This window comes from Delphinapterus leucas, chromosome 10, assembly GCF_059928025.1.
Source record: "Delphinapterus leucas isolate spDelLeu-1000000601 "Yukka" chromosome 10, BTC_Dleu_Yukka2, whole genome shotgun sequence".
NCBI lineage: Eukaryota > Metazoa > Chordata > Mammalia > Artiodactyla > Monodontidae > Delphinapterus > Delphinapterus leucas.
In genome coordinates, this window is record NC_143138.1 from 102,951,593 (window position 1) to 103,091,333 (window position 139,741).

The following is a 139,741-nucleotide window of genomic DNA, read 5'->3' on the forward strand; positions in this document are numbered from 1 at the left end:
GCCATCCGCCCCAGCCTGGTCAGCGCCCCCGCGGTTTGTTCTGCAGGCTCGTCCCAGGCACCACTCTGTAATTAGATGTTTGGGTGGTTGTGACTGTACGCCTCCCCACCCAGATGACTGGGTCCGTGAAGGTACGGACCGCTTTCGGCCCACGTGAACAGGAGGGCTGCAAAGGCTCCTATAATGTAGCTGCGCACTAATGCGCGCGCAGCCGTCCAGGCTTAACCGGATGCCACGCCTCGGGGGGCGAGGAGCGGGCCGCCCACGGTGGGGACGCCGAGGCCGAGGGGCCTTCCCAGGGATCCGGGGACAGCCTCCAGGAGGGCCGCGCCGGGCACCCCCCCTCCCCCCCGGCATCCGCACGCCCCCTCCCCCCCGCGTCCGGGAGACGGAACCCGCCAAACGCGGACCTGGCGGCGGGATGGATGTGGCGCTTCCGCGCGTAGGCTGACGCGCGCACGCCGCCGCCGGGCCTATGCAAATCAGGGATCGCAAGCTTACCAATCAGAGCGGGGCCCCGGCGCTGTTCCTGCCAATGGGGGCGAGCGACGCCGGCGGGCGGGATCCCCGCCCCAGACCCTAGGCCTCCAAATTCTTCTTCCGGGGGGCGGCGGCGGCGGCGGAGTGGCGGGTGGGGTTTGGAGAGCAGCCTCGGCGAGAGGGGCGCGGGGCGCTTTCCCGGGGCTTCTCTGGGCTCTTTGGCACGAGGTTGAAGTAAGAGATCTTACAGATACCTTACTACCAGAATGTTGACTGTTAACGACTTTTGTCGTATTTGCTTCAAGTTTAATGAGCGGCAAAAGTAAAATTCCCTTTGTTTCTCCCCGCTTTTCCCCACTCTTTTTCAAGGTTCAGTTTGGTGGGGTCGTTTACCAGGCAGAGTAGAGTGTTCTCAGGAGCCTGTGGCCTTTTCATTCAGGTTTTTATACTTTGACATAAATATGTTAAAAGCACATTCTTGTATCAAAACATTGTTTTGTGATATTCAGGTTTACATAAATGGTATCATCTTGGGCATTTCCTTCGGCAGTTTTTTCCCCCTATCTGAGTCATCAGCTTTACTAGGTATTGCCAAGTTGCTCTCCAAATTTTCACTAGTTTCAGGGGCATGTGATTACCATTTTCCCACCTTTTGCCAATACTTACTCCTGCTTGTTAGAGCAGCATAGCATCCTGTCCTGCCCTTCTTTTTTTTTAATTATTCATTTTTTATTTTTGGCTGCGTTGGGTCTCCTTTAATGGTGTGATCTAGTAGACCAGGACCCTAACTGTTCTCAGGGCAGGAGGTACAGCTCTTGAATGAGGCTGTCTGGCCTCTCAGCTGGGGTCCCAGCTGGCAGGCCCTCCTCACCCCACCCTACCTGCACGACGACCAGGCTTGCTCCAGGCCTTAGGGGACCGTTTCCTGCTCTGAAGCCTTAGAGCAGGCAGAGGGTCCCCTAGACTCCAGATTCTAGTAGACCGGTGTCTCCCCCGCTGCTGTCTGCGGTCCCTCTGGATCCATCTCTTGTTGCAAAGCTTGTGTACCTGAAGCACAGTCCTGCTTTGTATAGAAGCAAGCAGAACAGACGCAGGCAAGGGAGGGCTTGGCGCACAGCACACAGCTTGGCATAGGTAAGTTGAGGGCAGATCTGAGGGGCTCCTGGCCTGGGAACGGTGTCTCAGTTTGGAGAGTTTGGACAAGACCCTGCTTGCTGCCAGGAGAGCCCAGAGGGTAGGTGGGTGGTGGGAACCAGAGAGGGTAATGCGTGGACTCAGACTCTCTACCTCTTCTTAGCCAGAATGAGGAGCAGTCCGCGATGGGAGGTGTGGAACCTCATTCCTTGGGGAAAGGAGCTTTGGCTTGGGCTGTATGGAAGGGTCCCTAGTACATACAAAACTTACCAAGTCCTTGGCCCTCTCTGAGACTTGGTTTGCCCATCTCTGAATCAGGAGAGTAGGTGCTCACAGTTGAACTCCCAGGATCCCACAGCCACAGGCGCTGGTTGTTGGAGACCGAGAACCTACCTCTTGTCATGGTGTCCCTCATGTGGTGATGGGTGAGGGTCCCCCTTGTGTCCCGGGGCTCCAGGGAAGAGAGGCATGCTGCAGGCTCCACAGGCAACACTCCCAGCAGGCAGCGGAAGCTAAAGGACTGTTTGGAGGAGCTGGGGCTTCAGTGAAAGGGGTTGGATAATCACACTGAATAACACAAGAAGTTTTATAGGGCAGCCAGGCTGGGGCAGGGCCCCAGTGCCACACTTTTTGCCCCTGATGGAGGCAGCCAGAAGAAAGCCGGGAGCTGGGAGAGGCAAGAGGAGGTGAGTGAGAATAGGGAAGCACATATGTGCGGGGTGCACTGTGCGAGGCTCTGGGGTCCTAGGAGCAGCCCTGTGGGAGGAGGTGGTCACCCTGGTGCAGGCCCTCAGCACGGGCAGCCTGGTCTCTGCTGTCACCACTGTGTGGCGTCCTTTGGCTCCGGATCCATCAGGACACCACCATTCGAAGCTTCTTGTCTCGTGACGCAGCCAGAACAGCCCACACAGAAGATCAAGTTGAGTGATCGCAGAGGTGGGGACCGAAGGCCACACGGAGTCACACGTGGTTTTGCTTGGGCCATACAGTGTTTATTTATTTTTAGTTGTGGTAAAATACACAGGACGTAAGATTTACCATCTCAACCATTTTTAAGTGTACAGTTCAGTGGTATTAAATACAATACATTCACATTATTGTACAACCATCACCACCATCCATCCGCAGAACTCTTTTCATCTTGCAAAACTGAAATTCTGAGCCCATTAAACACCAACTCTCCATCCCCCGCCAGCCCCTGGCACCCACCATCCTACTTCCTGTCTCTGTGAAGCTGACTCCTCTAGGGACCTCATACAAGTGGGATCATACTTGTCCCTTTGTGACTGGCTTATTTCACTGAGCACGCTGTCTTCCAGGTTCATCCGTGTTGTCTCAAGTGTCAGAACTTCCTTTTAAGACTGAATAATATTCCATTGTGTGTAGAGACCACGCTTTGTTCATCCATCATCCATTGACAGACACCTGGGTTGCTTCCGCCTTTTGGCTGTTGTGAATAGCGTTGCTATGAACATGGGTGTGCGAATCTCTCTTTGAGTCACTGTTTTCAGTGCTTTTGGGTGTGTCCCCAGAGGTAAAATTGCTGGATCAAATCTACGTTTGATTGAGGCACCTCCATACCGTTTTCCAACAGCTGCAACATCTTACCTTCCCACCAACAGGGCACAAAATTCCAATTTCTCCACACCCTCACCAACACTTTTTTTTTTTTTTAATGGTAGTCATCCTAATGGGTGTGAGGTGGAGTATTTCCTTTTTTAAGCCCACATTTTAAAAGTGGGAGGTTTCACAAAAAGAAGTTTATAGTTTCCACATAAAATATTCTCAGGAGGGACTTCCATGGTGGCACAGTGGTTAAGAATCTACCTGCCGACGCAGGGGACACGGGTTCAAGCCCTGGTCTGGGAAGATCCCACATGCTGCGGAGCAACTAAGCCCGTGCGCCACAGCTACTGAGCCTGCGCTCCAGAGCCCTCGAGCCACAACTGCTGAGCCTGCACGCCACAACTACTGAAGCCTGCATGCCTAGAGCCCGTGCTCTGCAACAAGAGAAGCCACCACAGTGAGAAGCCCGCGTACCGCAACGAAGAGTGGCCCTGCTCACCGCAACTAGAGAAAGCCCGCGTGCAGCAACAAAGACCCAACGCAGCCAAAAGAAATAATTTAAAAAAAAAATTCTCAGGAGGTGGCTCTGATGACTGAGCCCCGTGTGGGACCACTGCCGGCCGGGGCACCCTCCTGCCAGGCCTCCCTGGATGGCCCACGCCCCTCCATGCCTCGGGAGGGGAAATCAAAAACTTTCAGGAGGTGCTCCTAATAGGTCTGAGAAGGTGGAAAGCTCTGTCCACATTCCGCTGCATTGCTGCCTGGAGACCATCAGCAGGACTGGGTGGTCACTGCCCCTCTTCAGGGGGGTCTGTGTCCTCCAGTTGGACAGGCTGTCCTGCCCGGCCTGGGACCCGTGCACCTCTGTGTCTGAGACCCTGGTGCAGTTCACACGCACCCATTCTGTAGTGGGGAACCATGATGGCTTCGTACTGTGTCAGTTTGGCTGCACTGCACTACCTCTCCCAGAGCGCCCTCGCTGCTAGGTTTCCCGGTAGGGTGGGCCACAGGCAGATTCTTGCCAGATTTGGAAGGAAGCAACCATTTTGGTTGGTGAGCTGCTGATTTACCTCCTTGCTGGGAAGTGGCACCTGGGCCTGCAATTACTCTACTTTCCCTGGACTCTGCTTCAGTTTTTCTGACTACTGGGCCAGGTGTGGACATGTTGAGCTCTGGATGAAAGGTCTCAGCTTCTGCAGGATACCCTCATCGCCAAGGTCAGAGGCAACATGGACATGGGTTTCAGTCCTGTGCTCAGTGCCAGGCCCTGCCCTGGCAGAGGACAGCTTTAGCTGGGTTGGTCCCCAGCAGTTGAATGGGTGGAGACCCCATCCTTTGGGTCGCTCAGGCTGCTCGACCTGGAAAGGGGCCTTTGCAGTGTGCGCAGAGCTGTCCGGGGCCCAGGGAGAAGTAGAACCCAGGAGTGCAGAGGGTAGACCCGAGATCCTGAGGAGGTTCACAGGGAGGCAGGGTCCCAGCCCTGTGAGAGGAAGGAAGCGGCTTCACAGGAGGAGAGAGCGCTACCCAAGGGGTGCAAGAGACCGAAACCTGAGACCGTGGCCAGGGGTGCTGTGTTCAGACTGCCCAGGTCAGCAGGTGAGTAAGAGAAATCTTTTTTGGCTCTGTTTATAGGTGAGGGCACTGAGGCTTGGAGAAAAGTCTTGCCCCAGAGAAAAGACCATGGTGGACCCAGGCTCAGAACCCTGACCTCATCCTCTGTGGGCCCCCCACCCAAGTCCCCTCCATCGGTGGGTGCGGGCGTGGGCTGTTGCTGTGCCCTATCTTACAGACCAGAAAACCACCTAGTCCTTTGTCTCCTTTTCTGCACAATGGATACCTCCTCCAGGGCCTCAGTGTCACGTGCCTTCAGTGTTCACCTGGAATTGAGGCCCCTTGAAGCCAAATCCAAGAGGCACAGTAAGTAAATGAGCTCCCCCGCTCTGTGCAGGAGCTGAGTGTGGTGTCAGGGCAGAAAATACACCTTCAGCACCAGTAAGGTGAGTGTTGGAACACCTCCCTCGCTGGGCTGTCTTGAGGCTGAGGCCTCTGCCCTTCCTCAGAGTGCCTGGCACACGCCGAGTGTTCGTTCAACTTCAGGATGTGGGACCCACCTACAGAGATGCAGCTCGGCTGAAGGGTCTGAGTGAGCAAGTTGGGAAGGTGGGGGACCTGTGGGTGGAGGACAGTGGGACCCTAGGAGAGTGGTTTTGAGGAAGAGCAATTTGAATAGATGACAAGGTCCAGGATATGGGCATGGGAGGATAAAGTGAGTTAAAGGAATGAGAGACCAGACTGCAAGGGACATAAACCCAATTTCAACTAGCTTATGTGAAAAGCAAGTATCAGCTCACAGAATAGCCAGGTCTATGTAGCTTCAGGCATGGCTGGATCCAGACGCTGCATTAATGTCCTTAGTTCTTGGCTCCACCTTTATGTCTTGGCTCTTTTTTCAGGTGGGTTTTCCCTATGTGTTGACAAAGATGGCCACTGGCAGCTCTGGCCCCAGTGTCCCTACCCTTAGTGATCCTGGGCGAGAGAGCACCTCTTTCTCACTAGTTCCATGAAGTCTCAGGATTGACTCATTGAACTCACTGGGGTCAAGAACCAGTTTCTCCAATCATTGCAGCCAAGGAACAGACTAAACACCCAACAGCCAGGTCTTTGGTCACGCAACCATCCCTGGGACTGGTAGGGTCAGACCCCCCAGAGCCATGTGGCCTGAGAGTAGGGGAGCGGTTTGTCTCCAGAAGAAAATTAAAGTGCTTTTTATTATCAGAAGAATGAGAGATGCTACCTGGAGAAGATAGGCCTTGGTGTGGACAAGAAGCCAGAGGCTAAGACTTCAAAGAATGGAGGGGGGCGGTGGTGACAAGGGTGTGGGAGGCAGCATCAGGGCCAGAGGCTGCTGGAAGAGCCAGGTGGTGTGAGCAGTGAAGGGCGGATTTCAGTGGGAAACCTGGAAGGACAGTGTGGCATAAGGCCAACCTGAAGGGCGCTTTGGGGCCTTGGAGCTCACGGGATGTCTTCAAAGGATAGAGAGTCAGTAGGGGTGGAGCTTTGGTCAGGGAGGACTCTGGGAAGGGGAGGTGGCTCAGCGTAAAGGGTTGGGCAGGAAGGAGCAGTGTCCACATGCCCAGGTTCCTGCAGCCCTTCCAACCCTCTCTGAACCTCAGGGCAACCTAGGAGAGGGTCAGAAACCCAAGCCCCAGGCCCCAGCCTCAGATGCTGACTTGGACAACTGGGGTGAGCCCAGGTGGCATCTGGGCTTGGGTTTCTGGTTTAGGGAAAGAGGGTGTGGAATGGGAGGGCTCCCGTTTAGCTGGTCAGGAGCGCCATCCCCCAGAGCCCTGGGGAGGCTGCGGCCTCTCACTGCTGCTAGCTGCTGGTGGCCTATTGCTTGGCTCTGCAGGCAGCTTAGGACCGGCCGAGGCTGGCACGGTGGCCCTGCAGCAGGGCACTGGGCACACTGCCTCAAAATCAAAACTGCAAAGTAGATGAAGCTGTTACTGATCAGTAAGTGGCCAGGACATGGGCTGACAAGGTGGGTGGAGTTCCCAAGAACTGAAAACAGCCTTTGCCTTAATGCCAACCAGATCAGGGCCCCATCTGGCTCTCAAGTCTCTCTCTCCGAGCTTCTGCCTTGAGGGCAATGATGTGGTACCCCTGTGACTTCTGTCTCCCCACTTCTCCCACACTGGAAGCGTGGGCAGGGCAGGCACCTGTGCTGGTTTGGCCCGCTGCTGTGTGCCCTGGGCCCAGGCCAGGGCAGGGCAATAACACATTGGCAGCTGGCCCTGCAGTTCCCTGCGGCAGGAAGCAGTGGGGAGAGCCTGCAGCAGGGTGGAGAGAGACTTGAAGCGGGACTGGCTGGCCACTTGCCCAATGTGGGAAGGGTCTGCCCCGTTACCCAGCCTGTGTGCCAGAGGAGGGTAGTGGCTGCCAGGCCATGGTCAGGGTCACTTGCTGGCCAGGGCCTCTTCTCCAGGGGAGATCCCCTGAAGCTCTCTCACCTACTTGCTCAGCCTGGTCTGTGCATATGCACTACCCTAGAATGCTGTCTGGCTTTCCACTGCTCCAGGGCTCTCCCTGTTTTGCAGGGTTGTCCCTTCATAGGAGCAAATGTCAGAATAGGCCTCAAGTCTAGTACTCAACTAGAGGCACAACTATTCCATATGATGGACACGAAGGGTGGGAGGGCGTCCCAGGGTTGAGGGTCATTCCTGCCAATTTGTCTGTAACCCTGGGTCCCGTGTGCACTCCAGAGTAACTTACAAGCTCCAGGAGGGTCAGAGCCTTGCTCAGACCACACCTGTTAGTGGTGAGTGAACCAAAACCTGGCTCCACTGTCCCTGTCACAGTAACACGAAGCCTCACTGAATTCGCAGTCAGTAAGCTCTGTGAAGGCCCAGCGTGCGGTGACCTTGTGAGACGTGAAGGTCTCTAACCCGCAGACCCCGCAAAGCCCCCGCTCCCCCACCCCCCAGGCGGTGGACCCAACTGCCCATCTACCAAGATAAACTCCGCACCTCCTTCGGGGACCAACCGGCCCCCGCTCATGCTGGGCTCCGGACCTGCACCTCTAATGGATCCGGGATGCTGGGGACCCGCCCCCCATCCAGCCCAAGCCCCGAGGCGGCCGCGCCCAACCCTACTCCACTCGTAAGAAAACAAGAGCGGTTCAAAGGTTTAAACAATTTATTGTGCCCAATTTATTGTGCCCCAAAAACGGCGACGAGAAAAAAGAGCGCCGCGCGGCCCCGCGCCCCGCGCGATTGCTCGGCGCGCGCCCGTTAAGAGGCAGGGCGGGGGCGGGAAGGACTGAGCGGCCGTCGCGTCCTCGCGCGCAGGCGCGGCGCGGCCTTCGGAGCCCGGTAACCAAGGCGACACCCGTTGCCAAGGGCGAGAGCCAATAGGAGCATCGCCAGGGCCGTTTCAAAAATCTAAAGCAAACAAAAAAACGCTCCCACGCGGGGGATGGGCAGGCCAGTGCGGGCCCGGGTCCCCTGAAGTCGGAGCGCGCACGGCGGCCCGGGCCGGTGCCCCGCGCAAAACCTACGTGCAGTCGGGGTGGAAAAGCGGGCGCCGGGGCCCCGCGTTCACTTGCGGCCCTTGGGCACTTTGGGCACGCTGGGCTTGGCCGCCTTCTTCACCTTCTTGCCGCCCGCGGCTGCCGCCTTCTTGGCCTTGCTGCCTTTGTCCTTCTTGGAGGCGGCACCCTTCTTGTGCGAGCGCTTCTCGGGCTGCGGGCCCTTGGCGGGCTTCTTGTCCGCGCGCCGCGCAGGGGCCGCGCTCGGGGCCGCCTTCTTGGCCTTATGCGCAGCAGGCGCCGGGGCGGAGGCGGGCGCCGGGGCTCCGCGCCGCTCCCCGCCGCCCTCCAGCTTCTTGCGGTTGAGCTTGAAGGAACCGTTGGCGCCGGTGCCCTTCACCTGCAGCAGCGTATCGTTCTGCACCAGCGCCTTGATGGAATACTTGAGGTAGGTGCGCCCGTTTTGCTGGTCGAACCATGCCACCTTCTTGGCCTCCGCGTAGATCTTGGCCAGCGACGAGCCGTTGCGCTCGCCCAGTCGGCGGATGGTCTCCACCACCAGCTGGCTGTATTTTCCTGGTTGGTTCTTCTTCTTGCTATTCTTCCTTTTTTTGGATGGGGACAGCGAGGTTGAGCCGCCGGCCTTGGCCGCCTTCTTGGCCGCCCCCTCGGCGGTCGTTAGCGGCAGGGCCTCCTCCAGCTCCACAGACATGGTGGCGAGCGGGTTGGTGGCGGGCGGGGCGCGGAAGCCCGGGGGCCGCGCCGGGAAGAGAAAGGCGAGGGGCCGCGGGGGCGCCGGGGGGCTGGGGGCGCGCGGCGGCTCCAGGCGGGAGCGGCCGCGGCCGTGCCTGGGGCCGGGCGGCAGGGCTGGGGTGGGGGCCGGGCCGGCCGAAGCGGGGGTCCCGAGCCGGGGCCGGCGCGGGGTCGGCCGGAGCGCAGGAGTCCGACGCGAGGTAGCCGGAGCGGGGACCGTCTCGGAGCGGGTTTAGTCGGCCTCACGAGCGTCGCCGCCTCCGCCAAAGCTCGTTCGGCGTGCGCGCTGGGCTCTGGCGAGGAGGGCGCCCCGCTCCGCTTTTATGGCTCTACGGCGGACCACGTTGAGAACAACAACAGCCTGGTCCGGGGCCAGCGCCAACTTGTGCTTCTTGGAGCCCCTTCCCCGGCCGCTGGCTTCCCAGACCGCGCCTCCCCGGCGCCGCCGCGCCCGCCGCTGTGCGCCCCGGACAGGGCCCGAGCCTGCGGCGTGGCGGAGAGGCGGCCCGCGCCCAGGGAGGGCTCGGCAGAGGGGAACGGAGGGGCGCACCCTAGGCTGCGGGAGCGCGAGAGGAGGGGGGCACCCCGTTTAGGGCCGAATAGCGCGGGACCCCGGGGAGGCTCCGCGGCCCGGAGCTCGGCGGCAGTCAGCCAAGAGTGGTCCACGGGCCCCCAAGGCCAGACCGCGTCCGGGGGGGCCCTGGCCTGCCCGCTAGACGCGCTTTAATTTGTTCGAACTAACACAGGGCACGCCCTCACGCGGTCGGCTAGGGCAGTGTGGAGGGAGCCGGGACGGCTTCGAGGGGGGTCTCCGCCAGAGTGCAAGAGGAGAGCGGATGCTGGCGCCCTCCCCTGCGCGCCCGGGGTCTCCTTACGCCTCGGGGGCTGGGCAGGACGCGGGAGGCGGCGGAGAAGACCGCAGGTGCTTCTCTGGGGACATTTCCTAGCCGCCGTCCCCCCCGCCCGCCCGCCCCGCCCCCGCCCCCGCCGCAGATGCTACAGCGCCCCATTTTATGGTGGGTGAGCAGCCTCCATCATTCCCCCCAAAGCCAAATGGCGGCTCCGGCTGGGAGAGAGGGGAAGGCCGCGGACTCCGGACGGTTTCCCGGAGAGGATGGGGGAGGGGAGTTGCTCCTCGTTCCGGGCCACACCCCTCCCCCTCCCGTGTGGGGAGCGCAGTTGAGAGCGGGGGCTCCCTCTCCGGGTACCACGCGGAGGCTTGTGCAAATCTGGTGGCCCTGCCGCTGGGTCCAGTATTGGGGGTGCGGAGGAGGCGCTGGACCATCTTTCTTGAAGCCAAAGGAGCCCCCACTTGGGGAGCTGAGGCCACGGGGAGACGCTCCGGGAGGAGGGCGGATCCCTTTGGGGTGAGTGATTTAGGCCCGGATCCTGCGGCCGCGGCCACGGCCACGGCAGGATAAACAGTCCCTGAGGCCCGAGCATGGAGGAGAGGGGGTGGGACGGGGTGGGGGTTGGACTGGAGCTCCAGGGGTGAGAAGAGGTGCAGGCCGTGAAAGCCAAAAAAGCGGGGTGCGTTTCGGGCCTTCTGACCCAGCAGGCCCCCTGAGCGGTCTGTGCTTCCCCCTGTCACAGCGCTTGTCCGGCCCCCATTTGCTTTCCGACAAGCTGGGGAATAAGCCCCAGGGGAGAAGGAAATTGAGGCTGGTGGGGTGTTTGCGGGGGGTCAGGGGCTTGAGCCACAAAAGGGGGCAGAGAGTACAGCCCGTAGGAGAGGGAAGATGGATCTTAGCCCGGGCTCCTGCAGAGAAGGCCAAGACCCTCTCCCAGGGAGGAGGGCCGCTTAGCGAGCCCAGCCCAGGTGACGAAAGACCATCCGAAGTTCCTAACGTGGGGGGGGGGGACACACGGGTCTGTGAGAGCTGAGCCTTGGGAGGAATGGGGCGCAGTGGCAAGGAGCTTGCACATACTGCATGGCTTGAGCAAAGACCTCGGGTTCCGAAGATGTGTGCAGGGTGAGAAGCAGCGAGGTGTAGACCCCGTGCCCCCGAGGGGTCTGCCTGGGAGCAGAAGCCCTGGGAGTGAGCAGAGGGTGGGTGTGCTGGGGGTGGGCGTGGCGGCCCTCCCAGGAGGACCAGGGCGCACTGAGGTCGAGTGGGAGCAGGGGCGCCCACGAGAGAGCTGGCCCAGGGTCCCCGGGCGACTGGCACGAGGGGCTCCAGCTTGGGTCTCTGAAAGGTCAAAGGGAGAGCAGAGGGTGATAGCCCAGAAGGACCCCCGACTGAAACCTGCCCAGCCATCGCCGTGGAGGGGGCCAGGTCGCTGGAAATGTGAATCTGGAGCCGGTTGCAGTAGCAGGCGGGGTGAGGGCTGTCTCCCCGGGTCATCGGAGGGGAAGGAAGGACGTGGGGCTGGCCGGAGAGGGAGGCTGCCCGTTGGAGACAGAAGGAACGGTCAGAGGGGAAGGGACGGCCAGGCGTGGCTGGTGTCCTGGAAGCCGAGGAGGAGAGAGTTTCAAGAAAGAAGGGCCGGTCTGTCCAGTGCAGCTCCCTCAGGAAGCTGCTTGACCCTCAGAGCCAGCTTCTGAGACCCTTTGCCTGGACCCTGCCTGTTTCGCCTGGTGTTTTACCAAGACCTAAATTACTTCCAGGATTTAAAAATCAGGCGATTTCAGTAAAAATGCAGTCCAGATTTCAGATTTCCCTTTTAAAAATCTGAAGATTTGACCGGGGTGGGTTGGGGGGAGTGGGCAGAGGGTGCAGGGCCTGAGTAACAGTTCAGTGAAGGGTGCTGGGAGGCTCCCTTGCCCTGGGGGAGGCCTGGCCGTAACTGGAGGAGAGAAGGAATCAAAGCAGGGAATGGACACATGCAGGCAGGGCAGTCCACAGGGAGGACGCAGCAGACACGGCTCGAGAGTCCACACCGGCCCTGCTGGGCTCCTTGGCCTGCCCAGAGGCGCGTTGCTGCCTGGGGCCCAGGGCTCAGGGAGACTAATTCTAGGCTTTGGGAGTGAGCAGGGGGGCGATTTCCTCCCAGTGACCTCATTATACAAGTGAGGACACGGAGGCCTGGGTGGCAGTTAGTAGCTTTACCCAGTTCTCCAGGACGCTAGGCCTTCAGGGATGCCTCTTGAACCGAACGCGCGCGGGTAGCCCCCTGCCATCCTTCTAAGGACGTCACAGGTGGGGAAGGCCTCACGTGGCCAATGGGAAAATGCCAAAATACGGGAAAAGGAGCACCTGGAATTGGCCAGGGCCTGTTGGAGAGGGCCACCCCTTCCCCAGGGCCGGGGGTGCATATTCTGGGCGGGTGCACTCTCCCTAGGCAGGCTCCTCCAGTCCTGGGGCTCCAAACACCATCCATACATTGGTGACGCCCATTTCTGTCTCTCTCCCGAGTAACAGACGCCGGAACTGCCCACCGCTTCCCCTGGGATGTCTAAAAAGCGTCTCTTCTGTGTCATCGCTGAAACAAAAACTCCCCATTTTCTCTTGCAATCCTGCTTCTCCCCAAACGTGCAGAAAGCATGGGCCCCTCCTCATCTCTTCTTCCCTCTCCCCCCACCCATAGGTGCCTGTGTGCACTTCTCCCCCAGCCGCCGCGCTTGCCGCCCTCCCTCTCCAGGCTTTTTGTTCCTCCCACACACCAGGGGCTCCCACCTTGGGGCCTTCGCACCTGCTGTGTGGCTAGCTCCTTTCACCCAGAACCCATTCAGTGCAGCCTCCAGGCCAGCCGGGCCAAGACGCCTCTCTGGGATTCCTGTCTCGTTACCCTGCTTTATTTTCTTCTTAGCACTTAACGATCATCTGACTCTGCTTTGCCTATTTCTGGGGGGGCTCCGAGAGCGTAGCTGGGTCTGCCTTGCTCCTTGCCGGCCCCCAGCCCCAGGCACACCCTGCTTGGCAACGCAGCAGCAGGAAGGTGGACTCTGGGAGTCAGGAGCTCCCCTCCCGCAAACTCCCTGTGTGACCAACCTGCCTGGGCCCCGGGTGGTCTCAGTGTTGCCATCTGTATAAGGGGTGCACGCACAAAAGGGCAAACAGAGGCACCTCCACCTCGGAGTGTTTCTGACAGCCTGGGCAGGAGCCCCGGGCGGGGAGGCCCAGAGGGCTGTGGGGTCGCCAGCCTGCTGTAGGAAAGGCCCAGTCGGCTGTGGCTGGGCTGCTGGGGTAACAGTTAAGAGGCCAAAGGGTTTGTCTCCCCAGAAGGTGTTTTAAACCGAGGTTGGCTCCAGCCTTAGCCTGGGCTGGGCCCAGTTTGGGGTTTGAAATGTAAATAAGAGGCATTAAGTGCTTTTCAGTATTTAAGGGGAGACAAAGGGGAATTCACCAGACGAGGCTGTGGGGAGGTTGCCTTTAAGATGCAAATGTGTATTGTGAAGCCCTGAATGGGGACGTGGTGAGGGCCTCTGGCCCCTCACCCCCAGGGCCGGCGGTGGGGCGGGGGCGGGACCGCCAGGCGGGAGGCTGAGATCAAAGGAGCGGACGAGTAGATGCTGACGCTTAGAGGAGGTGGAACGGGGGACTGAGCTGCCACCGCGTCCTGTCCTGTCCCCGGGGCCCCGGCTGCCCACCACCTCTGCAGACACCCCCAAAGTGCTGCTGTCCTTAACGTGCAGGTTGTCAAGAAGGGACTTAGGTGCTACTCAGTGTGGAAGGAGCCAGACCTCGGCCGGACCCGCCACTGCCTGGCGCTGTGTGTCAGGGTCAGAGTGAGGGAGGCCCCCACTCCGGGGGACTGAGGACCGTGGGTGCCGAGTAAGGACCCCATCCTAGAGACGGGCCTGCAGTGCTGATCAGAGGCGCGGCGTGGAGAGTGGAGCCCGTACCCTGGGATGTGAACAGCGGCTCGGCTCCAGGAGGGGTCCTACCACCTCCCTCTTCCGCTTCTGCCCGAGCTGGGGACCTTCTCCAGGACTTTTACTTTTCTTTCCTTTCATTTCTTTAAGTGCTGGGTAGTTTTTTCTTGGTGAAGTTATTTGTGGTATAAAACCCAACGGGAGTAGAAGGATGTGAAGTGAAAACAGCCTCCGCCCTTGGCCCCAGCTCGCGAGCTGTGCGCGCACAGGGCTGCGTGTCGCTGACTCTGGACACCGGGTCCGCGTCCAGGTCGCCTGTCCTGACGGCTGCAGCGCCAGCCGTCTGGTCGTGTCCTCCTGCGGGGCAGGCGGGGCTGTTACTAAGGTGTTTCCGTGACTGTCCTTTGTTCACGAGCCCAGAACTAGCCGCCAGATTCACTGTTATAAATCGGGTTAAGCCTTGCTGCCCCGCGGCCGTGCAGCCCTCCGAGCGCCCCTCCTCCCTGCACCCGCGTCCCCGATGAACGCCCATCCCGGCTTCTGTGACTCCGCCCAGCCTGGCCTGTGTGTGTCCCCACCTCCCGCCCCATTTCAGGCACCGCCATCCCCCCGCCCCCGTGACCTGGCCGCCTCCTCAGGGCTTCCCGACCCCCCATCTCTTCTGGGCCGCGGCCACCAGCCTTTGGGGGTGTGAAGGGACGTGGCATCCTGCCCCCCTCACAGCCTGGCTTTGCCGTCCCCACCTTCCCCTGCCCTTCCTTTCGGCCTCTGCCCAGCCCAGCCTCCCCAGGGGCCTCCCCTGCGGGGGTCTCTGCCTGGCTGGGCCAGGTCTGGGGGGAGCAGTGGAGTTGGATGGCGTTTGGGCCCTTGTTTCAAGGACAGGGGAGCCGGCGACTCTCCTGGCCCAGGAGACGCGGGCTCCCGGCCCCCCTGTCTGCAGGGCAGGGGTCTCCTGGGACCCAGGCTGCCCGCTCCAGTGCCCCCGGGGAGGGAGCCGGCCCAGTGGGCGAGGCCAGACTTGTCTTCCAGCCTGGGGCTGTGGTAGAGCTTGACATCTCTTCTCCAGAAGGCCCGGGGTTTGAGGCCCGAGGAGCCCGGGCGGGTTTGCGATGGAGAGACCATTTGGGGAGGGGCCCCGGCGACCAGGACAAAACGCTACAAAGAGAGAAACCATCTTCCAGCGTCGCCCTGCGGGGCAGAGGCGCCGACAAGGGAATCTCGGCTTTATCTCCTTTCTTACAAGCAGCCTCAGCTGTGGAGACGCTCCCGTGGGGGCCAGGGCGGGGAGGGGGGGACCCGCAAAGCCCTACAGGGGGCGAGAGCAGCCTGGGCCCAGGTGCTGGGCATCCACCCATCCCATGCGGCCGGGGCTGCGTTTCTGCCTGCGGTGGAAAACCGGGACCCAGGAGAGACTGGGTAAGGTCCCCGGTGACCCCTGGCCAGGAAGAGATGGCAGAGCATTTGCTGTTTACCTCATTTCAAGGCGGCCCCCCCACCCCACTTTCTGGCACTTGGTCTCACACCACCTCTCGCTTTCTCGTGCCTGCCACCCCCAGGAGACCAGGGACCCGATCAACCCGTGCTGCATGAGGCCTGGCACGTAGTAGGTCCTCAATAAATATTCGTTGAATGAATGAGATGGGAGTCAAACTCTGGCGGGCTTCCTGTCCCAGTGCGAGTCTGCGCGGTCCCAGGGCCGAGCCGAGAGCCCGCGGGGCCCGCGAGGCTCGCAGACGCTCATGTCAGTGTGACTGGTGATCCCGACATTCTCTCCTGGTCAAGAACAACTCACACAGCTGCCCTGAGAGGCTGGGACTCCACTGCCTAACTGCCGTTGTCCGGGGGGGCTGCCACCCCCCAGCCCGGGCCCCCGCCCTCCCCGCTCAGGACCCTCCAGGGCTCCCCGACCGTCCTGCAGCACTCGGGCCTGCTGACCTCTTCAGACCTTATGTCCTGGCGCCCCTGCCCTCCCCGCGGCCTCCCTCCCAGAGCCCACTTCCCACCCTTGGTTTGACTTCCATCGGCTCCTTCAGTCCTGTCATCCTCGTTCCTTTTCTCATAAGTTTTCTGTAGCTAAAGTATCTTTTGTTTTAGCATCTATCCCCCACCCCCAAGAGCTTGTCTGTCTTGTGTAGCATTGAATGATGAGAATCTAGAAAGGAATCTAACTTCAAACTCAGGAGTTAGGTCCGTCAGGACTCAGAATTATATTTGTGAAAGGGGGAAACAAAAGCCACCAAACCAACACCTAGTCTAGAGCTCGACATAAACGGCTCTCCAAAAATGAGTTCCCTTACTTTATTTCCCTCTAATCAGATATTAATTCCTGAACGCTTTGGGACCGTCGATGGATCCAGTGGGAAGGACCCTTCGACCCTGTCTTGTGTCCTGTCTGCCCTGTCCCCACCTTACATGCAGAAGCTGAGGTCCAGAGAAGACGCAGGGCTCACACGGTGCCACTGGATTGCGCTCCGAGTCTGATTCCTAGTGCAGGGCTCTTGCCCTTCCTGACACTTCATCTGTCCAGTTAGCCAGGGCCGGGGGAGGGGCAGCAAGGCCAAGGCTAGGTCCCAGGATGAGGACAGGTGTTCGCCAAGCTCCAGCCTGGTTTGGGCGCAGAAGTCTTTCCATCCGGGCCAGGCCCCGGAGCCAGGGAACGGCGGAAGGGCAGCCGGAGGAGGCCCAAGCAGTCTTGAGGCATCTAAGCTCACTCTGGACCTGCCTGTTAGGCGCCATCTGCCCCAGAAGACTGAGAAAGCCTCAGAGTGGATCTCCCTGTTGCCACATCTTCACAGAGGCCAAGGTTTTCTCAAAGCCCCCATTGGACCCCATCAGATACTGCCCACCCCTCAAACACGCGGGCGGCTTTCCATCACACTTAAGATAAAATACAGACATCTCTCCACGGCCTTATGCGGCTTGCCTTCCTGTCCCTGTCCTGGACAGCCAGCCCACCCCACGCGGTGTCTTTGTGCTGCTGTTCCCTCCTCCTTGGACTCTCAGGCCCTATTCCTTCTTGCCAGTCAGGTGAATAACACCTCAGGGAAGCCTTCCCTAAACACCCAGTCTGAAGTAGGGCCACCCACCCCCATCTTTCCCCATCACTTTGACAAGTTTTTCTTTAAAGTGCTTATCACTACTTGAGCTTTTGCATTTATAGCCTAGTCTCTCCTCCCCACCTGGAGTCAGCTTGTCTGGTGTGTGGGTCACCGAATTCTCTGTACTTAGCATACAGTAGATGCTCAATAAACATTTGTTTGAATAAGTGACAGAGAAAGGGCCCCCACAGGGAGTACAGAGATTCGGCCCGTTTTTTCTGCCCAAGGTATTAAACTGCGCACCTGGAGAGCCTGGGGGTTAGGTCCAAGACAGCACCTTCCCCTGCCCTCCCCCAGACCCTAGGCCTTCGAGAAGTGAGCAGTTGGCTCCAGTGGAGGAACTAGCATTTCAAACGGGAGAGAGGTTGGGGCCTTGGGGCAGCTTTCTGTGTGGGGAGCGGGGACAGTTCTCGGGAAGGACAGCCTTCACCCTTAGGGTGAGTAACGACCACGGCCGGGGTCAATCGCTGTGGAGGGGACTGAGCGGAAAGGGTCCCCCGGATGCTCGGGAAGGATGCTTGTCTTTGCGTCAGGGGGAGCGGGAGCCGGCGCCCAGCTTCTGCGTTTTCGGCTGCCCAAGTCCCCCTCCGGGCTTAAGGGGCGCGCCGCGTGGTCTCACCCGCGTCCCCGGCCCTTCCGCGCTCGCCTCCCTCCCGCCCCGCCCGTGCGGCTGGACTGCCCGGCGGGTAACTGCGCTCGGCCGGCGGGCGTTGGGCGCGCGCCCCGCCCCGTCTCCATGGAGACCGCTTGCCAGCCTCCCAACAGCCCACCGGCTGCGCGGCTCCGGGGACCAGACGCGCGGATCCTCAAGCCCGGAGACGCATGTCAACACGGGGACCCCCAGACCCCCTTCTCGACAGGCCCAGGAAGTGGCGGGGGGGGGTGTCTCTCGTTTAACAAAGGGTCGATGCTGGGGCAGGTTTGGGAAAAGGAATTGACCCAAAGCCTGGAGAGCTTGGACCCCTGGGTACTGTTGCTGGTCCAGGACCTGCACTGGAGCTTTCCTGCCACAGGTCCTCCTGAGGCCTTGCTAAGGTTTCCCTGGGGTGGCACCGAGGCCAGACCCCAGGACTTCGTCCCCTGGGCACAGATCCCTCTGGTCACTCCCCACGGGGCTGCACTGGACGAGGCTCTGAGATGAGGTTCTGTGAAGGATGCTGCAAGACTCCCCCTGACGCCGCCGGGCAGCCACCAGGGAAGGCGTCCCGCTGTGGGGACTGCTTGCCCCCATAGATCCCAGACAGGCTATGGCAGAAGCTCTGCAAAGCTGACCTTGGTCTTTGACCTCTGCCTGGTAGGCTCAGAGAACAGCCTAGGCCACATCTACGCCCGCCAAGGAGACCAACTGATGGTTTCCTCCCAAGGCCTGCACCCTGCACAGATTTTTAGATGTCCACAGCCCCAGTAGAGGACTGGCTAACCTGAAAGCTGACTTCTCCCGGGATATGGCCAAGTGACCGCTGGTGCACACCTGACCTGCCACTGCACCAACCGCTAGAGCTGGCTTCCAGAGTGACCTTTTAACTGGTCCTCACTGGCCACTCCCGATGCTGCCTTCAAGGCCTGTACAGTCGGCACCTGCTGGCCTTTGTATGTCAGGAATCCACGCCACCAGCCCCTGTGGTGACACCGGACACTGGGGACCAGAGCTTCGCAGATTTGCCTGATGGTAAACCACCAGAGATCTGTCCTTGTGTGGAACCACTACACTGCACAGCTCTGTGCCTTTCTTCTCCACCTGTCTGGGATGCTTTTCTATTCCAATTTTGTCCCAGGAAACAAACAAAAGTCCAAACCAAAACAGAAGACAAAAGCATTAATTTTATCTGTCCCGGGGTTCACAGACTTACAGGCCTACCTGGCCAGGTAGAAAATATCAATGAATGAGATGGTTTGCGAGGGACTGGTGACCTGAGGGGCACGGTGCGCCCATAAGGGGGCAATGAGCCCAGCCCCCGCTGCTATGCCAGGTAGAAGGCAGGCCCCGGGCTGCAGAATACTCTGAAGACAAGTGGCAAAACGATATTTTTTAGTCTATGATCTCTTCTTCTCTCAACATTATTCAAAATTCAGATTAAAAGACTTCCCTGGTGGCACAGTGGTTAAGAATCTGCCAGCCAGTGCAGGGGACACGGGTTCGAGCCCTGGCCCAGGAAGATCCCACATGCCGTGGAACAGCTGAGCCCGTGCGCCACCACTATTGAGCCAGTGCTCTAGAGCCCGCGAGCCACTACTACTGAGCCCACGTGCTGCAACTACTGAAGCCCACACGCCTAGAGCCCGTGTTCTGCCATGAGAGAAGCCGCCGCAATGAGAAGCCCGCGCACCACAACGAAGAGTAGCCCCTGCTTGCCGCAACTCCGAGAAAGCCCATGCGCAGCAACGAAGACCCAACACAGCCAAAAATAAATAAATAAATAAAATTTAAAAAAAATTTAGATTAAAGAAAAAATTGTAAGAAGTAAGGCAAGGCACGTCTGCAGCTCAGGGTTGGCCTGCCTGGCTTGCTAGCCTGGACTTCAGCGCAGATTCAGCCCTGTCTGCCCGTGATCTTATGAAAACTCCACTTAAGCCTGCTGTGTGCAGACCCCCTGGACACTGTTCTTTGCATGTGCCTGAGCCCCAGAGATCCCTCCGTGTTACTGGCCGGCTGGGGGCTCCTCAGGGTGGCACCCTGCCTGGCCCAGCTCCCTCACCTGCTTCTCCCTGAGGAGCAAGGGCTGCCCAAAGATTCTTTACCAAACTGATCCTGCAACCAGTCTAGAAGGAGATGGAGAGGGAGGTGGGGGTCTCTGGGCCTCTCAGCACCAGGTGCCAGGCCAGCCGCAGGGTGCACTCTTCCCGCTTTGAGTTTGGCCCCAGACTTGTGAGACGACTTTCTCAAAAGCCCCTCCCACCCCCTGGACCTAGAGGTCAGCGTGGAAAGAGCAGCACAGCAGCTTGGCTTCCAAGGCAGCTTCTAGCAGCATCCACGCAGTACTGAGATTCCCAAACTGAGCCCTGAAAATCTGCACCTCGTTCCTGGCCCCTTTCCGGATGGTTTATGTGCTGACCAGCGACGTGCACTTGTGCATAAGCCAGCGCCCTGCTCTGGGGCCCCAGCGGGCAGCTCAGGGGCCCTGTTGCTCCGGGGAGCCCTGGGCGCCTCCAGGTCCAGGTGTGACTTCCCAGGGGGACGATTCCTGCGCACAGTGAGGGGCGTGTGACGGTAGTTCCTCGGGCTTCAGGCCTTGACTGAGAAGGGAAGGGGGTTTCTCTCTTCCCCTTTCCAGAAACGTACAAAACAGAAGCAGAAACCAACTGCTGTGCCCTCTAATACTTGTCTGCTGCCAACCTGTCATCTTGCAGGACCACGGACACTGGAACACGATGACCACGGTGACGCCGGCTCCTTTCCTAGTTCCCTAAGGAGCCTTGGGCCACGGCCTCTGCTGACTGGTCACAATCCAGAAGAGTGGTTCTCAACCTGGCTGCACACTCAGATCACCTCGTGAGCTCTAAAAACTCCCAGCGCCTTCTCCCAGGACAGTGAAATCCACAGTGCCAAAGGTAGAGCCCAGGCATGAGGATTTTTTTCTTCCAGTGTTATTGGGATATAATTGACGGGTACTAGGATTTCGGGGGGGGGGGATGGGGGCATTACCAGAGAAAGAATGCCTGCCTCGGGGCAGTGGAAACGCTGCCCTGCCCCCAGCGGGAGGAGGTGAGCCCTGGGGCTCCCTGTGGTCCAGGGGCAGGCTTCCCAACTTCCGGGATGCCAGGTGGGTGAGAGCCACTCCAAGGGGGAGGGGTGGGCGGCAATCTGAGTCTGGGGCCTTTCTCGGGGGAGGGAGGGGTGCCTGACGGGGTGTTCTTTGGCCCCCTCCGCTTCCACCTCCTTCAGGTAGTGGGGCTGGCAGGCCTTGCCCACTGGCTCTTTTAGGGCTTGATGGCCAAAGAAATTAGCCCCACACCACTGCGGCCTCCCACACCTTGGAAGAAGCTCGTGTTCTCTATATACACGGGGGAGTGGCAGCAGAAGTCGAGCTGGCCGAGCTGTCTCGTGTGCGGTGTGGCTTTGCCCACGCACGGGCGCTCCTGCTGAAAGGGCACCCCGCGCAGGGACATCACAGAGGATGGAGGATGTTTGCGGGCAGAGGCAGGGGCCCCTGGGGTTCTGTGAGGCTGAGCCCTCTTTTCAGGTTTCGTGAGCTGCAGACACTGCCTTTGACTTCTTTAGCTCGGCAGTTTCCTTTTTCCCCCTTTTTTAAAAACAAAAATGAAATGCACGTAACAAACTTTTTACCATTTTAACCGTTTTTAAGTGTACAGTTCAGCGTCATGACATCTATTCACAATGTTGTGAACCATCACCACTGTTCATTTCCAGAACTCTTCCGTCATTGCTAACAGAAGCTCTGTACCAACTAAAGAGTAACTCTCCGTTCCCCTACTGCCCACAACATCTATTCTATTTTCGGTTGATAGGATTTTTCCTATTCTAGCGCCTTCATCTAAGTGGAGTCATACAATATTTATTTTTCTATGTCAGGCTTATTTTACTTAGCAGAATGGCTTCAAGGTTCATCCATGTTGCAGCATTATTCAGAATTCGTTCCGTTTTGTGGCTGAATGGTACTCCGTTATATAAACCACATTTTGTTTGCCCATCATCTGTTGATGGACGCTTGGGTTGTTTCCACCTTATAGCTATTGCAAATAATGCTGCTGTGAACTTGCTATACGACCATCTCTCTGAGTCCCAGCTTTCAATTCTTTTGGGTAAATACATAGGAGTGGAATTGCTGGCTCATATGGTAACGCTATGTTTAAATTTTTGAGGAATGACCAAACTATTTTCCACACAGGCACACCATTTTACATTATTTCCATGTGCACAAAGGTTCCAATTTCTCCACATCCTTGGTAACACTCATTTTCTGTTTTTTTGGGTTTGTTTGTTTCTTTTGTTTTGTTTTGGTTGCGTTGGGTCTTCGTTGCTGCGCGCGGGCTTTCTCTAGTTGTGGCGAGTGGGGGCTACTCTTGGTTGCGGTGCGCGGGCTTCTCATTGCGGAGGCTTCTCTTGTTGCAGAGCACGAGCTCTAGGTGCGCGGGCTTCAGTTGTTGTGGCTCGCGGGCTCTAGAGCACAGGCTCAGTAGTTGTGGCGCACGGGCTTAGTTGCTCCAGGGCATGTGGGATCTTCCTGGACCAGGACTTGAACCCGTGTCCCCTGCATTGGCAGGCGGATTCTTAACCACTGCACCACCAGGGAAGTCCCTTTGTTTTGTTTTGAATAATAGGCATACTACTGGGTGTAAGGTGGCTTTGATTTGCATTTCCCAAATGCCTACTGACATTGAGCATCTTTTCATGTTCTTATTGGCCACCTGTGTATCTTCTTTGGACAGATATCCAAGTCTTTTGACCATTTTTATTTATTTATTTTTGCGGTACCGCTGTGGCCTGTTGCATTGCGGAGCACAGGCTCCAGACGCGCAGGCTCAGTGGCCATGGCTCATGGGCCCAACCGCTCCGCGGCGTGTGGGATCTTCCCCGGACCGGGGCACGAACCCGCGTCCCCTGCATCGGCAGGCGGACTCTCAACCGCTGCACCACCAGGGAAGCCCTATTTTACTAATTTTGATGCTATCGTAAATGGAATTATTTTCTTAATTTTTTGGGTTGTTTATCGTTAGCGTACAGAAATGCAGCTGATTTTTGCGTGTTGATTTTTGTATTCTGCGATGTTGCTGCAGTAGTTTATCATCTCTAGTTATATTGTGGACTCTTCAGGGTTTTCTACATATAAGACTGTGCCATCTGTGAACAAAGATACTTTTACGTCTTCCCTTCCGATTTGGAGGCCTTTTATTTCTGTTTTGCCCTAAGTGTCCTAGATAGACCTGCCGGTGCTCTGCGGAACGTGGTGATGGAAGGGGGCACCCTTGTCTTGTTCCTGACCTTAGGGAAAAGGCTTTCAGTCTTTAACCGCGGAGTATGACGTTGACTGTGGGGTTTTCATATGTGGGTTTTATGATGTTGAGGCAGTTTCCTTCTATTGCTAGTTTACTCAGTGTTTGTTTCACAAAAAGGGGTTGAAGTTTTAAACACTGAGATATAACTGACACCTAGCATGACATTGGTTTCAGGTGTACCGCTATCTGTATATACTGTGAAATGATCACCACAGGAAGTGTAGTCAAATCCGTCACCATACATCGTTACAAAGTTTCTTTTTCTTCTGATGAGAACTTGGAAGGTCTAGGCTCTTAGTGGAACTGCAGGGACTGCTTAGTTAAATCCATTTCACCTGTAACCTGCCTTGACTCATCAAGGGGGTTTTAATTGTTGCTACAAAAAGACCTGCGTGTCCTCCACGCAGCCTAACAGTGTCCGGAAGCCCAGAGTCAGCTGCACCCGGTTAGAGCTGAGCCGGTTGAAACCGGTTAGGACCACCGGCCCTCCAACTGGGCCTGCGCAGCTGTCCCCGGGGCGGCCTTTTGAACCCGCAGAGGCCGGGGGTGTAGTTCCACCGGCTCACACCCTTCTTCCATCACTTTGCTCCACGCCCCCCACGCGAAGACCCCGCCCTGCTTCCTTATTCCTTATCCCGAAACCACCCGGGCCCCTTGCCTGCCGGGGCGTCTGTTCTCCTGTCTCCTCGCTCGGCTTGCCGACCTCGGTATCTCAGCTTGTGGCTTGCCGCGCGTCAGGTAAGACAGCTTGTTTCAGCAACTCTGAAATATGCAGTCGAGTATGATTAACCCTGGTCGCCATCCAGGACGTTACATTCCCAGGACCAACGTTGGAACCGGAAGCCTGGCCCTCTTGACCCATTTCACCCCCCACCCCCACCGCCCACCGCCCACCCCCCACCCCCGCCAGCTCTGGCAACCTCCAGTCTGTTCTCTGTGTCCGTGGGTTTGGCTTATTTATTTATTTTTTGATTCCACATATCAAGGAGATCATACGTATTTGTCTTTCTCTTACTTCGCTTAGCCTGATGCCCTGAAGTCCATCCACGATGACATAAATGTCAGGATTTCCTTCGTTTCTTATGGCTAAGAGTCCATTGCATCCGTGTACCACATCTTCTTTATCCGTTTATCTGTTGATGGACACTCAGGTTGTTTCCATGTCTTGACTGTTGTGAATAGTGCTGCGGTGAACGTGAGGGTGCAGCTGTCTTTCGAGTTGTGTTTTCACTTCCTTCAGATAAATACTGAGCAGTGGAATTGCTGGATGGATTGATAGTTCTATTTTTTAAATTTACTGATTTGTTTGTTTTACTTTTTCACAAACCCCTGTGTCGAGGGCCGACCCAGAAGCAGCTCGTCTACAGACGGTTCAGCTCCAGGTTCCCCACAAACGTGCGGTGCATGATTCTGTTTTTAATTTTTGAGGAACCTGCATACTCTCTTCCACTCCCACCAACAGTGCACAAGGGCTCCCTTTTCTCTACATCATCAGCAACACTTGTTATTTCTTGTCTTTGATAAACAGCCATTCAGACACGTGTGAGGTGGTATCTCATCGTGGTCTTGCCTCGTTTCCCCGACGTAGTGACGTTGAGCATCTTTTCATGTACCCGATGGCCATCTGTGTGTGTCCTCTGGAAAAATGTCTTTTCAGATCCTTTGCCTGTTTTTATTTTTTGCGGTACGCGGGCCTCTCACTGTAGTGGCCTCTCCCGTTGCGGAGCACAGGCTCCGGACGCGCAGGCTCAGCGGCCATGGCTCACGGGCCCAGCCGCGCCGCGGCATGTGGGATCTTCCCGGACCGGGGCACGAACCCGTGTCCCCTGCATCGGCAGGCGGGCTCTCAACCACTGCGCTACCAGGGAAGCCCCTTTGACCATTTTTAAATTGGATTGTTTGTTCTTTTGCTTTTGAATTGTATGAGTTTTTAAATATATTTTGGTTATTAAGCGTTTATCAGCTGTATAATTTGCAAATATTTTATCCCATTCAGCAGGCTGTCTTTTCATTGTGTTCATGGCTTCCTTTGCAGAAACTTTCTAGTTGAATTTTTTCAAATGCTTTTTCTGCATCAGTGGAGATCATGTTTTTTTGTCTTCATCCTGTAAATGTCGTGTATCGATTGACTTGAGTATGTTGAATCATCCTTGAATTCTAGGCATAAATTCCACTTGGACATAGTGTATAATCCTTTTTATACGCTTTAGCAGTTTCCGTTTTTACAGCGAGAATAGCCAGAGAATCAGTGACCTGACAGGATTCTCATGATCCCCAGGGTAACCTGAGTTGATCTCAGAGTTGGAGGATCCTATCCCAGCGCCAGAAATGGGGGATGGCAGGCAGTTTCCCTGTCCTTCCACAACCCCTGGACAAGACAGCCCCCAAACAGTCCTTTCCAGGCGTGGAGGGCTGACTGGAGAGAGAACCAGGGTCCTTTTTTTTTTTTTTTTTTTTTTGATGTGGACCATTTTTTAAAAGTCTTTATTGAATCTGGTACAAGACTGCTTCTGTTTCATGTTTTGGTTTTGTGGCTGTGTGGCATGTGGGATCTTAGCTCCCCCACCAGGGATCGAACCCGCACCCCCTCCCTGCTTTGGAAGAGGAAGTCTTAACCACTGGACTGCCAGGGAAGGCCCCAGCGTGCTTCTCTGAACTAACAGCCATGCTGGCTTCTCCAAGTAGAAGCAACAGATACACGTGCAGACCCCAGTTCAGCCAGTTGGCTTTCCTCCTCTAAAGCGAGGGGTTTATTACAGCCCTTACCCTTCCTCCCCTCTGGCCTAAAGTAGGGACTCAAGGTTCACCCATGAGCTAGACTAGACCCTAAGTGGTAACGTACTTCCAGCGCTGGCTCCTTTCCTTGGAGCTCCGGCAAAATGGCGAGTGCCCAGCGACACGGGCAGTTCTAGCCCTGCAGTGCCAACTGAGGCAGGACTCCCGCCAGCGAGCTCGCTTCTCCCCAGACGTCAGGAAACTCGGGAGACTGAGCCCGCCTGGTGGAGCAGCGCCTCCATTGCCTCGTTCCGCCACACACCAGGGCTCCGGCAGCACCAGATGGCAGTCACACGCTTCTTGGCCAGCACGTGCAACTGACACACACAGGGAGAAGGCAAGTGTGCAACGCGGTGGGTCCTCCAGGGCATGAGGGATCTTCCCAGACCAGGGCTCGAACCCATGTCCCCTGCATTGGCAGGCGGATTCTTAACCACTGAGCCACCAGTGAAGTCCCATCAGAGAATGTTTTGTGTATGATCTCTTGTAGCAGTTTTATGGTGTCATGTCTTAAGTCTTTCAGCCCTGTTGAGTTTATTTTTGTGTGTGGTGTGAGGGAGTGGTCTAACTTAATTGCTTTACATGCAGCTGTCCAACTTTCCCAACACCACTTGCTTTAGAGAAGAGACTGTCGTTTTTCCATTGTATATTCTTGTCTCCTTTGTCAGAGATTAATTTAGCATAGGTGTGTGGGTTTATTTCTGGCCTCTCTTTTCTGTTCCATTGATCCGTATGTCTGTTTTTGTACCCATAAAACACTTTTTTTTTTTTTTGTGGTACGCGGGCCTCTCACTGTTGTGGCCTCTCCCGTTGTGGAGCACAGGCTCCGGACGCGCAGGCTCAGCAGCCATGGCTCACAGGCCCAGCCGCTCCGCGGCATGTGAGATCTTCCCCGACCGGGGCACGAACCCGTGTCCCCTGCATCGGCAGGTGGACTCTCAAACCACTGCGCCACCAGGGAAGCTCCACAACACTGTTTTGATTACTGTAGCTCTGTAGTATTGTTTGAAGTATAGGAGAGTTATGCCTCCTGCTTTGTTTTTTCCCTCAGGATTGGTTTGGCAATTCCGGGTCTTTTATGGTTTCATATAAAGTTTTGGATTATTTATTCTATTTCTGTGAAAAATATCTTGGGAATTTTGAGAGGGATGGCATTAAATCTGTAGATTACTTTCGGTAGTATCGCCATCTTAGCAATATTCTTCCAATCTAAGAGCATGGGATATCTTTCCATTTCTTTGTATCCTTTTTAATTTCCTTTATTAATGTTTCGTAGTTCTCAGGGTGTAAGTCTTTCACCTCCTTGGTCAGGTTTATTCCTAGGATTTTGGGGGGGGGTTTGGTTCTGTTTTAGAAGTTGTTTTTTCCATTCCCTTTCTGGTATTTCATTGTTAGTGTAAAGAAATGCAACCGATTTTTTGGTCTTGTTTTGTTTGGCCTCACCTCGTGGCATGCATAACTTCCCCAATCAGGGATGGAACCCATGGCCCCTGCAGTCGAAGGGTTGAGTCTGAACCACTGGACCACCAGTAAAGTCCCTGCAGCTGATTTTTGAATGTTAATCTTGTATCCTGCTACTTTGCTGAATTCATTTACTAGATCTGGTAATTTTTGTGTGGAGTCTTCAGGGTTTTCTATATGTAATATCATAGCATCTGTATATGATGAGCTGTACCTCTTCCTTTCCAGTTTGCATAACCTTTCTTTTCCTTGTCTGAGTGCTGTGGCTAGGACTTCCAATACTATGTTGAATTGAAGTGGTGAGAGTGAGCATCCTTGTCTTGTTTCAGATTTTAGCGGGAAGGCTTTCAGGTTTTCACCATTATTATATTGGCTGTGGGTTTGTCATAAATGGCTTTTACTATGTTGAGATGTGTTCCCTCTATTCTAATTTGGTAAGAGGTTTTATCATGAATGGATGCTGAATTTTGTTTCTGCTTTTTCTGCATCATTGGGATGATCATTTGGATTTTGAGTTTTCTTTTGTTAATGTGGTATGTATCACATTGACTTTGCAAATGTTGAGCACCATCCTTGTGAACTTGGGTTAAATCCCACTTGGATTCAGACTTGGGATTGTGGCGTATGATCTTTTTTATGTGCTATTGGATTCGGCTTGCTAGTATTTTGTTTGGAATTTTTGCACCTATATTCAAAGATACTGGCCCGTAATGTTCTTTTTCATGGCTGAGTAGTATTCCAGGGTATCTGTACCACGTCTTCTTTATCCGTTCCTCTGTCGATGGATGTTTAGGTTGTTTCCATGTCTTGGCTGTTGTGAACATAGGGGTGCGTGTGTCCTTTTGAATTAAGAGTTTCCTCTGGACATACACCCATGAGTGGGATTGCCAGCTCATATGGTAGTTCGATTTTTAGTTTTCTGAAGAACCTCCATACTGTTCTTCATAGTGGCTGCACCAACTTACATTCCCACGAACAGTGCAGGAGGGTCCCCTTTTCTCTGCACCCTCTCCAGCATTTGTGACCTGTAGACTTTTTGTGTGTGTGTGTGTGTGTGTTTTTTGCGGTACGCGGGCCTCTCACTATTGTGGCCTCTCCCGTCGCGGAGCACAGGCTCCGGACGCGCAGGCTCAGCGGCCATGGCTCACGGGCCCAGCCGCTCCGCGGCATGCGGGATCCTCACGGACCGGGCCATGAACTCGTGTCCCCCGCATTGGCAGGCGGACTCTCAACCACTGCGCCACCAGGGAGGGAAGCCCTAGACTTTTTTTTTTAAAAGAACAGCTCTCATTTTTTTTTTGCCCCCACACATGCAGGATCTTAGTTCCCCGACCAGGGATTGAACCCCTGTTCCCCTTGCAGTTGAAGCATGGCGTCCTAATCACTGGACCACCAGGGAATTCCTGTGGACTGCTTAATGATGGCCATTCTGACTGGTACGAGTAGTTTTGATTTGCATTTCTCTAATAATTAGTGATACTGAGCATCTTTTCGTGTGCTTGTAGGCCATCCGTATGTCTTCTTTGGAGAAATGTCTATTAAGGTCTTCTGCCCATTTTTCTACTGGGTTGTGTTGTTGTTGTTGTACAGGGCCACTTTCAGATGTGAGGTCAAGCTCTTATGTGAAATTCAAGGAGGCTTGAGGCCAGGTGATTTTCAGGGCACAGGCTCAAGGTGAAGTTCAAGATCAAGCTGAAAAGAGCGGGGCACAGAGCACTGGATCAAGCTCAGGTTCCATGTTAATTTGAAAGCTTACCCAAGGTTGCTTCAAGGGGGTTATGGTCAGGAGCATCCCGGTATGAAGGACAAGATTGGAGTTGAGAAGTTCAAGGTTTAAAGTCAGTTTCTCTGTGAGACATTTGCAGCATGATCTGGACCAGGGGTGAGGGTCAATTTCAAGGTCAACTTGAAGATGATCCAATTCAAGGACCAGTTCAGCGCTGACTTTGGTTAACGTGCAGCATCAGGAGGGTCATTCCAAGGTTGTAACATAAGTGTGACACAGGGTCAAGTTCAGGACAAGGTAAAAATCAGGGCAATTCACAAGGAACACATATCCATAGGGTGAGAGACTGCATCAGGGTCAGGCTCAGGGTCAGTTTCAAGGTAAACATCTGGTTTGAGGTGAAGTAGGAAGTCAACCTAAAATTAGGACATCATGTGGTCAGGTCATTTGGAAGGCAAAGAGGTGCCAACATCAATGTGAGGTCCAGGAAGATCTTTAGGGTCGTGACAAGGCAAGAGGTTCAACCTGAGTGTATCTGGGTCAGGATTCATGAAACAAGGTGAATATACTTAGCAGTATACTTTCACCTCAACAGCAAGCTCTGGCCGAGAGCTTGAGCCAGTTAGGGTGAGTGTAATTAATGGTAACGGGGAGAATCCGTGTTAGTATAAGCAGCTTAGTCTCAACCACTGCAGGTCAGTGTAAACCGTGAGGGACCTACGTTCAGCTCTAACTAGTGCTACTAGGTATGTACGGACAAGCTCAGCCTCAGGCATTCTTCTCAAGGATAAAACCTTACTGCTGGTTAGTGTTAACTAACATGAACGGAAGCAATGCAACACACCTTCATCTAAAGGCACTTTCTTACTGAGAGGTAGGAGGAATTAGGACCAATCTGAATAGAGGTTTTGATAAGAACTCCCATCAGTGCAACAACGTTAGTCCCAGACTCCTTACAGCTCGTCGGAGTGAGCTGGACGCAAGCGCAGCCATGCACATTCACAGGGCGACTGGGTTTGCATCAAGCTGAGGAGTACTACTGAGATGAATTTGTATCCGTGCGACAAATCATTCCCATTCTTCTCAAAAGTAACTTCCTCTTGTTAGAACGAACTGACATGAATGTAAACACAGCAGCACACATTCGTCTCAATTCACATTCTTACCGGGAGGCACAGCCAATTCAAACGAACTTAACTGTGTTACTGAAAAGAATCTGCATTAGTGCAAACACTCCAAATCCCATGCTCCTCAGAAGCAAATCTTACTGCTTGCTGGAGCAAACCTGTTTCCCTCAAAAGCACGTGCTGATGCTGTTTGTTACTAGCAATATGGGAAAAGATGCTCTATTAGTGCAGAGTTCCATCTCAGCCTTACTTCCTACTGTGGAGAAACCAAATCTAGATAAGTGTAGCTGTACGTACAGAGTTTAGGTAGATAAGGTGAGATCAAGGTCAGCCAGCCATTGACGGGACACGGTGTGGATTAGTCTCAGGCTGGAGAGTAAGGCTGTCATGGGAGGTAGGGTTCAGTGTTAACTTCAAAGTTGGAATATGACAGGGTCAGGAGGAGGGTCAGATTCAAGGTCATTTCAAGGGGGACCATGTTGTTTAGCATGATTGTCAGTGACAAGACGAAGCTGAGCACAGAGTCAAGGTCGGTTAAAAGTCAAATTTCAAATCAGCTAGCTACGGCTGGGATCAGGGCCACAAGGTTATGTTCGGGCTCATTTCAAAAATCAAGCAGGTCAGTGTAAGGATGGTCACCAGTTTTAGGGCATGGCTGAGGTCAGAGGTCAAAGTCCATTTCCACGTCACGTTCAGGGTTAGGGCAAGAGGGACCCGCTCTGAGAACAGCAGCCTGGTCCACACAGCACGGCCCAGCACGAGGCCGCCAGCTGGGAAGGACTCCGCTCCTCTTGAGGCCAAACAGCATACCCACCAAGCCCAGCCCAGGGTGCGGGGCCGCAGCAGGGGTAAGCCCCACTGGCCACGGCGGCACTGTGGCTGTGAGCTCCCGAGGACACTACTTTAACACGTGAAGTCCGGGCCAAGAGCAGCGGGGGAAAGACACGACTGAGGGGCTTGAGAAGTGGACCCAAGTAGAATCCAAAGGCTACGTCTGCAAAACCTACACTGTCCTGCTGCGGGAAACACGACTAGGTCGTACAGTTGGCTCTGGGTGGCATCTACTCAGTCCCGGCTGTTGCTTATCTGTGTTGGAATATGGGGCTGGTGCTGCCAGATCTTCCTGTCCTGTGAAAAATCAGAAATCCAGAACTATGTGATGGTCGACCATCACAGCATTAGCAACCACACCAGTTAAAAAACAAGACAGCACAAAGGCCGAGTGACACTCACAGGCTGTGCGGGGTGTCCCATGGGTCCCAGCAGCTCGTGGTTGCTCCTCTAAAGGGACAATGCTCTCTCCATGCAGGGTCCCCCCCCCCCAATACTGTGATTAAAAATGCAAAAGACAAAAGCCAGGGGCAGGTATGCAGGGCTGGAGACGAGAAGGCCTTTCTGCCTCAGAGTCCTGCGGGCCCAGAAAAAGCAATGGCAGTGATTAGCTAACAGGGTCTCTCCTGAGCCCGAGTCTGGAAGAGGGAAAAAAGACAGGGCGAAGACAGATGGTCTTTGTTCTTGTTACATTTTATTGGCATCACGTTCATCTCTTTACAGAAGAACTTGGCCCACACCCTAGAATGCAGGCCTCTGGAGAGAGGGAGGTGCTCTGAGAAGCAAGCTACAATGCGGGGCAGGTCCTGGGGCACAGCTGCCTGGCTCCACACCCAGGACACGGGGAAGGCATGGCGGGTTGTACTGGGAAGAAGGAGAGAAGGTCTGCTCACCTAAGGATGCCACAGCCCCGAAAGGAGCACCTTCCAGAACAAAGGTAAAGTCCCTAGGACAGGTCTGGTAGGATTTTCCTTTTCCTTTCTCTCTTGTACGTGGATGCTGATCTAATAAGGGAGTTTCAAAGTGTGGAGCAGAGAAAAAAAAGAAAAATGAGAGTTTTATATTTCTGAAACAGCCGTTTCTCCATTGCACACACCATGGTATAATGCAAATCAACCTCTTGGAAAAATTTAGATACAGAAGGGAACTAGACAGTTTTCCCCCTGGAGAGATGAAAAGCTTTTTGGCTCCTAAGTCTTTGATTAAAAGGCGTACATGATTCTCGTGTCTACTGTACAGAATACTGCCTCCAGCTGGATTTCTGAAATCTGAGTGGCTAAACACTCTGCAATCCAGACAGGCTTCACCCTCCATCTCTACGCCTGCATCTCAGGACTTAAACACGTAATCCAAGAATTTCTTACACTAATTTATACATTTTTAATTGGTTGCATATATTAACATGTACTATAAGATTCTTTTCTAAGAAGCATTACATAATAAATGGATACTGTAAAAAGATCTGATTAGTTAAAAGTAACAAGCATTAACAGATACATACAAAACTCAGCCTGATCAGACTGGGTGTGAGCCTGTAATGAAGCGCAGGGCACCCGCCTTCCCAAGTGGTAGCCTTCATGGGGGTCGGGGGGTGGGGGGGTAAAAAGACCACAAGACAAGTTAAAAAAACCAGAACTAATTAGACACAGGTTGACTGTAAACAGTTCTCTCTCTCCAGTGGACAAAAAGAAGTCTCCGAGGCCGACTCCAAACCGGAACGATTTCTACAGCCGGCCCATCCTGCTGCCATCTGAGGGCTGACGCAGGGACCCCGATGGAGCCGTCACAGGCCTGGGCTGTGGATCTGTCTGTGTCAGGGGTGTGTGTATGTGTGCAGGGGAGACTGTGTCTGGGGTTCTTTTGGCAGCTGGACGTGAGAGATGACTGTGTGGAGAGGAGAGGGGCTCATGGTGGAAGGCCTACTTGTGTTCTTGGTTCGCGAAGGACTCTGTGCTCTGCTCTCCGCCACTTCAGCAGTTGCAGCTTTCTGCCGAGGCCTTGGCCCGGTCGTTCTTGTCCAGTTTGATGGGCTCAGGGAATTCATTGTACAGCTCCACCTCCGTTTCCTGGGCAGGGAGAGAGAGACAGGCTGGTTAGTCCAGGCTCGGGGAGACTCCCGAGCTCAGCCCGGGCAGATGGGGGGCATGGGCACGGAGCAGGGCACGGAGCAGGCCCAGCAGTGAAGTGAGGGCCCTGGCAGAAGGTGCTCGAAGCCAAGTGAGCGGAAGATGGGGCAAGGTGACACTGAGTAGGCAGGCAGGACAGGGCCGACGCGCCCTCCGTGTGACGTCAGCCTGGGGGCCGCCGCCTGCTCCGAGGCTTCTACCAACGCCTGACAAGAAGGTAGACGCTCCCGTGGCCTGGATTTGGCCGCTCTGAGCCAGCATTTCCTCAAGGTTCCTGGGCGCTCCTCCGGCCCCCTACCTGCTCTCATCTTTCTGGACTCAGGGTCTAGCTTCCTCTTTGTATCTCCGGATCTGCACACGCAGAGCCCAGCCGAGGACGGATCCCTTTGTCCGGCGGGGATACAGACTGGGGTCAGTTCAGCGGGCCTTGCGCTGATAAGCATGTTTCCAGGGAGGAGCAGCCTTCTACTTCCTGATGTAGAGAAGTAATCTGTCACTTAAACACTGAGCACCTGTGCAGCAGGAACTGTTCAAGGATTTGGGAAAGCAGGGACTGGTTCTATCCATTCACAATTGCTATAAAAGTAACAACCTCTAGGACTAAAAAATACAGCACTGTGCGTGTGCCGTGTTGTCGAATATATTCAAAAGTTGCCAGCCGCCACCACGCCGTGATTCCAGGACACTTCTGTCATCCCCAAAAGAAAGTCTGCACCATGGGCGGCCACCCCGGACCCTATCTGATGCCCTCAGCCCTTCACACACACTTAGCTACTTTCTGTGTTAACAGAGAGTCCTCACCGGAGATCGGATTTGCTGGCACCCTGATTATGGACTTCTGGCTCCAGAACTGAGAGAAAATAAAAGTCTGTTGCTTTAGCCACCCAGTCTGTGGTATTTGTTAAGGCACCCAGAGAGACTAATACAACGGCTGTAATGCAATTCCAATCAGAATCTCAATAAGGTCTTATTTGGAGGGAGGGTGAAGAAAGAAAAAATGAATAAAATGAACCAAAAATAGCCAAGAAAAAAGATAAAATTAGTGAGGGGAGGCCTGCCTGATCAGGGGTCAGACGCAGAGGCAGTGAAATCAAGATGGTCCAGGCAAGGAGCAGGCAGATGGCCAGGACAGACCCCAACCTATGTGCATACTGGATACTCAACTAAAAAATTCTCTAGGGCCAAAGGAATTGAAAAAATCCACTGCAGTAACAGGTGAAGTGAGGTTCAATTCAAAAGCGCTCTTGAGCACTGCGGGGTCCCGCGGGAGGGCTGCCTATGGGCTCTGCCGTGGGGAGTGTCAGCGGAGCTCCAGGGGGAGGCCTGCAGCGTGCTGGCAGGAACTGAAGGATTACTACTGTCCCTGGGAAAGCCAGGTGGCACTTGCCCGCAAAAACACACACACCTTGCAATCTAACAACCTCACTCCCAAGATGCCAGCTCGTCACTGTAACGACGCTCTAGGGACAGCAATATTCAGAGAGGAAAACTCCAACAGTGATGCCAGCCAACAGGGAACTGGTGAAAAACGACTCCTGTACAGCCCGCAGGCCAGGTGCCCCGACTGCTGAGAAGCACGCCTTCTGTAAACCCGCTCCCAGGAGCTGCAGAACCACCCTGCCCTCTGCAGCTGCCACGGGCCCCTTGCCTCCGACCGCACACCCCTCACCTGCCCACTACAGACGACTGACAATGCTGGGACCTGCCTCAACGCACTGGCCCCAACAGAGCTGCTGAGTCACAAAGTCTTCAACTGGCACTTGCCAACAAGAAGCCACTGTTATTTCGGGAGAACAGTTGAATAAATAAAGTAAGAAAGAAAAAATGTAGGGAAACTTTATCCAAGGAATACGATTCCTAGAGCCCACAGTCTCTTACAGCTCAGATATGATTAAAAAAACCAAACAGGACTTCCCTGGGGGTGCAGTGGTTGGGAATCCACCTGCCAATGCAGCAGACACGGGTTCGAGCCTAGTCCGGGAAGATCCCACATACCGCGGTGCAGCTAAGCCCATGTGCCACAACTACTGAGCCTGCACTCTAGAGCCCGCACTCCGAAACAGAAGCTACTGCAGTGAGGAGCTCACGCACCACGGCAAAGAGTGGCCCCCACTTGCTACAATTAGACAGGGCCCGAGCGCAGCAGCAGAGGCCCAACACAGCCATACATACATACATACATAAATTTGTTTAAAAAAAACCAAAAAACTGGATCCAATGATGGGCAGCAGAGCTGGGTTTCAAATTCCAGTTTATCCCCTCCTCAAATAGAAGGACCAGTCTGACCAGGGCCATCTAGTGGCCTGGCCACCTGACAGCTGCAGAAGGAAAGAACAATGCAGCTGGTCAGACCAGGGAGACCTTGGCTGAGGTCTCTGCTGCCCCGCACGGTTGAGGTTATTCACAAGTGAGCGGAATTTCTGGAAGCCTTAGCAGACCGTGCCATTACCCTCCTGGATAAACACAGGGGTTTCTGGCTACATGGAAAAGAGTCAGCGAGGAAAGAAGGTTAAGGACAAGGCAGCCAGGCCGGGGCTGGCTCAGCGGCCCATCACCAGAGGTAGCCAGACCACCGCTGGACACCCACCTGCTTCAGCGCGTTCCGGGCAATCGTCTGGAAGGCCTGCTCCACGTTGATGGCCTCCTTGGCACTGGTCTCGAAGTAGGGAATGTTGTTTTTGCTGTAGCACCAGGCCTGTGCCCGCTTTGTGGCCACCTGGAAGAAGAGGCAGGGCATGTGTGTGCAGGGAACAGCAGCAGCGGGCAGGGAACAGCGGGAATCCCACCAGGGAAGGACTGTCCCCCCACCCCCAGCCTACCATCCACACCTTCGGACCCTCAGCCGCACTAAGATTAGAAGCAGCTTCTGAAGGGAGTAAGATGCCAGCCCAGGAAGAAGTAACCGTCCCTCCTGGGACCTCAGAGGCAGCCCTCAGCACAGGACAGGCCTGGCAGCTTGGTCTTAAGCTCTGCAGCCCCTTCTGTGACTGCTCACGGCACCTCACCTGACCACACACCTAGGCACCAGAGCCCCGAGGCCCTCACCCTGCCTCGCATGTCCTGACCTCTCCCCACCCTAGCCCATTTTCAGGCATGAGAAGGACCAGGTCACTTAGGAAAGGGAGAAAAAGAGATGAGTGGTCAGAAATACACCTAGCTACACTTAAGAGCCTACGTTCCCCAGACAAATGCTATTTGAAAGGAACCTAGAGCAATTTTGCTCAAAGCCCAAAGCATCTCCTGTACACACGAGGATCAAGGGAGGCCCCTGAGGCGCTGCGAGAGGCACCTGAGAAGGTCACACTCGAATCCCCTCCTTCCCAGCACAGAAAGAGAACGAGGCTCAGAGGCAAAGGTAATAATGACCCAAAGTCACAGCTGCAGGGGCAGCATGGGGATGTGAACTGGCCTCCTGGGCCCTGGTCCCCAAAGGCAGCTGGCCAGGAGGTAATGCACCCCCAGAGTCAGTCTGGGCTCAGCACAGAACCCTCCAAATTCACGCAGTACCCCCAGAAGCAGGGGGCTCTCACAGGAGAGGAAAATGGTAGAAAGCTCCTCCTGGGCACCACAGCCCCAGACACACCGTCATCTGGCATCTGAGTGTCCTCGTCAGATGAACACAGCATCAGACTCAGGAAGCATCCCCGATCTAAGAGTGCATGAGCCAGACTAAGTGCAAGTCTGCCTTTGCGTCCCAAAGACCAAAATATCACACGGCCTCAAGGCAAATCCCGTCACCGGGACCAAGAGAGCTGGCCGGTGCAGGCAGCCCCACTCGGTGGGCTTCCTACTTTGTTGCCGTAATTCCCAAGGGAATACCAACCTCTGCAGAGTTTCGCTACCCGTCTGTCCACGGGGAAGCCAGGATGGTAGGTCTTTACAGGTTAGGGAGCAAGGCCCCATTCCAAGGGCTGGGCAGGTGGCTAATTAGTTAACTGTCTCCCACACCCACCCCCGCATGGGGCACACGCAGCCAGAGACATGGGGTGTAGATCCCTGCGGCATATATTTTCTCACCAGTCAAACCTAAAAACAGCACCTGTCATCCAAAACTTAACTGCCGCTTTACAAGAAGGGCCTTCCTGTGACTCAGTAGCCCTAACCCAAGCGAGGGCAGGTTCTCAGGTTCTCAAGCCCCACAGTGATGACCCCCGGCATCGTTGGCACTTACTTGTCTGTTTTCGAGGTCAATCTTGTTTCCCAGCACAACAAAGGGGAAGTTCTCAGGATCCCGGGGACTGGCCTGGATGAGGAATTCGTCTCTCCAGCTGTCGAGGGTTTTGAACGTGTTGGGGGCAGTCACGTCAAACACCAGGACGCAGCAGTCTGCGCCTCTGTAGAAGGCCACACCCAGAGACTGGAACCTCTCCTGTCCGGCTGTGTCCCAGATCTGCGAGAGACAGAACGGTCGTTCCTTGGGGCGGAGTGCCAGGAGTGGGGTGTGTGGAGGACGCCAGGGCCCCCCCCCAGAGACAATCACTTCAGGACTCATCAGGAACAGAATTCAGCACCCGAGTGTCCAGAGCACACCGACAGACAGCAGTGTAAGTGGACGTGTCCCATGCGTCTGGAGAATGCTAGAGAAATGTTAATCTTGATCGAGGTGGTGGCCACGTGGGTAGATATTTATGGAAAATCTGAATGTAAACGTAAGATTTCTGTACCCTGGGGACTTTCTGGGGGTGATGGAAATCTAGGGAGGTGATTATTCATCGAATTGTACATTTATTTTTACTTTTGGCCGTGCCGTGCGGCTTGTGGGATCTCAGTTCCTCAACCAGGGACTGAACCCAGGCCACGGCAGTGTGAAAGCATCGAGTCCTAACGACGGCACCACCAGGGAACTCTCAAACTGTACATTTAAATGTATGCATTTTACTGTATATATAAAGTTGACCTAAAAAAACCCCAATATGTTTTAATTATATTATACCTTAATTAAGAGACAAAGGAAACAAAAGTACCAGAAAAGGGGGAGGGGTGGGAAGGAGACAGGGGGAGAGGAATAAAGGGACAAGCAATGCGACAATACAAGGAAGACAGATCGAAGTCGCTTCTCATCAATGGACCACCAGGCGCTCAGCTCAAAGAACTTCCCACCATTCACTGCCACACCAGGTCCAAGAGCAAGGATGCATTTCCTCAACGCCCCAGATCCCAACAGGGCCCCCGGTTTGCCTGGAGAGGACTAGTGTTCTCCAGAATGGCCGCACACCCGCAGCGAGCCACGGTGCCGGGGTCCAAAGCGGTTCGCAGTTACTTCCAGCTGACAGGAGTCTTCACCTCTTGGCTCCACTGTCTGCAGGAAACCACTTAGCTTCAGAGCAACATGAGAATCTGGAAAATCCTCATAACCCAAAAAAATTTCAACCTTATGTCCAAAGCACCAGCCAGTGAACCGATGGCCTGCGACTTAGACCAACATGGAGTGTGGACTGAGCCACGACAGTTTCATCTCCAGAAGCGGCTTCTGCAGAAGCAGGGCTGAGCTCCTCCCCGAAGCTCCTCCCAGGCAGCCCACAGCACTCGGGGACATGCCAACTCCAGCGCGGCCACAGACAGCTTCCAGCTCAGGTAGGAAGAGCCTCACCGCACGGGATGCGCACGCAGAGTGAGTGACTACACAGAAGGGTGATGCAACAGAACAGAGCAGTACCATGGGATCTGCATTTCTTTAATACTACCCAACTCATGACGTTCTAAACCCCGCAGCACCGCCCAGAATGTTCTCCAAAAGGAGCCCTGAAACGTAACATGCAAATGCTGAAGGTTGGTTTTTCCCTTGGGGACGGGCTCAAACAACATCATGGCAGACAGGAGCAGGGCCAGGACTTAAACATTGTCTGGAAATATCTAAAGCTGGAAACGGCAGCATTAGAACCCCTTAAAGAAGTTCCCATAAAGCAGTGCAACTACACAGGCTAAACTCTGGCTCACAGACAGGCCAAGGACAGTGCATGCGGAAGGGGGCTGTTGTGGTCGCCCATCAGTGCGGGGCAAAGAGTGCCCAGCCCAGCCCAGAGGTTACCCTCCAAGGAAGGCAGCTCTGCAGGGCCCACGCAGCCCTCTCTTCCGACGTATGGGGCCCTCCACAACCAGCACACGACGCCACAGGCCCTCCACAACCAGCACACAGACTCCGGGTCACAGCTCTGGCCGCAAGGGGCCCGACCACGGCAGCCTACCCCTGCCCGCCCCCCGCCCCCCGGGAACCTCGAGCCCACGCGTGCTCCAAGCACTCTGGGAAGAACCTTCCTGAAAAGGACACGTCCTAGTGGCCACGGGGGCTCAGCGTGCCTGCAGGCGTGGAGTCAGGAGGCTGTGGTAATGTCCACGCGGGGCCTAGCAGTGCTCACACTACGCGGAAGGAAGCGGCCACTGGGAACCAGAAGTGATGATAAGGCTGAAGGGCAATGAAAGAAACAAAGCCGAAGACTGTGGCTGCTCTCAGTGGGCAGGGAAGAGCACCGCCCTGCCCCATGTGAGCACACGTGCGGACAAATGGTCTCTGTGGACAGCGCAGCAGCAGCCGGACCCTGTGAGGGTCACCTCTGTGCTCTCCTGCTGTCCGACGTCCTACCCTGAATGCGTGTCCCTGAGTGGAGAAAAGAGCCTTTTCCCATAAAAGAAGACCAAGGTGGAGGGACAGTCAAGAACTCTGTCACAGCAGGTAAAAACTGACAACTACTTCTATAAAGAGAAACACAGGAAAAAAAAATTATAAACAATTAAATATAGGCTTGGACAACAACAACAAAATTCCCATTAGAGAAATAACATTGTCACTATGTAAATATCTGGATAAGTAAAGCAAAAGCCAAAAAATGCCCCGAAACTCTTGGTGTCCTCCCACCCAGAGGTCTTCACGAGCACACATCTTTCTCTAGGTGCCCGCGTTGCAGGGTCACTCACGCAGCTGGAATCTCAGTGCACAGGGCACTCCTCTCCGCCCCACAAAACACACAGCACCCTTCCCGGCGAGAGCGCACATCCTTACTCTGCCCAACAGACTCAGCAAACCACTTCACTCATTTAAAAAAAATATTGCTTAAAAAAAAATATTGCTGCCAATTTTCCATAATTATAAGTAACTCAGTAATGAGCTTTAACACAGAGAGTCTTTCCTGTGTTTCAGATTGCTTCTTTAGGACAGGATCCCAAGAGCAGAATTACATAGGAACTTTATGACTCTTGGCGGAACCAAATGGGTATTTGGAACTCAGATACTGAGAAGGCAAAGGAAGGAATTAAAAAGAAAAGTTGAAAAACTGGGGGTTATTCTCAGCAAGTTTCCAAAATTAATTTAACTTAACACTTACAAAAGTACAGTCTTGTGGCTATGATCTTTCAAAATTTGTAATATTTTAACTGAAATACTTTATTTTCTACCTTCAAAATACACCCAATATATCTATCTACCCAGAACTCCAAGGTGACAACTATTAACACTGCTGTTTCTACATCAGTTCTTCAGGAAGAGAGTCAGCCCTTCCTCACAGCCTTCCTTCCATTCCCTTCCCCCCGAAGAAGTAAGCGGCCCCTGACACCTGTGTCACACAGACAGTGTACGTAACATAATTACATATATTATGTACAAGATCCTCTGCATCTTTTTGTTTCTTCCTCCAGATGTTAACAGCTGTACAGTATCCCGGTGCCTTAAAGCACCACCATTGACTCCCTGGTCCTCTACATTATCCGTAGTTTTTCGTGACTGCACAGAGGCTGCAGTGAGCATTCTTCCTCACTTGTCGTCGGGCCCACAGTTTCCTAGGCTCTGAACCCAGATGCAGACTGGCTGCTTGTCAGGGATGTGTGCGTGTGACGTTGGAGAGCCAACAAAAGTCTCCATTTGAAAGGCTGCACGGATATGTTCCCACCATCGGTTTGAGAATATTCTACTTCTAGTCGAAACTCGATTTTGTCAGCCTTTTAAATTTGCAATTCCCTGACGTCAGGCCACAGGACATGGTTTCTTCTGAGAGCTGCCTGTTACCCACTAGGTCATTCTGCCGAATGGATACTATTAGGCATTATAAACAGTTTCTCCCAGTCTGTAGTTTGTTACTTAGAATCTTGTTATTCAGATGTTTACTGTGGTCTACTGTCAATCTTTAACCTTTTATGATTTGTGCTTTCTCTATTTTAAATGCCTAAAGTTAAGAAAACCCAGAAGAACCTGTATTTTCATTTTACAGGTTTTCATTTCGTGCTTTTTCCATTCAGGTCTTGAACACTCTGGCAAATGGAAAGCCGCTGGCCCAGAGGCCTGTTTACAGTACGACTTGTCCTCTGACTTGTCCTTTCCCCATTCCGCAAAGCCCCCTCTGCCTACCCACTGTCAGCTAGGTGTGCCCTGTTTCTGTGCCCTCCGTCCCCTTGATCTGTGGATCTCTGTGACAATATCATACTGTTTACATTACTATGGCTTCATAAGTTACCTTTAGGTTTTTCATGCACACTTGACTCCATCTAATGTTTAATACCGATTGATTTCTAGCTTCTTCCTGAACAACGTAAGAAATTTTAAAAATGCACATGGTCACTCATCTTTCCCCACACATTAAATTACACATTTCCAATCCCGGTTTCCTTGTACTGGTTTGAAGCTACATACTCTTACTATTACGGTCATAATTCTAAAAACAGATGCATGCATACAATTAAGTTTATCTCAGTTTATCTTATCTCAGACCCTTCCACTTCCGCCTGAAGTGCGTCTCTTAGGATTTCTGCCCGAGCCTAAGGAGGCGCTCACTTCCCTTCTTGGAGGCGGGCATCTCCAGGGCCCAGAACACCCTGCTGACAGCCCCGGCTCACACTCCACAGCCTGCCAGTCCCACTGGCAGCCTCACTGCTGCTCCTCCAGGTCATTCTGTTTCCTCTGGCTGCCTTGAAGTTTGTCTTAAAAGAATTTTTTTTCCATATGATTCTTCTAGACTTCTGTATTTCTCCTGAATCTGTGGATTTGGTGCCACATCAGTTCTGAAAAATCCTCAGCAAATACCTTTCACCTATTCGCTCGTCTGAGACTAATTAAAATTAAGTGCGAGCGACCTACTCACTGAATCCTGTTTTTACCTCTTTTCCCCATTTCCCACCAGTTTTCTTCCTTTCAGCCCTCTTGTGGTGTATCCTATCTGTTGCTAAAAACACTCTCTATATTTCCAAACTGTGGTTATTGCATTTCATTTTTAGAAGTTCTACTGACCTACACCCCCTGCTTAGTTTCTTCTCCACAGATACACAAGATTGCCTGGTTTCTTTAAATACAAAGACCACTCTGAATGGCCAGGGGGGTTTCCACTGGTTCTTGCCTTGCTGTCTTAATCTGAATTATCTATTTTTGCAAGTGCTGAAGGCCCGTGAAAAACAGGGGAGGATTCCTCAAGATCCAACATGATGACGCCTTTGTCCAGAGACAATGGTTTTCATTTAATTCTAGTCTTTTAAACTGGCTGCAGGAGCACAAGGGCCAGCCTTTTGTTTCAACCTGAGGACCATGTTCTTTTCTCCCACCCTTTCCAGACTCTGCTTTGGTGCCCTGGGTTCTCCAGATGGGGTTGACTCCGGGAAACTCCAAGATCCGAGCTCATGGTACCTGTGGGGCTCTATCAGAATGGCCCCTGAGCCAGGAGGGACAGAGTCTCGCTTCTCATCAGCCCACCTGGCTGTCAGAACCACAGCGTGGCTCTCCATCTGCTTCTCCTGCTACGGGACACGGGAAATCTTCAGGTGGCGTTTGATCCCGGCACCCTGAAGACATCCCATTTCCCTTCTGCTTTCTGTTGCAGCCGAGAACTTATCTAACTGCTGTTCCTTTATCTGTAAGCTGTCTTCTCTCTCCGGTTGCTTTTAGGATTCTGATTTTTGGCACTCCAGTTCCGAGTTTACTCTTGAGGTAATTTGCTCAGCTTAATCTTGAAGTTTACTGTTTTCTTCAGCTATGTTTAATCTGAGGTTTAACTGCTCAGTTGATTTCAGTGACTGTCTTTTCACTTCTTGAAGCTCTAAGCTTCCCATATCCTCGTTTTTTATAGTGCCCCTTTTCATTTATGGTTTCCATTCCAAGAAATCTCTAGTCACTGTGGGCATTTTCTGCAGGCCATTATTCCCCCTTGAGCTCATCCTCTCTCCCTATAGGGTGGTCTTATCTTTGTACTTGCCAGGAGTGACAGAGGGTTATGTCAGATCCTCCAGACTAAACTCTGTGCCTGGCAGAGCAGAAACTGAGAATCCACACACGGGCACAGTGGGACTGGGAGTCTCCAACCAGGAAGCAAGCAGCAAAGGCCCAGCCTGCACCGCACATGCCAGCTTTGCCACTTGCGTGGGCTGAGGTTTTGGGTCCTGTTTTCCCATCTTTCCTAGGTCCTAATGAGTGTGTGTCTGTGTGTGCAGGGGGTTCTGGGCCCGCACCTTGTGCAGTTCACGCCTCTTGTCCTTGATGACAGACAGAACTCAAGTCCCCGTTATAAATTCACAGGTCACCACGGCAGGAGCCCCTGAGCTCATGACGAGCTTTCGGCTCTCTCTTCTTCCCTGTTATCTGGTAATCTCCTTTTCTCTCAAGCTTGGCCTATTCAAACTTTAGTTTTACACACACACACACTTGCTATTAAAGTATAACTGACATACAATATTATATTAGTTTCAGGCGTACGGACACTGTGATTTTTTAAAAAATTTTTCTAAGTTACAAAAGGACCACCACGATGTCTAGCTACCATCTGTCATCACACAGAGTTATTACGATCCTGCCGACGATACATTACCTCCCCAGGACTTATTTATTGTATGGCTGGATGTTTGTATCTCTTAATCCCCTTGACCTATTTTGCCCACCTCCAGCTGTACACTGAGCACCTCTGTGTGTATGCTTGCAGTATGGGGGAGCCACATTAGCCCCATCCCGGAGGTCTGAGTTCCCCTGGGTGCATGTGACAGCTTGAGGTCAACACATGTAAAAAATACCTGCAACCTGTACCATCCAAACATTTCAGCGAGCCCGGCGCTCGTTAGGACCCCCACGTCTCAGTCTCCCCAGGACATCATTCAGCAGAGAAAGTAAGGAACAACTGGTGTGGAGGTGGGAGCTTCCAAAGACGACACCTGGGCTGAAAGTTGGCGACTCCAGGATGGGTGCAGCTGTGACCGAAGGGCCTAGCAAGCAGAGACACGTTCAACTACAGCTTTGTAAGAGCAGCACATGGTTCGGAAGGACTGGCAGGAGATGAAAAAGTGAAGAATAGTTTGTAGCCAGAATGTGAAGGCTTTTAAAGAGCCATGTGAAGGAATCTGTTTTTATCCTAACTGTTGAAAGGGAAGCCCTTGAAATCAGATTAAGCTGATACATGAAAAACCAGATTGGCTTAATAGAAACACAACTTTAAGGGCTACAGATAGGACAGATTATAAGAAGCCAGAAAAACAGGAAAACTAATTTAACAGCTGCTGTAAGAACCTAGGAGAGACACAACGATTTTTTTGGCCTGAAGAACTAGGCGAGGGTATTAGGAAAGAGACAAGTTACACATTTTGGAGACATAAGACAAGAACCTGTAGGTTACCAAATTTACAGCAAAAAAACAATGAAAACCAGAAGTCCAGTTAAATTTGAACTCTGGAAAAAAATGAAAAATTTTTAGTATGTCTCACACAGTACTTGGGACATACTTGATGTCTTGCATTTTATCTGGCAATCCTACCTATAAGCCAATTATCCATGAATATAATAGTGAGATCTAAAGAACAGGGAGGGGAAGATGCCTGGGCATGAAAAACGGGTAAAGACGGAATGACCAAGGCTTGGCTGGCCAAGGTGAGACGTGCGCTTACCTGCATCGTAACTAGTCTGTCATCCACCATCACCTCCTTTGTCAGGAAGTCTGCTCCTATTGTGGCTTTGTACTGATTACTGAATTTCTTGTTCACATACTGGTTCATGAGTGATGTCTTACCGACTCTGAAATTGGAGAAAAACCACAAGTGTAAGTCAACTAGGAAGGCACTGAAAACTGACTGACGCCTGCAGCTCGGAAGGAACCTGCCCACCCCCATCAGAGGAGGAAAACTTCCCAGTTCACTCGCCTGACGACATGCGTTCTCCTGGGACAAAAACACAGGGTACAGATGCAGGCCAGATCTGGAAAAGCTGCTTCTAGGTTCTGGTATAGTTGGTAGAGCCTAGTGTTATTTCTCTCCTTCCAGAAGCATGCCAACACATACTCTCCTTCTAAAAGAAGCCCCAGCAGTAAGATCGCTCCACTAGTCCAAAAATATCTCTGCCGCCTTGGGTGTGTCTCCATTTAGTGGTTGCTGTTCAGTCCAAGCAAATAGCCAGAGGAAGCCACTGGCTCCGAGCAGACATTTACGCCAGTTAACCAATCTGCTGCTTCCAAGTTTAAAATCTGAAGCAGAAAAAAGCACCAGTATTCCACCAAACCAGAATCCACCTCAAAGTATGCTCCTCCAGAGGTATTTTCCAGTGAGAAAACTCAGCAAGAGACAATGTGTGATTTTTTTTGGTGATGAGGTAGTTAGGACAGGCCAAAGACAACGCAAGCCTTCCTCACAGCCAGTAATACCTTCCTTTTCACAAAGGAACACATGCATTTCACATGCAGAGGGGACCTGGAAATACAAACAGCCCAAGGCAGTGTTCTCCACCTGGTCACGTGCACCAGAATTTCCAGGGGGAAAAGACAGGAAATGTGTAATCAGGCAAGTTTGGGTAACACAGGCTAAAAGCAGTACTTTCAATCCTGACAGCATACCAGAAGCACCAGGAGAATGTATGCGAGCGGAAGCGGGGACAGGGAGAGAGGAGTGGGGCGGGATGAGTGCGCGTGTATTTAAGCACTGCCAACCAGGTCCTACCCACTGGTCTGGGCAAATGCTAATTGTTAAAAGGCTCCTCGGGTGATTAAAAAAGCCAGCCACGGTAGAAAAATCACTGCCTTTTAAAAAGAACTTTGGAATAAGGACGTGCACCTGCATTTATTATCATATTGTTTTTAAAAATATGTAGCCTCTGGTCTAAGTTTTCATGGGTCACTTCAGATGCCAAGTCTGAAAAGCTCCCCCCATAACCCCCCGAATCTTAACAGTGATGAAAGAACTAGCTAGTTACGCAGTTAGCGGCAGATCTAAGACCCGAGCCCAGTTCTCCAGTCCCAGGCTCTACTGACTCAGGCACAGCAGGGGGAGGATGCAGGCATACCCCACTTTAATGCGCTCTGCGCAAACTACGCTTTTCACAGACTGAAGGTCTGTGGCAGCCCTGTGTCAAGCTAGTCTATCGGTGCCGTTTTTCCAATGGCATTTGCTCACTTCATGTCTGTGTCACATTTTAGTTCAAACTTCTTCATTAGTATATTTGTTATGACGATCAGTGATTCTGATGTTACTACTGCAAAAATATTATGACTCCCTGTAGGCTAAGATGATGGTTAGCATTTTCTAGCCATAAAAGCATTTAAATTGAGGTTTGTACACTGTTTTTAGACATAAGGCTATTGTACACTTAAGAGGCTACAGTATAGTTCAAACATTAACTTTTAGATGCCCTGAGAAACCAAAAAGTTCACGTGACTCCCTTCACTTCGATACGCACTTCGTCGCGGCGGTCCAGAACCAAGCCCGCAGTGTCTCGGGGGTCTGCGTGTGCTGCACAGTGCACCCCAAACCTCCATCTCGTGGACACGGCGCCAACGGCAACAAGCCTACATAAACAGCACTCCCCAGTCTAACCAGCTTGGGAAAGGGATTCCATGAATTTTTTTTTTTAATATATTTTCTTTCTTTGTTTTTGGCTGCGTTGGGTCTTCTTTGCTGCACGCAGGCTTTCTCTAGTTGCGGTGAGCAGAGGCTACTCTTCGTTGTGGTGCACGGGCTTCTCATTGCAGTGGCTTCTCTTGCTGTGGAGCATGGGCTCTAGGCACATGGGCTTCAGTAGTTGTGGCTCGCGGGCTCTAGAACGCAGGCTCAGTAGTTGTGACACACGGGCTTAGTTGCTCCACGGCATGTGGGATCCTCCCAGACCAGGGACCGAACCCGTGTCCCATACATTGGCAAGCGGATTCTTTTTCTTTTTTTTTAAAATAAATTTGTTTGTTTGTTTGCTTGTTTATTTATGGCCACGTTGGGCCTTCACTGCTGCGCGCAGGCTGTCTCTAGTTGTGGCAAGCGGGGGCTACTCTTCCTCATGGTGCACAGGCTTCTCATTGCAGTGGCTTCTCTTGTTGCGGAGCACGGGCTCTAGGCACGCAGGCTTCAGCAGTTGTGGCTCGTGGGCTTAGTTGCTCCGCGGCATGTGGGATCTTCCCGGAGCCACAGGGAGGGCTCGAACCCGTGTCCCCTACACTGGCAGGCGGGCTCTTAACCACTGCGCCACCAGGGAAGCCCCCATGAAACTATCATTAATTGAGTTCAAACAGCCACCCTTTTCCCTAAATCATGCCCCAAATTGGGGAACAAAGGACTACCTGACTAGGGGTCATTCCGATTTTTGCTGTGCTCCCAAGAGCACGGAAACGTAGGGCCCTAATGCCACGGCTATTAGAGATGGAAGCAGCAAATGTCAGCACAGAGGGCATGAGCTCCAAGCGGGTGAAATTTAAACCCAGGCCAGTGTGCTGGCTCAAATTTAGGAGGGACACTTACCCAGAATCTCCCAGGATGATAACCTTCAGTAGCACTTTCTTCCTCGAGGTCATCCTTCAAGCTAGAAGAGAGGAGAACGCACGTAAGCAGGATGGGAACACCCAGGGGGACCACCTCCCTGGGCAGAAAACTCCTCGGCAGCCCCAAGAGCACTGCGCCTGAGCCCTTCTGCAGGTGGCTCCCCGCCGTCCAGGGCCTTCGACGGAACACAGTATCAGTACTGGAACTCTGGACCCAAGAGCTCGGCCACACAGCGTGTCAGGGCCATCCCGCCCCTGGGAGGAGTCTGAAGGAATGATTCTCCCACTTGGATGCTGGATCAATGTTCCATTTACTCAACAGCTGGGTCCTGCTTCAGGCAGGTCTCTGCTCAAAGATCACTCCTCGGAGGCGACCACTTTATCTGAAGTAAAGCGGAACACCCCTCTCCCCGTTTGCCGTCTATCCTTTACTCTGCCTTATTTTTTCTTCAGAGTACTTACCACTACAGTTGACTCTTGAACATCTCAAGGGTTAGGGGCACTGACCCTCCACTCAGTTGGAAATCGCTTATAACTTAACAGTCGGCCCTCCGCATCTGCGGCGCCACATCCGCGGTCCTGCATCCACAGTATCAACCAAGCAGGGTCGCGTCATTCGTGCTGTTCAAGGATAAACTGTACTTGACATTTTAATGTATTATATTCATTTCTCTTCTCCCTTTCCTAATAATTTCTGTGAAAACAGTTTTATTCCCCACGGTTTTATTCTCCAGTGCCAAGTAGAGAATTATAAAATACTGGGTTAGTGCACAAATTAATATTTGACTTCCCAGCTCTTGAGACCACCTTTCCCCAGAAAGCCTTTCAGGTAGCCTTCCCCAGCCTCGACCAGACAATACGATCTGTGCTCAACTCTGCCACCACGTGACCGCGTGGTCAATTTACTTACTGAGACCGGCCTCCTGTCTTAATTGCCCCTCAGTCCTCAGGGCCTGACCCAGTAACTTTCAGAAGATGAACAACTTTCAAGAAAGCAGGAGTCCTAAATTCTGGCCCCCGATGTCAGTAACTTAACTGAAAACTACCAGAGGAGCACTCCTCAGGCAGCTGATCCCCAGGAGAGCTGCAACCGCCTCTAGAATCAGGAATTTATGATTGCATGTGAGCCTCAGAAATGACACCCATGCCTTCTGAGAACCTCTAGCCTTGGCCATTGTCCTCGGGAGACGCTGAAACAGCCACGGCAGGAGACTGCCACTAACAGTCACGGGGCAGTATCCGACTCGTACCTTCAGTGGAGCTGGGGAATTAAGTGTTTACACTTAAGCAAAGTAGGTAAGGATGTGGGTTAAATAAAGCCTGTTATTTTCCCATAGTTTGGGAAGACAAGACAGTCAAGACTGCGTCTGAAAAAAGCTACCTTTAGTTTCACCTTTATCCACCTGGCTTCCTGAAGGTGAGGATGACCGCACTGCCTACCTACGGTGGGAGTGACTTAAGCATGCAAATCCCGATCCCGTGCTCCTCTGGCGTTGCCACTTTCCAGCTGTGTGACCCGGGGCAAGTCATTTAACCTGTTGGCATACGTCCCATGGGTGATGTGAGGCCTGGATGAGAAAAATGCTCAGGACACTGACTAGGATATAGTAAGTGGTTAGTAAATGTTGGTGCTATGATTTTCATGTGTGCCAAAAACTGAGATGAATAAACAGCAGAACAGAGTCCAGAAGGCGGCGAGAGAAGCAGTAAGTCGCAGGCCCAGGCGAGAGAAGCAGTAAGTCGCAGAGCACAGGCGGTAACTCAGCTCCACGCCTCGGCTTCCAGATGCCTGGCTGTCAACTGTTCCCTTTCAGCTGGTGGCATCACAAGGAAACTGAAGGAAAGTATCAGAACGAGCTAGTGCCCACAGGGCAGGATTAGGTGGCGAGCCCTACGCGCCTGAAAGTGGTGTCTTCCACGGCTTCAGAAACGGTGTGGGGACGGGAGTCAAAGCAGAGGCAGTTAGCAGGCACCACGACCTAGCCCGGGGCAAGCTGTCTCAGAGCCCAAAGCCTCGTGTCCAGACATAGCTTCTGTCTATGAGGCGCCCACCAGTGCTAGCTGGGGGCGGCCTAAGACAAGCCCGAGTTCTGCCTGTTTCCTTTAGTCATCCATCAGATCTAGGGTTGGTGTTGGTTTTTTCTCTCTGCAGTTAGAGGTACACACCCCCAATCACCCATGATCACCCACGAGATCCACAGCCCTACCTTCCTCCCTAGGGACTACCTTGACCAAAGTTTAACCTAAGAGTCTCACCCCAAGGTCTGGTACCATATTTTGGGCTAGAGATCAGATTATGACAGTTGGGACAAGTTTCAAATCCAAAGGGCAAATTAAGGAAAGGTATGAAAACAAGGCGAGCTTTGCAAAGAAATTCTTAAACAATGTTTAAGTCACTGATTTTGAGAATGGGAAAAGGGATTTCCATGACCTGGTTTAGTAAGGCTCACGGTGCATCCAGTATTATTTCATAATATTAGGAGAAAATAAGAAACACACTTCACCCATCCTGTTCCCACATGACAGACCTCACGTTTGTGTCCTCTCAGGTTTCTGCTCACAGCGGTGGCAGGTGGGCCCATGCAGCCACCTTGACCCTCCTGGGCAGCAGAGCACAACGCCTGAGCGTCTTTCCTCACCTGCACACCCAGTCACAGAACCCCCAGAACCCAGCGGAGGGCACAGCCGGGAAGTCCCAAGTCCCCATCAGAGCTCACCCAGCCCCGCACGCAACCTGGTATTCTGTCTCTCGCATGTTGCTATTTAGCCTTGTTTTCCAGTGAGAGAACTTGCTTCCATGAGAGTCTCAGTGTCTAATATTTCTTTGAGTGAATTAAGCATTTTAATAGCCATTCCTACCTTTTGTTTAATATATCAAAAATCTGGGAAAAACAACGCCATAAGAAACAGCTCTGAACTTCCATTTGTGGGGTCATTTTCCTGGGCCGCAGCAATGCCCCTGGGGAGGTCTCTTAGGCTCAAACTCACGTGACTATCACAGGCCACGCCGGCCCTGAGGAACACGGATCGCTGGCTGTCCTCGCGACAGCCCACACCGCAGACAGCTCAGGCATAGGGAGGCGGCCTGGACTCACCACCCTGACTCTGAGCCCTCATTCCTGGGGGGCTCCCCACGAGGGACACGTCCAGCGCGAGAGCCACTGTGCTCCAGTGGGCCTGGGGCCCATCAGGTACTCACAGCCACTCCCCATCTGTCAGATGCAATCGCCAACCAGGAGACATTTTTTTTTTTTTTTTTTTTTGCGGTACGCGGGCCTCTCCCTGTTGTGGCCTCTCCCGTTGCGGAGCACAGGCTCCGGACGCACAGGCTCAGCGGCCATGGCTCACGGGCCCAGCCGCTCCACGGCATGTGGGATCTTCCCGGACCGGGGCACGAACCCGTGTCCCCTGCATCAGCAGGCGGACTCTCAACCACTGCGCCACCAGGGAAGCCCCCAGGAGACATTTTATCACAAACCGCACTGCCTTTAGTGGGGTTCCCAGGGAAACAGCTAGAAAGTTAAACAAAGGGCAAATTCTCACTCACGGGAAAGGGTTTTGTCCACCTTAACCCACGGGTACTGTTTAGGAATGGGGTAACTGAGTCAAAAGTATAAACACTTTCATAACTTTTGCTAATTCACTTTCCTGAAGGGTTTTCCAAATTTACACTGCAACCACTGTTGCAGTGATTAACAGCATATAGCATCTAAATGAGAAAAATGACAATTTTACTGAGACAATCTGAATAAATTAAGAGATACCTCCAATAGGAAGCCTTAATGTAAAGATACGAATTCTTCCCCATTTAAACAATTCCAAGGGGTTTTTTTTGTAATTTGATGAAGCAATTATAACTTTATTCATAAAAATAAATGCACAAGAGTCCCTCCCAGTCCTCTCAAAAAAAGAGTAATGACAGGGATTTGCCTAACAGTCTTGGAAAGTATGTTACAAAAATACAGTATGAACACCATGGGCTGGAATAAACGGAAGAGAGTCCAGAAAGGAACAATTTCGGCAGGTCCAGCATTACAAAATTTAGCAGCAAAAGGATGAACAATTTACCAAGTGGTGAGAGCCAGAATTAACATCCTTAAACCTCATCTTCCACAACAGATTCCCACAGGAGTAAAGATGTAAATGTAAGAATGGCTATGTATGAAGCTGAAAGGAATACATACAAGATTAGCAGGTTTTTCCTGGGTGGTGGGATTCCAAATGATTTCGTTTTCTTTATGTTCATGTGAAGAGCGCATTTCTTTTAAACTCAAAAAGCTATTTCCATTTTGGAGGACAATGTTCACCTGCTGATTTTTCAGGTAAATTTTCTGCTTGCAAGAATATTCCTGTTCGCCATGAGGTGCACCTAAAGGCGGACTTTCCTCTTCGCCCGGTGCCTGTGAACAGTCGGGCTTTTGCAAGCAGGGCGCCGGCCCGGAGGAAACCCCTGGCTGGCTTCACCAGGACGCTGACGGCTTCAAACTGGCAGAAGCTAAGAGCTATGTTTTTGTACTTAATGTTCTCCAGGACCAAGAATGGGGCACTTGTTTCTAGAAAAGAGCTAAGAAAAAAATAAAACCCAACGAAGCCTTGAACACAACTTTTGCCACCAGCAGCAGTGGCTCTAGAGCCTTCACTGGCAGCCCCTGCTTTCTGTTACCCATTTCCACCACCATCTTCATGAATTTCTGAAGACTGAAATTACCTTTAAAAATCCTACCAAGTTAGAAATTTCTAAGTGGAAAACCATTCTTCAACGCACAGACCACTTCCCTTTTACACTTTTACAGGAGAAAGGGAAGCAGGCAGAGAGAACGGAAGGAGCTATATGAGGTCCCTAACCCCTGTTGCCTGGAAATGAACATTTTAGATAGCATCCATTAATCCAGGAAGCTCTCTAAAAGCCTTTCTAGAATAAGATATATTCCGAACACACTTCCTTCCTTCTGCTATCAAACCAAACTTGATCAGTGTGCTCTGGGGTGCGTTCTTCCTTAGAAGAAGAAGCATTTTTTTAGAACACTAACTATTCCATACGCTGAATCGATTCTTTCCCTCACGTACAGTGTTTCCCGTGTAATGAATCAAAAACCAGAACTTCCCCCCATCAGCTGGAGCTGCCGCCTTCCTCATTGCTGAAGCACAGCAGCCAGCTGGCCATAAAGGCAGACAAAACAAGGAAGCCCCAAGCAGGTAAAAACATCAGGAAAATACCGTCCCCAGCTCTGGGCGAGGCAGGGTCAGTGAGGACAGAAAGGGACTGACGGAGAGGGGTCAGCGGAGGGCAACGAGGATAAAGGGCTGGAGAGGGGAAGAGAGGAAGCTGGGGGTCAGCAGGCCACCGCCAAGTCTGAGTTCGTGGAGGTAGAACGGCTTGGCCTGGTGATCAGAAACACGCTGACTATGCTCGAGTGGAGGTGAGGCTCTGTAGGGAGATGCAGGGCCAAGGAGGTGAGAGCAAAGTGTCTGCAAAGCCGTCAAGACAACAGTGTAAAACGCAGGGGATGAAACTGAATGAGGTGTCATCACGTGCAAGGTCACACAGCAATCAAGTGGTAGAGCTGGAGTTAACAGGTGGGTAAGCCCAGACCCAACACCTGACTGCCCTGCCACTCAGCAATACAATACCAGCTTTCCCCTGGTTCTCCAGGAACTAGGCATTTCAAAAAGCTCCCTCTGGGGACTGAGGTGCACACACAAGGTTTGGAAAATCAGTGACGTGAGGTCAAAAACTGCTGTTCTGGTTTGCATGTGTGTCTGATACAAAACTAACAATGGCACGAAATATCTGAACAAGAGCTAAAGGTTCAACAAAGCTGGGACAGTTAAACCAATTGATTTTCTATAGTCCATTAACATTTTTACTTGGTCTGTGTTTCCAAGCTGCCTACCTTTAACAGCTACAGCCTAACCAGACAGTTGACTTTTCTGCCCCCATTAAAGTACCGAACTGTACAACATTCAGAAAAGTACAAAAGAATGAAGCAAAGACAAAGGCCAAACACAGTTCCATCTCTTAGAAGCAATCACTATTAGCATCAGGGTATAAGTCTTTCCAGTTTTCCTTCGAACAGCTGAGATCATACTGTTCATAACTTTGCATCCCATTTTGTTCTACATTAAATTCCCCACGTTATTAAGGCTGGTAATACTTCAGCATATGGACAATCCCACTCCTTTGTTATTAAGTGGTTGCTTTTAGTTATAATGAGATGAACCCATGTATACAATCTGATCAGACTCACAAATGAGTTATTACTCAGCTAAATAATGTAAGTATTTGAAAGGCCCTTGAAATACGCTGACCAATTAGTTTCCAGAATAACTTTATTTCCACCCGTGCCAGCAATGAACTAGTATTTCAATTTCACCACCCCCAGCTATCATTGGCACAAATCACTGTTGATCAGATAGACAGCTACAAATGAGGGTCAGCGGGTTCTATTTGTACTCCTTACATTAGGAGAGTCAAACATTTCCACCATGTATTTCTCAGTTGTCTGATGGTCTCTGCCTATTTTACCTACTAGAATGTGATTTACTGCACACACGGTCTAAATATAACATCGCGAAGGAAGCAACACTGGGACACAGACTTCGCAAGTTGTAAGCTTCTGAGCAGAAAAGAAGTACCATTCTAAACTTTACCCAGCATCCCAATGCCTTCCGAGAGTCTGGGCTCTGTTCCTGACCATTAGAGAAACCCAGCCGTCTTCTCGCTCTCCAAACTGATGGACTTCAAGGCTCGAGAGAGGGAGGCAAGCGATGTCTGCTGATAAAGTTTTGAAGAAGGTTACGTGGAGAGACGGGGAAGGCATCTGAACTCACATAATATTACCGTGTTGGTCGTCAAGCTGAATAGAAGCGTCTGTTGTAGGCAGACTCTTTTTTAACTTTCCAAACTGAGGAAGCAGACTAGGACCGAAAGAGTGGAAGGGCACAGCTCATGAAACAGCAAGAAGCAAATTCCAGCTAGTGAACTGCACCCCAGGCCTCCGTGAGGTCGTCTACTTAATCCTCAGGACAAGCCCATAGGGTTGAATTCCCAGTTAACAGATGAGGACACAGAAGCTCATAAGTGATCACTGCATTTCTAAAAATATTCAGATGTAAGATTGGAGCCCAGGACTGATTACAAAGACCTTCATCTCAGCCACTACACTGGGTTGATCACCAAGATCGTAACGGCATTTCATGCTTCAAATAACCTACAGGGTGAGACCACGTGCACAGCCAAAGATGGGGTGAGATGATAACTGAGGCTGAGTCACTGGTGGGAGGCAGGGAGGTTCATAACACCTGAGATTTCCTGTAGTAAAAACTGTAAATGCAATTCACACTTTTAATACACAAGGAATATCTGGAAGAGATATCAAGACTTTATACATTTGTTTTCATTAACAAAAACATTTGACAAACTTTTCTGGCAGGTGTATCCCAGATTAAGGCTTGGTAATCATCTCTGGCCATCTGTGATAATCAGCCTCTGGTTGCGGGGCAAGCAGGAGTGTTACTTTTGCCACCGCAGACGTCTGAGGTTAGAAATGTCTAGCAAAAAATTATGTTAGGGTTTTGATAAGAACAGGTAACTTTTTTTTTTTTAAGATTTATTATTTATTTATTTTATTCATTTTTGGCTGCATTGGGTCTTAGTGGTGGCACACAGGATCTTTTGCTGTGGCACGCGGGCTCTTCGTTGTGGTGTGTGGACTTCTCTCTAGTTGTGTCACACGGGTTTTCTCTTCTCTCGTTGTGGCGCACGGGTTTTCTCTTCTCTCGTGGTGCGCGGGTTTTCTCTTCTCTTGTGGTGCACGGGCTCCAGAGCGCATGGGCTCTGTAGTTTGCAGCACGCGGGCTCTAGTGAGGCACAGGAGCTCAGTAGTTGTGGTGTGCAGGCTTAGCTGCCCCAGGGCATGTGGGATCTTATTTCCCTGACCAGGGATCGAATCTGCGTCCCCTGCATTGTAAGGCGGATTCTTTACCACTGGGCCACCAGGGAAGTCCCACAGGTAACTTGTTTTAATATCAGTTTGAGAGAGAAAAAGGTGACACAAATATGAATTTGGATTCCGACCCCAGAGGAGCTTAAGAAGGAAAGAGAAAAGTCAGAATGAGATCAGAATTTTCAGCCAATAATACCACCAAGACAACTTCCATTCCAGTGGCTAAACGGCACTGTGCAAGGGTTCTGAAGTATCAGGAAACAGCCATAAAATGTTTGTAAGGTGAATAAAAAACGTCTCTCATGAAGAACCTAGGGGTAAGACAGGAATAAAGACACAGACCTACTGGAGAACGGACTTGAGGATATGGGGAGGGGGAAGGGTGAGCTGTGACAAAGCAAGAGAGAGGCATGGACATATATACACTACAAAACGTAAGGTAGATAGCTAGTGGGAAGCAGCCACATAGCACAGGGAGATCAGCTCGGTGCTTTGTGACCACCTGGAGGGGTGGGATAGGGAGGGTGGGAGGGAGGAAGATGCAAGAGGGAAGAGATATGGGAACATATGTATATGTATAACTGATCCACTCTGTTATAAAGCAGAAACTAACACACCATTGTAAAGCAATTATACCCCAATAAAGATGTTAAAGTAAATAAATAAACAAACAAACAAACAAAAAAGGTCTCTCAACAGCACCTCCCAGCCAGGAGGTGGAAGGAAGGAAGGAAGGAAGTCATGCTGGGTGCAGAAGGGAGGTCTGCCTGACGGGCCTGGGGAACACAGGTCACAAATGCGTGAAGGAGGACTAGTTACCCAGAGGCCTGAGCTCAAACAGACCATTTTGATGTATGTAGTAAGCTCTCATCACCAACTGCTTCCTTTGCAAGCTCACTACTGACTGTCTCCAGGCTAATAAGCATTTTAACCGCTCATCTCACCTGGGGAAGCAGGAAGGTTGAGACAACTTACTGTTGTTAAGGGTGGCCAGCATGTCCTTGGGGATGGGAGTTGAAGCGTGGCCACTTTAACGACCCAAGGGTTATTAGCAAATCTAGGAAATATTCTACTACAAGAAAGAGGAAAAAGGACGGGGTGTGACAGACTGGCTTGGGTTAAAAACGAAAATGGCTTCCAAGTTCTAAGCCCAGGGGAGAGGCAAAAGAAAGCATCACTGAATAACGTTTTAAAGGCTACAGAACTAAAACTGAAGTCATAACTTCAAACAGTAGCAAAAATGTCCCACCAATAAAGAAAGATGGAAACTGGAGATGTTTTGAAACTCCACGATCAGGTGGTACAGGGACCAAAAGCAGGTACAAGGAAGTGAAGGAGAGAAAAATGTAGGAGGCCAAAAGCCATTTCTGTGGAATCATCCAGTCATTTCCAGGGCGCTCAGGACAGTGCTGGTGTTCTAGGAATGGAGACTGGATTAGACTGGAACACAGAACTCAGCAACTGGGCACGACAATCACTACCTCTGAATGTACAACAGGCATCTAGGCAGTTAGGCCTCCTTTTGGCTTGTGACCGGCCTTTGCCTTGTTTGCACTATTCTCCTCTCCCCTAAGTCATCAGCCTGGCCTAGCACACCTCCTGTGCCCTTCCACTGTCCAGTTCCCAATTTCCCTTCATTCAACACAACTGTTTCAGAATAACCTTAAACCCTTAAATCTTGCTTATAAACTCCGAGGGCACCAGGTTTTGTCTGTGGTGAGCTGTTCCTCACTCCCTTAAGGTCAAATGCCACCTTCACTGAGAAGCTCCCTCTGACCTCCCCAGAGCCCAGGACAGACTCACGCCTCCCTCCACTGTGTCCGCTACACTCTCCCGCCCTGCCAGGGGAGGATGGGGCTCTATAGGGCCCTCTGGGTGGAAGAGGTCAACCTTCAGGGCATGGCTCTCTGACCACGTGGAAGCCTGCGGGCAGTGCAGGACACGACGACAGTCACCTGCAAGACCGCCTTCACCTCTGCCGCCGTCCTCGAAAGGCTCTCCGCCCTGGACTGCGGTCCTCTTAACGGAGCGCTGCTGCCATCCATGCAGGGGTGCCGTCTGTTGTGAGACACTGGGGTTGTACAGCTTGAAATACGTGGTCTGCAGATAACGCATAACCTGTGCGCTCCAAGTGAGACTTACTACTGTAATGATACTAGCAAACAGGCTGCTGGTCTGATGTTCCATCTAGAACCACCACCTCCACGTGGGAACTCAGCAGGAAGATGTTACTAGAAGCCTTCAAAAGGACACTCTGAGGGCCCAAGGGGTAGGGATAGACACTCTTTCATTACATAGCACATTAAGGAGGTACCCAACTACTTTAAAAGACTACCGTGATCGAGACATATTAAATTAATTTTAAGGGTAATTACCTTAGCTGGGAGAGTCAGGGAAGGATTCCTCCAGGAATATCTGACTGAATCTGGATCTGAAGGTGGAAAAGCACGCCAAAACTTCCCTGGCAGGAAAACCAGCGCATGCAGCATGCAAACGCCTTGTTGCAGGGAGAAACGAACACCTGGGGGTTGATGGCCAGACCACAGGGGACCTAGCAGGCCACGGCGGGGCCCTGAAACCAGAGCACTGAGAAGCCCACCCTTTGTGCTTCTTACACAGTAGTGTCCATACTGTGAAGCCATCAACCTGCCTGCCGCGGGGGGAGGGGGAAGTGTTCAGCAGCAGGAGAGCCTACAGTGGACGTGAAGAGGCTGCTGTAACCATGGCAAGGGGACTGCACCAGAGCCACGGTGAGACTGAGGGGAACGGAGGTGCTCCCAGGGCCAAGAAAAGCGGGGCAGCACCAAGCGATGAACTGGACTCAGAAGAGGCAGGACACGAGGGGCGTGCCACGAAGCACCCAGGTTCATACGCGATGCAACCAAAAGCATCCTCGGACAGGGAACCCTGAAAAAGAGCCAGGTGTTTTCTGGAAGGGAATTATGTTTGATTTAGACATGCTAAGTTTGAAGTGACCCCGACATAAAGAAGAGAAGGTCTTTACTCAATTAAGCATATGGTTTGCTTGGTTAATGCTCAAAATGTCTTTAAGTGGCAAATATATTAACTGAGTGGAGGACAGACATGGATCAAAATACAGATGTGATAAAGAATCTGAGTAATAGTTACCTTTCACTGTAGGAAAACCCCACTAAAAGCAGAGATACTGCCAGTACCTCTGACCAACCCAGAATGGAATCTGCCCGAAGAGGGTGCCCACACAAGGGTCGTAAATGGCTGGGGGCAGTGCGCAGGACGCGTGGTATTTCCTGCCTTGCTGAATCAGTTTGTACTCTGCAAAGTTCAAGAGCCACTGCTTTAACTGACTCAAGGATCTGGTAAGGAACAGGTATTCTGAGATTCACATTCACCTACTTCCATGTTATAGTTTACAGAGATTTCCAAGACTATGAAAAACATGAACTCAGTTGAATTTTATCATATTCCCCTCTCCTCCAATACTAGAGGGCCTGGGGTAATCTTGCAATCAAATCTATTTTTAAAAGATATGGTTGTACTTAGTTACATCTTAAGTATCAGTGTTAACTGTGCTGGATTTATGACTTCAGTCTGCACCGCTGTGCGAACACGGGAACAGCAACGCTCCCTGGACGAGAGTGCGAAGGACGATGCTGGTGGGCCTTGCCTCCTGGAGGCTGCTGCCTGGTGGCAAGAAGACAAACAATACACAGGGCAGGACAAATATGGACTCCTAGACAAGAGTGGTGTAGAAGAGAGAACCCAACCGGCAGGAACACCGAACGTTTTCCAAAGCGAGGCTCAACAGCTGCACACGCGATGCCTCAGAAGGAGCATCAGTGCGTCCAAACTGTCAGGACGCTTCAGTGTTTTCAACTCCTCGTAAGCTTCAGAGACAGCCCCAGGAAGCCCAGGGGAAAGTGCTGGGGACTGAGATGAGAAAGCAGGACGGTGGAGCGTCAGGCCTGGGGCCAAGACAGGCGGACACGGGAGTACAACGTCACCAAGGTGGGAGGCCTGAGCTGCACACAAAGCCCAAGACAGCCACCTCGCTGCTCCAGGCAACCTTTCGAGGGAGCCGCCTCGCCTCATCTGGCAACACTGCTCCCAACAGGCCTCATCTCCCCCCAAATGCTCCGTCTCAGGTGCACCTGCCACTCCCCATGGGGCCCCGCACGTGAGGGCTTGGGGACAACTCCCACGGGGCCCCGCACGGGCCTGGAGAGCACAGCCTTCCCTGGTGGAGACACGGGTCCAGGGGCTGCCCCCGCGAGCGCCTTCTGCTAGGCTCGGCCCACACGGATGATGCCAAGCTTCCAAGCACAAGGCTAGCGCTTATTCACATGACGACTTTAAGCCTCCTGCCCATCACTCAGCAGGAAAAGCCTGGCTGACCATTCTCACCAGGGCACATTCTCTGGATCCGCCACAGTATTAACTGTCGTCTGTGCTCTCGCTTAAAAAGTGGAGACGTTACTTTCTTGTGTGCAGTGATCTGTGATCCTTCAGCAGTAAAGGTTTAAGGGAGTAGGCAAAAATCTAGACGGATTACACAAGACATAAAGAAATGCCTTGGCAGCTCCGTTTCCTCCCCAGGCCTGGATCATTTTTTTTTTTTAAATATTTATTTACGGCTACACCAGCTCTTAGCTGCAGAATGCTCAATCTTCGTTGTGGCATGCCAGATCTTTTTTTTTTTTAGTTGCAGCATGCGGACTCTTAGTTGCGGCATGCGGGCTTCTTAGCTGCGGCACACGGGATCTACCTCCACGACCAGGGATCGAACCTGGGCCCCCTGCACTGGGAACGCTGAGTCTTACCTCCTGGACCACCAGGCAAGTCCCAGGCCTGGATCATTTTCGCGGCTAGCCCCGCCTCTCACTAAGGTCTGCCTGGGCCAAGAGGGGACTCGGCCGCTCGCGCACAGCGCTGCTCCGTTAGAGGCCTCCGCAGCCCTCGGTGCTGCTCCTCAGCTCTAGCCCAGGTAGATTATGTCCAATCATCAGGCAGGTAAAAGGAGGAGGCACACAGCAAGCGTCCCCACCCCTTGGGCACCAGCCTCTGCCACGGGGAGAACTGTCCTGGCATTTGCAATGTTTTTCCATTCAGCTCGGGCTCAAATGGCAGCCTCTCCCTAGCACTCAAAACGTACACACACAGCAAGTAAGGTAACTTGTCCAAGGCCATCAGTTAGTCATCTTGGAGCCAGGATTTTTTTTTTTTTTTTTTTTTTTTTTTTTTTTTTTTTTTTTTTTGCGGTACGCGGGCCTCTCACTGTTGTGGCCTCTCCCGTTGCGGAGCACAGGCTCCGGACGCGCAGGCTCAGCGGCCATGGCTCACAGGCCCAGCCGCTCCGCGGCATGTGGGATCCTCCCAGACCGGGGCACGAACCCGTGTCCCCTGCATCGGCAGGCAGACTCTCAACCACTGCGCCACCAGGGAAGCCCCAGGATTTTTTTTTTATATTTATTTATCTATGTTAAATAACATAGTTGTGGCACACGGGATCTTCGCTGTGGCATGCAGGATCTTCGTTGCAGCATGAGGGATCTTTCGTTGTGGTGCACAGGCCCTAGAGCGCAAGAGCTCAGCAGTTGCGGTGCATGGGCTTAGTTGCTCCGCGGCATGCGGGATCTCAGTTCCCCGACCAGGGATCAAACCCATGTCCCCTGCATTGGAAGGCGGATTCTTAACCACTGGACCACTAGGGAAAGTCCCTGGAGCCAGGATTTGAAATGAGGCAGTCCAGCTCCAGAGTTCTTCCAACAAGAATCACTGGCTTCTCCAACATTGAAATTTTCACGGGGTATCTAAGTGCAAGGCACCAGGCCAGGTTCTATTTTATAGTTCTGCTCTGACTGTCCCATTCCAGTTTGCTTAAGGAACCTGCGATCACAACCCCACTGAATGATAGTCAGAAGCGGGCGCTCCCAAACTCTCAGGGAGGCAGATAAATGGTTGTACTGAACACCAGGGAGAGAAGGACGGCTAGAAACTGACCAAGCAAGGCAATTTAAAGGCCACCCCTCCACAGGGGAGGTGCAACGGCCATGCAAAGACTATGGGCTTTGGGTCACAACCATGGGATGAAATCCCATCTCGCACATCCAGCTGTGTGAACTTAAATGTGCTTTCATGTGAAAAATGAGCATCCCCTACAAGTGAGATAATGCAGAGAAAGCTCTATCTGGCTCATTAAATCTACTCAATAAGTGGCTATTATGACACGAGGGCTTTTCTAACAGTGAATAAAAACGTGTACCTGGTCAACTAGTATTACTTCACTTTCCAAATCTCATCACTACAGCCTCTCATACTACCTGTTTGACTTTTGCTATATTCGCACGTTAACCCACATAAATGTGTCTGAGGTCCTAGTTACTCATCTAAGACAAATCGCACCTTCACTGATGTGCTTCCTAAAACCACACTGTACACCAGCACTGAGGCCCTGTGCCGTACATCAGCAAACACTGCAGTGGAGTCATATCTGGCATGAGACCTGTCACTGGAGGAAGATCGATGGCCAATGCCATGGAAGAAAAAGCAGAACTGAGAAATGGGCACTGGGTCACTAAGCGACTTACAATTTGAATTCCTGCCTCTGCTTCTACTGTTGTGCATTCACTGTATAGGCATGTGCGCCCTAGGAGGGTGGCTCCCAAGATCCTGACCCACGTCGATCAGACGATCTCAGACTAAAACATCCCATGTCCTGCAATCCGTCCTCCATGCTTCAGACTTAAACATGTCCAATCATGTATCCCCATTTTTTTCAGTAACAGTGGTCACTAACCATGACCTAGGGGTAAGAACACCTAGTTCAGTTCAAACACCTGCTGAGGGTCCAGTAGGTGTCAGTTACTGGGTTGGAGGCTGGGGTTTACCTACAGAAAACTACAAACACTTCTTATTTCAAAAGGAAGCCATCATAATTCTCTGTAAGCTGAACAGAGCATGCTGTTTTGTAGCTTTCAAGTGTTAAACTGGAAACTTCAGTGGCCACATTCAGCTGGCTATTTCACAACTCCTTGCTGGACAAGGGGTTCTGTGTGATTCTAAAAACAGTGAGGGGGCTTCCCCGGTGGCACAGTGGTTAAGAATCCACCTGCCAATGCATGAGACACGGGTTCGAGCCCTGGTCCGGGAAGATCCCACATGCCGCAGAGCAACTGAGCCCATGCGCCACAACTACTGAAGCCTGCGCCTAGAGCCCACGCTCCACAACAAGAGAAGCCACTGCAATGAGAAGCCCGTGCACTGCAGTGAAGAGGAGCCCCTGCTCGCCGCAACTAGAGAAAGCCCGCACACAGCAACGAAGACCCAACGCAGCCATAAATAAATAAATAGATAGGGAAAAAAAAACAGTGAGGCCAAGGGTAGAACAAAGCCAAATCACCTTAAACTCAGCCATAATGGGTCCTCAGAAGTCATTTTATCCTGAGCTTTTATTAGCAGAGACACTTCTTCCGTGGCACCGACACCTCGCCCAGTTCCTGCCTGCACACTCACAGTGACCATGAAGTACCTCCTGTGCAGTGTTCCACTGTCAAAGGCTGCAGAGGGATTTAGAGACACTCAGACACTCCATCACCAGTGCCAACATCTTTTCTCAACTCCTGTCCACGCAACGTGGCTTCCAGATCACTCAACTTCCTGGTTGCTTACCTCTGACTAGATCAGATTCACTGTACTTCTTAAAATGCCTGCCTCTTTGTAAAAGTACCGTCCATTACTAACACATGGTGATGCCATAAGGATGTGGAGAATTTTACAAACCTCTAAAAACTCACTCAGCTTTCATGTTCTTAATTGCACTCACAGGTACCACCAGCCTCAGCAGTCATTCTAATTGTTCAGGAAAGCGTACTGCCGTCAGGCTAAGCTTCTCGACAATGCCAACCCTTGCTTAGTCCAGGCCACGCATTCCCAGCGGGGGTGTTATTAACAATGGTTTGTGGCCCTCTAGAAGCCGCAATGTAAAAACAGGTAGACACAGTACATACATGGTATTAAAACTTTACTGGGGTAGGGGAGACAATTAGGGGAAAAAAATCTAAAAAGCCCTGCGGAGCAGAAGGGAGGTGCAATAATCAAAAGTGGTTGAGAGGGCTTCCCTGGTGGCGCAGTGGTTGAGAGTCCACCCGCCGATGCAGGGGACGTGGGTTCATGCGCCGATCTGGGAGGGTCCCACATGCCGCGGAGCAGCTGTGCCCGAGGGCCATGGCCGCTGGGCCTGGGCGTCCTGAGCCTGTGCTCTGCAACGGAGGAGGCCACAACAGTGAGAGGCCCGCATACCGCAAAAAAAAAAAAAAAAAGGTTGAGAAAGGCTGGTCTAGGCCTGTGCTGTCCTACACAGCAGTCACTAGCCATTTAAATGAAATCAAATACAGCTCCTCAGCCACACAAGCCACACTAAGTGCTCACAAGCCACACAGCTAGCACCTACCGCACTGGCCAGCACAGAGAACATTTCCATCATCACTGGAAGTTTTATGGTATGGTGCTGGTCTAAACAACCCTGGAGGATTTTACTAGCATTAGTAGATAGTCCTCAAACATCTCATATCTCGATTTATGGCCATTAATTACTGATTATCTAGCCCATCTTCTTTCACTCTTGAAAACACAGTAAAGATACTAGCTCCTCAAGAGCAAACTTTAGAAAGTATTAGTTAACATGCGAATTTTTCATGAGAATATTACAGCAAGATATTGGCTGCATCATAACCACTTCAAAATATTTGGAGCCACTGGTCCTAGCAGCCTAGGCGTGTCCAAACACTACCCTAGGTCCTTTGTAACCCACTGAGACTGAGGTCCAGTTAACTGTTTGAAAGCAAACCGCACTGTGAACTACACAAGGAGCATCAAGGACCAGACACAGGTCGCACTGACCAATCTGCCTGGGTAAGGTAAAAGTATGAAAACGTCAACCAAATCTTGAAATCCTCCTTTGATTAGGTGTGAAAGTCTTCTCCTGACAGTGCAGAGAGTTTCATTAGATCCTCTTAGGAGCTGGATGCGATTGCGGAAGGTGGTCACACGTATTTTGTTCTCAAGAACCCTTGGAAGAACCATGGTGACTGAGGTGTCTCACACAGCTAGACTTACATTTCAAAACAATTTCTTCCTGGCCACTTCCTAATCAAGAAGCCAAAATAAAAGACAAAAATCCAGTCAGGTAAGTGATAACCTGTCTCCACACTGGGCAGTTTTTAAAGCTCCGAAACAAGTACAGCAGACGTTGCAGAATGTAATACGCCTGGTCAGGTTAGGCGCCAACAAGTTAACGCCACCGCTCACGGGTCCATGTTCTAGAATCTCAGGCAGGGAAGCCCAGGTCACGTGATACAACATGCCACCAAGACAGAGGGAAAGAAGCCAGAGAGGCAGGCTGAGCTCTATCAGATGAGAAGCGAATGTGTCCTTTACCCTCCTAAGAGAGGAAAGGTGGAAATCAATGGAAGACAGATCCAACCAGAGTCCCCAGGAGGGCGAGGTGGAGAGCATCATTAAGCCAGCAGCCTTCCTCCTCAAGTCAACACAAGCTGTGGCCAAAGGCCAGGCTACAAATGTGAAGGTTGCATTAGTGCTGCCTCTCCTCCCCCACGCTCCTGCTATTCTCCAGTCAACAGACCCCCAAAGAGGACTCTCCCTGCAGGGCAGCCCACCCCTCCTCACGTTTAACTGAAGACATAAGGACTCTCGATGGCCGCTGGCTGTCCGGGTATGCAAGAGCCCTTTAGTTCCAAACACTGGTTTGCTTCTTCCAAACAGTGAACTTCAATTTCAACTTCTGCACTGTCACACCACCTAAACTCCTCCACCTCTCCAAAGAATAAGATCAAAGGAATACAAAACTGTGGCTACACAGCATTTACCTCTCCGACACTGAAGCGCACAGGTGGAGTTACCCCCAGGGGAAATGCTAGTTACAGCAGCAAACTCTTGTCCAAAGTTTAAGGGTCTACAGGCTCGAAACCTTGGGTATTGCTTCCAAGTCAGATACTAGGAATATAGGAGTACCAGGAGTCCCATACCTTGTCACAAGGGTCATCATTCTCAGAACAGATACTTGAAGAAAATGTTCCCAAATACATCAGCTTTAAAATAAAGACCATATTTCATATCATGTCATCAAAGTACATTAAACCTAATATGTAACCACTGGGGCTTCAATTCACAAAGCCTCCCCAACAAAAACAAGTGTTTAAAAATTTTAATATGAAAGGAAAGAAGTAGAGAGAGTAGCATTATCAACTCATATGCTGTAAGGGAACTTGCAATTAAAAAGAGTATGGGGGACTTCCCTGGTGGTCCAGTGGTTAAGACTCTGCGCTCCCAATGCAGGGGGCCCAGGTTCAATCCCTGGTCAGGGAACTAGATCCCGCATGCCGCAACTAAAGATCCTGCGTGCTGCAACTAAGACCCAGCACAGCCAAAAAAAAAAAAAAGTATGGGATGCCTCCAATGGGAAATGATGCACTACTTAGACTCTGGGGTCTCACCGCCCTTGACCAACTGTAGGTTGTAGTAATGATGGTAGAACAAATGGCTCTTGTCTACACAAATGAATTCTATCTGCACAAACTTCCACCGGAAAAGGCAGTTTTGTGTCCAACTGCAGGTTCCCTGCAACATTACCAACTTCCATGTATGTCTGTTCTTTGTTCATTTCATATTTAAATGACAGTCATCATCTTACATTTTCTTGAAAATTATCTTTTAACAGTACCCATCACCTAGGGGCTTCCCTGGCGGTCCAGTGGTTAAGACTCCGTGCTTCCACTGCAGCGGGCGCAGGTTTGATCCCTGGTTGGGAAACTAATATCCTGCATTCCGCTCACCCCCCCAGCCCCCCATAAACCAAAAACAACAAAAAACCCAACAGCTAGACTTAAACAGCCAACATTTCCAAAAAAGTTTTAAGCATTTTGGTTCATCTTCGGAGGCAAAAACGCAATACTCTGAAGAGAACATGAAGAGCGACAAGATTCCTACTGGTCTACAGCTGGTCACACAAGGCTGGTCAGCAGGCTATGGCTCCAGGGGCATTCCCAATTCCTTTCCCCCGGAGGGGCTCAGATCTGCTCCTCACTCACATGCAAGAGGAACTTGGGGGATGAGAGACCAACCAAGGGCTTGGGACCTGAAAGCTCTGGTTCAAATCTGGGCTCTGAAACTTATGAGCTGTGCAAGTTGAGGTAAGTAAGTAATTTGCTCTCCCTGGGCCTTACACTGAATTCCTAACTCTGTAAAAGGTGGGTGTGTTCCTGAGAAGATATGAGAATGAAGAGGCAGAGGAGCCAGAGACCAACGTGTCTCTACTTCTCAAATTCCTGGAGCTACAACTGGGTCCTGGTGACATTAATCCAGTACAACGTTCTCCAACTCAGTGCGCTGTGGGGTTCCTTGTCCTGTGACAGCTCAATTACAGAACCTATTTTAGTCTCCACCCTTCTTCCTGAGATGAGCCCCATGACTGAGGGAATCTTCCACCAAATATAAAACTTAAAATTAAGATATATTCTTTCTTAACATTTAAAGATACAAGGAACAGCAGCAAGAGTCTAATCAAGAACGAAGCAACTGCTGCAAACACACACGGCCCTCAGGGACGCCAGTGAGCCCCAGCTAGTCCACCTGTACTGAAGCACAGCTCCAGAACACACATCCCAACGGGCATCAACCAACGAACACAGAACAGACTACACGTAAGCAAAATAATCCGGGCCCCCAGGACTAAAAAGTCAAAAACGGAGAAGAGAGGTGAAATCACGAGATGTCTCACCGTCACCACGCTGGGCGGGACATGGATTCCCAGGTTCTCCTGGGAGGCTGCCAGGAACCCTCCACCCAGTCCACGGCAACCAGGAGCAGTGCAGTGATGGCCCTGACCGCACACCAGGCTCCTGCCCACAGCTTCCCACTTCTCCAGATCCAGTCCCTTTCCAGCGCCCTCAACTCATCTACCTCGGACTCTGCCGTGACATGTTTTTAACTGGAATGACCTTCCTGCCCCTCCTCACCGTCACTGCTTCTCACACCTATTCACCTATCCTGCCTAACCCAACCCAAATAACACCGGAACACCTTCTAACGTGAAGAAGTCTCTAGGTTCTCAGCTGGCCCCTCTACCTATGCAGACACAAATGCAAAAACATCACATGAACTCTGATGTGCTCCACTGAAAAAAGGCACTCAAACACTGGCAGCCTCAATACACAATAAACGTGTGCCCAACTGCATTACTCCAGAGGACAGGATCCGGACCAGTGGTTTAACAAATGAGTTTTGAATCAAGGAAACGGAATAACCACCAGTTGCTGAATAAAGTAGGATATATCAAGAAGCACCGGGAAAACACTGTCATGGTAAGCAGAAGACAGGACACTCATCAGGAGAGCAAGTGTAAGATTGAACTAAATGTACCACATGATTCCTTTCTGCAGTCATGACTTTATAATCAGCTACCAAAAATGTTACGAAGTGTAAATTCTGATGAAGATTATTTCATATAATAATTCCTCACTCTGAAAGCCCATGATTAGAGAAAAACAATTAGTGTATCCTGCCTTTTCAATAGGAATTGTAGGACCTCCCTGGTGGCATAGTGGTTAAGAATCCGCCTGCCAACGCAGGGGACACGGGTTTGGGCCCTGGTCCGGGAAGATCCCACATGCTGTGGAGCAACTAAGCCCACGCGTCACAACTACTGAGCCTGCACTCTAGCGCCTGACAGCCACAAATACTGAGCTCACGCACCTAGAGCCCGTGCTCCACAACGAGAAGCCACCGCAACGAGAAGCCTGTGCACCACAATGAAGAGCAGCCCCCGCTCGCCACCAACTAGAGACAGCCCGCGCACGGCAACGAAGACCCAACGCAGACAAAAATAAATAAATAAAATAAATTTATGGGGGAAAAAAAAGGAATTGTACAAGTGGAGAAAAATTTGCCAGTTGACAAGTGGGAAAAAATTTTTAACACATGAATGCCAGTAGAAGGAATACATGATAAAAAAATAAGGACCTACTGTATAGTACAGGGAACTATATTCAGTATCTTGTAATAACCTATAATGGAAAAGACTCTGAAATAGAATAGATATATATCTGTATCATTTTGCTGTACACATGAAACTAATACAACATTGTAAATCAACTAATTTAAAAAAGAGAGTAGAAGGAATACAGAAGGAATGACTGAAATAGAATTTTAAAAAATCATTTTGGGGCTTCCCTGGTGGCGCAGGGGTTAAGAATCCACCTGCCAATGCAGGGGACACGTGTTCGAGCCCCGGTCCGGGAAGATCCCACATGCCGCAGAGAGGCTGGCCCGTGTACGGCCAAAAAAAAAAAAACCTGTTGGCTTGGCGACTGCAATGACCTTTTTGCCAGTCAGAGTACATCTGGCCATTCTCAAATCAGACTAGTTCCCTGAATTGTAAGAAGTACTTGTGAAGCAGAGGTATGGTAAAGATCAGCATAATGATGCTCTGGGGCCTGTCTCTAGGAAGAGTAACTCTATTAACGCCAGATGTACTAGTTAGGGTTCTCCAGAGAAACAGAACCATTAGGATGAAGGAACAGAGCCTAATGGTTCGGTTGACACCATATATAAGCCCACGTTTTACCAGTTACGTTTAAGTGATATTTAAAATCTGTTGTTAAAAATAAACTTCATTAAGTCAGAAAAAGATAAATACCGTATGCTAACACATATATGTGGAAACTTAAAAAAAAAAAAAAGGTTCTGAAGAACGTAGGGGCAGGACAGGAATAAAGACAAAGACATAGAGAATGGACTTGAGGACACGGGGAGGGGGAAGGGTAAGCTGGGGCGAAGTGAGAGAGTGGCACTGACATATATACACCACCAAATGTAAAACAGATAGCTAGTGGGAAGCAGCCGCATAGCACAGGGAGATCAGCTCGGTGCTTTGTGACCACCTAGAGGGGTGGGATAGGGAGGGTAGGAGGGAGACACAAGAGGGAGGGGATATGGGAATATATGTATACGTATAGCTGATTCACTTTGTTATACAGCAACAACTAACACAACACTGTAAAGCAATTATACTCCAAAAGATGTTAAAAAAAAAGAAAAAGAATGTATACATAAATGTATCACTGTCACCTTGCTGTACAGCAGAAATTTACACAAAATTCAATTACAATAAAATTTTTTTGTTTGTAAAAAAAATAAAATAAACTTCATATATATGAGATTTATGTTTATGTAACACTGTATGAGATTATATAATACATACATGAGATTTAGTACTTAGATTTAGTAAGGAAGTTCTCACGTGATTATGGAGGCCGAGATGTCCCACGATCTGCAGTGTGAAGGCCTGAGAACCACGCGAGCTGGTGGTGTCAGATCCAGTCTGAGACAGAAGACAGGAGAAAACCTGCAGACAAAGTGAATTCTCTTCCTCAGCCTTTCTTTCTAGTTGGGCCTCCCAGGATTGGATGAGGGCAGTCTGCTTTGCTCAGTCCACACATTCAACTGTGAATCTCATCCAGAAACACGGCAAAGACACCCCCAGAATGATGCTTTAGGCAAATACCTGGGCATCCCTTGCCCGGTCAGGTTGACACACAAAATTAACCATCACACCAGGTAGATGTGAAAACCCGGCACACTGCAGGGCTCAGGCCAAAGTCCAGCTCCTTAGGCTGAGGAGGAAGTGCTAAAGAACAGGATGTCAGAAGTTTCCGAACACTCTGCTTCCATTTCAAAGGTTACTATCCACAGGTTATTACTGAAGTATAGCTTTAAAGGGACTCAAACTGTGCTGGCAAGATTCTGGCAAAATAAAGATCCACACGCCTCAGAAGATCACCGATGCACAGCTTGCCTCGGATAACATTTAGGAATATCACTGCCAAACACTAACTCAAGGTGGAAGCACACCAGTACCACGCTGCAAAGGCAAAGGGCCGAACGGTCCGTAACTGGGCCAGGTCTGCGTGCTTCTGCACAGGTCCACGCAGCGCTGCTGAGCATGCTACAAGGCGGTGGTGCGTGGTCGACTTAGGACAGCAGCTTTAGAATAGAGGTTCTCAGTTTCCCTACTGCTGCTTACCAACCTTGATGTGACTACAAAATCACATTTCAAGGTCAGAGGTCTGTCAGTTAAGATGCTGTTTGGCTTTTATTTGGGAGAAAGAACTTGTTTGAAGAGAAGATACTGATCTTAATTTCTGCGTGTGTTAAGAACATCACCCTGGGGTGCAACCATCACAACTACCTATTTCCAGAACTTTTTCATCAGGGCAAACAGAAACTCTATGCAGATTAAGCAATAACCCCATTTCCTGCTCCCCCCGCAGGGGAGAGGTAATCTCTATTCTACCTTCTGTCTCTGAATTGGCCTTATCTAAATAGCTTTTGTAAGCGGGGTCATACAATATTTCTCCTTTCCTGTATGGCTTATCTCACTTGGCATGCTTTCATTTCAAGATTCGTCCACATTGCAGCCCACACCAGAACTTCATTCCTTTATATGGTGAGTAATACACCGCTGTATCTAGATACCATATTTGACTTATCCATTTACCACTTGATGAGCACACAGGTACTCTCTACCTGTTGACTGTTGTGAATAATTCTGCCGTGAACAATAGTGTACGGGTATCTGTTTGAGATCCTGATTTCAAATCTTGTGGGTATATACACCTAAGTGCCAGGACATACAGTACTTTTGTTTAATCTCCTAAGGAACCACCACACTGCTTTCCACAACTCCAGCATCATATTACATTCCTACCAACAATACACGAGGGTCCCAATTTCTCTACATCCTCACCAACACAAGTTTTTTGCATTTTTAAAAACAAGAGCCATCATAATCCGTGTGAAGTAGTATATTACTGTTTTGAATTTGCTATCGACTAGTGATGCTGTGTATTTTTTGTGTGTGGATCAGCCATTTCTATATCTTCTTTGGAGAAATGTCTATTTGGGTCCTGAACCCATTTTTAATCAAACTGCTTGTTTGTTGTTGACTTGCAGGAGCTTTAAATATGTATTCTGAATATTAAGCCTTATCAGGTGTATGATTTATAAACATCTTCTCCCATTCTGTAGGCTGACTTTTTACTCTCCTAATGCTGTCCTTGGAAACACGAAAGTCTTTAATTGTGATAAAGTCTAATTTACCTTTTTTTTCTATTGTTGCCTGTGCCTTTGGTATCATATCCACAAAATCACTGCTGAATCCATCTCCTGAAATATCCCCGATTTCAACTTTTTTTTTTTTTTTTTTGGCCACACCACGTGGCATGTGGGATCTTAGTTCCCCAACCAGGGATCAAACCCACGCCCCATGCAGTGGAAGTACGGAGTCTTAACACCACTGGACCACCACAGAAGTCCCTCAAAGTTTTAACTCTTTAGATTTAGGTCTTTGAGATTTAAATACAAGATGTGACACCATAAAACTCCTAAAAGAGAACATAGGCAAAACATTCTCTGATGTAAATCATACCAATGTTTTCTTAGGTCAGCCTCCCAAATCAACAGAAATAAAATCAAAAATAAACAGATGGGACCTAATCAAACTTACAAGCTTTTGTACAGCAAAGGAAACCATAAACAAAACGAAAAGACAACCTATGGACTGGGAGAAAATATTTGCAAACAATGCAACTGACAAAGGTTTAATTGCCAAAATATACAAACAGCTCACACTACTCAATAACAAAAAAACAACCCAATCAAAAAATATGCAAAAGACCTAAACAGACATTCCCCCCAAGAAATACAGGTGGCCAACGGGCACATAAAAAGAGGCTCAACATCGGTAATTATTAGAGAAATGCAAATCAAAATTACAAGGAGGGGGATTTCCCTGGTGGTCCAGTGGCTAAGACTCCGCACTCTCAATGCAGGAGGCCTGGGTCCGATCCCCGGTCAGGGAACTAGATTCTACATGCTGCAACTAAAGGATCCTGCATGCCGCAACTAAAGATCCCACATGCTGCAACTAAAGATCTCACGTGCCACAACTAAGACCTGGTGCAGCCAAATTAAAAAATAAAATAAAATACAATGAGGTACCAACTCACACAGGTCAGAATGGCCATCATTAAAATGTCTACAAGGGGGGGCTTCCCTGGTGGCGCAGTGGTTGAGAGTTCGCCTGCCAATGCTGGGGACACGGGTTCGTGCCCCAGTCCGGGAAGATCCCACAGGCGGCGGAGCAGCTGGGCCCGTAAGCCATGGCCGCTGAGCCTGCACGTCCAGAGCTTGTGCTCCACAACGGGAGAGGCCACAACAGTGAGAGGCCCGCGTACCTCAAAAAAAAAAAAAGAAAAAAGAAAAGTCTACAAGGGGAGCCTGTGCTCTAGAGCCTGTGAGCCACAACTACTGAAGCCCATATGCTCTAGGGCCCGCGTGCCACCAACTCCTGAGCCTGTGGTGCTGCAACTACTGAAGCCCGCGTGCTTACAGCCTGTGCTCTGCAACAAGAGAAGCCTGCACACCTCAACGAAGACCCAGTGCAGCCAAAAAAAAAAAAAAAAAAAAAAATGGCTACAAGGGACTCCCTGGTGATCCAGTGGTTAAGAATCCGCCTTCCAATGCAGGGGATGTAGGTTCAATCCCCAGTCGGGAAACTAAGATCCCACGTGCCGTGGGGCAACTAAGCCCACATGCCACAACTACTGAGCCTGAGCACTCTGGAGCACACATGCCACAACTAAGATCCTACATGCCACAACTAAGATCCGACGCATCCATATAATTTTTTTAAAGTGTACAAATAATAAATATTGGAGAGGGTGTGGAGAAAAGGGAACCCTCCTACACTGTTAGTGGGAATGTAAACTGGTGCAACCATTATGGAAAACAGTATGGAGGTTCCTCAGAAAACTAAAAATAGAATTACCATATGATCCAGCAATCCCACTGCTGGGCACATAGCCAGACAGAACTTTAATTCAAAAAGATACATTCCCCTATGTTCATCGCAGCGTTATTTACAATAGCCAAGATATGGAAACAACCTAAATGTCCACTGACAGATGAATGGATAAAGAAGATGTGGGGGGGGTGTGTGTATGTATATACATGTATATGTGTGTACACACACACACACACACACACACACACAAGCTCTGGAATATTACTCAGCCATAAAAAGGAAAGAAATAATGCCATTTGCAGCAACACAGATGGACCTAGAGAATACCATACTAAGCAAAGTAAGTCAGAAAGATAAATACCATATGATATCACTTACATGTGGAATCTAAAATACAACACAAATGAACATATCTATGAAACAGAAACAGACTCACACACATAGAGAACAGATGTGTGGTTGCCAGGGGGGGAGAGGGGTGGGGTAGGGATGGATTGGGAGTTTGGGATTAGCAGATGCAAACTAGTATATATAGAATGGATAAACAAGGTCTTACTGTATAGCACAAGGAACTATATTCAATATTCTGTGATACGCCATAATGGAAAAGAATATGAAAAAGAATATGCATAACGAAGTCACTTTGCTGTACGGCAGAAATTAACATAACATGGTAAATCAACTATACTTCAATAAAATTCTTTTAAAAAAGATTTAGGTCTGGGCTTCCCTGGTGGCACAGTGGTTAAGAATCCGCCTGCCAATGCAGGGGACACGGGTTCGAGTCCTGGTCCAGGAAGATCCCACATGCCGCGGAGCAACTAAGCCCGTGCTCCACAACTACTGAGCCTGCGCTCTAGAGCCCGTGTGCCACAACTACTGGGCCTGTGCGCTACAACTACTGAAGCCCGCACACCTAGAGCCCGTGCTCCACAACAAGAGAAGCCACCGCAATGAGAAGCCTGCGCACCACAACAAAGAGTAGTCCCCACTCACCGCAACTAGAGAAAGTCCACACGCAGCAACAAAGACCCAACACAGCCAAAAATAAATTAATAAAATAAATTTTAAAAAGAAAAAAAAGATTTAGGTCTTTGATTGGTTTTATTTTTTTATTTTATTTTATTTTTCTTGCAGTACGTGGGCCTCTCACTGTTGTGGCCTCTCCCGTTGCGGAGCACAGGCTCTGGACGCGCAGGCTCAGCGGCCATGGCTCAGGGGCCTAGCCGCTCCGCGGCATGTGGGATCTTCCCGGACTGGAGCACGAACCCATGTCTCCTGCATCAGCAGGCAGACTCTCAACGACTGCGCCATGAGGGAAGCCCGGTTTTAATTTTTTTATATGATGATAGGTCCGGGTCCAAATCATTCTGCAGGTAGATGTTTTCTCAGCACCATTATGATTTGCTGAAGGCACTGCTTTCACCACTAAATGGACTTGGAACCTTTGTCAAAATTCAATCCACCGTGAATGTGAAGATTAATTTCTGGGCTTTCTATTCTGTTCCACTGGTTTACGTGTGTATCCTTATCCCGATACCACACTGTTTTGATTACTATAGTTTATTTATTTATTTAGCTATGCTGGGTCTTAGTTGTGGCACGCAGGATCTCCGTTGCTGCGTGCGGGATCTTCGTTGTGGCATGCGGAGTCTTTTAGTTGAGGCATGAGGAACCTTTTAGTTGCAGCATGTGGAGTCTTTAGTTGAGGCATGCAGGGTCTTTAGTTGTGGCATGTGGAATCTAGTTCCTTGACTAGGGATCGAACCTGGGCCCCCTGCATTGGGAGCGTGGAGTATTAGCCACTGGACCACCAGGGAAGTCCTCTGTAGTAAGTTTTAAAATCAAGAAGTGAGAGACCTCCAACTCTGAGCTTTCAAAATTGTTTGGCTATTGAGGGTCCCATGATTTTCTACATGAATTTTAGGATAAGTTTTTCTATTTCTGCAAAAAACGTCACTGGGATTTTGAAAAGGATTGCGTTGAATCTGTAGCTGGTTTCCCAAGAATATTAATTTTTCTAATCCATGAATGTGAGATGTCTTTCCACTTATTTACATCTTTAACTTCTCTCAGCAATGTTTATAGTTTTTACTTTCCAAGTCTTTCTCACCTACCAAGTTAAATTTATTTGTAGGTATTTTATTCTCTTTGATACTCCTGTACATGGAATTGTTTCCTTAATTTCCTCTTTGGATTGTTCATTTTTAGTCTACAGAAATGCAGTTGATGGGGACTCCCCTGGTGGCGCAGTGGTTAAGAATCCTCCTGCCATGCTCGCTTCGGCAGCACATATACTAAAATTGGAACAACACAGAGAAGATAAGCATGGCCCTTGCGCAAGGATGACACGCAACTTCGCAAAGCGTTCCATGTTTTTATTAATAAGGCAATTATATTAAAATATCTTACTTAAAAAAAAAAAAAAGAATCCACCTGCCAATGCACGGGACACAGGTTTGAGCCCTGGTCCGGGAAGAGCCCACATGCCACGTAGCAGCTAAGCCTGTGCGCCACAACTACTGAGCCTGCACTCTAGAGCCCACGAGCCACAACTAATGAAGCCCGCGCGCCCAGAGCCCGAGCTCTGCAACAAGAGAAGCCAGAGCAATGAGAAGCCCATGCACCGGGATGAAGAGTAGCCCCCGCTCGCCACAACTAGAGAAAGCCTGCACACAGCAACGAAGACCCAATGCAGGCAAAAATAAATAAATTAGTTAATTATAAAAGAAAAAGAAAAAGAAATGCAGCTGATTTTTGTGTGTTCACTTTGTATCCTGAAACTTTGTTGAACTAGTTTATTAGCTCTTAGCAGGTTTTAGTTTTTTAATTTTTTGGTATGAAATCTTTAAGGTACTCCACGTATAAGGCCATGTATCTCTTTGCTTTCCAATTTGGATGTTTTATTTCTTTTTCTTGCCAAACTGCTCTGGCTAGAACTTTCAGTAGTCTTTGGAATAGAAGGGGTACAAGTGGGCATCCTTGCCTCGTTCCTGATTTTAGAAGACAAAGTATTAGTCTTTCACCACTGAGTATAACGTTCACTGTGGGTTTTTCATACATGGCTTTTATTATGTTGAAATAATTTCCTTCTATTCCCAGTGTTTCGTTTTCATTGTGAAATGGTGCTGAATTTTGTCAAAGGCTTTTTCTGCATCAACTGAGATGACATGGTTTTTTTCCCTTTCATTCTGTTAATGCGGTGTATTCATGATCGCTGTTTGGCTGTGGAACCATCCTAGCATTCCAGGAATAAATCCCACTTGGTCATGGTATATAATCCTTTTAATATGCTGCTGAATTTGATTTGCTGGTATTTTGTTAAGGGCTTTTGCATCACTGTTCATAAGAGATACTACTCTGTGGTTTTCTTTTTTTTGTAGTGTTTGTCTGGCTTTCGTATCAGAGCAATGCTGGCCTCACAGAGTGAGTTAAGAAATCTTGCCCCCTCTTCAACGTGGGGGAAGAATCTGAGAAGAACTGGTGTTGTCTTTAAACGTCTGTTAGAACTCACCGGTGGAGCCATCAGACCCAGGGCTTTTCCCTGTCAGGAGAACTATGATAACGGACTCAATCTCCGAGCTTAACCCAGGGCTTTTCCCTGTCAGGAGGTCTATGATAGCGGACTCAGTCTCCCAGCCTGACAAGTATGACTGTCTATTTCCTGTTTAGTTCTGGCAGTTTGTGTGCTGCTAGGAAACTGTCAATTTCATCCGCGCTATCCAATTCGTTGGTGTGCAAGTGTTCCTAAGACTCTCTTATAATCCTTTTTATTCATAGAATGGGTAGCAACATCCCCACTTTTATTTCTGATTTTAGTGATATGAGCCTTTTTAAAATTCTTAGTCAATCTAAAGGGTTTTCTGCACTAATCTTTGTTAGCATTTGTAGTTATAAATTTCCCCCCTAGCACTTCTTTGCCGTGTCCCGTAAGTTTTATTTATTTTTAAAACTTTATTTATTTTGGCCACACCACCCAGCACTCGGGATCTTAATTCCCCGACAAGGAATCGAACCCATGCCCCCTGCATTGGGAGCGCAGTGTGTTAACCACTAGATCGCCAGGGAAGTCCCATGGCCCATAAGTTTTAGTATGTCGTTTTTATTTTATCTGTCCCTAAAAAAATTTTTTTCCCACATCGCACGGCTTGCGGGGTGTCTTTGTTCCCCAACCAGGGATTGAACCCGGGCCGTGGCAATGAAAGCACCAAGTCCTAATCACTGGACTGCCACTGAATTCCCTGTCCCTAAATATTTTAAAATTTCTCTTGCGATTTCTTCTTTGGCCCATTAGTTCTTTAAGAATGTGTTATTTAATATCTACACATCTCTGGATTTTCTAGTTTTCCTCCTGTTACTGATTTCTAAACTTCATCTCTTTGTGGTCACAAAGGTACTTTGTATGACAGTCTACTTTTTAAAACATACGGAGACTTAAATTATGGCCCAACATATATTCTATCGTTGAGAATGACGCATGTCTACTTGAGAAGAATGCGTGTTCTGTTGGTGGTGGATAGGGTCGTGTGTCTGCTGGACCGAATTGGTTTACTGTGTCATTCAAGTCCTCCACTTCCCCACTTATCTTCTGTCTGGGTCACTCAGTATTACTGTCGAACTACTTCTCCCTTCAGTTCCGTTAATTTTTGCTTCATATATTTTGATGGCCTGTCAAATGGTGTGTAAATGTTAATCACTGTTTTATCTTCTTGCTGTACTTAATCTACTTTACCTCAGATTAGTATAGTCGCCCTCTCTTTTGGTTACTATTTGCATGTATCTTTTCCCCACTCTTTTACATTAAACATTTTTATGTCTTTGGCTCTGAAGTGAGTCTCTTGTGGACAGCAAGCAGATAGATGTTTTTCTCTCCAATCTGCCAATCTGTCTTTTAACTGGACAGTTTAATGCATTTATAGTTAAAGGAATTACTAGTAACGAAGTACTTATTTCGATCATTTTCCTTTGTGTTTCATATGCCTTATGGCTTTTCTTCCCTCACTTCCTGCATGGCTATCTTCTTTTGTCCTTAGCTGATTTTTATAGTGAAACATTTTAATTCCCTCTTCATTTCCTCTTTTGCGTATATCCTATGGCTCTTTTTTCTGATTATCATGGAATTACATCTGACATCCTAATAACAGTATAAGGCCAATTTATACCAGCTTAACTTCAAAAACATACAAGAGGGCTTCCCTGGTGGCGCAGTCGTTGGGAATCCGCCTGCCAATGCAGGGGACAGAGGTTCAAGCCCTGGTCCGGGAAGATCCCACATGCCACGGAGCAGCTAAAGCCCGTGCTCCACAACTACTGAAGCCTGCGCTTTACAGCCCGTGCTCCACAACAAGAGAAGCCACTGCAACGAGAAGCCCGCGCACCACAGCGAAGAGTAGCCCCCGCTCGCTGCAGCTGGAGAAGGCCCGCGCGCAGCAACGAAGACCCAACGCAGCCGAAAATAATAAATAATTTTTTTAAAAAACATACAAGAACTGTTCCTATACAACTCTGACCCGCCTCCCTTTCACTTACTGATGTTACAAAATTACATCTTTATGTTGTGTGCCCCCCCACAAAGGGGGTTTTTAAGTAAGTCTTTTAACACCAGCTACAACAGCACCAGCTTTTGAAGGACAAGCCCCTCGCAGGCAGGTCTGGTGGTAAAGAACTCGCTCAGCTTTGGTTGATCTGGGAAGGTCTTAATTCCTCCCTCAGTTCTGAAGGACAGTTTTGCCAGGTATAGGATTCTTGATTGACAGCTTTCCCCTTCAATACTCTGAATACTTCAAACCATGCCATCTGGCCTCCAAGGTTTCTGATGAGAAATCTACCGATAATCTTTATTTGATCTTTAGCTCACATTTTTTTCTCATTTTTTTCCTTGAAATAAAACATTTTTATTTAGTTAGTATCATTACCATAGTTAGTCTTGTTAATATAATTAGTATTGTTACTGTAGTTGGTTAGCACAGGTAGTATGCAGGGAGCTCAGATACTGCAGGTTTGGTTCCAGACCAATGCAATAAAGTGAATACAGCCATAAATCAAGTCTTTATATGCACATAAACTTTTAGGCATTTTATATGCACACAAACTTTTTTGTGCATATAAAAGTTATGTTTACACTATACTGTAGTCTATTAAGTGTGCAATAGTGTTATGTCTAAGAAAATATACATGGCCTTAATTTCAAAATACTTAATTACTAAAACTACCAAACATCCTCTGAGCCTTCAGGGAACTGTAATCTTTTTGCAACAGTAACATCAACGATCACTGATCAAAGATCACTATAACAAATATAATAATAATGAAAAAGCCTGACGTATTCTGAGAATTATCAAAATGTGACAGAGACCTGAACTGAGCAAATGCTGTTGGAGAAATGGCACTGACAGACTTGCTCGACGCAGGGTTGGCACAAACCTTCAATTTGTAAAAAAATGCATATTTGCTGAGCTATTTGTAATGAGGTGGATGGACCCAGAGTCTGTCATACAGAGTGAAGTAAGTCAGAAAGAGAAAAATGAATACCATATACTAACGCACATATACAGAATCTAAAAAAAAACGGTACTGATGAACCTAGTGGCAGGGCAGGAATAAAGACACAGACGTACAGAACGGACTTGAGGACACGGTGGGGAAGGGGAAGCTGGGACGAAATGACAGAGTAGCACTGACGTATATACACCACCAAATGTAAAATGGATGGCTAGTGGGAAGCTCCTGCATAGCACAGGGACATCAGCCCAGTGCTCTGTGACCACCTAGAGGGGTGGGATAGAGAGGGTGGGAGGGAGGCTCAAGAGGGAAAGGATATGGGGATACACGTATACATATAACTGATTCACTCTGTTATACAGCAGAAACTAACACAACATTGTAAAGCAATTATACTCCAATAAAGATATTAAAAAATGCATATTTGCTAAGCGCAATAAAGCAAACTGCAATAAAACAAGGTAGTTAGCAATGTTAGCATAGTTAGCATTGTTGGTTAACATTGTGAGTTAGTGTAGTTAGCAGGTGACGGGCCTCACTGAAGCCTCCCTGCTGACAAGGAGGCTTGTATGGACTGTTCAAAGCTCCTCAAAACCACTGGCCAAGGTAACTTCACTAAGGTGATGCTGGCCCAGCTGGTCATCAGGGTCCTTAAAAAAAAAAAATCAACAGAGCTCCTCCAGCCTCCAGGCACTTTTTCATGAAGTCCACAGCATGAAGGTTTTTTTTTTTTTTTTTTTGGCGGTATGCGGGCCTCTCAGTGTTGTGGCCTCTCCCGTTGCGGAGCACAGGCTCCGGACGCGCAGGCTCAGCGGCCATGGCTCACGGGCCCAGCCGCTCCACGGCACGTGGGATCTTCCCGGCCCAGGGCACGAACCCGCGTCCCCTGCATCAGCAGGCGGACTCTCAACCAGTGCACCACCAGGGAAGCCCAAGATTTTTTTAAATTATTTTATTTCTTAGAGTACAGTTGATTTACAATGTTGTGTTAATTTCTGCTGCACAGTAAAGTGACTCAGTTATACATATATACCTTCTTTTTCATGTTCTTTTCCACGATGGTCTATCACAGGATATTGAATATAGTTCCCTGTGCTCTACAGAACTTTGTTATTTATGTATTTTACATATAGTAGTTTGTACAATATATGTTAATCCCGAAGTCCTAATTTATCCCTCCCCCACTCCCTTTCCCCTTTGGTAACCATAAGTTTGTTTTCTATGTCTGTGAGTCTCTTTCTGTTTCATAGGTTCATTTGTGTCATATTTTAGATTCCACATGTAAGTGATATCACATGGTATTTTTCTTTCTCTTTCTGACTTCACTTAGTATGATAATCTCTAGTTGCATCCATGTTGCTGCAAATGGCATTATTTCATTCTTTTTTTATGGCTGAGTAGTATTCCACGGTATATATGTACCACATCTTCTTTACCCATTCATCTGTCGATGGACATTTAGGTTGCTTCCATGTCCTGGTTATTGTAAATAGTGCTGCTATGAACACTTTGGGTGTACGTATCTTTTTTTTTTTTTTTGCGTTACGCAGGCCTCACTGTTGTGGCCTCTCCCGTTGCGGAGCACAGGCTCCGGATGCGCAGGCTCAGCGGCCATGGCTCACGGGCCTAGCCGCTCCGCAGCACGTGGGATCTTCCTGGACCAGGGCACGAACCCGTGTCCCCTGCATCAGCAGGCGGACTCTCAACCACTGTGCCACCAGGGAAGCCCCATATCTTTTTGAATTAGAGTTTTGTCTGGATATATGCCCAGGAGTGGGATTGCTGGATCATATCGTAATTCTATTTTTAGTTTTTTGAGGAACCTCCACACTGTTTTCCATAGTGGCTGCACCAACTTACATTCCCACAACAGTGTAGGAGCGTTCCCTTTTCTCCACACCCTCTCCAAAATTGGTTATTTGTAAACTTTTTGATGATGGCCAATCTGACTGGTATAAGGAGATACTTTATTATAGTTCTGATTTGCATTTCTCTAATAATTAGCGATGAGCATCTTTTCACGTGCCTATTGGCCATCTGTATGTCTTCTTTGGAGAAGTGTCTATTTAGGTCTTTTGCCCATATTTTGATTGGGTTGTTTGTTATTGAGTTGTGTGAGCTATTTATTCATTTTGGAAATTAAGCCATTGTCAGTCACACTGTTTGCAAATATTTTGTCCCAGTCCGTAACTGTCTTTTCATCTTGCTTATGGTTTCCTTTGCTGTGCAAAAGCTTGTAAGTTTGATTAGGTCCCGTTTGTTTATTTTTGTTTTTATTTCTATTACCTTGAAAAAATGACCTAAGAAAACACTGGTATGCTTTATGTCAGAGGACGCAGCCTGTGTTCATTGCAAGCAAGAGGTTCATTATAGGATAACAAAGCACCATGAACCAGCCTGTGTGGGGAGTCAGAGAAGTGACAGGGGGTGTGCCCCCTCAAAGAGGGTTGGGGTCACTTTCCTGTATAGTAGAGTTCCCTGACTGCAATGTGGGACTTGTATTCTACTGTGATTTCTCCTTTTTATAACAGTGGCACGGAGCGGCCCCTCTAAGAGGCTTGACCAAAGCATGGGCTGTTCGGCAGCTTGAGGTTCTAGGGGAGCTCCGCATGAGCCAGACATCCTGGGGGGTCCATAGGGAGGAGTCTTGATAACACACAGCAGCCCAGAGGGGTGGAGGGGATGATGGAAAGGTGCCTTTTAAAAAGCAAGTTCCAGATTCCCAGGAACCTGGTATTTCCATTTGAGGTGGTGAATCTGTGTGCCAGGTGTCCGTCTGGGAGCTCCCGCGTGGGCTCCTGGGAAGCCCGAGGAACGCTGCTCAGCCCACTGGCGCTGTGTGTACAGCCTTTCAATGCTCAGGGACCCTGCCCATGAGTCTGCATCTGACCCATCAGAGAGGCTCCGCCTTCGTGCCACACCCTGGGAGCACAGCTGGGGAAGCAAGAGGAGGGCTGGGGCGGGCTGGGGATCTTGCTGCACTCCTTAATCTCCCCAGTTTTGGTTTTTTAGGCTAAGCAGCCCAATGTGCAGTCAGCCAGTGCTGCTCTCCTTGAAATCCATCGCCAGCTTTCATCCCCTCCCCGGCCAGTCCCAGTTCCTTACTGGGCTTTCGGGACGCTGTGTGACTGGCCCCCTGCAGACCTTTCAGCACCGCCCACGCCTTGCACTTTACTCACTGAACTGCTCAGTTTCCCACAGACACTTTGCATGTGCGGTTTTCTCCCTGGGATGCCCACAACCCAGGTCAAGCACCACTGGGCTCCCCAAGAGGAATCAGACACAGATCCTGTCTGAAGAGCTCCCAGTGCAGCTGGGGAGATGAGACAGGGACCCAACTACAGTGCAGTCACCTGTTTACAGGGACCAAGGAGGACACACAGCACAGCCCACGCTCACCTGCGGTGGGAGGGATCAGGGCAGCTTCGTGAAGGAGGTGAAGTCTGGCTGGGCCCCGAGGCGTGGGTCTGAGTGCAGGAAATGGAGAGCAGGCATCCGGGCGGTGGGAAGCTGGGGTGTCAGGCACACGCAGGACAGAAATGGGGAGCGAGGCTGGGAGGCAGGGGCTGGACCGCCTTCTCCCCAACACACACACCCCCGCTTCCAGGACCACCCCCACTGGTGCACCGTGCTCAGCGGCTCCAGCTCAGGGCCTGGAAGCAGGCGGCTGCAATGATGGAGCGCTCAGCTCTCCTCTCCCTTGAGCCTCGGGCCGGACTGGCCCGTGGCTGCCTCTTACTTCCCTCATTACTGCAAGTTCGAACAGGAGAGTTTAATCCATTTACACTCAGGCTGCGTTCCTTTCTCGCCATTCTTTTCTTTCGGTTCCTCACACTGAATAACTTCAGTTGTCTTAACGTGCAACTTGCTGGTTCATTCTTCGGCTCACATCACTCTTAAACCCTTCCAGTAAGTTTCTTCTTTCAGTTACTACACTTTTCTGTTCCAGAATTGTTTGGTTCCTTTTTATAATTACTCTTTCTTGATACCCTCATTTTGTTCAGACACCGTATTCCCAATTTCCTTTACTTCTTTGCCCATGGTTTCCTTTGGCTCCTTGAGCAGATTTAAGACAGTTGATTTAATGTCTGACTAGTAATCCCAACATCTGTGCCTCCTCTGGGATGGTTTCTGTCAAATTCTTTTTTCTTTTTTTCCCTGTGAATGGGCCACATGTTCCTGTTTCTTGGTTATGTTCCGTAATATTTTTTGTTAAGAAATGGACACACTGAGTATTTTATAGTGTGGAATTCTGGAAATCTGATTCTCCTGCTCTCCAAGGATTGCTGACTGTTGCCTGTTCAGGGCTAGAACTGTCCACTTGTGAGCCCACCACTCGCTTAGCAAAGACCAGCAGACTATCCCCTCAGGAAGGCTTCATCGAGTCAGGTCCCAGAGTTCCAAAACAGCTGATTCCAACCCCTCTTTCCAGCTCAACGGCTGACCTGGTAGAGGAACCGGCCACTAAAGCTTCCTACTCTGTCATTTTGTGTGACATCACTGTGGTCTACAGTCTTTTAATTTAAATATCAGTAACTCAGTCCAATTTTTAGACCTTGACCAAACTCATTCAAGCCCTTGAATCACTGCTAGTTCTCTCAGCAGAAAATGCCAGGGACATGCATATTCTTTCAATGTAAGGTATGGTTTGTTTTCCAGTTTTGGTAAAGGATCAGGACGCGTCACTCCTCCCTGAATGTAACTCCTTCCTTAAGCATCTCGTGACCACAGAAGAGCACAGCGAGAGAGACAGTGTGTGGCAACAGGCAAAGATCATCTCATCTCACAGCGCAGACCCCCGCGTCAGCCTAGTTGCTCCAGGGTTTAAGTACTGTGCAAAGCACTAGGGTGGAACGTAGTTATTAAGAGGTGGCTGACAAGGAGCATGACAAAGAATCTGCTTCTGGAGTCTTTACTCCCGGGACAGCTTCCGAGCGCCTGCGGCTGCAGCTGAAGTTAACACTTCCAGCTCCGTGCCCTAACCCTAACCACATTAGGAGCCTGGACATTTGCTAGAATATTTATCTTCTTTTATCTTAATAGAAACATCTTTCTGGAAGCATACATAAGAAAAAATACAAAGAATGCTCTGTGCAGGAGAACTACTTAGCTCTCACTCCAGGAACCTTCTCTAAAACATGCCTTTGGGCTTCCCTGGTGGCACAGTGGTTAAGAATCCGCCTGCCAATGCAGGGGATACCAGTTCAAGTCCTGGTCCGCAACATGCCACATGCGGCGGACCAACTAAGCCCGTGCGCCACAACTACTGAACCCCACGCACCAAGAGCCCGCGAGCCGTAACTACTGAGCCCGCATGCCACAACTACTGAAGCCTGCACACGGAGCCCGTGCTCCCCAACAAGAGAAGCCACCTCAATGAGAAGCCCACGCACCACAACGAAGACCCAGAACAGCCAAAACTAAATAAATAAAATAAATAAATTAAAAAAAATAAAACGCCAGTTTTGAGGCAATTAATTTGTACCAGTGGGTAAGCCGGAGGATACGACGTGAAAAACCAATGTGCTAACACCCAGCAATTCCTACCAAACAAGTTCCTCCAACAATAACAGGAAAACTGCACCAAGAGCTGGCCCTCAGGGGCCCTGAGCGTGACATCATCACCGATGAGCAGCAAGGGGAAGCTGGGAACCTCTCCGCGTCACCGGAAGCTGATACAGACAAGGGCAGAGCAGCACACAGCACTGCCTGGGCATCTTTGGTCCCTCCTTTCTGCGGGAGCACTTTGCCCTGCTCCCTTCCATCCGACTCCACTGCACGTGCCCCGCCCAGCCCCCAGCTACCCAACACCTGCCCAACAAGCTCTCCTGCTTTCACAGCCACAGCCATCGTCAGGCGCTTCACGCCCCAGCTATTTCAGCTGCAAATCCTTTCACCCAGAATGATCTCCTCTGCGTTTTCTTGTCCTTTCCCTTTCGACATGTAAGTATGGATAGGCTGCCATGACAAAATGGGATTAATGGGAAAATAAGAGTACCGCAAACCTGCTTTCAGTCCCATCACGTACTTGCTACCTGGGCTCTCAAATAACACAGCTGAAAAGCGCAAAGCCCAGCGCCCCTGAAGTCACGTGCACAGTGCTGCACACCAGGCCCGCTCTCGCACTGCACGCAGTCCCGATCCTCCCGCCTCGCGTTTTCAAGGCCCACCACCACCTCAGTCAATCAGGCCCGGAATCTCACAGCCTGCTTCCACGTTCCGCCACGTCAACATGTTTGGAAGGTCACGGGTCCACTTCTCTCCTCCCCTCCGTGTACTTCTCTCAGCCAAAAAATGACCCAAGTAGGGAAAATACCCTGCCCCTACTTCAAAATACATATTCAGAATACATTAAATACATACCAGACAGACTTACATGTATTATTAATGGACCTTCTAAAATGTAGTTAGATTTTTTTTTTTTAAAGGGGTACAGAACCAATTATGCTTCCATTATTAGGTTGAAGCCTATGAAATGTCAGTTTTGAAAGTCAAAACCAAGCAATGAAAGGGTTCACGGTCATGTCTAGGTAGGAGGGATTGAGAGGAGACACAGACTGTTTTCCAGTTTCCTTCTGGACTGATCAAGTGCATCATCGCCTGCTCACCTGTCCGGAAGCCTCCTATCAAATCGGTTTTCATATGACATCATCCCCTCTGTAGGTAGCTCTTCAAGTGTCACACAGCCAAAAGGAGGCCCCCCCCCCCAGGACAGGAGCCGCCTCCCCACTGGGCACTTCCCTAGCATGGCACCGGCCGGGCGTAGCCTTTTCAAGCTCAGGCGTCTACAGACCGCACTTCCACCCCTGCACCACGGAGACAGGAAGCCAAAAACCAACTTAGTTCTCAGATTCGGACACACAGTGTTTGATTCTGGCCTGTGAACAGCTACAGGTGAAGTTATTGGTTGACTGTGTGCCCAGAGAGGGGGGTACATGGCAGGACCGGCCCACATGAGCTCCTCCTCTCCCGCCCTGACCTGCCCCCACCCCCAGGGCTCTTGATTACGCAGCCTCGCCTCTCCACTGGGCTAACAGGGGTCCTGGGCACCAGGCTTCACCCTCCTCCCCTCGCAGACCGTGGGTACCTGCAACACAGGAGACCACGGACAGGACTTCATATCACAACATGCACAAATGACGAGCTACACCTTTAGAAGATAACAAGCAAGAGAAAAAAGAAAGAACTGGTTGACCCAGTGTACTTTTTCTGTCAAAAAGGTAATTGTTTTTCGCAATTCAGACGGCTAACATTTCCTCAAAAGCCCTGAAAATAAAGACTGGTCCAATGGTCTACTGTTTATCTGTGAAAATTAATTAGTAAAAAGAAACATTTTAATGCATGCCAAGCCTGGCACATTCTTATGGAATCTGCTATGAACAACCCTCCACTAAGAAAGACAGAGAAATCTAACTTGTCAAAGTTAGACAAGAACAGTTAACAATAAAAACCCGTCCAGGGGACTGCCGGTCCAGTGGTTACGACTCCACACGTCCACTGCAGAGAGCACGGGTACTATCCCTGGTTGGGGAACTAAGATCCAGCACACCACGCAGTATGGCATGGCCAAAAAATAAATAAAATTTAACAAAAAAATCCATCCAGAGTGCCAATTATGAAGTAACTGTGTGTGCTCAAATACTGCAAGAAAAGACCAGAGATGGCAAAACATGAAATGCTTAAAAGCATCATGAACACAGTTTAAAACCCAATACTTGCTTTCCAACCCATTACACAAGGCAACAGGGATACATACAAGGATGAACAGATACGTACATTGCCGCCCAAACCCAAGGCTCTCCGGGGCTCAGTACAGGATTTCTACTGTTTGTACAAGCCCTTCTGTACGGGAGCTTGTGGCGTGGTAGGTGCTCCACAAAACCTGCTGACTAGACAAGCAAGTATACGGTGTTTGTCCCAGACACATGGCAGGTGGACTGGAGGTAGCTCCTTCCCCCTACCAGGGCATCAAGGCTTCCTCTAAAGTTCCTGACAAATGCATCTGCCTGACAAACTGATCAAGAAAACAGGACAAGCGCAGGAGGAGCACCAATTTAATCAGAAGCAAACAGGTCTTTGAGCACAGCTTCAACAGAGTTCTGTGAAAGAAGGAAAACTGCCTAATTTATGAAAACGTATCATGAGGCAGAGAAGCCAGGAAGACAGCGGCACTGTCCCAGAAACAAAGAATGGAACAGAAGCATTCACAAAAGACACAAGTAGATGAGAAATCAGTGTGTGTGATAAAAAAAAATTTCTAGTCAGTGAGGAAAAGATGACAATACAATGAAATACTGAGGCAACTATGCATTTGGAAAAAAAGAGTCTGACATCACATCATACAGAAGAATTCCAAACGTGCTAAGTACTAGGAAAAAAATAACCATTGTTTTTATTGTCCTAGGAAAGGAGAAGGCCTAAGTATAATATGAAACCCAGAAAACAAAACAAATTGACACACATGACTACAGAAAAGTTTTTATACTACAAAAACACAGCATCAACCAAACCAAGCCAAAAGAAACAAGCCAGGAACACTGCGACATGAAAAAGCGTTGATATTCTTCCTATACAAAAAATATTCTTACTGTATAAGAAATATTCTTGATACATATATATGTTTTTTGGGGTTTTTTTTGCGGTATGTGGGCCTCTCACTGTTGTGGCCTCTCTCGTTGCGGAGCACAGGCTCCGGACATGCAGGCTCAGCGGCCATGGCTCACGGGCCCTGCCACTCCGCGGCATGTGGGATCTTCCTGGACCATCCCCTGCACCAGCAGGCGGACTCTCAACCACTGTGCCACCAGGGAAGTCCTGTTTTTATTTTTAATAAATTTATTTATCTTTTATTTCTGGCTGTGTTGGATCTTCGTTGCTGCACACAGGCTTTCTCTACTTGCGGTGCGCGGGCTTCTCATTGCACTGGCTTCTCTTGTTGCGGAGCACGAGCTTAGCTGCTCCGCGTCATGTGGGATCTTCCCGGACCAGGGCTCAAACCCATGTCCCCCGCATTGGCAGGCGGATTCTTAACCACTGTGCCAACATGGAAATCCCTTGCTATATATATTTTGTTTGTTTGTTTGTTTGTTTTGGAGGTACGCGGGCCTCTCACTGCTGTGGCCTCTCCCGTTGCGGAGCACAGGCTCCGGACGTGCAGGCTCAGCGGCCATGGCTCATGGGCCCAGCCGCTCCGCGGCACGTGGGATCCTCCCGGACCGGGGCACGAACCCGTGTCCCCCGCATCGGCAGGCGGACTCTCAACCACTGCGCCACCAGGGAAGCCCCGCTATACGGTTTTTTAAAAACCCTCACCTGAGCTTTCAAGAACAAAAGCCAATTCACAAAAGAAAAATGGCTAATCTTTTAAGTTTAATCCATTTATCAAAGAAATGGAAATGTTAAACAATGAGGCACCATTTAAATTTTCCCCACTAGTTAAACTGGCAAACACTAAGAAAATTGACAATTGGCAACTATATAAATAGAATTCTCCAACTACAAATATTAAGTACGCAACCTTCCTGGGGGTACTATAGTAATGAGTACCAAATTTTACGTACGTATGACCACTATATCTCAGGGAAACTACCAGGTAACTGGACAAAGATAAACAGTAAATAATTTTGTGACAGAGAAAAGGTAGAAGTCCCCGAAGTGTTCATTGAGAGGACCGTTAGCCTACGCCAGCAGCAGCAGCACACAGCCACGAGCGACAGCAGGCACTGACACGGATGGGTGCTGAGTGAAGTCTTTAACGAGCAAGAGACACAGAGTGTGCACTGTATGACCCCCTTTAAACAGAAAAAGGTAAGTCTGGAAGTACGGTCACCAACTATCGGAAGGATGACAGAGAACCATTCACTTTAAGACTTCTACACTGCTTCTGTAATTCAGAAACAAGTCATTCTAGGAAAAATCTAGCCACCTAGCAGTGAGGTCCCCCCCGCTCCTCTAAAGAAGTGAATGAGCAGGGCTCCACATAGGTGACAGCTTCTCCGTGGCTGAAAGGGTCCTTTACGTTTCCATGATGTCATCTTGCCAATTAGGATACTGCAAACGCCACTGCGGTATGAGCAAGAGCCGAAGAAAATTAGAATAGGAAGGATCCTGCGGGCACTTAGTCCCCCCGATCCATGGGAGATACGGGCAAACCCCAGTGGATGCCTGAAACCACACATAGCTCCCAACCCTGTTCATTTTGTTCTTCCTATACATACACACCTATGATAAAGTTTAACTTTCACTCAGGCAAGCAAAGAGATTAACAGCAATAACTAATAACAAAACAGAACAATTATAACAATACACTGTAATAAAATATGAATGTGGTTTCTCTCAAAATATCTTACTGTACTGTACTCACCCCACCTCTCCTTGTGACGTGAGAGGATAAAATGGCGTTGTGCCACTGCCGGCCTTCTGACTACACATCTAAAGGCGGACCATGGCCTGGAGCGATCCCAGCTGGTGGGGCCATGGCGGTGTCAAGGCCTGGACGTCTGGAGCGGAGAACGTGGACAGTTGGGGATTCCAGGTGGGGAGGGGCGAGATTTCATCATGCTACTCAGAACAGCACGCAATTGAACATTACCAATTGTTTACTTCTGGAATTCTCCATTTAATATTTTTGGACCACGGTTGACCGCAGGTAACCGAAACTGCAGAAAGCGAAACTGGGGATAAGGGGGGACCAGTGTACTCTCATTTTCCAGCAGTGGAAACTGAAGCTTAGCAACTCCATTGAGATCCATCCCGTGGCCCTGCTTAAGGAAGCCTCTACAATCTTCCAGCTTCTGGTCCACCAATTTCAAACAAGGTGAGGAATTTTCAGCAGGGAGCACAACAGATGTGTGTGTGTGTATGTATCTATCAAAAGCCACTCGGGGAACGTATTTTTAGTTCTTTCTTTCATATGGTTACCTTTGGAGGGAAAACATAAATTAGTCTAGGATCTGGGAGTTCCCTGGTTGCCTCGTGGTTAGGACTCAGGGCTTTCACTGCCGCGGCCCGGGTTCAATCCCTGGTCCGGGAACTGAGATCCTGCAAGCTGCACGGTGCCCACCCACCACAAAAGGCTTATTGGTTTAAATAAATAAGTCTGGGATTTACCCTAAGACCCTCTCCTAGAGTAGGTAGAACATCTATAACACGTGTTTAAGACACACATATACAGGTCCCAGGGATTCAGTGAAAGGTGGGAATATGATGGGAAAAACTTAGGAAATGAAGCTGGTGGTGCCTGAGCAAGGCAGGACGCCGACAGACAGAACATGGAGATGAAGGGGAGTGGCAGGAACCGAACTGTAGGAAGCAGGGAACAAAGTGTGGTCAGGAAAAGGTTAAATACAGCAAGTCAGGGCAACACAGGGTCTGCATCAAAAGGACAAAGCCAGGAAGACAAGCTGGAGACAGTTTGTGTAGAAAAACATAGGGTTCTGCGCCAGGGAAGGAATGGGACCTAAGGACCACTTCAAGACTATCCGGTAGCACTTCACAAGAAGGATGGGGGGGGGGGGGCTGGGCGAGGGTACTGAAAATGTAGAAGGCAAGGGAGGGCTCACACTCAAACGTTCCTTTCACGCCTACTTCGTGCAAATCGAATTGACATTATCCCACTTATCATTTAAAAGAAATAAATTTCTTACGATAGGAAGCTGATTTGTGAGAGAAGATTTATGGGCAACTTGGTATTCTTTTTTGCATTTAAATTATTGGCTAATGGAACAAGAATCTGCAAATGAGGCACCTTCCCCCAACAGCTATTACCCACGGAAGCCAGCCACTGTAAAACTAGCACCATTTCTCCAATATTTCCAACTCTGTGCTTTCCAAGTCAAGTGCCTCTTGATCCCTTGTGCAGTGTGACTCACTCTAACCAGTGAGCTGTGAGCAGAAGTGACATGTCATCTCTGGGCTGGAACACTTAGTCACGGGAGCAAGACCCTCCAGCAGTTCTCCTTTACTTTGCCAAGACAGCCAACAGCGTCCCACACTGTTGCGGCTGCTTCTTCAGCTGGAGTAAGGATGACACAGAGCCCCTGGAAAGTCCATACTGGACATGCTGGCCTTTTTTTTTTTTTAGCTGTACGTGGGCCTCTCACCTCTCACTGTCGTGGCCTCTCCCGTTGCGGAGCACAGGCTCCAGATGTGCAGGCTCAGCGGCCATGGCTCATGGGCCCAGCCGCTCTGTGGCATGTGGGATCTTCCCGAACCGGGGCAGGAACCCGCGTCCCCTGTATCGGCAGGCGGACTCTCAACCACTGCGCCACCAGGGAAGCCCCCACGCTGGCCATTTTGAGATTATTTGTTACTACAGGAAAACCCAGCCAATTCAGTCAGATGCTGCTGGAAAACTCACTACCTGGAAATTTACATTTCAAAAGAAACAGACTAGTCAAAGCATCCCTCTTTGCAAAAACACTTTAAAAGAACACTTTAAAAAGATCACTAAAGTTTACAAAGGCTATTCTCTTCCATAAGGTGCTATTCTGGGCTTCCCTGGTGGCGCAGGGGTTAAAAATCTGCCTGCCAATGCAGGGGACACGAGTTCGAGCCCTGGTCCGGGAAGATCCCACAGGCCCGCGGAGCAACTAAGCCCGTGCGCCACTACTACTGAGCCTGAGCTCTAGAGCCCGTGAGCCACAACTACTGAAGCTCGTGCGCCTAGAGCCCGTGCTCCGCAAGAAAGCCCCGGCAATGAGAGGCCCGCACACAGCGACGAAGAGTAGTCCCCGCTCACCGCAACTAGAGAAAGCCGGCGCACAGCAACAAAGTCCCAACACAGCTAAAAATAAATTAATTAAAAAAAAAAAAAAGTACTTGTCTTTAAACAAAAAAAAAAAAGAGGGCTTCCCTGCCGATGCAGGGGACACAGGTTCGTGCCCCGGTCCGGGAGGATCCCACATGCCGTGGAGCAGCTGGGCCCGTGAGCCGTGGCCGCTGAGCCTGCGCGTCCGGAGCCTGTGCTCCGCAACGGGAGAGGCCACAGCAGTGAGAGGCCCACGTACCACAAAAAAAAAAAAAAGAAAAAAAAAGAAAAAAGAAAAAAAGAAGGTGCTATTCTTCTCAGCATTCTTGGGGTTAAAGACACATCTGCCAACCTGGAATATGGAGCGCTAGTCGGGATACTGAGCATGTTCTTTCAGGCTGCTCTTGCATCTGAAAAAATATTCTGACAAGGCAAATGCTGCTGCTTAGTTTGAACTTGGAAGTGAAGCATCAACAGGGTAACCATTAAGCTCTACAAAAAGTAAAGAGATTATCTGTCTGTGTGTATATATATACTCTGTTCAAGGTATCAGATTCATGTGTGGGGAGGGGAAAAACTAAGCCCACCTTCTCAAAGAATCAAGTTCCTTGGAAAGCAATTCTTGTTACGAGGACTTTGCAGCCCCTGGATCAACAGATTCTTGACTATGATGCTCCCACTGTTCTAAATGCAGGTGCCAAACCAAGAGCTAAGAGTCTGTATTAACAGACCACGATGACAGTGCCTTTTTTTTTATTTGTTGGTAAGACAGAATGGAAAACGAGAGTTACACACAACTATTTTTCAATAGTTTGAACGTCTGATATGAACCCTAGATTATCTCAGGCATTTAGCCAATAAAACATTGCCCATAAACTGGTAAGAAGTGTCCACATGGGCTGAGTGGCTCAAGAAGAAAACCAAGCTAACTGCTCTCTTTCTCCAGCCCATCCCCCCAAACCAGCTCTTACTTTTAACCTGTGTTAAAGGCATTTCTGAGCAAGTACCTCTCTGAAGGTTTAAGCATGCCACCTGTATTTCAGTCCTAGCCCCACTCATCCCTTAATGTGTGTTTCTTTAGGTAAACTATAAATCCATAACTGGGACAGCATCAGTCTTACCCAACAGGATTGTGACGATCAAGTGAAAGGATTACGCCCTATCCTAGCACCACCCAGTGAAGTACCACTTTGTTAAACATAACTCCTTCAACATGGCACTGGAGTTCGTCCCCTCCCCACCACAGTCTGGCCCCCATACATACTGCCATTCCCCAATTTGAGGTACCATAGTCCCTCCATCTGCCCTACGTTCCCCCACCTCGATTCGTTTGCTATGCCATTCCCTCCAACTACAATGGCTTTCCCAAGTCTCTCCTCCATATCAATTCATCCAAAATCTACTCAGCACCACCTAACCCAGTCATTGAACACTTCCAGCATTTTTGTGACTCTCACCTGTCTTGTTTTTACAATTATTCCTAAACCTCCAGTGTTTTTTATTTGTTACTCCCCACAGCTGTCAGCAGTATTTTCTTACAGTAGACAATAAAACTGTGTCAAATGAACACAGAACACATAATTTATCATTCAGGAAGGCTATCCATATTAATCAGTGGCCCAGAAGCAAAACTTACATGCTACAGATAGTAAAACAGTGTCCAAAGTGAGAACTGGAAAAATATTTTTAAGTTCACTGAGTAATATTTCAAGATCCATGCTAGAATAATGATTCATCCCTGCCCTCGAGATTCGAGTGGGGGAAGGGCAGGGGCATGTAATATTATTCCAATCAAACCGAGGTCTACAGTGGATGCACAAAGCTCAAGATCACGCAGCCAGAAGGCGGCTGGTCAAACACCAACTAATACCTAAATGGTCAGTCAGAACATGCAAAACAGACCTAGTCCTAGCACGTGTATGAGGGAATCCAAGTGTCAGACGGAAGAAGAACTTCAGTGAAAGCACTCTCTACCGTGGCTTGATTTACGCCCTACGGGTGACACTTTGAAGCCAATTCCATCCCCAGGAATGAGTCCAGATTATAAATGCAAAAACTAACCCATAAGGGCAACTAAGGGGGGCTAACTGTTCACTAGACTGAAGTCATTCTGCTTTTCTATCCCCAACGGATTTAAAAAGCATTTACAAGAGGCAGTCTCAAGTTATGACACATATGGCTCCAGAAACAACCTCCCCACCCCCTCAAGGATTCCCCATGCTGGTACTGGAGGGAGATACGATGCTAGCACCACAAGGGCAAAATGAAAATAAGCGTCAGCAAAGACGTGGAATATCTGGAACTCTCACATACCGCTGATGGGAGGGTAAAGCAGTATACAGCTTCGGAAAGCTGGCAGCGTCTACCGAGGTGCAGCATATACCGTTACGGAATGAATTTTGTCCCCCACCCCACCCCCCCAAGAATTTATGAAGTCCTACCCCCTGGTACCTCAAAATGTCAAAATATGACTGTATTTGGAGACGGAGCTCTCAAAGGGGTGATTAAAGTTAAACGAGGTCATGAGGGTGGGCCCTCATCAGACTGGTGTCCTTGTAAGAGGAGGTTAGGACACGGACCCCTATAGAGAAAAGACCATATGAGGTCACAAGGAGAAGACGTTCACCTACAAGCCAAGGAAAGAGGCCTCTAAAGAAACCAACCCTGCCAACACCTCGATCTCGGACTTCTAGGCTCCAGAATCATGAGAAAATGAATTTCTGTTGTTTAAGCCACCCAGTCTGTGGTATTTGTTATAGCAGCCCTAGCAATATACAGATACACACGCTAAAACTTTCCACTCCTCAGTATTAACTTATGGAAATGTGTGCATACAGTCATCAAAAGACAAACCCAAGAATATCCATACAGCATTTTTTTTTTTTTTTGGTCGCACCGCATGGCATGTGGGACTTCCCTGACCAGGGGTTGAACCCGTGCCCCCTGCAGTGGAATCGTGGAATCTTAACCACTGAATCACCAGGGAAGTCCCGATACATCATTATTTTTACCAGCCACAAACTACAAGCTACCCAAATGCCCATCAATAAGTTAATAAAAACACTACGGTGTATCATATAATCAAATACTACTGAGCAATGAAAATGGAGTTACCACTGCACCCAACAGAAAATCTCACAGGCAACAATGACTCAAAGAAACAGATACAAAAGGATACACAGTGTATGATTTACACAAAATCGAGCCAGACAAAATTAAACTACAGTGTTAAAAATCAGCAGGAGGAGGGACTTCCCTGGTGGTACAGTGGGTAAGACTCCAAGTTCCCGATGCAGGGGTCCAGGGTTCGATCCCTGGTTGGGGATCTAGATCCTGCATGCATGCCATGACTAAGAGCCCGCATGCCACAACTAAGACTGAGTGCAGCCTAAATAAATAAATGAATATTAAAAAAAAAAAAAGGTAAATGGAAAACTAGAACAGTTTTTTAAAAAGCAGCAGGAGGGGATGACAATGACCTGAAGGAGGCACAAGGGGGCTTATTTCTGAGTTTATGAAAACTCTCGAAGTTGTTCTTTTATCTGTACGCTTTTCATATGCCCTACTGCAAATTCACAGTTCACTAAAATGTAGAAATGACAAGTTGCAACAACCTACTGATCCATTGTCACCACGGCAAAAAAACCTCATTATGGTACTGAATGCATCAGGTTCTTCACCTGTTGCCACTAAACATTTGAAAAATACAGCTAGTCTCCGGATCCCAGCTTCCCACCACTGAGTGTTTATCTAGAGGGGTCCCACAAGTCAAAGGATGCAAAGAATATCCAGGGCCCTCCAAAGTTAATCTCTCATACCATACTTTTAAAAATTGAATCTCATTAAAGTATACATTCATAAGAGTTAAACAACCAGTTAACACTCCGGTCTGCCTCAGAGTAGTGAACTGAATTTTTCTTCTTTTTACTTCTGAATTTTCCTAACTTTTTTTTTTTTTTTAAAGAAATGACTTATTTAATAATCAGCAAAAGAGAAATGTCATTTTAAATAAAAAACAGTGGAAGAAAGATACGTTTTTATAAGGAGTCAAATGCTGAGTGCTTTACAGCAATCATGAATAATCAAAAAGCCAGGCTGGTGCATCAGAAAGAGCCTCAGCTGTGTTTCAGGAGACCCGGACTAGCATTAGTGTAGCCGGGCCACCTGAGCACCCAGGCTCGGCCACCCTCTTAAGCCTGCAGGGCTGCTGGGAACACGAGCTGAAATCCTATGTGAACTGTTAAGCACTAGGCAAACATTAAAAAACACTGAAAGACAAATACCATGTAGGAAAAGCTTCTACAAAACATGAATGCAGACTTCCCTGGTGGCGCAGTGGTTAAGAATCCGCCTGCCAATGCAGGGGACACGGGTTCGAGCCCTGGGCCGGGAAGATCCCACATGCCACGGAGCAACTAAGCCCGTGCACCACAACTACTGAAGCCTGCATGCCTAGAGCCCGTGCTCCGCAACAAGAGAAGCCACCGCAATGAGAAGCCCGTGCACTGCAACAAAGAGTAGCCCCGGCTCACCACAACTAGAGAAAGCCCGCACACAGCAATGAAGAACCAATACAGCCTAAAATAAATAAAAAAAAAAAAGAACGTTCTTTAACAACCATCAACTAAACAGGACAGGTTGGAGGACTTTAACGTGGCTCTTAACCTATGGGCTGCCCAAACGACCCAGAGTTATTTCTGGGGCCCCTGGCCTGTAAGTACACAGAGAACTGTTGGTAGCCTGGCTGAATAGCACATGTAAGAGGCATTATTTTTCATAAAGTCTGTGTTGTTCCAATCAGGTTTTTTAAAGGTTAATTCATAGTAGCTTTGTTGTGTACTCTCAGAACAACTCAAACGGTAATAAATTTTTAAAATTAAAACTGCATACCAAGATTGGAAACCAATGATGTAACTTTTTACTTCACAATGGAAATTTTAAAGTATTCCCTAACTGAGCTGAGCTTAAGTCCAGGAAAGGCAGTAATAAGAGCAAGCCCTCTTAGCTGTGAGAGGGTGGGGAGACCAGAGAAGGCGCTTCCCTGCACCTGGGGACGGGCACGCACGCAAGGCCACTTGAGAGCCAAGCAAGGTCTCTGCCTCCCTTGATGGGCTTGCTCAAACGTGCTCTGTGCGGACAGCAAGCAGTCCTAGACAACCAGGATATGGACAACAGAATCAGTGAGACTGATCTCCGGGGCAGTGACGACATCACCAAAACAGAGAGCCCCGGGCGAGGCCTGAGATTCCCCCTGCATTAAGCCCTGCATCTTCAGGGAGATGAACAAGGCCAATACTGCATGTCACCAATGGAACCAACTCCCAAGCTCTCTTCCTCCCCCATGGAGACATTCTGCAAGTAGCTATTCTTAAATTGTTTTTGAAATCACAGCCTGGAGTACTAAAATTGAAACTAGTCGGAGACGGTGCTAAAAAGCCTGTTCTGATTTCCCGCACCGCATCACTTTTACTTTTGATTCACAAATCACACTAACCACACCGCCATTAACAAGTTTTAAAATATAAGTGCAAACTATTTTTCTGTGTTTAATGCCATATGCGGGAAGGAAAAAGCAGAAAATACAGGGAAGGCGCGAGAGCAAATAACTGAAGAGATCAACACACTGCAGCAAACTGCAGACAGAAGCACACAGCTCTAGCAGACGGCAGTCACAGACGCAGGTGTGATCACGCAGAGGAACAAGTGCCGGGAATACAACCGCCACCTTACAGGGGAGACAGGAAGCAGCAGAAAGCCAGGAGCAGCGAAGTGGAGGGAGCTAACTTCCCCAGCTCCAGCCTCCTTCAGGGATGACATCAGTGCCAGGTGAACCACCGTCTGGGCCTCATGCAGGAGGACTCCTCCAGACTTCCCCGGAACACCCGGACTCCAACTCCCAGACCAACAGCCTGGTGAGTCCTCCTTAGCCATATGTGAATTACGTAGATGGAGAGCCAGACAACTCATGACAGTAATAATGGTAAACATTTACATCAAATCTCAGAGAGAAATAGTGCATAAAAGGGCTCTCCCACGTGTGTGGTCTGGGCTTGCTACACCTTTGCATAGAAAGACTAACGCCAAACCGAAGGGCAAGGATGTTCTCAGGGCAGGTCCCTTTGGAGATTTATTAAAAGCTAATCAAATCACCAAAACGTTCTGCTTCGCCTGGTGGTGGGGTCAGGAACTGGATTCAAAGCCACACCGTGCTATAAAGCAATGCTCTTTGTTTATGGGGTCTGGGGCAGGGGTTAGGCCTGGTTGGCACCAAGAAATATTTCTGCGCCATGAGGCTGCTAACAATTACCTGAAAAACTGTCCAAATAAAGCTGTTTTAGAGTATCTTCTACATTCCACTCCCCCTTCTGTTTGTCTACTCCTGAAATTCTACCACAAATGCAAAACTCACATCCCCTCTTAAAGAAGGGGAACCAGAGGACTTGTGGGACGTGGGGTGGCGGAGGGTTTTATCTAGGATGATACTGGTACTGAGACTGGGAGGCGGCACATGAAACTTCCACTGTCGGCTAAAGCAGCAGCCCCAGCCTGCCAAGCGCACCTCTGCTCAGACAGCCCCCGAAGCGGACATTCGCTCTGTAAGGTGACAGTGACACCAACCCCCTCTTCAGTGAACAACAAAAAATGCTGGAGAGCAAAAGGTAAAACAAGTTTAGAGATGAAAATTACCCTTCAAAACACACGACCAATTTAGAAACTGTGATATTATCTTCTACGAACTCTCTTCAAAAGCAAACCAAATCAAACGCTGTTGTTAAAATGAACAAGGCTTTCAAGTTACCCAGAACACCGTGCTGCCTGGATTACTCTGAATGCACTTGCTGAGATGAAAAATAACTCCTCTTTACAAAAAATCTCAAATTCTACCACCAAGCCATTCCACAAGAGAATTCCTGGCCATGGTCACTCACCATCTTTAAATTCCTTGAGGATAGGAACCAGGCCTATCTCCCCGAGTCAATAGGCAATGCCTGATACCTGGCAGATACGCAAAACATCTGATGAATGGATGAAACGCTACTCATCGCTACACTCATCTAAATGCAAACAATACTTAAGGCTACCACACTTAATGCCCACTTAAGGCTATCAGGCTGGGTAACAAGGTTTAAAAAAGAAAGAAAAGAAATCAGACTACAACAGGGCTTGGACAGGATCTTCAGAAGTACTCACAACTCACTTTCCAGTTCTTGGGCTCAAATCTGAACAAACTCTAAGTCTGAAGAGGGAAGCACACCAACAGAAGACTTTATCAATCCACGGATGAGAAGTCATGCGGGCCGTCAGCTGCTTCAGTCACAAGGAAGAGACAAGAGCCTGTTCTTTTGGAATCCAAAGAGAAGATACAGTATTTTCAACAGGAAAGAACCACATGGCAGGACTGCCAGCCCAGCTCATTTGACAAAAGACGTAGGTAACAAAAACTTTCAAACCTCAATTGAGTACTCTGCTATGATACTAGAGCTCCCAGTTTACGGGCACTACACTACTTAAAAACAAAAAAGTGTGTTAAAACTCACAACTGCAAATGGAATATGTTATGGTTCTAAGGCAGAACTAATGGCACCAGAAAAGGCTTCCCAAATGACATCACTAGAAAGAAAGGAGGCGGAGAGAGGCAGATACCAGGTGGCAAAAGATACTTCACAAGCTTCAGGGGCATCAGAAAGCAGTACAATCCAGAGGCCGAGCACAGTGCTCTGGAGTCTGGGCGCCTGGACTCAAATCTCCGCTCCATAACTTATTAGTTCTCCGACCCTGGGCAAATGACTTAACCTCTCCGATCTTCCATTTCCATATCTATAAGTGGGCACAATAATGGTACTTGACAAGTCTATTCTGAGAATTAAATACAATAATCGGTGCAGAAATATTGCCACGCTGCCTAACATGCAGTAACCGCTCCAATGTTTGCTACTGTTATTTTCAATTTTCCCAGTTTTGCGAACCATTCCTTTCGGGGAAGCCTGAACTGAACGCCCTAAGCGGGCCCCGCCGCGGTCCGAACCAAACACAGCTCTGCACCCAGCCACCGTCTCTCCCCGAGCAAGTTTGGAAACTTCTTCCACGCCTCAGCGTAACGTCTTTGTGATAAAAAGCTCCCAGTCGCGGGAGCCCGAGGCGCCCGAGGGAGCCCGGGACACGTGACCCGGGTCCCCGCGGACTCGCGGCGTCGGGGCCGGACCCTCATCCGCATCGGTAGGACCGGACGGCGGGCACGCGGCTCTGCCTGGCACCGGAGCAGGGTGGGCGGCGCCCCCGCCGCTGGTCGGCCGGCCCCCGCCCTCGGCCGCCGCCCCAGTGCCGGGCCGCCCAGGCCAGGTCGCCCTGGCCGTCTCGGGCCGGACGCCCCGGGAAACGGGCGTGCGCGGCGCCAGCCGGGGTCACACCCGACGACCTCTGACACCCCCGCGGACGCTCGGCCGGCCTGACGCCGGGCCCGAAGACACGGAGCTCCCCAAGAGGCCGGGCCGGGCCTGCCCAAGACGCGGACGGCGCGCACCGGCGACCTAGGGCCGGGAGGGGGATGGGGCCGGGCCGCCACTTACCGCGGCCGCTCCGCTGGGCTCCGGGCCGGGCGCGTCGCGAGGGCTCCGCCGAGGAGGAGACGAGGGGTCGACAGGAGCGAAGGAAAGTCCGAGCTCCGATTCCGGCGGGCTCCTCGGCCTGTCCAAGCTTCCAACGCCGCCGCCGCCTCGGGCTTTATGGCCAAGACTCCGGCTCCGCTCCCACTTCCGCCACCGCCGCCGCCCCGAGCGGAAGTACCTGTCACGAGACGCTCGACGCCAGGGCTGCGGGGGAGGAGCCCCGCCTCTACCGTGCGTCAAGTTCAGCCGCCTCGGGCCTGGGCCTGGGTCACGTGGCCCAAACATGTCTGCCCCCAATGGATGCGGCCATCTTTGAGGCCCGGCCGGGAGCGGGGTGGCGCCATGCTGGACCCACCCACCGATGCCTCAGACCCTGAACTTAGCACCAAAAGAGAAGCAAAGAAATTGAACCCGCTAGAGCTCTGCGGAGGGCGGGGCACCCTACCCAGCTCCAGCTCCACCTGCACACATTAGAATCTACTCAGAACTTTGGCTCCATCTTCAAAAACATGCTCCTCTCATAGCCTTTTCTTATTGGTTCATGCAAACTTCATTCTTTTGGTTGCTGGGTACAAAAACTTTGGAATCATTCTTGATCCCCGTAGTGGGTTGAATAGTGACCCCCCCTACACATCCTGGAACCTGTGGGTGTGACCTGATTTGGAAAAAGGGTATTTGAAGGCGTAATTAAGGCTCTGGAGAGAGACCATCCTGGATTACCATGGGGGGGCCCTAAATCCAATGACAAGTGTCCTTATAAGAGACACGGAGAAGAGAAGGCCACGTAGAGACGGAGTCAGCGGCTGGAGTGAGTAGCCACAACCCAAAGAATGCCAGCAGCAAGGGCGGGGAGAAACGGTGTTGAGTTTAGACTTTTGTATTTGAGAGAACGTATTTCTGTTTTTTTTGGTTTTTGGGTTTTTTTGCGGTACGCGGGCCTCTCACTGTTGTGGCCTCTCCCGTTGCGGAGCACAGGCTCCGGACGCGCAGGCTCAGTGGCCATGGCTCACGGGCCCAGCCGCTCCGCGACATGTGGGATCTTCCCGGACCGGGGCACGAATCCGCGTCCCCTGCATCGGCAGGAGGACTCTCAACCACTGCGCCACCAGGGAAGCCCATTACTGTTGTTTTAACTACCAAACTTGTGATGATTTGTGACAGCAGTTCTAGGAAACTAACTCAACTCCCCTTCTCTCGGACCCCTCATCCACAAGCTTCAAAAGATATCCGGAATGTGACTCCCCCTTTTCTGAACCGCCATCATTTCTCACCTGGATTATGGCAACAACCTTGGTTTCCTGCTCCCACCTCATTCCCTATCCAGTCTTAACACAGTAGCCAGAGTAATTCTATAAAAATGTCAAACCATGTCATTCTCCTGCTCAAACTATTCCCATAGGTCAGAGTAAAAACTAAAGGCTTTACAAACAAAAGGTCCTATCCTGGGAATTCCCTGGCAGTCCAGTGGTTAGGACTCTGCCCTTTCATTGCCAAGGGCCCATGTTGGATCCCTGGTTGGGGAATTAAGATCCCGCAAGCCGCCAAAAACAAAAAAGTCCTGACCCCTTAGATACTTCTCGGACCTCATCTCCTTCTAACATCCCCTCTGATCAGTCTGCTCAGACTACACTAGTTTAAGAAAAGAGAAGGCACACGTGTAACTAAAGCCTTTGCAGTTGTATTTCTTTCGATCCGGACAGTTCTTCCCTCAGATATCTGTATGGCCACTCCCTCACTTTCTTCATGTTTTGACTTAAATGTCATCTTCTCAGTGAGAATGGCCTTCCCTAAATAAAACTGAAGTTCCCCTTCCTATCACACTAGACATAAAACATCCACTTGCTATCTCCCTCCCTGCTTTCTTGTTTCTTCATATTGCTTTCTTGCTTGCTTACTGTCCCTCTCCCCCACTAGAATGGCAGTTCTGTAAGGGTAGGGATTTTGTCTGTTTCATTCATTGCCATATCCTTGATTACAACAGTGCTGGGGCACAGTAGATGCTCAGTGAGCACCACTTATAGACTATTCAGGGCAATGCAAGTTGGAAATGGACTCTGACGCCAAGAATTATGGTAATTCCACCCCACTCTGCAGCCATTCAAGATGCTACGCTTAAAGAAACAACTAGAGAACACAGAAAAAGGCAGAGCACAAAAATAAAAAGAGACCTGTGAACTCCCAGCTTCCTAAGAAGCAGACCAAGATGGCTATTCAAATGCAAACATGGCTATTTCTCATGAAAAAGAAAGGACTACTCCGAAGAAACCCTTCAGCCAAGAAGGTGGAGTCAGGAGCTGCAGAGAACTATTCCCAAGGAGCAGGATTGGACCCTTATCAGAAAACTGACAACATGTGCCTAACTGGATTTCAAAATTGCTGTGACCCAGTCGTAGCTATGTCACTCCTGTTTTTCCCCTTTTGAAAAGAAGGGTCTGCTCCGGTTGTCATATGCTTGTCAACTCTGTTTGTTGGCTCTGTGCTGTGGAGAGTAGAAAACATTTCCGTAGCTCACAGGTCTTCAGATCAAGAGAAACATATTCAAGAAACTGTTCTTGAGGAATCACAGGAACTTCATCTCCTGAGGGGCCTCATTTGCACCAGGACCTGATTTACACAAGATCCACTATGAGCCAATGATGTACTGGGATGAGATTTTTAGGGCCTCTGGGAGGAGGTGAGCATATCTGGCACACAGGAGAACTAGACAAAAATCTGTGTCCTGAAGGTAGAGCACGGTAGATTAAAAAAAGTGGTAAATTCTTTGTTCCTCCTTCCTTTGAGCTGTGGAATCTACTTCCCTTCCTTTTGCATTTGGGTTGGCCTTACTTTTTTTTTTTTTAATAAATTTATTTTTGGCTGCGTTGGGTCTTCGTTGCTTTGCGCAGGCCTTCTCTAGTTGTGGTGAGCGGAAGCTACTCTTCGTTGCGGTGTGCAGGCTTCTCATTGCGGTGGCTTCTCTTTTTGCAGAGCACGGGCTCTAGAGCGCAGGCTCAGTAGTTGTGGCTCAGGGGCTTACTTGCTCCACAGCATGTGGGATCTTCGCGGACCAGGGCTCGAACCCATATCCCCTGCATTGGCAGGCGGATTCTTAACCACTGCGCCACCAGGGAAGTCCCTATATTATCTTTAAGTTTTAACTATGGGACTGTATTAACTACCAAATATTTAAATTAGGGAATTCCCTGGTGGTCCAGCGGTTAAGACTCTGTGCTCCCAATGCAGGGAGCCCACATTCGATCGATCCCTGGTCAGGGGACTAGATCCCCGCACGCCGCAACTGAAGATCCTGCACACGGCAACGAAGATGCCGCGTGCCGCAACTTATAAGACCCGGTGCAGCCAAATAAATAAATTAAAATTTTTTAATTAAAAATATTTAGATTAAAAAAAGAAATCCACAGAGTGATAAATGGGATGCAGGCGATAAGATGGGCTTCTCGGACAGTGAGGGAAGTTGGAGGAGAGGTGATATTCGACACAGGTGGTGAGTAAGGCTCCCTAAGGAGGTGACATTTGAGCAGAGAGACCTGTTGACAAGATGGAGCGACCCTGCTGAGATTACCTGAGCAGAAGGTGTTACGGGACAAGGGAACAGCAGAGGCAATAGCTTTGAGCAGAGACAAGGTGTCCTGTTCAAGTGTGGTTGGGCAGAATGAGGAAGGGAGAGAGGGAAGAGAGGGGGTGGGGAGACGGGCAGAGCTGGCTCACGCAGAATCTCATGGGTGGTGGGAAGGCCTTTGACATGTGTGTTGTGTGTGAGGAGAAGCCCGGGGAGGGTCTGAAGCAGAGCGTGTGCGTGTCTATGTGTGAGGTGTGTCTCCCTTCACAGGCTGCTTCACTGCGGCCCTTCCCCTGTTCCCACGGCAACCCATGGCCCGTCCAGGCCCACCGCAGCCCCAGGATACTGCTTGCTTGATGTCTGCTGATTCATTCCCTCCTCGTCCAGTCTGGGGACCAGCACCTGCCCTGGCCTGCCTCAATGGCCCAGCACCCGCTGGGTACATGTCTGACCAATTCAACGCAGGGTCAAATGTTGAATTTTTCTATGTGGTGCAGCTTTTCATGATTGATAAAGTTCTCTGAGATTTTCTATTCAAACACAGATGGTTTGGCTCAAGGGTTCCACCCCTGGCAGTTTTCACTAGCCCAGGAGTTAGGCTGGGTGGCCCTCCACCCTGCTCTAGTCTTCCCTTCTTGGTACTTGCCCTGAGCCCAGCACTCAGCCAGAGCCCTGTGCCTTTGAGGTGCTCTCCCGAGCTCCCTGGGCCCCGGTGTCCTCGTTCTGAAATGGTGTTGATGAGCCCGCCTCTCTGGTTCACTGTGGGACTCACACGCGAAAGTGACTTCCAAGGTGCTCCATCACATGTGGGGGAGACCAGAGTTACATGTCGGTTTCTGGGTGGTGGCTTCAGGCACTTTTCTTTAAGCTGTGATCACTCATCCATTCATTCAAAAGTAATTAGGGACTGCCACAACTACTGAGCCTGTGCTCTAGAGCCCGAGAGCCACAACTACTGAAGCCCGCGTGCCTAGAGCCCGTGCTCCGCAACAAGAGAAGCCACCGCAATGAGAAGCCCGCGCACCACAATGAAGAGTAGCCCCCGCTCCCCGCAACTAGAGAAAGCCCATGCGCAGCAACGAAGACCCAGCACAGCCAAAAATAAATATATTTTTTAAAAAAATGTAATTAGGGACTTCCCTGGAGGTCCAGTGATTAGGACTCTGCATTTCCACTGCAGGGGGTGTGGGTTCGATCCCTGGTCACGGTACTAAGATCCCACATGCTGCACAGCACAGCCAAAAAAAAAAAAAAAAAATCAGCTTCCAGGTTGACCACAGGGACACAGAGATGAAACAGCCCAAGTCCCTGAGCTCCAGGAGGTGCCAGTGGGCTGTGTGTGTGTGTGTGGAACACCCACAAAAAGACAACCACACATCACACTAGACCCTGCTTCTCCGACAACTAGCCACAGGCTGCTTTCCAGAGCCTTCCTGCCCACAAGGCTGCACTGCAGCCCTCTGCCCACAGTGACCCTTTCACGGACGGGCACTCGAGCAGCTCCAGAACATCACGGTCTTTTTTGGGGGGTGGAGGGAGCAGACCTGTTGGGAGAAAGAAGACTTTTTTCCCAGGAGAAAGAGTCAGCCAGGCCTAGACTTGCTGGGGGCTTCCTGTCACCTGGAGAGCAGAGCCCGCGTGCGGCAGAGCTAAAGTGGGGCGGCAGGGACGCGTCAGAGGGACACAACCAGGGGCGCTTCATCCAGAGATGCTCGAGTCCTCCCTGTCCCCCAGCCTCTGCCACGTGCTTACTGGGGAGCCCCAGCCGCTCTGGGGCTGGTCTCCATGGAGCCGAGCAGCTGCAGGGCCCAGGTCCTACCTGCCTGGAAGCTCAGAGGCCTCGGCTCCCCTAGTAACCACAGCCCAGAAGCGTAGGTCGTGGACATCCCCACCGGGAAACTGGAAAACAGGACGGACGCCGGAAGTGAGGAGCTGAGAGGAGAATCTGCTTTCACCTTCCCACCTTCCCCAGTGGCTGTTCCTAATGGCCTTCCTGGGGACGGCGTGTGCGAATAAGTTTGTCAGAATTAGCAAATAAAAATACTGGTACTAAAACATCGTTTGCGTTCATCAGAATTCCCACGTGGCAGCGTCCTGTGTCAACCTGGCGGCGGTCCTTGCTGAGCATCACGCCAGCATAACACTCACCTCGCACTTCCCTCCCGCTCCCCGCCTGGTCTGCCGGGTCCTGAACGCGGCGTAAAGTAGCAGCACGTGAAGCTGGGCCTCAGGCTCTGTTTTCCGGGGAGCTGAGGTAAGACAAGGCAGTACAAGTAGCTGTTTGTCACTTGCATCCAAAAGAGCCCTGGTGACAACTCAGCCTCAGTTTCCTCTTCTGTGGCACGAGGATGACAACTTCCGCCCCACTCACAGCCCAGGATGGACGAGCACGTCAACGACCTTAGGAGGGGCGAGGTGGCCAGGCCAGAGGCAAGGGGTCAGTGCAGCCACTGCTGGAGAGCTGCCCCACTACCCCAAGTCAACGGGCTGGGAGGCAGGCGCTGTGCCCTCAGCAGCTGTGGCCCTCCCACGTTCTCTCCCATGGGCCGCGTCTCTGGGTGCCCCTTCTCGGGGTCACTGCGCCTGACTCTTTCAGACTCTGTGCTTCAGATTAACAAGCACTGTGGGGACGGGGGGGCGCCCGCCTCCACCCGTCGTTCTTCCTATGCTGTGCGTTGAAGCCCTCCTGGGGCTCCATCCTGACAAGCTGTGGGTGTCTCGACCTGCCTTCACCTGACCAACACGGGCCCCCTGTGTGCACCTTCCATCCCCCCGGAACGGCCTTCAAGGCCCTACATCATCTGGCCTTTGTATCTTTCATCTACTTATTCATTCAACAAACGTAGCTTGAGCACTTACTGCGTGGCGGGCCCTGGAGAGACAGCAGAGAACAAAACAGACAAAAATCCCTGCCTTCATGTAACCTATATTCTAGCGGCAGACACAGAATTTCACCACGTAAATAAGTGAAATATATAGTATATTAGGCACTTCCCTGGTGGTCCAGTGGCTAAGACTCTGTGCTCCCAATGCAGGGGGCCCAAGTTCGATCCCTGGTCAGGGAACTAGATCCCACATGCATGGCACAACTAAGAGTTCGCATGTCACAACTAAGGAGCCCGCTGGCCGCAACTAAGAACCGGCTCAACCAAATAAAGAAATAAAATATTATGGTATATTACATGGTGATAAGTGTGGGGAACAGAAACAAAGCAGGGCAGTGGGTGGCGAGTGACCCCGGCCCCCGGCCTCCCTGTCTCCTGGGATCAGGCCCCTCCTGCCGCACCAGCTTCTTCCGGCTCCCAGATACACTGAGCTTGCCCCTGCCACTGCCCATCCAGCTCCCCTGGCCCAGACAGTCCCCCTGCCCCCGTTTCCAAGATCTTCTCCGGGTTGGATCCTTCTTACCACTGAACTCAAATGACACTACAGGGAGGCCCTCACGGGTCAATATAACCTTGTTACGTTGTTACATTGTCTCCAAAGCACCTCAATGAGCAAGGATCCCCTGTAATTATTCGTTTCCTTGTTTTATGGGGAAATTGTCCCTCCTAGAATTCCCCCTTCCTGAGAGCAGGGACCTTGTCTACCTGGTTTGATGCTGTGATTTCAACGCCTGGAACAGTGCCTGGGACATGACAGATACTCAGCGAATATTCACTGAATGACTGACAAATTCATTGCTCTCCCATCCCCCTACTCCTCTCCTTTCACATAAAGAATTCCCCCCTTTCCTTTAAGGCTAGTTCATCAAGAATATATTAGTAGGGACTTCCCTGGTGGTGCAGTGGTTAAGAATCCGCCCGCCAACGCAGGGGACACGGGTTTGAGCCCCGGTCCGGGAAGATCCCACACACCGTGGAGCAACTAAGCCCATGCACCACAACTACTGAGCCTGCGCTCTAGAGCCCACGAGCCACAAGTACTGAGTCTGCGTGTCGCAACTACTGAAGCCCGCGCGCCTAGAGCCCGTGCTCCGCAACAAGAGAAGCCACTGCAATGAGAAGCCCTCGTACTGCAACAAAGAGTAGCCCTGGCTCTCTGCAACTAGAGACAGCCCGCACGCAGCAATGAAGACCCAACGCAGCCAAAGATAAATAAATAAATAAGTTTTTAAAAAAAAAAGAATATATTGGTAAACACACCGTCACGGTACTGTGTTACAGAAGGCAACCCTACCTGCTATAACAAATAGGCCTCCAAATGAGTCAGATCTCAAACAAAACAGAAGCAGGCGGCTTTCCTCCACACACTGACGTGGGGACCGGGCTCGTTCTCCCCTGTGGCCACACCATTCCCAAGGGGCTTGCCATTGTCTAGATAGAGCTGGTAGCAGGGGCAGAACTTTGTGGAGATGGCACATCTTCTTCTTAATGCCTGGGTGTGCAAGGGACACATGCCACCTCTGCTCGTGTTACTTTGGTAAGAGCTAGTCATGCTGCACACCTGGATGCATGAGGACCTACGAAACAGGGGCCCAGGTGAGGCAACAGCTGTGCACTCCAGAAGAGGGAGAGCAAACCTCGCTGGGGAGCTGTCTGCCTCTGCCACTGATACAGCGTGGTGATCGCTGGGTACAGGAAGTGAAGGAGCGAGGGCGGCCCAGGAGAAACACCTGAGGTAGCCTGGGAGACAGAGTAGTCAAGGAGGGCTTCCCAGAGCCGGAGGTGCTGCGGTGACTCATGAAGGATGATTAAGAACCTGCTGGGCCAAGAGGAAGGCGACTGCTTGGGAGGGATAGCTGGGTGCGAACGTTTAGAGAAAAGAGAGCACATGACGTAACTCATTCCAGAAATTGCTGACGGCTTAGTGTTCCTGGAGAACAGAGTTCAAGGGAAGGAAGCAGGAGCAGTAAGGAAACTCACGCACAAAGACTGGGTCGTGGTGGGTCGTGAATGCCTTTGATCCAGAGGTCAACAGGGCCTTTTCCTGTTTTCCTCGTATTGACAGCCAAGATCTAAAATTGAGGGCAAAGAGCATGGAGGATCTGACACTTCGGGTGACTAGGACATCGGCTGAGACGGGGGCGCACAGGCACAGAGAAGCGGCAGGACGGGCCCCGCCACGACGGCTCCCCTCCTCCCCTACCCACACAAGCAGCAGCAGCAGAATCGTGGGCAGAGGGGACAGAGGGAATTCTTGCAGTCACAGGGCCGCTGAGCCCAGAGTACTGGGCTCCCCCTCCCCAGCCATTGCCAAGGTGAGGTGTAAAGCTGGGGTGGGGGAAGCAGGACGGACTGGCATCTCATTCCCCAAGGGAACCTCTGCGTCGTGGGCAGCAGATGTGTGGATCCTGCCCTCTGCCTTCCTGGCAGGGACAGGAGAGGGGCTCAAAGAGGAGGCTGCAGGGCGGCTGCCTGCAAACCTGCGTGGGTAAAGCCACTAGGCAGGCCTTTCCCAGAGTCAAGGGGTTGGTCCAAAGGGCAGCAGGCTTGAGCCTCTGTATCAGCGATCTACAACTACAAAACTAAACACTCCCGAACCTGAGGGCCATAAACCCGGGGTCATTTCTTATCTCATGATCCCTGTGGGCCAGGAGGTCAGACTGAAGGTCACGTGCATGACTTATCTCTACTCCGTGCTGTCTGGGGCCTCAGCTGGGAGCCGTGAAGGATGATCTGAAGGCCTGCCTGGGGCTTGCTCACACGCTGGCCGACCGGTGCTGACCAATAAGCTTATTTCCATAGGGCTGTTTGTGTCCACACAACACGGCAGCTGGCTTCCCCCTGAGAAAACGATCTGAAGGACTGAGGTAGACGCTGTAACGTCGGATAGGACCGAGCCTCTGAAGTCCTATGTCATCACCTCCACAGAACTCAGCTGGTCACACAGGTCAGCTCCCATTCGGTGGGAGAGGGGACCACGGAAGGACGTGAACCCCCGGCGGTAAGGATCACGGGGGCCAACGTGGAGGCCGGAGACCACAGCTCTCTCACTGGCTCCGCAGCCAGGAGGGCTGGCCAGGGACGGGGCACCTGAAGAGGATGAGCCAGAGGGGCAGGAAGAGTTCAAACCTGAGTCAGCCCTCCCTCATCACGGACCTGAGCTGTGGGACGGCCGCAAAGGGCTCTGCGGATAACTCACACACGGCCTGTGCGGGATGCAGGCCCAACAGAGATGGCAGTGCTCACGGAGCAGCTGGGACCTGAAAGATCTGTTCACGAGATGGCCCATTCCCCACTGCTCTCCAGTGTCACCTTTGCCATAAATCGGATGACTGGGTATTTACGGGTCTATTTCTAGACTGTCCTGTTCCAGGATCTGTTGACCCATCTTTATGCCAGTACCACGCTAATCACTATACTTACATTATAGATCCTGATAGCTGGCAGTGAGAGCCCTCCAACTTCCTTCCTCCTCTCCTGGATGGCCTTGGCTACTGTTGGCCTTTTGCATTTCCATGTAAACTTTAGAATCAACTTGTCAATTTCCACCCCCAAAAATTCTGCTAGGATATAGACTGGAATTGCATGGCATTTATACTCCACTTGGGGAGAATTTTACTGAGTTATACACTTACTTATTATTTGAATGCTTTTTCCTATGTATGTTACACTGCAAAAATTTTTAATGTCGTTAAGAAATCTGCTACCCAGAGCATATTTCATACTTATATTACAAGACATTGAGATTCTTCAACCAATTAACACTAATTTTTTTTTAATTTTACATTTTTTTCCCAGGGGGTCTGTGTTCCCTCAAATTCCATTGTTTGCAAACCATCTTCCCATGCCATCAATACTGCTATTTATGGAAAGGGAGTTGACTTAGAAATTTTTTTAACCTTTTTTAAGAAAAACTTTATATCACCATCATAAGGGGATAACGAGTCTCTCTTGACATATATAGAAGATAACTGGCAAAAGAAGCATAATGAAAATAAGCATTATTGAATTATAACTAGATATTGTCTGCTGAAGGAAGCCTGCTCTTTCTTTGTTCAAAATGTGTATTTGCAAGTGTCAGAGAAATGCAACATACGCACTGCTATCATACTTAGAATTTCTCCTTGAGGTATTCAGAAAGATTGGAAAATAACCGGAAAAGGAATAATTTTGTCACTTTTCTCTTTTGGAGCTAATTGTAGATCCACATGTAGGTGTAAGAAATAATGCAGAGAGATGGCTTGAACACTTTACTGAATGTCCCCCAAGGGTGACATTTTTGCAAAGCTATAGCTCTTCAGTGGAGGACACGGACATTGGTCGTATTCAGAGCTCCTCAGTCTTGTACTCCTTTCTGCGCGCGGTCTTGTACTCCTTTCTGCGCGCGCGTATGTGTGCGCGCGTGCCCATGCGCGTGCATGCTATGTGCTATATAACTGAATCCCCTGTGTAGGTCTGTGTATCCACCACCAGACTGTTCTTTAATTTCGTCCTCACTCAGGGACCCGGGCCGATGGCGCCAGCCTCCACCACTGCAGACCAGCCGCTGCTGTGTTTGTTCCAGGGTGCAAATGTGGGAACTCCTGCTCTGCCTCTTCAAGGCCCCTGCCCACATGTAAAACATGATGCCTCCATTCATGTGTCCTTAGACAAAGCCTGTCACCTGGTCACAACAACTTCCATGAGGCAGGGAAGCATGGTCTTACTATGACCCTGGAAGGAGATAGTCTGAGTATTAATGAACAGCGGTGAATGTCTGGACAGTATCTGAGTATCAATGGCCACTATCACAGCGTTTAGACACTCCTCTCCCACTGACTGCACTAGTGAGCAACTTCAAAGGCCAGGACCGTGTTCCGTTCTTGGAAGAAGCAAGGCAAACAGAACACAAACTGTTACGTCAAACTTTCAAAATAACCTAACACAGGTATTCCCCACTTTTTGAAAGTTCGCTTTATGCCACTTCGCTTTTACGAAAGACCTACGTTACTACCTGTTTTCACTAACCAAAAGATCTCTGAAGAGGATTTTCACTTTTACGATAAAAGGCAAAAAGCAAAAAAAAAAAAAAAAAAAAAAGGCAAAAAGCAGAAGTAGTGTTCATCGTGTGTTCTGCAGCAAGCTGTCACAGAGGCAGCGCACGCTCTCAGCAGCCGGAGCGGCCCTGCCAAGCTCCTTCCCCCAGGAGCCACACTCAGCACCTCAGCGTCAAGCCACCACAAGCTTTAAACTGTGTCTGCAAGCATCTTATCCAGATTTATTCTGTGCATCTGTGAGCAAGATGTGTCCTAAGGTAACTGCTCCTTCGCTTTACGCCATTTGGCTTATGAAAGGTTTCTTAGGAACGCTTTACTTTCGGATAGTGGGGGGAAGGCTGTTACTAATAATGCTGAGAGAGTAGCCTCATTTCCCTTCTCCGTGCTCTCTGGAGATATCTCAAGTGTGGGCCAGTTATCTGGATCATCTCTCTCTCTGCCCTTTCATTAAACCAGGCACCGGGATCCACCCATCTGGTGTCCTATTCCTCTCCTGGGTCCATCCTTTGTTCCATTCCAACGCCTGACCTTGCATCCCATACAGCACGCACCACGATTCCACCCTCCCACTGGGGCCTGGCCTCCACTCTGCCTCAGGGATCTTTCTTTACTTTCAATGTTTCCGCTGAATGGAACTCAATAATTAAACATCGTGATAACAATTAATTTGATACTCAAAACAGAGACTCCAAAGAACTAACTGTTTTGAGTTTTCCTTTCCAGGCTTTGTCCAGATGCAGATGGAATTTTTATGCAATAATATCAGTATACAGACTATTTTTTTTTTTTTTGGCTGCACCGCGTGGCTTCTGAGATTTTAGTTCCCCGACCATGGATGGAACCCAGGCCGTTGGCAATGAGAGCACGGAGTTCTAACCACTGGACTGCCAGGAAATTCCCTATGGACCATTTTTATACTGCCTATTCTACCTAATGTTATACCAAAGGCACTTATGCTACCAAATGGTTCCTAAGCATCCTAAAATCAGCTATCACTTTCACTTTCTCTCTGATTATGTAAACAACATACGTTCATTAATGAACATTTTAGAAAAATCAGGCATCTGTGAATAGGAAAATGAGGCACCAACAATCATTCCACCTAGAGACAACTGGTAAAACAATACGTGGTATACATCATTTGTGTCTTTTGTCTATGTTTGATATAACACACTGCAGTAGTTACCTTCAGAAAATATCCAAATCACCTTAAAACTTAGCAGCTGAAAACGACAAGCCTTTATTATCTCACGGTTTCTGAGGGTCGGGAATCCAGGGGTAACGTGGCTGCAGTTGACGTGCTGGCTGAAGTCACCTCGAGGCTTGACGGGGGAAGGACCCACCTGGATGCTGACTCTCGCGGCTGTTGGCAGGCGTAGGTCTGCAATGGCTTGTCTGAGACAGCAGTTCCTCCCCACCCGGGAGCTCCACAGAGCTGCTCAGGGCCTGGAGCCACTTCCCCAGAGTGAGGGATGCGTGTGAGAGGAAGGGTGATGGACAGGCTCCATCTTTTTAGAACTTAGTATCAAAAGCGACATTCCACCACTTCTGCTGTGTTGTTTGCTATGAGTCCCTAAATCTGGCCCACACCAAAGACCAAGGGATACACAAGGGGATGAAAATCACTGGGGGTCATTTTAGAGGCTGCCTTCCTACCACTTATATGAAACATTATTTTGTAACCTACTTGTTGTTTATTTGAGATATAGTTCATATTCCACAGAACTTACCATTCACCAATTTTAAAGTGTACAACTCAGTGGTTTTTAGCATATCCACAGGGTTGTGGAGATAGCACCACTTACTCCAGGGCATTTTCACCCCGTAAAGAAACTCCATGCCATTCGTAGCCACTCCCCATTCCCTCCTTCCCAGCCCCGGAGACCAGTGACCTACTTTCTGTCTCTATGGATTTGCCTATTCTGAATACTGCACATAAATGCATATATATGCAGTATTTGGATATTACATATATGGATACATATGAGTTGCATATATATGCGGCCTTGTGTTTTGGCTTCTGAGCACTAACGTTTTCAAGGTTCTTCCGTGTTGTAGTGTGTCGTCAGTGCTCATTCCTCTCTGTGGCCAAGAAAGATTCCGCTGTATGGAGAGACACATTTTGTTTATCCATTCATCAGTTGATGGACATTTGTTCTCTTTTTTGGCTACTAGGAATCATGCTGCTATTAATACTCACGTACTCATTTTTGTGAACCTATGTTTTCAACTCTCTTGGGTATAAACCTGGCTGGTCATACGGCAACTCTGCGTATCACTTTTTGAGGAACTGCCAAAGTACTTTCCAAAGCTGCTACATCATTTTACATTCCCATTGGCAGTGGGTGAGAGTTCCGATTTCCTGATATCCTGGACAACGCTTGTCATTGCCCATTTTTCTCTTCCTGTACTCATCCTAGTGGGTGTGAAGTGGTTTCTCGTTGTGGATTTGATTTGCGTTTTCCTAGTGACTAATGAAGTTTGTATATTTTCATGTGCTTATTGAACTTTTGTATACCTTCTCTGGAGAAACGTCTATTCAAATCCTTTGTCCATTTTTCAATTGGGTTGTCTTATTATTGTGTTTTTTATATATTCTGGGTAATACATCCTTAGCAGATATATGATTTGCAAATATTTTCTTCCATTCTGTGGATTTTTTCACTTTCTTGACAGTGTTCTTTGACACATGAAAGTTTTAAAATTTGATGAAGTCCCATTAATTTTTTTCCTTGGTTGCTTGCGGTTTAGATGTCATAGCTAAGAAACCATTGTGTACTCTAAGGTCGCAAATATTTACATCTAACGTTTTCTTCTTTGTTTTCTTGGCCGCGAAGCTTGCAGGATCCCAGCCACCCGACCAGGGACTGAACCTGGGCCCTCAGCAGTGAAAGCGTGGAGTCCCAACCACTGGACTGCCAGGGAATTCCCACATTTTCTTCTAAATTTTTACAGTTTTAGCGGTTACATTTGGGCCTTTGATCAATTTGAATTAACTTCTGTATATGGTATCGTTAGGGATCCAACTTCATTCTTTTGCAGTGGTCCCAGTACCATTTGTTGAAAAGAATATTCTGATCCCATTAAATGAGCTTGTCACCCTAACTGAAATCAATTGCCTGTAGATGTATGGGTTTATTTCTGGACTCTCTAATTGGTTCCGTTAATCCACATGTCTATCCTGATGCCAGTACCACACTGTCTGGATTACTGTTACTATGCAGTCGTTCTGAAACTGGGGACTGTGAGGTCCTCCAACTTTGTCCTTATTTTCCAAGGTTGTTTTGACTTTTCTGGGTCCCTTGCATTTCCAAGAGATTAGGATCAGCTTGTCAGTGTCTGCCAAAAAAAAAAAAAAAAAAAGGCAGTTGAGTTTTGATACAAATTGCACTGTATCTATACATCAGTTTGGAGTGGATTATCATCTTAGCAATATTATGTCTTCCAATCTATGAATGCAAGGTGTGTTTCCATTTATTTAGATCTTCATTTCTTTCAACAATGTCTTGAACTTTTCAGTGTATAAATCTTGCATTTTTGTTAAATTTATTCCTAAGTATTTTATCCTTTTCAATCTATTACAAATGGAATTTTAATTTCACTTTCAGATTCTTCATTGCTAGTGCACAGATATAGAACTTTTCTGTATATTTATCTTGTATCTAGTAACCTTGCTAAGCTTGTTTATTAGCACTGTGTGTTGTGTGTGTGTGTATTTATTCCTTAAGAGTTTCTATATGTAAGATCATGTCATCTTTCTTTCCAATCTGAATGCCTTTTATGTCATTTTCTTGCCTAAATGCCCTGGCAAGAACTTCCAGAACAATGCTGAAAGGAAGTAATGAAAGCAGACATCCTTGTCTTATTCCTAATCTCAGGGAAAACTTATTCTTTCACCATTAAATATGATGGTAGCCATGGATTTTTCTTAGATGCCCTTTATCCATTTAAGGAAGTTCTCTTCTGTTCTTATTTTGTTAAGTGGTTTTTAAAAATCATATAGAGTATTGGATTTTGTCAAATGCTTTTTCTACATCTACTGAGATGCTCATGTGTTTTTTTTTTCCATTTTGTTCAATTAATATGGTACATTACATTAATTGATTTTCGTATGTTCAACCAGCTTTGCATCCTGAGATAAATCCCAGTTGGTCATGGTGTATCCTTTTTAGATGCTACTGGATTCAGTTTGCTAGTATTTTGTTCAGGACTTCTGTATCTACGATCACAAAACATACCGGCCGGTAGTTTTCTTTTCTTGTGATGTCTTTGTCTGGTTTTGGTGTCAGGGTAATTCTGACTTCAGAAAATGAGTTGGGGAGTGTTCTCATAATTTTTGGTGAAAACTGGAAATTTTAAATAACTGAATGTGCAGCTCTAGAAATATGATTTGCTCCGTCCCCAAGGCCTGTTGTCATCACTGCCTGTCGTAGTAGTTAAGGAACTACCCTGAGCTGATTCTATAGTGTCTGTATTCTTTGTCACATAAGGTCGCTGAAGTTTCTATTCAGTTAATGGTCAGCTCATGATAGGACAGAGATTTCTTTAAATGCCTGGAACAAATAAATCTCCCATTCTTTGCCAAGGGGCTGTGAGTGTGGCTAGGACAGGCTTTCAGGGTGCAGACAGGCAGTTTACAACTCCACCTTAGACTTCATTTCCTGAGTGGGCAATGCTTCAAGGTCAACAAAGGTGAGAGCTTAGGGTTTTCTCAGTTCTTTTCTGAGCAAGTGCACATCCCTGGGCACACAGACCCACACGTGCGCACGACCATCCAGACTTCCCGGAATGCATCAAAGCTTCCAAAGCCCTTATGGAACTCTATTCCCTAAACTTTTAAGTTTTTTTTTTTTTTTCAGGTCTACTGTCTGACCCAACTCTTATCTGTTGCCTCTAACAATCACATATTTAAAAAACTTGCCTGTAATTGTTCTTTTAAAAATGTCCTCTAGAGAGAAGACTTCACACTGAGTGAGCTCCAAGGCAGCCTTGCAACTGAGGGCTTCCAGGGAACCACCAGACTGATCAAATAATGACATCCATTTGAGAGCGTCTCTTTAATGAGTTCTAGCTCCATTCTTCTTCCTCTGGTAGCTGCCATGCAGCACCAGAAATGCAGGCTGTTATTTCTAAAGGCTACTGTGGACCTGGAGAACAGAGGATGAGTCTAGGGCAAGTTAAAATGTCATAACACTCACTGCTCACCCTTTTTTTAAAAAAATTTTATTTATTTTTTAATATAGCAGGTTCTTATTAGTTACCCACTTTATACATATCAGTGTATACATGTCAATCCCAATCTCCCAATTCATCCCACCACCACCACCAGCCCCCTGCCACTTTCCCCCTGGGTGTCCATACGTTTGTTCTCTACATCTGTGCCTCTATTTCTGCCCTGCAAACCAGTTCATCTGTATCATTTTTCTAGGTTCCACATATAAGCGTTAATATACGATATTTGTTTTTCTCTTTCTGACTTACTTCACTCTGTATGACAGTCTCTAGATCCATCCAAGTCTCTACAAATGACCCAATTTTGTTCTTTTTTATGGCTGTATATATGTACCACGTCTTCTTTATCCATTTGTCTGTCGATGGGCATTTAGGTTGCTTCCATGACCTGGCTATTTATTGTAAATAGTGCTGCAATGAACATTGCGGTGCATGTGTCTTTTTTTTTTTAATTTCAGTATGTTGTATTTTTTTAAAAAACTTTAGTTATTTATTTTTGGCTGTGTTGAGTCTTCGTTTCTGTGCGAGGGCTTTCTCCAGTTGCGGCGAGCGGGGGTCACTCTTCATCGCGGTGCACGGGCGTCTCACTGTCGTGGCCTCTCTTGTTGCGGAGCACAAGCTCCAGACGCGCAGGCTCAGTAGTTGTGGCACACGGGCTTAGCTGCTCCACGGCATGTGGGATCTTCCCAGACCAGGGCTCGAACCCGTGTCCCCTGCATTGGCAGGCAGATTCTCAACCACTGTGCCAACAGGGAAGCCCCACGTGTCTTTTTGAATTATGGTTTTCTCTGGGTATATGCCCAGTAGTGGGATTGCTGGGTCATATGGTAATTCTATTTTTAGTTTTTTAAGGAACCTACATACGGTTCTCCATAGTGGCTGTATCAATTTACATTGCCACCAACAGTGCAAGAGGGTTCCCTTTTCTCCACACCCTCTCCAGCATTGATTGATTGTAGATTTTCTGATGATGCCCATTCTAACTGGTGTGAGGTGATACCTCATTGTAGTTTTGATTTGCATTTCTCTAATAATTAGTGATGTTGAGCAGCTTTTCATGTGCTTCTTGGCCATCTGTATGTCTTCTTTGGTGAAACGTCTACTCAGGTCTTCTGCCCATTTTTTGTTTCGGTTATTTTTTTTTTAAGATTGAGCTGCATGAGCTGTTTCTATATTTTGGAGATTAATCCCTTGTCCGTTGATTTGTTTGCAAATATTTTCTCCCATTCTGAGGGTTGTCTTTTCGTCTTGTTTGTAGTTTCCTTTGCTGTGCAAAAGCTTTTAAGTTTCATTAGGTCCCGTTTGTTTATTTTTGTTTTTATTTCCATTAATCTAGGAGGTGGATCAAAAAAGATCTTGCTGTCATTTATGTCAAAGAGTGTTTTTCCTATGTTTTCCTCTAAGAGTTTTATGGTGTCCAATCTTACATTTAGGTCTCTAAGCACTATGAGTTTATTTTTGTATATGGTGTTAGGGAGTGTTCTAATTTCATTCTTTTACATGTAGCTGTCCAGTTTTCCCAGCACCACTTATTGGAGAGGCTGTCTTTTCTCCATTGTATATTCTTGCCCCCTTTGTCATAGATTAGTTGACCATAGGTGCGTGGGTTTACCTCTGAGCTTTCTATCCTGTTCCACTGATCTATATTTCTGTTTTTGAGGCAGGACCATATTGTCTTGATTACTGTAGCTTTGTAGTATAGTCGGAAGTCAGGGAGTCTGACTCTTCCAGCACCGTTTTTTTCCCTCAAGACTGCTTTGGCTCTTTGGGGTCTTTTGTGTCTCCATACAAATTTTAAGATTTTTTTCTTCTAGTTCTGTAAAAAATGCCATTGGTAATTTGAAAGGCATTGCACTGAATCTGTAGTGTTCACCCCTATTCTTGAATAAGTGCTCTCCAGCTGGTTTCAAGACCTTGGCTAGTTTCCACACTTCTCAAAAAGTTGATTCTGACAATTTTTGCCAATCTTCTGGTTGACTTTATGGAGGAAGCAATTTTTGTAATCCTCACACCGCCATTTTCACTCACAGCTGCTTGTGTGGAAACTTGAAACTAAACCTTGACATTTTTCAAATATGACTAATTATTCCAAAGTATGATCTTCTCATGACTGATTAGTATTCCGTTCTATGACTACGTTATTGTTTATTTAACAGCCACCTCCTGACTGGCAGACATTAGGTGGTGGAAGGCTCCAGGGACATGCAGGAACCAGCTTGTGCTGACTCTGAAGAGCCACTTGTGTACATCTCTTCCCAATTCCCTCCTTCAGTAAAGTTCCATTGGTAGCTTGAAATCAGCCATGGTGGAAACGCTTACACCACAGAAACTGGCAAAATTACAAAATATTTTCCCCCACCCACAGATGACAGGCAGCTTTTAAGCATTTAACTGCACATCACTGGGTGCAGGTATCATAACAGAGAGCCATAATAGGACCATATGTTTTTTTTGTTTTGGCTGCATGGCACGTGGGATCTTAGTTCCCTGATCAGGGACTGAACTTGTGCCCTGCAGTGGAAGTGCAGTCTTAACCACTGGACCACTAAGGAAGCCTAGGACCATGTTTTATTAATTTGTGTATCCTTAAGACTCAGCAGGAGGCCTAGCACACAGTACGTGATCAGGACTTTTTTGTTCTTTTTGTGTACACACTTCCTGACACAGGTGGATTCCCAGTTTGAACCTTATTTTATAATCTTCTTTGATTTAGCATAACTTCAAAGCATATTATACTTGACACATAATTGTCATTATTTTAATGCCTGCAATTTTCCTTTGACTAAATGAATATTTCTTTAATCCCTCCCATGTCAACTTATTATTACTTCATTTCCAGTATTTCACAGTGATGAACATCTCCATGAAATGAGCTTTCTATATCTTGCTGAAACTCCTTTAAAGCTGGGAACAGGCTACCTTGCCAAAAGAACACCTGAGACAGAGTAAAAAACACATATGACCTCCTAGATCATTAATTCTTTTACACAGTAAATGTCTTTTCTGGGCCCAACTCCCTATTGCAGGGACTCAGGAAGAACACACCTGCACCACACGTTCACAAACAGGTACTACATTTAGGATTTTAATTCTGTGTACACTGTGTACAGATTAAGTCGTATCTGCAAGACAGCAGGGCTCATCATATAACTGCATAGTTGCAAGCCAGGAATAATCAGGATGTACTTTCAGCTGCTCGAATAGAACCAGAACACTTGTGCACTTGACAGGTTTCTTTCTCATCTATTAATAGCCCAGCTTTGCAGTATCAAGGAGCCAGGCTTCAAATATACATACTGTTGCTCAACTGTCCCTGGGGTGCCCTAGTCTGCATGGCCCAATGTGGCTGACTGCCTATTGGAAAAGGCCTCTTCCCTTTCAGGGGACCTGGAGTGCACAGAGCACTTGGTCCCACACCCCACAGACCAGGCTTAATCATATGGCTCGCATGGCTGCAAGGGAATCTGGGAAATGTAGCATTTGATCTGGCTGACCATATATCCAGCTAAAAATTGAGGGTCATGATAACATGAAAAGTAGAGAACTGATTTGGGGCAAAATTAGCATTCTCTCCTACAGTTTCCAATACCTTTTAAAAATGAATTAATACTTTTTATGTTCTACAGATTTATCTATTTAATTTTTTTCTGTACTTTTTTTTTTTTTTTTGCGGTACACGGGCCTCTCACTGTTGTGGCCTCTCCCGTTGCGGAGCACAGGCTCCGGACGCGCAGGCTCAGCGGCCATGGCTCATGGGCCCAGCCACTCCACGGCATGTGGGATCTTCCTGGACCAGGGCACGAACCCGTGTCCCCTGCATCGGCAGGCGGACTCTCAACCACTGCGCCACCTGGGAAGCCCTTTTCTGTACTAATTTTTAAAATGCCCCAGTTATACTGCATCATCATTTTTATGTTAAAAGCATTAGGTTGGTAAACTGAAACCTTTACACTGTACCAGAAAACATACTACCCTGTTTCAGTCTTCCTCTTTTTATATGCCAGGAGCTAAAAGGAATTGGCCCAGACCTTGCTCAGCTGTGTAAACAAAGACAGGTGAGACCTAGTCTCTGCCTACCAGGTCTGGTGTGGGAGACAAACGTAAATAAATCATTACAGAAGGAAAACACAAAAAGCTATAGAAGCCGAGAACCAAACTTCTCCCAGGAGGAAAGAGAAAGCTTCTAAGAAGAGGAAATCCAAATTCATCCAGAAAAAAACAAGAGCCTTCCTGACAATGGGAAAATCTTGAGCAAAGGCACTGAACGTTGGAGGCACCCCAGCAACTCAACTGAACACAGGGTGGATGGTGGCTAGAGATGATGCTGGGCCCAGGTCTTGGAGGGGAAGGCGCATCATCACTTGTCCGACTGTGGTGGTATGTGAACTGGCTCTCATCATCCATTTCAACTTCCTCGCGTGCCTTCACAGGCTGAGGCCAGAAACCTGAAAACTACATTTCCCCGTCTTCCTTGCAGCTAGAATTCTGGATGAGTTAGCTCCACCAGTTAAGTGCACTGACGCAGCTAGGAGTGAGGTCATGGCTATCTTTTCGCTTCTCTGGTTGCTACTGCTGGCTAGCACAGCCAGGGAAACACAGTGTTTCAGCAGCAATTCAGCTTTTTAAGAAAAATAAATTTATTTTATTCATTTTATTTTTAGCTGTGTTGGGTCTTTGTTGCTGCACGTGGGCTTCCTCTAGTTGTGGTGAGCGGGGTCTACTCTTCGTTGCAGTGCGTGGGCTTCTCACTGCAGTGGCTTCTCATGTTGCAGAGCATGGGCTCTAGGCACGCAGGCTTCAGTAGTTGTGGCTGGCGGGCTCTAGAGCACAGGCTCAGTAGTTGTGGCGCATGGGCTTCGTTGCTCTGTGGCATGTGGGATCTTCCCAGACCAGGGCTTGAACCTGTGTCCCCTGCACTGGCAGGCGGGTTCTTAACCACTGCACCACCAGGGAAGCCCAGCAATTCAGCTTTGTGTGAACTAAGAGACTGAGAGAGTTGCAGCCATGGCAGAGGCTCCCTTATATCTGGAACATAGCTCCAGTGATGCCCCCTTTTCCTGATTGTGGGAGAGGCTGCAGCTCCCCCAGTAGGCCAGTTCTGCTGTGTTGTTCTGGCTGCATTCTTGAAGGCCCACTCAGAGACATTCCTTGAGGCCCTCCAATGACTTTGTAAGCATCTAACGCCCTGGATTAAATCCCTTTCTGATTAAAATTGGTAGAATGGCTTGTTTCCTCTAACTGAACTCTGATCAATGCAGAGGGTTGCCGTTAAAACCGACTATTCGGGCTTCCCTAGTGGCGCAGTGGCTGAAAGTCTACCTGCCGATGCAGGGGATATGGGTTCGTGCCCCGGTCCGGGAAGATCCCACATGCCGCGGAGCGGCTGGGCCCGTGAGCCATGGCCGCTGAGCCTGCACGTCCAGAGCCTGTGCTCCGCAACGGGAGAGGCCACAACAGTGAGGGGCCCGCGTACCGCAAAACAAAAACAAAAACAAAAACAAACGAACAAAAAAAACCTGACTATTCAACCACATTCCACCTAAAATGTGGCTCAAGTCCAGGCTCTGGCTTACATTCTGGAGAGCCTATTGTTGTTATGCCCAAAAAGCAGCATAGACACCCCACCACCACCACCAAAAAGCTCCCCTGACCTGGCCTGCCTCAGTGGAGAACAGACCACTTCTGAGAGCAGCTGAGGGCAAGCACAGACACAGCCTTCGCTGCAGGGTTCCTGCTTCTGACAGATCTGTCCTCCTTCCACACCCAAAGGTAAGGGCTGTACAATCCTAGCCACTGCTCAGGCCAGTTGAGTGTCTCCAACAACACAGGGAAGGAGTTAAAATACCTATCATCACAGAGATTTGCGTCCTCCTTCACTTTCCTACAAACAAAGCCATGAAGTTAAATGGGAGACTCTGGGGAGAGGGTGGGGGAGGGGGACTGCTGGTGGTTCATTAGCAGAGAGCAGGGCCATCACTCTGCATCCATTACCTGACTGTGGTACACACAGGAACGTTTTAAATTGTAATCATTGTCTACTTATTTTAAGGTAGAGTAGGAAAATACAACATGTGAAACAAACCCAGTGTCATGAGCAGTATCTCTTCAGGACATGTTTAAAAGGCAAACCAATTGGCGGGATAATTAGGTAAGTAATAGTAAAACTGGCATGAAGATATGGCCAAAATCATACCGGTGGCATGCCGATTCTAAGATTTGGACACCCCACTGCAAGGTGACATTTGGTCCCTGTGACAACAGTGGGAGTTGCTTAATTTTTGCCTCCACTTTAGCATGGAGGGTGAGGATCAGAACATTGAAATGACCTGTCAGTGTCACATGGCTACCAGTGGTCAATAACAAAGTTGGGATTCATTCCTGGCTGGTATGGTCTTCACCCCACTCCCACCCCCACCTTATACAAACTCCAAAAGCCACCAGTAAGCATAACTTTGGAGAAGTGAAGAACTCTTCCAGTCCACTTCCTCCTGGCGGCTGTGGTCATCCACCACGTTCCCAGCTCCCCTCTGATGGGGCTGGTGTGCTGCAGGGAGAGCTCAGGAGGTGTGGCCTGGACATCCAAGCAGGCTGCCTCCTCCAGGGTGCAGGCTGGAAGGAAGCAGCCGCCTTCAGGTTCAGGGCAGAGAGGAGGGGGGGCCCTCGCTGGGTCTCTCATGCTTCTTCTTGGCCTCCTCTCTGGGATGCAGTCGATATCCCAGGAAAACAAATGAGAAAGTACAGCTGGCATGGTGTGGGGGGTTGGGATGCTGCCTGGGCACAGGCTGAGAGTCCCTTCTGAAAAGCCGATGACTCGTGTGGCCCAGGTCTCAGGGTCAGAGCTGTTCCAGCCAGCCCTCCTGAGGGGCCAGTGGCCGTCGGTGTGCCTCCTGTGCCCGAGGCTCCAACGCTGTCCCAGGGTGCCAGCTGAGGGCCTCAGAAGCCAACCAGCAAGTAAGGCGAAGGTCTTCTGGGCACGGCTGCAGCTCACTGCTCTTCTGTAACCCAAACAACTTCCATTTCATCTGTTTTACATTCTAAAAACAGTTTGAGGGGGAATTCCCTGGTGGTCCAGTGGTTAGGACTCTGTGCTTCCACTGCAGGGGGCCCGGCTTCGATCCCTAGTGGGGGAACTAAGATCCCGCAAGCCGCATGCTGTGGCCTAAAAACAAAAGACAACAGTTTGAGAACCACTGCCTCAGCATCTCCTAGGCCTCAGGTTTGAAGAACTGTGCACAGGGCCTGCACTGCCTCTGAAGATATCCAGGGCAGAAATGGATGGGATAGAGAAGTGATGGCAAGTGATGACCGAGGGGCCTGGGGAACCAGATGAACAGGAAGGACAGCGGGTTCCAGACGCTGGCCTTTACCAAACCCTCTTCTAAAGTGCTTCCTTGTCATTTCTGCCTAGCTTAAAAATACACGTTGGGAGAATGCCTGGGTAGCTCAGTCGGTAGAGCATCAGACTTTTTTTTTTTTATTGGCCAGCCATGTGGCTTGTGGGATCTTAGTTCCCCCACCAGGGACTGAATCTGGGGCCATGGCGGTGAAAGCACCGAGTCCTAACCACTGGACCACCAGGGAACTCCCCTAGAGCATCAGACTTTTTTTTTTTTGAATATTTATTTATTTATTTGGATGCGCTGGGTCTTAGTTGCAGCACGTGGGATCTTTGTTGCTACGTGTGGGATCTTCTTTTTTAGTTGTGGCATGCGAACTCTTAGTTTCAGTATGTGGGATCTAGTTCCCTGAAAAGGGATTGAACCTGGGCCCCCTGCATCGGGAGCATGAAGTCCTAGCCACTGGACCACCAGGGAAGTCTCCTAGAGCATCAGACTTTTAATCTGAGGGCCCAGAGTTCAAGTCCCTGTCCAGGTGCAAAAAAATAAAATAAATAAAATTTTAAAAATAAATAACCAATTAAAAAAATAAAATTTATAAACAACCTAAATGCCCAATGACAGAAGAATGAATAAAGATGTGATCGGGACTTCCCTGGCAGTCCAGTGGTTAAGACTCTGCACTTCCACTGCAGGGGGCACGGGTTCAATCCCTGGTGGGGGAACTAAGATCTCACATGCCACGCAGCACAGCCAAATAAATAAATGATGTGGTACATACAGACAATGGAATACTACTCAGCCATCAAAAAGAACAGAATAATGCCATTTGTAGCAACATGGATGCAACTAGAGATTATCACACTAGGTGAAGTAAGTCAGAAAGAGAAAGACTGGTGGACTGCCACTGTAACCAAATGATCTCACTTAACATTGGCAACATGGGCATAAAGCAACACCATGGACCTCTTGACAAGATGAATGGAGACGGACCCAACATCACATATAGTATTTCTGTCAAAAATGCAAAGCCTGGATGTAATAAGAAGGAAACATCAGGCAGACCCAAACTGAGGGACAGTCTACAAAACAACTGGCCTCTGCTCTTAAAAAACCTCAAGGTCGAAAAAGACAAAGAAAGGCTAAGAAACTGTTCCAGATCAAGAGACTTAAGGAACATGAAAACAAAATGCAATGCATTGTCCTGGAATGGATCTTAGACCAGGAAAACACCACCACCACCACCACCATAAAGAGGACATTATTGGCCGCCTGCTGATGCAGGGGACGCGGGTTCGTGCCCCGGTCCGGGAGGATCCCACATGCTGCGGAGCAGCTGGGCCCGTGAGCCATGGCTGCTGAGCCTGCGCATCTGGAGCCTGTGCTCCGCAACGGGAGAGGCCACAACAGTGAGAGGGCCGCGTGCTGCAAAAAAAAAAAAAAAAAAAAAAGAGAACATTATTGGGACAATGGAAGAACCTGAATACGGGCTGTAAATTAGATAACAGGATTGTATCAATGCTGAATTTCCAGATTTTGATAGTTGCACTCTGGTTTTGTACCAGAGTGCCTCTGAATTTAGGAAATAAACCCCGAAGTTAGAGGCTAAACACAAAGATGTTTTCAATTCACTCTCAAGTGGTTTAGAGAGAGAGAGAATGATAAAGGCAAAACACTTGCCTAAATAATCCATGGTCAAGTCAGACAACAGATCATGGAGGACAGGTGAAGGTTTCTCCCACACCCTTTGCTGCCACCTCCCAGACACAAGCACGATCCTTCACATATTTCTCTGGGCTCAGAAAATCATCTATACACAGATGCATGGTTTGCTGGGGTTTAGTTTCTTTTTAAAAACAGGGTCATAGATTACATGTTACCCTACAATTTGATTTTTAAAATAGTTTTTAAGGTTTTTTTTTAAATCAAAGCAATATATGCATATGGTTAAACATTACTAGTACTGAAGAGCTTAAATAAAAGCCAACTGCTCCACCCCTTCCTGACCCCAAGGCTGCCCCTCAGAGCAGTCACTCTTAACTGTTTGTTTTGCTGGTGCTTACCCCTATAGCTCTAAATAACACGCTTATCCTATTTCTGGGTATATGAATGGTACACTGACTTCCTGCTTTGCGTGAGCATTTAATTCACTTACACCCTCCTCCACTGTTTCCAAGGGTTTTCATTACTATCTGTAGTCCTTTAATTTCCACTCCGGCCGTATCTGAGCTCCAGCTCTGTACATTTTCCTTCCCTCACCCTGCCACCTGTCTACTTCTGTTAACTATAACTTTACACTGCCAAACTGATAATGTGTTATGTTGTTCTGTAACCATAATTGTCTTGCTTGCTGAGTAGGCAGGTGGACTCTCTCAATAAATAGTGCTCATATGATTAGCACGACAGAAATATTATGACCTGCACAACCAAGCAGTGTACTACAGTTACATCTCCTTTCTTGGGCAGCCTTTGATTTTCCTTGCATTCAACTTCTTTTACTTAACAGTATGTCAAAGTTCTTCCAATTTTTTAAATAACCATACGGTAATTTGAGTAGGTAGATTTAAATTTTAAAAATTAAACTAAATTTTTATCGTGGTAAAATATACATAAAAAGGCCACCTTAACCATTTCTAAGTGCACAGGTCAGTGATATTAAGTACATTCTCACTGTCGTGCGACCATTGCCACTAACCGTTGCGTAACTTCTTCATCATCCTGCACTGAAACTGTCCCCGTGAAACACAGACTCCTCAATCCCCGCCCCCACCCCCAGCCCCCGGGGCCACTGCTCTACTTCCATCTCTAAGGCTACTCTAGAGATCTCATAAAAAATGGCGTCACACAATATTTGTCTTTCGTCCTTTCGGCTTACTTCACTTAACGTAATTTCCTCAAAGTTCACCTATGCTGTAGAGTATGTCAGGATTTCCTTGCTTTTTACAGATGAATAATATTCAATTGTATGTATGGATAGGCAGCACTTTGTTTTCTATTCATTGTCCACTGAAGGATATTTGCAGTGTTTCCACCTTTTGGCTACTGTGAATAATACTGCTGTGTGGGGCTTCCCTGGTGGAGCAGTGGTTAGAATCCTCCTGCCAATGCAGGGGACATGGGTTCGAGCCCTGGTCCCGGAAGATCCCACACGCCGCGGAGCAACTGAGCCCGTGCGCCACAACTACTGAGCCTGCGCTCTAGAGCCCGTGCTCCACTACTATTGAGCCTGTGCTCTAGAGCCCACAAGCCACTACTGAGCCTGCGCTCTAGAGCTCACGAGCCACAACTACTGAAGCCCGTGCACCTAGAGCCTGTGCTCCACAACAAGAGAAGCCACCGCAATGAGAAGCCCGCGCACCGCAATGAAGAGTAGCCCCCGCTCGCCGCCACTAGAGAAAGCCCGCGCGCAGCAACGAAGACCCAACACAACCAAAAAGAAAAATAAATTTATATAAAAAAAATACCGTTGTGAACATTGTTGTACAAATACCTCTTTGAGTACCTGCTTCCAGTTCTTTTGGGAATATGCCCAGAAATGGAATTGCTGGATCATATGGAGATTCTATGTTTTCGTTTTTTTTTTTAAAGGAACCTCCATACTGTTTTCCACAGCAGCCACACCATTTTACATTCCCACTAGAAATGTATAAGGGTTCCAATTTCTGCTTTTTTGATGATTCCTAATGGGTGTGAAGTGTTATCTTATTGTGGCTTTGATTTCTATTCCTTAATGATCAGTGATGTTGAGCATCTTTTCATGTGTTTATTGGCCATTTGGATAACTCCTCTGGTGAAATATCTTTTCAAGTCCTTTGGGCATTCTATTTAAAATTCATTTCTTAAATTGTGGTAAAATATTCATAACAAAATTAACTTTTTCAGTGTACCAGTGGCATTAAATACATTCATATTTTTGTGCAACTCTTACCCAGTTTTGAATTGGGTTGTTTGGTACTGCTGAATTTTAGTAGTTCTTTATATATTCTGGGTATTAATTCCTTACCACATATGTGATTCGCAAATATTTTTTCCCACTCTACACATTGCCTTTTTACTCTGTTGATTGCATTCTTTGATGCACAAACATTTTAAATTTTGATGAAGTCCGATTTATTTTTTCTGTCATTGCCTGTGTCTTTGGTGTCACATCCACAGAATCACTGCCAAGCCCCATGTCATGAAGCTTTTGCCCTATAATTTGCTCTAAGAGTTTTACGGTTTTAGCTCTTACGTTTAGGTCTTTCATCCACAGTATGCAGAGTTCGTAACTTGTTAAATCAAAGCGATCTTTAAAATGTAAATGCCATCGTGCCTGCTCACACATCTGCAGAGGTTTTCATCTCACTCAAATTAAGAATGATTACCTTATCCTAGCCTACGGGGCTCCACCTGATGTGATTTACACTCCTCTGATTTCACACGACTCTAGGTGCATGACCACACCGTGCTGCCCCTCCCATGTGCTGAGCACATTACCACTGCAGGGCATCTGTGCTTGCTGGTCCCTCTTCCGGGAGATCCCTGATCGCACGACTCCTTCTCAGTGAGGTTGTTCCCGACCACCTTCATCTCTACCCCAACCCCGAGTTTGTTTTCTTATTAGCACGTATCACTGCTATCATTGTTCCTTGTGTTCCCCAGGAGACTATAAACTCTAGGAAGGCAAAGGTCAAGAACACATGGATGCTCAGAATAAAGCTTTAAGTGGTGGTCAGTGGATGAGAGCTTTCTACATAAGATCCTTAAAATCAGGGTGCACCCCCTTTATCCCTCCCTCCTTCCACCGGCTGGAACCAAATGTGTGGCAACAAGTTTTAGACTATTTAGATGATGGCAACTCCTTAGAGATGACCAAGCAACAAGACAGGTGGCACTTGGGTGCCTGGTGATTTTGGGAAACAGTGCTGTTGAGAAAGCTTGGGCTTCTTTTTTCCTTTCGAGGAAGAGCACACTTCATTGGAAAGAGAGCACGGAATGTGACCAACAGATGAAGGCAGCTCGATAGGCATCCTGACCACCATGCTCGAGAAGACACACAGGGTGCTTTGCTGAAAAAGATCAGTGGGAACGTGGACTCCTCTGGGCAACCTCCCCAACCTTTTCCCTCCCAGGAGGACTCCCAGCCATTTCCTCGAAGGCAACCATGGTTCACTAGAGAGAGAGCCCTCAGCGGTGCCTTCTTGTTTATGTTATTTTTTTTTTAAGTTTTTTTTTTTTAATGTGGACCATTTTTTAAAAAGCCTTTATTGAATTTGTTACAATTTTTGTTTTATGTTTTGGTTTTTTGGCCATGAGGCATGAGGGATCTTAGCTCCCCAACCAGGGATCGAACCTGCACCCCCTGCACTGCAAGGCGAAGTCTTAACCACTGGTCTGCCAGGGAAGTCCCAGCCTTATCTATCTATCTATCTATCTACCTATCTATCTATCTATTTATGTTTGGCCGAGTTGGGTCTTCGTTGCTGTGCACGGGCTTTCTCTAGTTGCAGTGAGCAAGGGCTACTCTTCATTGCAGTACGCGGGCTTCTCATTGTCGTGGCTTCTCTTGTTGCGGAGCACGGGCTCTAGGCACGCAGGCTTCAGTAGTTGTGGCACGTGGGCTCAGTAGTTGTGGCTCGTGGGCTCTAGAGTGCAGGCTCAGTAGTTGTGGCACACAGTCTTAGTTGCTCCGCGGCATGTGGGATCTTCCCAGGCCAGGGCTCAAACCCGTGTTCCTTGCATTGGCAGGCAGATTCTTAACCACTGTGCCACCAGGGAGGTCCCAAGGAAGCTTTATTGTGACAGACACCACTGCTCACATGTCCAGTCTCCCCTTGGTTCCTAGAATGTAAGCCTGATTTGTTCAGGGCAACAATGGGCCCAGCTAAAGAACTCTGTTTCTCAGCAGACCCTACAGCTAGAGGTGGCCAGGTGACAGGACTCCAGGCAACGAGGGGGAAGCTGCTGGGTGGGGCTTCCTGAGCAGCTCATAACAAGAAAGCTGACTGAGCCGGGCAAACTTGCCGTCTTCCCTTCCCCTTCATCCTGCCTGCAGTCATCTTGTGACCCTGAGGTGACAAGCATGAGGATGAAAACCACAGGGTAAGGATGAGTGAGCAAAAGGACAAAAGTAGCTTCGGCCTCTGATGGCTTCATGGGTCGACAGTACTTCTCAGAACTTCTTGATCCATGAGAAAAGGGAAATCTATGTTCAGCTAAGGCACTATGGGTTGGGTTTTCCATCAAAAGATAGGAGTCTGGGTCCTTGATGGTCCCATGGGGCAGCCACTCTAGCAGAAATCTAAACTTCTTTTACAAAAGAGAAAAATGAAGCCCTAATTTGTTCATCACTTGTAGCAGAGACAAGTAACATGCATTATTCTTGCGTCCTGGGTGAGAAAGGAGAGAATAGTCACGCTTTGGAGATGTTGAGTATGAGGTGCCAGTGGGATAGACAAACACAGAGAACCAGGAGAGAGCAGGAGGTGTGGGTCTGGAGCTTGGGGAAAAGAGCTGGGTTAGAAAAGGACAGGTCAGGGACTTCCCTGGTGGCGCAGTGGTTAAGAATCCGCCTGTCAATGCAGGGGACCAGGTTCGAGCCCTGGCTTGGGAAGATCCCACGTGCCGCAGAGCAACTAAGTCCGTGCATCACAACTACTGAGCCCGCACTCTAGAGCCTGTGCTCAACAACAAGAGAAGCCACCGCAATGAGAAGCCTCCACGAAGAGTAGTCCCCGCTCGCCACAACTAGAGAAAGCCCACGCACAGCAACGAAGACCCAACACAGCCAAAAGTAAATAAATGATAAATAAATTTTAAAGAAAAAAAAAAAAGGTCATAAGACTTCAGGGTGGACACTTCAGAGTCCCTCACTGCTGGTCTTGGGTGGGGCACAAACACATCCTGACCATCTCTGAGGAACAGAGCAGGGGTCAGATTTGGACTACAAATAAGGAAGACTGTCACAGTCAGAGCTGTCCAAGAAAGGAACAGGCCCCCTAGTCAGGGAGCACTCTGCTCCTTGAGCAGTGCAAGCAGAGACTGGGTGCTGGAGAAGCGGGGGAGAGGTCCAGAGCAGCGGGAAGTGGAGTCCATGACTGTTAAGGATCTTTCAGGCCTTGAGCTGCTGACATTCTAAGGATCTGATTGGGTCCTGAAGTGTGGTGTTATCAACCTTGGAAAAAGGACCCACCCAACAGTGAGACCAGAGGTCGCAGGGCCCCCATCCTTGCCCTGATGCTATGGTCTTTCACAGAAGCCAGGGGCCATCTGCATGGTACTCAATTGCATGCAAGGTCTCAGACGTTTCTACTGACAAGTATTAGATAACTACTAGACCCCAGAGTTTTATTTACCTACGTACTAATGGTTTTTTCTCCATAGTTATTAAACTGATACACGCACAAAACAACAATAACAGTGACAACAACAAAAAAACCTTGTAAATTCGAGAAAACACCAAGGGAGGGGGAAATATGTAATTCTACCACCCAGAGATAACCACGATTAGCAATTTAACATAAAAATATCATGTCTTTTTTGCGCACATAAAGTTTTCCTCAAAGTTGTGTTTTACTTTACATGCTATTGTGATGCCTTTGTTTTTTTCAACTTATTTTGATATAAACTTACAGAAAAGTTGCAAGGATAGTAAAAAGAACCCCTGTGTACCCTTCACCCAGATATACTGCTTCCTTTTAATGGCCAGATGAGCCCTTTATCCACGTGACTCTACTGTCCCCGAAACATGCCCTGAGATGAATACTCCCCTTACCCACACCTCACACGTGAACACATTAGGCCTTAGTCAGGGGCTTCGAATATTTCACTTCACAATCCTTTGTTAAAGGTCTTTGATTCCTATCTTTGTGCACCTATTCCTTAGGGTTTCGAGGCCATCTCTAAATAAGATTATCCACAAAATCCCCCAACCCACTGGCAGGGCAGAAGGGAATCCACGGTCATCACAGTACCTTAAACCTGTGTCCCATCACCAGGCCACGTCATGGCCCATGATGCACAGTGACTAACTACATCTTTTAAATCTTCTAATGACCTTGTAAACAGCTTAACAGTGCATTTTTTATGATTCAGAATTACTTTGTCAAATGCAACTATATAAAACACACTCTACTCTCTATAATCCTATTAGATATTACTTCATGTTAAAATACGTACGCACCCATGTTCATAGCAGCATTATTCACGACAGCCAAAAGGTGGACACAACCCAGGCGTCCACTGACAGATGAAGAAACAAAATGTGGTGTCAGGGTGGAAAAATTTTTTTTTCTTTCCACCCTTCTAGGTTCTTTGGCTGGTCTAATGGTTAAGCTGACATCAGACAGATTAACAGGAGAAAAACAGATTTAATTTCATATGTATGGGAGCCCCATAAAAATGAGACCCAAAGGCAGTCAGGCAATTGAGACTTATGTGCATCCCTGAACTAGGAAAGGGATAGAAACTGGGGCTGCAGAGGGGAGGAGGGCCATTCACAGCAGCTGAGAAGAGCGGACGTCTGCCCTGCCACGCAGGTTAAGTCTTTAACATAAATAAGTCATCTCTGCTAATTGCTTTCTTTAGGGGCTGGCCCCCTATTGCAATTCTTTTAGGCTGATAAAGAAGAGGTAAAAATTTTTCCTGAAACTGCTGGGTCTTGATAGCCTTTGGCTCAAAATAATTCACATGACAAGGTGGCACATTTGGGGTGGCATATTCTGCTCCCCTTCAGTGCTATACACACACAAGAGAATATTAATATGCCTTTAAAGGGAAGGAAATCCTGACACACGCTACAGTGGGTGAACCTTGAGGACATTATGCTCAGTGAAATAAGCCACTCACAAAATATATTCTATGACTCCTCTTATATGAGGTCCCTGGAGCAGTCAAGTTCACAGAGACAGAAAGTAGGATGGTGGCTGCCAGGGACCCAGGGGAGGGAAAAATGGAGAGGTATTGTTTAATGGGTACAGAGTTCCATCTTTTTGTAAAATGAAAAGACTTCCGGAGATTGCTTACACAACAGTGCGAACGTACTTAACGCCACTGCAATGTACACTTAAAAGTATCAAGATGCTGAGTTCTACGTTATGTGTACATTACCACTATTAAACTGAAAGAAAAATTTTACACATACGCGGTACGTGTTTCATATTAAATGAGCAATGAAATATGAGCAATGAGCCGCAGAAACGGAGGCTGATGCCTCTGAAAGGCCCTGGAAGACGCTCCGAAGAGGTGCCTGTGAGCTGAACAGTGCAGGTGGCTGTGAGCAAGGAGGCATCTCTGCAAACGGCCTGCAGACCATATCCGCATTCTCCCACTGGAGACGGGAAGCCGGGGGCCCTGAAGCCGGCAGACCTGCTGGCCCCCACTTCTCCTTGCAGGCTTCCTGTGTTAACTGTCACCCTGTGGCCACCTGCTCCTTACCCTCTGGAGAAATTCTGCCTCTGAGTGTGGTATTAGTTCCTTAACCCTGAGGTTGAAATACTGCAGAACTAGAGACCACTACTGAACGCCTGCTGTATGCCCTGCACAAGGTGCTTTACACACATTGTCTCTAATCATTTCCACGGTGACCCTATGAAAGAGGTTTTGTGATTCTCATCTTACTCATGAGGAGATTGAAATCTGCGAAGGTTAGGTAACTTACTCAACGATACACAATAAGGAGCTAAATTCTTTGCATTATATGGTCTCTAAGATGATAAAAATAAAAGTAAGATCCATAGGGCAACTAGCATATTTTTAAAGCCCCTATAAGGTCCCAGAGGCAAAAATGTATCAAGCAACTCAGGGTTGCCCCCAAATAGTAAATGCTCTTTCCTGAGCACTTAGCACAGCTTAGGAACTTGGCTAACCCTATCTAGTTCCATCACCAGAGCTATGGCATTATGTGTATACCACAGGCCCAAGTGGTACGTGCAAGGGTGTCCACTTGTGGTCAGTTGCTTCAGGAAGGAGGACGTTGCTCTCACGTTCAAACATGTGATTCCCAAAACCAATACCACTTCTGAAACTGCTACTACTTTATTTTTTAAACATTAAGAAGACATTTCAGGATGATTTTAAGGCAGAACTTGCTTCAGTTTCTAAGTCAATGCTGCCATTGTGTTCCATGGTACTAACCCTAAAAACACAGAAGATATACCAGCAACTGAACCTACTGAAAATATGTGTGCTTGTAGCAAAAAGACGTTTATTCATTCATTCATTCATTCAACAAACCGGTCTTGAGCGCCTTGTTTGCCCGGCTCCTCCTCCCCCCCCCCCCCCCCGCAAAAACAAAAGCGAAAAGAACAAAAATCTCGCTTTCAAGACTCAGGTCGTCTCATCGGTTCGAAACCTTTGCAGCAAGCATTGATACTACAGTACTGACCTCTAAAATTTTATCCTCACAAATTCAATCTCATGAATCTATTAACCACCGTGGCTCCAGCTGAAAAAACCTTTTTTTAAACGTTGCCTTCTCGCTTTATGATGTGATAACCTCATAAAAAGACCTTGTGTATTTAGATCACACACTCAAATATCCCCAAACTTATTTCCCCCGCCCCTGTCCCCGTCCTCCCATCTCTGCTGCCTTCCTCACCGCCCGTTTCGGCCCTTCGGCTGGGACTCTGCCTGTGCGAGCTCGTGGGCATCTCTATCCTCGTGGGTCTTTTTCAAAAACACCCAAAACCCGCCAACAATGCACATCCTCACACGTTTTTCCGCGCTTTGCTTTTTTCACTTAGTGTCTGCTGGGGTTGGGTCCACATTACTGTAGGAACCGTCTTGCGGTTTCTAGCGACGGCAGGTCACTCCTCTGAAAGGACAGACTAACTCATGTCACCTGGTTGTTCCTGGTTTCGTGGTCAAGACATGAAGGTCAGCCTTCGTGTCCACGCGAGAAACGGCCGAGAGAGAACCCCCAACGTGGCCGCGGGGTACTGACAGCCCAAAGCCGAGCCCGGGAAGGGCCGGCAGCCCCAAAGGCCGCCTCATCGCGGCAGAGCACGAGCGTCCTACGCCGGCGGCCGGGCCACGGGCACACCACACGCTCGCCTCCACTTCCGGCCACGCAGAGTGGGGGGCCGCCATCTCTTACTTTCGGCCACCTACCCGACGACAAAGACACCGGGCAACTCCGCGGGAGCCGTCTTTCGCGAGGAGCCTGCTACAATCCCCGCGTGTCCCAGAAACAGGCCAGCCTCTGAGCGTGCCGTACCGCCACACAGGAAGCCGCCATGTTGTACATCTTGTACGGCAAAGCCCTCCATTTCCGGGACCGGCCGCTGACTTGACCCGTGAGGCGCGAGCCAACAAAGGTGGCGTGAGCGCCCTCTGGCGGCGGCGCCGGAGTAGCGCCGCCAGCTTTGACCTGCGGGGAATTCTGCTTCCGGGTCTCCTGGGGGTGGGGCATTGACGTGAGCTCAGAGCTGGGTCGCGGCTGGGGTGGCACCCGAGCGTGCGCGACGGCGATGGCGCGGGGCTGCGGGCTGGGATCGCATGGATTGAGGGTCTGCGTGGTCTGTTACCTCGCCCCCTCCTGGGAGGCCCGTACTGTTATTACCGTTTACGGGTGAGAACACGCGCCCTCCTTGCCCACTCTGCTAAACCCCGGTGAAGATGACCTGGAGATCCGTCCCCCCTTTATTTTTGTAAAGTGGGTAACATTACTTAATCGGGGGGTTATTGCGAGGATTGAGTTTTCGGATGACAGTACCTGGTTCTTAACGTCCGTTTCTTCTCCATCGGTCATAGTGATAACAACAACCCCGTGCGGATGGCCCCTGGGCTGCCCGGGGTCTGCACAGGTCTCCTGGAGGATCCTCCTGGGCAGGGAGCGTTGAAGTGGTAAAGGACAGTGGGGGCACCGTGGTGCACGGGGTGGGGACATTAATGACGGGAGCTGAGGAAGCTTCTGCAGAGGGCCTCCCGCGGAGCAGACGAGGCATGAACATGCCTGCTTATTTGAACGAGGCCAGCGACACGTTGGAGTGTGTCCCGGGGGTCCGTGAAGCAGACGGCAGTGGTTATGGAGACGGCCCAGGGAAGCACCATCCCCAGGCCCACCCAGAAGTTGTCCCTTATCTGTGGCTGGTGATGGGTCCCCACGGGCTGGTGTTCTGGTAGACCTGGCTGTCAGCTCTCTCAGCCCTCAGGGACCTGACTGGTTGGGCAGTGCCCCGGAGGCAGCCCTGCCTCTGTCCTGGCACTCTGGCCTCCCTTGTAGGGCTCCTGCTTGTCCTCCTTCATAGACGTCTTTGGGATTCACACTTCCAAGATGCGTAGCACTTATATTCTATGTCATAAGTGCAAATACAGTGATTTGAGGACTTTTTAGATAACTACTTGCTCTACCTGCTTCAATCCACCAATCAGACCACTTCCCATTCCATCAGGGTAGCTTCCTGTTTGGATGCATTCCAGAGCTTCAGGAAACCTCTCTTTAAACTGCAAAAATAACCTTTGTATCTGGTATCAGTTCCCACATAGGTGATGAGTTAGCACCTTAATGGCAGCACGTGTAGTTAAGGGCAAGTCTGAGAGTTTTCATCCTGATCGTCATCACACCAGGACCCAGGGAAGATGCCAGTTTCTGTCCTTGGGAAATAGACAAGATTTGTGAAGCCAGGTGCGCAAATGCACAGGTATTATTGCCTTGTCGTGGAAGAAATGAAGGAAGGAAACCTCATCGTATTTTTCTGTTGAACACTGAAATTGTCAAATATCGTCCTTAATGTTATGAGTGACATTCATGCTGGACAACACAAACCAAAGCGAACAGGAACATCAGGCCTTTGCACTTGTATCTACATAATGTGTATAATTAATGATTTATGTAGTCTTTTTTTTTTTTTTTTGGCCGTGCCCCTCGGCTTGTGGGATCCTAGTTTCCTAACCAGGGATCAAACGTGGGCCCCGCAGTGAAAGCACTGAGTCCTAACCACTGGACCGCCAGGGAATTCCCTATGTAGTTGTCTTTTAAATCAGAATTAAAAAGAAAGAAAGAAAAAAAAAACCCTACAAACAAAAAGTACTTTATATTGTCTTTTATATTTACCGACGTAGTTACCTTGATTGGTACTCTCCCCCCACCCCGCCCCCGCCGTTTGGAATTGAGTTACTGTCTAGTGTCATTTCATTTTAGCCTGAAAGATTCCCTTTATTATTTCTTGGAATGCAGGTCTGCTAGCAACAAATTCTCTCAATTTTTGTTTATCTGGGAATCTTCATTTCTCTTTCATTTTTATTATTATAGTGTATTGCTTTAATTGACTTTTGGATGTTAAACCAAGCTCCTATTCTTGGGAAAGCCCACTTGATCATGGTATATAATTTTTTTTATAAGTTGCTGGATTTGGTTTGCTAATATGTTGTCGAGAATATTTGCACATATATTCGTAAAAGACATTGGTTTGGGGGCTTCCCTGGTGGCACAGTGGTTAAGAATCCGCCTGCCAATGCAGGGGACACGGGTTCGAGCCCTGGTCTGGGAAGATCCCTGCATGTCGCAAAGCAACTAAGCCCGTACGCCAGAACTACAGAGCCTGCGCTCTAGAACCCGTGAGCCACAACTACTGAGCCCGCGTGCCACAACTACTGAAGCCCGCTTGCCTACAGCCCATGCTCAGCAACAAAAGAAGCCACCGCAATGAGAAGCCCGCGCACCACAACAAACAGTAGCCCCCGCTCGCCGCAACTAGAGAAAGCCCGCGTGCAGCAACGAAGACCCAACGCAGCCAAAAATAAATAAAATCAATTTATCGAAAAAAAAAAAACCCACATTGGTCTGTAGTTTATTTTCACTTGTGATGTCTTTGGTTTTGAAATCAGGGTAATGATGGCCTCGTGGAATTTCCTTCCTTCCTCCTCTTTTTTTTTTTTTTTTTGCGGTACGCAGGCCTCTCACTGTTGTGGCCTCTCCCGCTGCGGAGCACAGGCTCCAGACAGACAGGCTCAGCGGCCATGGCTCACGGCACTAGCCGCTCCGCGGTATGTGGGATCTTCCCGGACCGGCTCACGAACCCGTGTCCCCTGCATCGTTAGACGGATTCTCAACCACTGCGCCACCAGGGAAGCCCCCTCCTCTATTTTTGAGAAGAGCCTGTGCTTCCAGAGTGGGAGGCGTTGAAGAAGCAGACACGGAGAAGCTGGAGATCATAGCGGGACCCTGGCCAGCTCTGCAGGCCTCCCAGCGCACATGACTCAGTTCTGCAGTTTTCAGGTGTAGTTGCTGCCTTCAGATTCCAGCTTCTGGGAGAGCGAGTAGTCTGGCCTAGATTGGGTCTCGTTCCCCCAAACGGAACTAATGCAAGTTCCTCAAAAGGATTGTGGAGTTCTGTGGCCCAGACTGCTCACCGTCTACAAGACATCTTCCCTCTCATTCTTCCACATCAAAAGTATGTTCTCTGTTAAAAGGATGACTTACTGCCTCTCTTTCGGATGGGTATGCAACTTAAAGCTCAATACATGTTTCTTGAGGGAGTGAAAGGATGAATTAATAAAGAGAATGGAAATGGCTTCATGTTTAACGGAGAATTTGGGGGCAGTCCTTTCTAAGCTA

General features: G+C 49.3%; 2 protein-coding genes, 1 long non-coding RNA gene and 2 other non-coding genes across 10 annotated transcripts; 3 read left to right on the forward strand and 2 right to left on the reverse strand.

Moving 5' to 3' along the window:
- Positions 1-7,857: 7,857 nt before the first annotated feature.
- Positions 7,858-9,247, reverse strand: H1-10 (H1.10 linker histone). Its single transcript, XM_022562562.2, has one exon. It carries the CDS (start codon positions 8,916-8,918, stop codon positions 8,277-8,279), a length of 642 nt encoding a protein of 213 aa, XP_022418270.1. The 5' UTR covers positions 8,919-9,247; the 3' UTR covers positions 7,858-8,276.
- Positions 9,248-10,033: 786 nt separating this feature from the next.
- On the forward strand, positions 10,034-31,738 carry LOC111168802 (uncharacterized). Of its 2 annotated transcripts, XR_016394776.1 has the most exons (3): positions 10,034-20,362; positions 28,321-28,440; positions 31,412-31,738. It is a non-coding gene; the product is annotated as an uncharacterized LOC111168802 (long non-coding RNA). The 2 variants fall into 2 exon arrangements; XR_016394775.1 differs by lacking the exon at positions 28,321-28,440.
- On the reverse strand, positions 31,366-101,313 carry RAB7A (RAB7A, member RAS oncogene family). 5 transcript variants are annotated; one of them, XM_089919820.1, is made up of 7 exons: positions 101,118-101,313; positions 69,738-69,842; positions 47,479-47,539; positions 44,653-44,779; positions 36,986-37,204; positions 35,402-35,530; positions 31,366-32,754 (listed from the first exon to the last, which is right to left on the reverse strand). In XM_089919820.1, exons 3-7 carry the CDS (start codon positions 47,529-47,531, stop codon positions 32,659-32,661), a joined length of 624 nt encoding a protein of 207 aa, XP_089775946.1. In that variant the 5' UTR covers positions 47,532-47,539; positions 69,738-69,842; positions 101,118-101,313; the 3' UTR covers positions 31,366-32,658. The 5 variants fall into 5 exon arrangements, with proteins under 5 accessions (XP_089775946.1, XP_022418241.1, XP_022418240.1 ...); XM_022562533.3 differs by lacking the exon at positions 69,738-69,842 and adding an exon at positions 99,749-99,890; XM_022562532.2 differs by lacking the exon at positions 69,738-69,842.
- Positions 65,734-65,806, forward strand: TRNAG-CCC (transfer RNA glycine (anticodon CCC)). Its single transcript has one exon. It is a non-coding gene; the product is annotated as a tRNA-Gly (tRNA).
- Positions 75,575-75,681, forward strand: LOC115801561 (U6 spliceosomal RNA). The gene has a single exon (XR_004021868.1). It is a non-coding gene; the product is annotated as a U6 spliceosomal RNA (small nuclear RNA).
- Positions 101,314-139,741: the final 38,428 nt, after the last annotated feature.

Excerpts from the sequence above, each read along its gene's own strand:
- RAB7A (XM_089919819.1), bottom strand. The coding sequence starts at position 45,122 with ATGGAGACACACCCAAGGCGGCAGAGATATTTTTGGACTAGTGGAGCG. Across the intron at positions 44,780-44,904 it reads AGGAGAACGCATGTCGTCAG|AGTCGGTAAGACATCACTCA; the intron begins GCGAGTGAACTG and ends CTCCAATTTCAG. Across the intron at positions 37,205-44,652 it reads ACAGACTAGTTACGATGCAG|ATCTGGGACACAGCCGGACA; the intron begins GTAAGCGCACGT and ends TGTCTCTCGCAG.
- H1-10 (XM_022562562.2), bottom strand. The coding sequence starts at position 8,918 with ATGTCTGTGGAGCTGGAGGAGGCCCTGCCGCTAACGACCGCCGAGGGG.